The sequence below is a fragment of the Oncorhynchus kisutch genome, linkage group LG19 (genome assembly GCF_002021735.2).
Source record: "Oncorhynchus kisutch isolate 150728-3 linkage group LG19, Okis_V2, whole genome shotgun sequence".
Classification (NCBI taxonomy): Eukaryota; Metazoa; Chordata; class Actinopteri; order Salmoniformes; family Salmonidae; genus Oncorhynchus; species Oncorhynchus kisutch.
The window spans coordinates 67,703,606-67,847,784 of NC_034192.2; the positions used below are offsets into that span (position 1 = coordinate 67,703,606).

At 46.3% G+C, this 144,179-nt stretch overlaps 3 protein-coding genes across 8 annotated transcripts in view; all 3 read left to right on the forward strand.

The window, feature by feature from the left end:
• Positions 1-3,339, forward strand: part of LOC109886243 (highly divergent homeobox) — a 48,105-nt gene extending 44,766 nt beyond the window's left edge. For 4 of the 5 annotated variants that reach the window (XM_031797990.1, XM_031797985.1, XM_031797989.1 and 1 more), the window contains one exon: positions 2,922-3,339. In XM_031797990.1, the coding sequence (XP_031653850.1) occupies positions 2,922-3,185 (264 nt within the window). In that variant the 3' untranslated portion in view covers positions 3,186-3,339. The remainder of the gene's footprint in view (positions 1-2,921) is intronic. The other variant, XM_031797988.1, reaches the window with a different exon arrangement.
• A 31,666-nt stretch (positions 3,340-35,005) lies between these two features.
• Positions 35,006-103,782, forward strand: rps6kal (ribosomal protein S6 kinase a, like). The gene is made up of 20 exons (XM_031797687.1): positions 35,006-35,424; positions 45,089-45,148; positions 49,933-50,134; positions 50,341-50,421; positions 50,549-50,628; positions 51,693-51,799; positions 56,280-56,317; positions 56,420-56,562; positions 59,737-59,807; positions 64,063-64,151; positions 64,505-64,569; positions 71,976-72,078; positions 72,241-72,365; positions 74,258-74,380; positions 89,066-89,155; positions 93,924-94,082; positions 94,655-94,816; positions 101,537-101,731; positions 102,901-103,041; positions 103,564-103,782. Exons 1-20 carry the CDS (start codon positions 35,362-35,364, stop codon positions 103,687-103,689), a joined length of 2,223 nt encoding a protein of 740 aa, XP_031653547.1. The 5' UTR covers positions 35,006-35,361; the 3' UTR covers positions 103,690-103,782.
• Positions 103,783-131,704: 27,922 nt separating this feature from the next.
• Positions 131,705-144,179, forward strand: part of LOC109886194 (non-histone chromosomal protein HMG-14A-like) — a 13,908-nt gene continuing 1,433 nt past the window's right edge. Inside the window, exons 1-5 of one of the 2 annotated variants that reach the window (XM_031797157.1) lie at positions 131,705-131,868; positions 132,805-132,834; positions 132,976-133,005; positions 134,396-134,449; positions 135,584-135,709. In XM_031797157.1, coding sequence (XP_031653017.1) covers positions 131,854-131,868; positions 132,805-132,834; positions 132,976-133,005; positions 134,396-134,449; positions 135,584-135,709 — 255 coding nt within the window. In that variant the 5' untranslated portion in view covers positions 131,705-131,853. The remainder of the gene's footprint in view (positions 131,869-132,804; positions 132,835-132,975; positions 133,006-134,395; positions 134,450-135,583; positions 135,710-144,179) is intronic. The other variant, XM_031797158.1, reaches the window with a different exon arrangement.

The window sequence follows — 144,179 nt, forward strand, 5'->3', positions numbered from 1 at the left end:
ACTCTCTCACTTACACGCACGCACACACACACACACACTCTCTCACTTACACACACTCTCTCACTACACACACACGCACACACACACACACTCTCTCACTTACACACACACACGCACACACACACACTCTCTCACTTACACGCACAGACACACACACTCTCACTTACATGCACGCACACACACACACTCTCACTTACACACACACACGCACACACACACACTCTCTCACTTACACGCACACACACACACACACTCTCACTTACATGCACGCACACACACACACTCACTTACACGCACACACTCTCACTTACACGCACACACACTCTCACTTACACGCACACACACTCTCACTTACACGCACACACACTCTCACTTACACACACACACACACTCTCACTTACACGCACACACACACTCTCACTTACATGCACGCACACACACACTCTCACTTACACGCACACACACACACACTCTCACTTACACGCACACACACACTCTCACTTACACGCACACACACACTCTCACTTGCACACACACACACACTCTCACTTACACGCACACACACACTCTCACTTACACGCACACACACACTCTCACTTACACGTACACACTCTCACTTACACGCACACACACTCTCACTTACACACACACACACACACACACACACACACACTCTCTCTCACTTACACACACACACACTCTCTCTCACTTACACACACACACACACTCTCTCTCACTTACACGCACACACACACTCTCTCTCACTTACACGCACGCACACACACTCTCACTTACGCGCACGCACACACACTCTCACTTACACACACACACACACACACACACACTCTCACTTACACGTACACACTCTCACTTACACGCACACACACTCTCACTTACGCGCACGCACACACACACTCTCACTTACACACACACACACACACACACTCTCTCTCACTTACACACACACACTCTCTCTCACTTACACGCACACACACACACTCTCTCACTTACACGCACGCACACTCTCACTTACGCGCACGCACACACACACTCTCTCTCACTTACACACACACACACTCTCTCTCACTTACACGCACGCACACACACACACTCTCTCACTTACACACACTCTCTCACTTACACACACACACGCACACACACACACTCTCTCACTTACACGCACACACACACACACTCTCACTTACATGCACGCACTCTCACTTACACGTACACACTCTCACTTACACGCACACACACTCTCACTTACGCGCACGCACACACACTCTCACTTACACACACACACACTCTCTCTCACTTACACACACACACACACACACTCTCTCACTTACACACACACACACACTCTCTCACTTACACGCACGCACACACACACACACTCTCTCACTTACACGCACGCACACACACACACTCTCTCACTTACACACACTCTCTCACTTACACACACACACGCACACACACACACTCTCTCACTTACACGCACACACACACACACTCTCACTTACACGCACACACACACACACTCTCACTTACATGCACGCACACACACACACACACTCTCTCACTTACACGCACACACACACACACTCTCACTTACATGCACGCACACACACACACTCTCACTTACACGCACACACTCTCACTTACACGTACACACTCTCACTTACACGCACACACACTCTCACTTACGCGCACGCACACACACTCTCACTTACGCGCACGCACACACACTCTCACTTACACACACACACACACACTCTCACTTACACGCACACACACACTCTCACTTACACGCACACACACACTCTCACTTACACGCACACACACACTCTCACTTACACGCACACACACACTCTCACTTACACGCACACACACACTCTCACTTACACGCACACACACACTCTCACTTACATGCACACACACTCTCACTTACGCGCACGCACACACACTCTCTCTCACTTACGCGCACGCACACACACACACTCTCTCTCACTTACACGCACACACACACACTCTCTCACTTACACGCACGCACACACACTCTCTCACTTACACGCACGCACACACACACACACTCTCTCACTTACACACACTCTCTCACTTACACAAACACACGCACACACACACACTCTCTCACTTACACACACACACGCACACACACACACTCTCTCACTTACATGCACACACACACACAGACACTCTCACTTACACGCACACACACTCTCACTTACACGCACACACACTCTCACTTACACGCACACACACACTCTCACTTACACGCACACACACACTCTCACTTACACGCACACACACACACTCACTTACACGCACACACACACTCTCACTTACACGCACGCACACACTCTCACTTACACGCACGCACACACACACTCTCACTTACACGCACGCACACACACTCTCACTTACACGCACGCACACACTCTCTCTCACTTACACGCACGCACACACTCTCTCTCACTTACACGCACGCACACACTCTCTCTCACTTACACGCACGCACACTCTCTCTCTCACTTACACGCACGCACACTCTCTCTCTCACTTACACGCACGCACACTCTCTCTCTCACTTACACGCACGCACACACTCTCTCTCACTTACACGCACACGCACACACTCTCTCACTTGCACACACACACACACACACACCGACTCTCTCTCTCTCTCTCACTTACACGCACACACACACTCACTTACACACACACGCGCGCGCGCACACACACACTCTCACTTACACACACACACACTCTCTCACTTAAACGCACACACACACACTCTCACTTACACACACACACTCTCTCTTACACACACACGCGCACACACACACACACACACACACAATCATTCCGAAACAGCATAGTGTGTTTCTGACTGTGCGTAGGAGCTCCTAGCCAGTCTACCTCAGCCTGCAGATCAGGACTGGGACATGAGTCCAGAGGGAGGAGCCAACTCCATCTCCATAACAACACACTCTGCAGACAATCACGATTCCCCGTTGGCCGCCAGGAGCAACGACGAAACATCATTGGTCAACCCCAACAAGGACCTCCCATTGGTCACTCTAAACGAAGACGGTTCATTGATTGCTGAGCTCAACGAGTCGTCTGTATCAGAGGAACTAGAGACTGAGACCGGACCAGAGTGACTGTACTGACACACACAAACACTCCACACCCTGTGCCTGTGGAAGGATCCTAAACTAACTGTGCTGGGCTCACAATGCCTTTTATATTACTTATCACTACGCCTTGTCTGGTCTAGTATCAGACACAACAATAAACAGACTCCATAATAACTGACCTGACGACTCCGTCTGTTGTTACTCTGCCCAGAATGTCTGTTACTCTCTGTTACCATCCAGAATGTCTGTTACCATGCAGAATGTCTAACTGTCTGTTGCCATCCAGAATGTCTGTGACTGTCTGTTGCCATCCAGAATGTCTGCGGCTGTCTGTTGCCATCCAGAATGTCTGTGACTGTCTGTTGCCATCCACAATGTCTGGGGCTGTCTGTTGCCATCCACAATGTCTGGGACTGTCTGTTGCCATCCACAATGTCTGGGACTGTCTGTTGCCATCCACAATGTCTGGGGCTGTCTGTTGCCATCCACAATGTCTGGGGCTGTCTGTTGCCATCCACAATGTCTGGGGCTGTCTGTTGCCATCCACAATGCCTGGGGCTGTCTGTTGCCATCCACAATGCCTGGGGCTGTCTGTTGCCATCCACAATGCCTGGGGCTGTCTGTTGCCATCCACAATGCCTGGGGCTGTCTGTTGCCATCCAGAATGCCTGGGGCTGTCTGTTGCCATCCAGAATGCCTGGGGCTGTCTGTTGCCATCCAGAATGCCTGGGGCTGTCTGTTGCCATCCAGAATGTCTGGGGCTGTCTGTTGCCATCCAGAATGTCTGGGGCTGTCTGTTGCCATCCAGAATGTCTGGGGCTGTCTGTTGCCATCCACAATGTCTGGGACTGTCTGTTGCCATCCACAATGTCTGGGACTGTCTGTTGCCATCCACAATGTCTGGGACTGTCTGTTGCCATCCACAATGTCTGGGACTGTCTGTTGCCATCCACAATGTCTGGGGCTGTCTGTTGCCATCCACAATGTCTGGGGCTGTCTGTTGCCATCCACAATGCCTGGGGCTGTCTGTTGCCATCCACAATGCCTGGGGCTGTCTGTTGCCATCCACAATGCCTGGGGCTGTCTGTTGCCATCCACAATGCCTGGGGCTGTCTGTTGCCATCCACAATGCCTGGGGCTGTCTGTTGCCATCCACAATGCCTGGGGCTGTCTGTTGCCATCCAGAATGTCTGGGGCTGTCTGTTGCCATCCAGAATGTCTGGGGCTGTCTGTTGCCATCCAGAATGTCTGGGGCTGTCTGTTGCCATCCAGAATGTCTGGGGCTGTCTGTTGCCATCCACAATGTCTGGGGCTGTCTGTTGCCATCCACAATGTCTGGGACTGTCTGTTGCCATCCACAATGTCTGGGACTGTCTGTTGCCATCCACAATGTCTGGGACTGTCTGTTGCCATCCACAATGTCTGGGGCTGTCTGTTGCCATCCACAATGTCTGGGGCTGTCTGTTGCCATCCACAATGTCTGGGACTGTCTGTTGCCATCCACAATGTCTGGGACTGTCTGTTGCCATCCACAATGTCTGGGGCTGTCTGTTGCCATCCACAATGTCTGGGGCTGTCTGTTGCCATCCACAATGTCTGGGGCTGTCTGTTGCCATCCACAATGTCTGGGGCTGTCTGTTGCCATCCACAATGTCTGGGGCTGTCTGTTGCCATCCACAATGCCTGGGGCTGTCTGTTGCCATCCACAATGCCTGGGGCTGTCTGTTGCCATCCACAATGCCTGGGGCTGTCTGTTGCCATCCACAATGCCTGGGGCTGTCTGTTGCCATCCAGAATGTCTGGGACTGTCTGTTGCCATCCAGAATGTCTGGGACTGTCTGTTGCCATCCAGAATGTCTGGGACTGTCTGTTGCCATCCAGAATGTCTGGGACTGTCTGTTGCCATCCAGAATGTCTGGGACTGTCTGTTGCCATCCAGAATGTCTGTTGCCATCCAGAATGTCTGTTGCCATCCAGAATGTCTGTTGCCGTCCAGAATGTCTGTTGCCATCCAGAATGTCTGTTACTCTGTTGACTGTTCGTTGCCATCCAGAATGTCTGTTACCTTCCAGAATGTCTGTTACCATCCAGAATGTCTGTTACCATCCAGAATGTCTGTTACTTTTTTGACTGTCTGTTACCATCCAGAATGTCTGTTACTCTGTTTACTGTCTGTTACCATCCAGAATGTCTGTTACTCTGTTGACTGTTCATTACCATCCAGAATGTCTGTTACTCTATTCACTGTCTGTTACCATCCAGAATGTCTGTTACCCTGTTTACTGTCTGTTACCATCCAGAATGTCTGTACTCTGTTGACTGTCTCTTACCATCCAGAATGTCTGTTACTCTGTTGACTGTCTGTTACCATACAGAATGTCTGTTACTTTGTTGACTGTTCGTTACCATCCAGAATCTCTGTTACCATCCAGAATGTCTGTTACTCTGTTTACTGTCTGTTACCATCCAGAATGTCTGTTACTCTGTTGACTGTCTGTTACCATACAGAATGTCTGTTCCTCTGTTGACTGTGTCTTACCATCCAGAATGTCTGTTACCTTCCAAAATGTCTGTTACATTCTAGAATGTCTGTTCCTCTGCATCTGTTGGTGCTGTTAGGAAGGTGTTTGGTGGAAGACTTTTATAGCAGGGCTGCGGAAAAGTATTTGCCCCGTTTCTAATTTTCTTTACTTTTGCATAGTTTTTTTATTTAAAATGATCAGATCTTCAACCAAAACCTAATATTAGATAAAGGGATCCTGAGTGACCAAATAACCAACAATGACGTACTTATTTAATGAACAAAGTTATGCAACACCCAATTCCCCTGTGTAAAAAATTAATTGCCCCCTTAAACTCAATAACTGGTTTTATCAACTTTAGCTGCAGTTCAGTGTCCACATCACCAACAAACTATCATGGTCCAAACATACCAAGACAGTCATGAAGAGGGCATGACAAAACCTTTCCCCCTCAGGAGACTGAAAAGACTTGACATGGGTCCCCAGGTCCTCAAAAAGTTCTACAGCTGCACCATCGAGAGCATCCTGACCAGTTCCAGCACTTCCTGGTATGGCAACTGCTCGGCATCTGACCGTAAGGCGCTAGAGAGGGTAGTGCGTAGGGCCCAAGCTGCTTTGCCATCCAGGCAGTGTCAGAGACTCCAGTCACCCAAGTCATAGACTGTTTTCTCTGCTACAGCATGACAAGCGGTACCGGAGCGCCAAATCTAGAACCAAAAGGCTTCTTAAAAGCTTCTACCCCCCAAACCATCAGACTGCTGAACAGCTTCTACCCCCCCAACCATCAGACTGCTGAACAGCTTCTACCCCCAAGCCATCAGACTGCTGAACAGATTCTACCCCCCAAGCCATCAGACTGCTGAACAGCTTCTACCCCCCAAGCCATCAGACTGCTGAACAGCTTCTACCCCCAAGCCATCAGACTGCTGAACAGCTTCTACCCCCAAGCCATCAGACTGCTGAACAGCTTCTACCCCCAAGCCATCAGACTGCTGAACAGCTTCTACCCCCAAGCCATCAGACTGCTGAACAGCTTCTACCCCCAAGCCATCAGACTGCTGAACAGCTTCTACCCCCCAAACCATCAGACTGCTGAACAGCTTCTACCCCCAAGCCATCAGGCTGCTGAACAATTAATCAAGTGGCCACCTGGACTATTTGCACTGACAACCGTTTTTTGTACACTGCTGCTACTCTCTGTTTATTTTATATGCATAGCCACTTCACCCCCACCTACATGTAAACATTACCTCAACTAACCTGTACCCCCGCACACTGACTCGCTACACCCTGTATATAGCCTCGTAATTGTTATTTTATTGTGTTACTTTTTATAATTTTTTACTTTAGTTTATTTGGTAAATATTTTCTTAACTCTTCTTGTACTGCACTGTTGGCTAAGGGAGTGTAGGGAACCATTTCACGGTAAGGTCACTTGTTGTATTCGGAGCATGTGACAAAGTTTGACTTGATTTGAAGATTCCTCGACAGCGACATGAGACTGAACAACAACTACAGGAAGGGTTTGGTTGGAATGATTGCAGCTAAAGGTGACAACCACTTATTGAGTGGAAGGGGGCAACTACTTTTTCACACAGGGGCATTGGGTGTTGCATAACCTTGTTTTTATAAAATAATTAGATAATTGTTTTAATTTTTTCACTCAGGTTCCCCTTATCTAATATTAGGTTTTGGTTGAAGATCTGCTATCATTATGTATGTCTGAATGTCTGTATGTATGTATGTATGTATGTATGTATGTATGTATGTATGTATGTACGTACGTACGTACAGTGGGGCAAAAAATTATTTAGTCAGCCACCAATTGTGCAAGTTCTCCCACTTAAAAAGATGAGAGAGGCCTGTAATTTTCATCATAGGTACACTTCAACTATGATAGACAAAATGAGAAAAAGAAATCCAGAAAATCACATTGTAGGATTTTTTAAATGAATTTATTTGCAAATTATGGTGGAAAATAAGTAAGCCCACCTGTAAGCCCACCTATGTTTGGGCTTGTTTGCTGTTTTTGTTCAGGAGTGTCCTGTCATTTATTTCCGCTGTACAGCGTATGTACCGGTGTTGTACATTTTGGAGTGTTTGACGCCTGTGTTCGGCGTTACCCTCTTTTGTTCGCTGTGATTGTTCCGGAATAAATGGTGTTTCCGAATCCTCTGCTCTCTGCGCCTGACTCCACCCACATCACTCTTCGAAGCCTGACAGAAGCCACCAGCAACTATGGAGTCAGCAGGAGCAGTGACCACCCCTCTCCCAATGATGGAGGAGCGTGTCCTTCATCATACGTCCATCCTCCATCGGATCGGCGATGGATCAGATGATGGAGAGGATGGACCGATGGGAGAGGAGTGGTCTCCCTATTTCCCTTCCAACCCCCCCACCTACAACGCTACAACCTCCCCCAGCGGTATCCGGAACCAGCGCACTGCGACTCCGAGGGAGTATGATGGAGCGGCGGCGGAGTGCCAGGGATTCTTTCTCCAACTCGAGCTTTACCTGGCCACCGTTCGGCCGATTCCCTCGGACGAGGAGAGCGTGAGCGTCCTCGTCTCCTGCTTGATGGGTAGAGCCCTGGAGTAGGCCAATGCCATTTGGAAGGGGCCCGACTCGGCGAGGGGCCACTACCCGGAGTTCAGGGGGGAAGAGATTGTTCCATCTCAGGCAGGAGACGAGGAGCGCGCAGGACTTCCCGCTGAAGTTCCGGACCTTGGCCCCTGGGGCGGGGTGGAACGACGGGCCCTAATAGACCATTACAGGTGTAGCCTGAGAGAGGATGTCCGCAGGGAGCTTGCTTGTCGGGACACCATGCTCACCCTGGACGAGCTCAGAGACCTGTCGATCAGGCTGGACAATCTGCTGGCTGCTTGCGGGCGTTCTGAAAGGGTCCTGTCTGTTCCACCTGCCCTCCCGCTCCCATACCGATGGAGTTAAGGGGACCGGAGGAGGAGGCTCCTCCTGCACCAGCTGTGGCCGGAGAGGGCACACTTCCGGTCGGTGCTGGAGGAGTCCCTCTGGGAGTCGAGAGGGCAGGCAGAACACTTTCTGGTCACCCCAGGTGAGTCAGCACCACACTCACCCAGTTTCCTGTTGGTCACATGTTTTTATTAATTTGTTCTCCCAAATGTTCTCCTTCTCTGAACTTCAAGATTGTGGTTTTGTACCACAGTAGAGCTACTGCAGCTCTCTTGAATTTCCAGAACAACCCACAACCTCATCCTCAGATTCTGTACTTTTATGTGCAAAACGGCCATTATTATGCCGTTACCAACATCACAGCATTTTTAGGCGCACCATATGTGTGTCCATCCTGCCATACCGGCTACACCCGAAAGGGCTGGCACTCTTGTCATTATAACTGTTCAGTATGTCTGGATGAAACATGTCCTACGCAACCCTTAAACCTGACACCCTGTGCGGATTGTCACTGCACATGTCGTTCGGTATACTGCTAGGAAAAACACAGAATTGAAACATGGCACCCCAAGGCATGTAAATCTGTAAGCAGTTGTGACATTAACAGGAAATGTCCAAAATGCCATTGCAATTACAACCTTAAAATAGACAGCCCTAAACCGCACGTGTGTGGAATCATACATTGTCCAATCTGTAAAGGGCCTTTGAAAAGCAGAGATGCTGAAGTGGTTCAAGAAGTACCACATGAGTGTTATATTCAGCCCTTGGCTGAAGATGAACATTCAGAGAAATATGTGTTCTATGATTTTGAGACTAATCAGCAATCAGGGCTTCATTTGCCAATTTTTTGTATCTACCATGACTTTCAAGGGGTTAGTGCTCGGCAGAGGGGCCCAATTGTGCACTACTCTTTCTAAAACACTTCAGAAAACCCCAATACCTTCACGTTTATAGCTCACAATTCTAGAGCCTATGACTCCTCTATCTTCCTACCTATCTCTCTGATTTGGTCCTGCCGTACATACCTACACGTACGCTACGGTCACAAGACGCAGGCCTCCTAATTGTCCCTAGAATTTCTAAGCAAACAGCTGGAGGCAGGGCTTTCTCCTATAGAGCTCCATTTTTATGGAACGGTCTGCCTACCCATGTCAGAGACGCAAACTCGGTCTCAACCTTTAAGTCTTTACTGAAGACTCATCTCTTCAGTGGGTCATATGATTGAGTGTAGTCTGGCCCAGGAGTGGGAAGGTGAACGGAAAGGCTCTGGAGCAACGAACCGCCCTTGCTGTCTCTGTCTGGCCGGTTCCCCTCTCTCCACTGGGATTCTCTGCCTCTAACCCTATTACAGGGGCTGAGTCACTGGCTTACTGGGGCTCTCTCATGCCGTCCCTGGAAGGGGTGCGTCACCTGAGTGGGTTGATTCACTGATGTGGTCATCCTGTCTGGGTTGGCGCCCCCCCTTGGGTTGTGCCATGGCGGAGATCTTTGTGGGCTATATTCGGCCCTGTCTCAGGATGGTAAGTTGGTGGTTGAAGATATCCCTCTAGTGGTGTGGGGGCTGTGCTTTGGCAAAGTGGGTGGGGTTATATCCTTCCTGTTTGGCCCTGTCCGGGGGTGTCCTCGGATGGGTCCACAGTGTCTCCTGACCCCTCCTGTCTCAGCCTCCAGTATTTATGCTGCAGTAGTTTGTGTCGGGGGGCTGGGGTCAGTTTGTTATATCTGGATTACTTCTCCTGTCCTATTCGGTGTCCTGTGTGAATCTAAGTGTGCGTTCTCTAATTCTCTCCTTCTCTCTTTCTTTCTCTCTCTCAGAGGACCTGAGCCCTAGGACCATGCCCCAGGATTACCTGACATGATGACTCCTTGCTGTCCCCAGTCCACCTGGCCGTGCTGCTGCTCCAGTTTCAAATGTTCTGCCTTCTTATTATTCGAACATGCTGGTCATTTATGAACATTTGAACATCTTGGCCATGTTCTGTTATAATCTCCACCCGGCACAGCCAGAAGAGGACTGGCCACCCCACATAGCCTGGTTCCTCTCTAGGTTTCTTCCTAGGTTTTGGCCTTTCTAGGGAGTTTTTCCTAGCCACCGTGCTTCTACACCTGTATTGCTTGCTGCTTGGGGTTTTAGGCTGGGTTTCTGTACAGCACTTTGAGATATCAGCTGATGTACGAAGAGCTATATAAATACATTTGATTTGATATCTTCCACGAAATGTACGGGTGTGATCAAATGTCTCCCAAAGAGCAAGAGAGATTCATGACATGGTATGAGACAGAATGTCATAGCACCTTTTTGATTTCCACAAAGAGATGGAGTCATACTGTGACAACGATGTGGTTATACTTCGTGAACGATGCCTCAGATTCAGAGAAGAGGTAGGCATTGACCCCTGGAGTTGTACAACTATTGTATCGGCATGCATGAACCTATCGTACACACTTTTTACCTCCAGCATCTATAGCTATCCCCTCGCCTGACAACTACCGACTCCAATTCAAGTCATACTCTAGTTGGTCCATTCAATGGTTGGAGTACTTGGCACAGGATAAAAACATTTTTATTCAATATGCTTTGAATAGGGGTGAGAAGGCGTCTGTACCTTATCACGTAGATGGATACACACAGATTGACGGTGTTGAGACAGTATGAGTACAACGGTTGTTTCTTCCACGGTTATAAATCTTGCTTTGTGCCCCAGGCCATGTATGTTCTAACCCAAAAAACTTTTGGGGAAATGTACCAAGAGTTCCAAGACAAATTGGAATCTTTACAGGCTACTTACGGGTTGAAAGTGAATGTGATGTGGGAGCATGAGTGGACCCAACTCAAAAAGTCTGGTCCTCATGTTCGAGCTTTCCTTTCCAGCTTTGACACACCAGAACCCCTGGAACCACGACAGGCCTTGTATGGAGGACGTACCAATGCTTTGACATTGCGGTATGTAGCGCAACCCGACAAGACAATAGGATATGTAGATTTTACATCCCTTTAACCTCATGTAATGAGTTCCTCATGCTATCCTATGGGGCATCCTGAAATTATTCACCGTGACTTTGACTCTAATCAAAGCAACTGTCTACCCTCCTAGGGGTTTGTTTCTGCCAGTGTTGCTTTACCTCAAGGAAAACGTTTCTTTCCCCTTTGTGGCGCCTGCAGTGAAAACAACAAAAAGGAAATGCCTTGTGATCACTCAGATCAAGAAAGAGCCCTGACAGGGGTATGGATCACAATTTAATTCTCTAAGGCCCTAGAGATTGGGTATCGTGTGGCCAAAAAGTGTGTAACTTTTCCAGGAAATCAGACACTCTTTTTAAAGAGTACATCGAGACCTCTTGCAAGCAAATGGCTTCAGGCTATCCTGCATCGGTCACAGACCAAGAGAGCAAAGACAAGTACATTCAAGACTATCACAACAGAGAAGGCATACTTCTTGACCCTGACAGAATACAGGTCAACAAAACCAAAGGAAATCTGTCGAAATTGTACTTAAACTCGCTTTGGGGCAAGCTTTCCCAGAGAAGCAATATGCTCACAATGTCGATCATTAAAGACCCCAAAGAATTTTTGGAATTTGTTTTTTTCGGACCAATACAAAATTTCATATTTTTCATTCTTGAGTCAAGACATTGCCCTGGTGAAATGGAGATGTAACAAGAAGTGGGTTCTACCCCTGGGTAATGTCAATGTGTTTCTTGCAGCATTTACCACGGCCTATGGTCGTCTATACAACCTCATGGAGCAGCTTCAGAGGTGGGCTCTTTACCACAACACAGACTCTGTGGACTATGTAAGCAAACCGGGTGATTGGAACCCCCCCCACTTAGCAACTATCTGGGTAGGTTAACGAGTGAACTCGAAGATGGTGACCATATCACAGAGTGATCCTCCTGTGGTCCCAAAAGCTATGCTTTTAGGACTAAAGACAATCACGTGGTGTTGAAAGCCAAAGGCGTGACTCAAAACTATGAAAATGCCCCGCGTGTAAACTTGGAATCAATCACACGCTTGGTCAAGGGATTCATAAACATAAATAGTGACTTGGAAATTTTGAGCTCCTACAAAAAGATTGTGAGAGATAAAAAAAAAGGGCTTCCATCTGAGGAATGCCCCACTTACTAAAAGATCCAGGTAGTCTATGACAAGAGACTGCTTTTACCTGACGGGACCACCTTGCCCTTTGGCTACTGACTTCTGCTACAAGCCCCAGTGTGTCTTAAACCATAAGATATAATGGCTGCTGTAGAAGGTTTTGATCCCAGGTTGCAACTACAATTTTTGGCCTTAATCGCAGGCCCATCCAATAGCGGTAAAACTTGTTTTGTAAAAAGTATTTTCGAGAATTCTGAGCATGAAACCTGACAATATTGTGTGGTGTTATTCATGTTATCAACCTTTGTATGATGAGCTGTTGAAGAAAAATAAAAATCAAGTTTGATACCCGCATCCCTGTCTGATGAACTTCTCCCCCCTCATAAAAAGATCTGCTGGTTTTGGACGATATGCTATTTGCAGGTAGCGAACATCCTGAAATTGCACGAGCTTTTACCCAATATACTCATCATAGAAACCTGTCTGTGCTTTACTTGGCGCAGAATGTGTTTCACAAAGGTAAAAATAACCGTACCATTAGTTTGAATGCCAATTACATGGTTTTGTTCAAAAACCCTAGAGACAAACTACAAATAAACACTCTAGCTCAGCAGATGTACCCTGGAAGGAAATCCCACTTAATGGAGGGCTATGAGTACGCTACCAAAGCACCATTTTCTTATTTAATCGTGGATTTAAAATCAAATACTCCAGAACACCTGAGGCTCTGAACCGGCTTGTTCCGTTGGAGTGGCTGGCGGCTAACATTCCTAATAAATTAACTATGTCTCTTTACCTTTACTAACCTCTACCTTTACTAAGTATAGCCTTCATCACCAGCCTTATTGCTGCTAGACGTGGGGGTTTTCTTCTACCTTTACTAAGTATAGCCTTCATCACCAGCCTTATTGCTGCCAGACGTGGGGGTTTTCTTCTACCTTTACTAAGTATAGCCTTCATCACCAGCCTTATTGCTGCCAGACGTGGGGGTTTTCTTCTACCTTTACTAAGTATAGCCTTCATCACCAGCCTTATTGCTGCTAGACGTGGGGGTTTTCTTCTACCTTTACTAAGTATAGCCTTCATCACCAGCCTTATTGCTGCTAGACGTGGGGGTTTTCTTCTACCTTTACTAAGTATAGCCTTCATCACCAGCCTTATTGCTGCTAGACTAAAATGTCAGTCTCTCGATGTGCAAAACTGATAGAGACATACCCCAAGCGACTTACAGCTGTAATCGCAGCAAAAGGTGGCGCTACAAAGTATTAACTTAAGGGGGCTGAATAATTTTGCACGCCCAATTTTTCAGTTTTTGATTTGTTAAAAAGGTTTGAAATATCCAATAAATGTCGTTCCACTTCATGATTGTGTCCCACTTGTTGTTGATTCTTCACAAAAAAATACAGTTTTATATCTTTATGTTTGAAGCCTGAAATGTGGCAAAAGGTCGCAAAGTTCAAGGGGGCCGAATACTTTCGCAAGGCACTATATATATTTTTTGTTTATTTAACCTTTATTTAACTTGGCAAGTCAGTTAAGAACAAATTCTTATTTACAATGACGGCCTACCCCTGGCAAACCCTCCTCTAACCCAGACGACGCTGAGCCAATTGCGTGCCGCCCTGTAGGACTCCCGATCATGGCCGGTTGAGATACAGCCCGGGATCGAACCCAGGTCTGTATTGACGGCCTTAGACCGCTGCGCCACTTGGCCCACAACATAGAGCCATGACTACATGGAACTCTATTCCACAGTACTACATAGAGCCATGACTACATGGAACTCTATTCCACAGCACTACATAGAGCCATGACTACATGGAACTCTATTCCACAGTACTACATAGAGCCATGACTACATGGAACTCTATTCCACAGTACTACATAGAGCCATGACTACATGGAACTCTATTCCACAGTACTACATAGAGCCATGACTACATGGAACTCTATTCCACATCAAGTAACTGATGCAGCAGTAAAATCAGATTTTAAAAACAGGTAAAAATACACCTGGAATTCCTTTGGGTGTTATTGTCCACTGTGCTCATCTCTTTGTCCTGTGCAGCTATTTACAATGCATCAGTGCAACAATGATATCATAACCCGCCAAAAGTAATCACACCAATGCACTTTCTCAACTATCCCCGACCAATCATTTTCTATTCCGAAAGCATGTTTTACAGTCAGCAATTAGTAAGACTGCTTCTTCCCTGAATAGACTACAACGGCAAGTATTAACGTTTGAAAAAAGCTATGTGCAATAGCTTTTGTAGCCTATGGCTTTCCTGGGATTTCACGAGAAGAGGAATGAATGCCTATTGTGGAGAGGTATTTGTGTAGCCTATAGCCTGTTGCGCACAAGGACTGGAGAGTTATGTGAGGAGTGAAATCTATAGGAGAGTTATGTGGAGGGAGAGTTTTGTGGTAGGAGAGTTCTATAGGAGAGTTATGTGGAGGGAGAGTGCTATAGGATAGTTATGTGGTAGGAGAGTTATATAGGAGAGTTATGTGGTAGGAGGGTTATGTGGAGGGAGAGTGCTATAGGATAGTTATGTGGTAGGAGAGTTCTATAGGAGAGTTATGTGGTAGGAGAGTTCTATAGGGGAGTTATGTGGTAGGAGAGTAATGTGGTGGGAGAGTTCTATAGGGGAGTGATGTGGTGGGAGAGTTCTATAGGAGACTTATCTGGTAGTAGAGTTCTATAGGGGAGTTATGTGGTAGGAGAGTTCTATAGGCGACTTATGTGGAGGGAGAGTTCTATAGGAGAGTTATGTGGTAGGAGCGTTCTATAGGAGAGTTATGTGGTAGGAGAGTTCTATAGGAGAGTTCTATAGGAGACTTATCTGGTAATAGAGTTCTATAGGAGAATTATGTGGTGGGAGAGTGCTATAGGAGAGTTATGTGGAGCGAGAGTTCTATAGGGGAGTTATGTGGTGGGGGAGTTCTATAGGAGAGTTATGTGGTAGGAGAGTTCTATAGGGGAGTTATTTGGTAGGATAGTTATGTGGTGGGAGAGTTCTATAGGATAGTTATGTGGTAGGAGAGTTCTATAGGAGAGTTATGTGGTGGGAGAGTTCTATAGGAGAGTTCTTTAGGGGAGTTACACTAGTAGGCCCTTTACTATTCTAACACTAGTAGGTCTAGACCTGGCCCTTTACTATTCTAACACTAGTAGGTCTAGACCTGGCCCTTTACTATTCTAACACGAGTAGGTACTTTACTATTCTAACACGAGTAGGTACTTTACTATTCTAACACTAGTAGGTCTAGACCTGGCCCTTTACTATTCTAACACTAGTAGGCCCTTTACTATTCTAACACTAGTAGGTCTAGACCTGGCCCTTTACTATTCTAACACCAGTAGGCCCTTTACTATTCTAACACTAGTAGGCCCTTTACTATTCTAACACTAGTAGGTCTAAACCTGGCCCTTTACTATACTAACACCAGTAGGTCTAGACCTGGCCCTTTACTATTCTAACACCAGTAGGCCCTTTACTATTCTAACACTAGTAGGTCTAGACCTGGCCGTTTACTAGTCTAACACTAGTAGGTCTAGACCTGGCCCTTTACTATTCTAACACCAGTAGGCCCTTTACTATTCTAACACCAGTAGGCCCTTTACTATTCTAACACTAGTAGGCCCTTTACTATTCTAACACTAGTAGGTCTAGACCTGGCCCTTTACTACTCTAACACTAGTAGGCACTTTACTACTCTAACACTAGTAGGTCTAGACCTGGCTCTTTACTATTCTAACACTACTAGGTTTAAACCTGGCCCTTTACTATTCTAACACTAGTAGGTCTAGACCTGGCCCTTTACTATTCTAACACTAGTAGGACCTTTACTATTCTAACACTAGTAGGTCTAAATCTGGTCCTTTACTATACTAACACCAGTAGGTCTAGACCTGGTCCTTTAGTATACTAACACCAGTAGGCCCTTTACTATTCTAACACTAGTAGGTCTAGACCTGGCCCTTTACTATTCTAACACTAGTAGGTCTAGACCTGGCCCTTTACGATACTAACACTGGTAGGTCTAGACCTGGCCCTTTACTATACTAACACTAGTAGGTCTAGACCTGGCCCTTTACTATTCTAACACAAGTAGGCCCTTTACTATTCTAACACTAGTAGGTCTAGACGTGGCACTTTACTATTCTAACACTAGTAAGCCCTTTACTATTCTAACACTAGTAGGTCTAGACCTGGCCCTTTACTATTCTAACACTAGTAGGTCTAGACCTGGCCCTTTACTATTCTGACACTAGTAGGTCTATACCTGGCCCTTTACTATTCTGACACTAGTAGGTCTAGACCTGGCCCTTTACTATTCTAACACTAGTAGGTCTAGACCTGGCCCTTTACTATTCTAACACTAGTGGGACCTTTACTATTCTAACACTAGTGGGACCTTTACTATTCTAACACTAGTAAGACCTTTACTATTCTAACACTAGTAAGCCCTTTACTATTCTAACACTAGTAGGTCTAGACCTGACCCTTTACTATTCTGACACCAGTAGGCCCTTTACTATTCTAACACTAGTAGGTCTAGACCTGGCCCTTTACTATTCTAACACTAGTAGGTCTAGACCTGGCCCTTTACTATACTAACACTAGTAGGTCTCAACCTGGCCCTTTACTATACTAACACCAGTAGGTCTAAACCTGGCCCTTTACTATTCTAACACCAGTAGGCCCTTTACTATTCTAACACCAGTAGGCCCTTTACTATTCTAACACCAGTAGGCCCTTTACTATTCTAACACTAGTAGGCCCTTTACTATTCTAACACTAGTAGGTCTAGACCTGGCCCTTTACTATTCTAACACTACTAGGTTTAAACCTGGCCCTTTACTATTCCAACACTAGTAGGCCCTTTACTATTCTAACACTAGTAGGTCTAAACCTGGCCCTTTACTATTCTAACACAAGTAGGTCTAAACCTGGCCCTTTACTATTCTAACACTGGTAGGCCCTTTACTATTCTAACACTAGTAGGTCTAGACCTGGCCCTTTACTATTCTAACACTACTAGGTTTAAACCTGGCCCTTTACTATTCCAACACTAGTAGGCCCTTTACTATTCTAACACTAGTAGGTCTAAACCTGGCCCTTTACTATTCTAACACAAGTAGGTCTAAACCTGGCCCTTTACTATTCTAACACTAGTAGGCTCTTTACTATACTAACACTAGTAGGTCTAAATATGGCCCTTTACTATTCCAACACTAGTAGGCCCTTTACTATTCTAAGACTAGTAGGCCCTTTACTATACTAACAATAGTCGGTCTAACCCTGGCCCTTTACTATTCTAACACAAGTAGGCCCTTTACTATTCTGACACTAGTAGGTCTAGACCTGGCCCTTTACTATTCTAACACTAGTAGGTCTAGACCTGGCCCTTTACTATTCTGACACTAGTAGGTCTAGACCTGGCCCTTTACTATTCTGACACTAGTAGGTCTAGACCTGGCCCTTTACTATTCTGACACTAGTAGGTCTAGACCTGGCCCTTTACTATTCTGACACTAGTAGGTCTAGACCTGGCCCTTTACTATTCTGACACTAGTAAGCCCTTTACTATTCTAACACTAGTAGGTCTAGACCTGGCCCTTTACTATTCTAACACCAGTAGGTCTAGACCTGGCCCTTTACTATTCTAACACTAGTAGGTCTAGACCTGGCCCTTTACTATTCTAACACTAGTAGGTCTAGACCTGGCCCTTTACTATTCTAACACTAGTAGAACCTTTACTATTCTGACACTAGTAGGTCTAGACCTGGCCCTTTACTATTCTGACACTAGTAGGTCTAGACCTGGCCCTTTACTATTCTAACACTAGTAGGTCTAGACCTGGCCCTTTACTATTCTAACACTAGTAGAACCTTTACTATTCTAACACGAGTAGGTCTAGACCTGGCCCTTTACTATTCTAACACTAGTAGGTCTAGACCTGGCCCTTTACTATTCTAACACCAGTAGGTCTAGACCTGGCCCTTTACTATTCTAACACTAGTAGAACCTTTACTATTCTAACACGAGTAGGTCTAGACCTGGCCCTTTACTATTCTAACACTAGTAGGCCCTTTACTATTCTAACACTACTAGGTCTAGACCTGGCCCTTTACTATACTAACATTAGTAGGCCCTTTACTATTCTAACACTAGTAGGTCTCACCCTGGCCCTTTACTATACTAACACTAGTAGGCCCTTTACTATTCTAACACTAGTAGGTCTAGACCTGGCCCTTTTCTATACTAACACCAGTAGGCCGTTTACTATTCTAACACTAGTAGGTATAGACCTGGCCCTTTACTATTCTAACACCAGTAGGTCTAGACCTGGCCCTTTACTATTCTAACACTAGTAGGTATAGACCTGGCCCTTTACTATTCTAACACCAGTAGGTCTAGACATGGCCCTTTACTATACTTACACTAGTTGGCCCTTTACTATACTTACACTAGTTGGCCCTTTACTATACTAACACTAGTAGGCCCAGACCTGGCCCTTTACTATTCTAACACCAGTAGGTCTAGACATGGCCCTTTACTATACTTACACCAGTAGGCCCTTTACTATTCTAACACTAGTCGGCCCTTTACTATTCTAAAACTAATAGGTCTAGACCTGGCCCTTTCCTATTCTAACACTAGTAAGTCTAGACCTGGCCCTTTACTATACTAACACTAGTAGGTCTAAACCTGGCCCTTTACTATATTAACACCAGTAGGTCTAGACCTGGCCCTTTACTATTCTAACACCAGTAGGTCTAAACCTGGCCCTTTACTATTCTAACACTAGTGGGACCTTTACTATTCTAACACTAGTAGGACCTTTACTATTCTAACACTAGTAGGACCTTTACTATTCTAACACTAGTAAGCCCTTTACTATTCTAACACTAGTAGGTCTAGACCTGGCCCTTTACTATTCTGACACCAGTAGGCCCTTTACTATTCTAACACTAGTAGGTCTAGACCTGGCCCTTTACTATTCTAACACTAGTAGGTCTAGACCTGGCCCTTTACTATACTAACACTAGTAGGTCTCAACCTGGCCCTTTACTATACTAACACCAGTAGGTCTAGACCTGGCCCTTTACTATTCTAACACCAGTAGGTCTAAACCTGGCCCTTTACTATTCTAACACCAGTAGGCCCTTTACTATTCTAACACCAGTAGGCCCTTTACTATTCTAACACCAGTAGGCCCTTTACTATTCTAACACTAGTAGGCCCTTTACTATTCTAACACGAGTAGGTCTAGACCTGGCCCTTTACTATTCTAACACGAGTAGGTCTAGACCTGGCCCTTTACTATTCTAACACTAGTAGGTCTAGACCTGGCCCTTTACTATTCTAACACTAGTAGAACCTTTACTATTCTGACACTAGTAGGTCTAGACCTGGCCCTTTACTATTCTGACACTAGTAGGTCTAGACCTGGCCCTTTACTATTCTAACACTAGTAGGTCTAGACCTGGCCCTTTACTATTCTAACACTAGTAGAACCTTTACTATTCTAACACGAGTAGGTCTAGACCTGGCCCTTTACTATTCTAACACTAGTAGGTCTAGACCTGGCCCTTTACTATTCTAACACCAGTAGGTCTAGACCTGGCCCTTTACTATTCTAACACTAGTAGAACCTTTACTATTCTAACACGAGTAGGTCTAGACCTGGCCCTTTACTATTCTAACACTAGTAGGCCCTTTACTATTCTAACACTACTAGGTCTAGACCTGGCCCTTTACTATACTAACATTAGTAGGCCCTTTACTATTCTAACACTAGTAGGTCTCACCCTGGCCCTTTACTATACTAACATTAGTAGGCCCTTTACTATTCTAACACTAGTAGGCCCTTTACTATTCTAACACTAGTAGGTCTCACCCTGGCCCTTTACTATACTAACACTAGTAGGCCCTTTACTATTCTAACACTAGTAGGTCTAGACCTGGCCCTTTTCTATACTAACACCAGTAGGCCGTTTACTATTCTAACACTAGTAGGTATAGACCTGGCCCTTTACTATTCTAACACCAGTAGGTCTAGACCTGGCCCTTTACTATTCTAACACTAGTAGGTATAGACCTGGCCCTTTACTATTCTAACACCAGTAGGTCTAGACATGGCCCTTTACTATACTTACACTAGTTGGCCCTTTACTATACTTACACTAGTTGGCCCTTTACTATACTAACACTAGTAGGCCCAGACCTGGCCCTTTACTATTCTAACACCAGTAGGTCTAGACATGGCCCTTTACTATACTTACACCAGTAGGCCCTTTACTATTCTAACACTAGTCGGCCCTTTACTATTCTAAAACTAATAGGTCTAGACCTGGCCCTTTCCTATTCTAACACTAGTAAGTCTAGACCTGGCCCTTTACTATACTAACACTAGTAGGTCTAAACCTGGCCCTTTACTATATTAACACCAGTAGGTCTAGACCTGGCCCTTTACTATTCTAACACCAGTAGGTCTAAACCTGGCCCTTTACTATTCTAACACTAGTGGGACCTTTACTATTCTAACACTAGTAGGACCTTTACTATTCTAACACTAGTAGGACCTTTACTATTCTAACACTAGTAGGACCTTTACTATTCTAACACTAGTAGGACCTTTACTATTCTAACACTAGTAGGTCTAGACCTGGCCCTTTACTATTCTGACACCAGTAGGCCCTTTACTATTCTAACACTAGTAGGTCTAGACCTGGCCCTTTACTATTCTAACACTAGTAGGTCTAGACCTGGCCCTTTACTATACTAACACTAGTAGGTCTCAACCTGGCCCTTTACTATACTAACACCAGTAGGTCTAGACCTGGCCCTTTACTATTCTAACACCAGTAGGTCTAAACCTGGCCCTTTACTATTCTAACACCAGTAGGCCCTTTACTATTCTAACACCAGTAGGCCCTTTACTATTCTAACACCAGTAGGCCCTTTACTATTCTAACACTAGTAGGCCCTTTACTATTCTAACACTAGTAGGTCTAGGTCTAGACCTGGCCCTTTACTTTTGTAACACTAGTAGGCTCTTTACTACTCTAACACCAGTAGGTCTCACCCTGGCCCTTTACTATACTAACATACCTACACTAGTAGGTCTACATCTGGCCCTTTACTATTCTAACACTACTAGGTCTAGACCTGGCCCTTTACTATACTAACACTAGTAGGCCCTTTACTACTCTAACACTAGTAGGTCTCACCCTGGCCCTTTACTATACTTACACTAGTAGGCCCTTTACTATTCTAACACTAGTAGGTCTAGACCTGGCCCTTTTCTATACTAACACCAGTAGGTCTAGACATGGCCCTTTACTATACTTACACCAGTAGGCCCTTTACTATTCTAACACCAGTAGGTCTAAACCTGGCCCTTTACTATTCTAACACAAGTAGGCCCTTTACTATTCTAACACTAGTAGGTCTAAACCTGGCCCTTTACTATTCTAACACTAGTAGGTCTAGACCTGGCCCTTTACTATACTAACACTAGTAGGCCTAGACCTGGCCCTTTACTATTCTAACACAAGTAGGCCCTTTACTATTCTAACACTAGTAGGTCTAAACCTGGCCCTTTACTATTCTAACACTAGTAGGTCTAGACCTGGCCCTTTACTATTCTAACACTAGTAGGACCGTTACTATTCTAACACTAGTAGGTCTAAATCTGGTCCTTTACTATACTAACACCAGTAGGTCTAGACCTGGTCCTTTAGTATACTAACACCAGTAGGCCCTTTACTATTCTAACACTAGTAGGTCTAGACCTGGCCCTTTACTATACTAACACTAGTAGGCCCTTTACTATTCTAACACTAGTAGGTCTCACCCTGGCCCTTTAATATACTAACACTAGTAGGCCCTTTACTATTCTAACACTAGTAGGTCTAGACCTGGCCCTTTTCTATACTAACACCAGTAGGCCGTTTACTATTCTAACACTAGTAGGTATAGACCTGGCCCTTTACTATTCTAACACCAGTAGGTCTAGACATGGCCCTTTACTATACTTACACCAGTAGGCCCTTTACTATTCTAACACTTGTAGGTCTAGACCTGGCCCTTTACTATTCTAACACTAGTTGGCCCTTTACTATACTAACACCAGTAGGCCCTTTACTATTCTAACAATAGTAGGTCTAGACCTGGCCCTTTACTATTCTAACACTAGTAGGTCTAGACCTGGCCCTTTACTATTCTAACACTAGTAGGTCTAGACCTGGCCCTTTACTATTCTAAAACTAGTAGGTCTCGACCTGGCCCTTTACTATTCTAACACTAGTAGGCTCTTTACTATACTAACACTAGTAGGTCTAGACCTGGCCCTTTACTATACTAACACTAGTAGGCCCTTTACTATTCTAACACTAGTAGGTCTAACCCTGGCCCTTTACTATTCTAACACTAGTAGGCTCTTTACTATACTAACACTAGTAGGTCTAAATCTGGCCCTTTACTATTCTAACACTAGTAGACCCTTTACTATTCTAACACTAGTAGGTCTAGACCTGGCCCTTTACTATTCTAACACTAGTAGGTCTCGACCTGGCCCTTTACTATTCTAACACTAGTAGGTCTCGACCTGGCCCTTTACTATTCTAACACTAGTAGGTCTAGACCTGTCCCTTTACTATTCTAACACTAGTAGGTCCTTTACTATTCTAACACTAGTAGGTCTAAACCTGGCCCTTTACTATTCTAACACTAGTAGGTCTAGACCTGGCCCTTTACTATTCTAACACTAGTAGGCCCTTTACTATTCTAACACTAGTAGGCCCTTTACTATTCTAACACTAGTAGGTCCTTTACTATTCTAACACTAGTAGGTCCTTTACTATTCTAACACTAGTAGGTCCTTTACTATTCTAACACTAGTAGGTCTAGACCTGGCCCTTTACTATTCTAAAACTAAGAGGTCTAGACCTGGTCCTTTACTATTCTAACACTAGTAGGTCTAGACCTGGCCCTTTACTATACTAACACTAGTAGGCCCTTTACTATTCTAACACTAGTAGGTCTCACCCTGGCCCTTTACTATACTAACACTAGTAGGCCCTTTACTATTCTAACACTAGTAGGTCTAGACCTGGCCCTTTACTATTCTAACACTAGTAGGCCCTTTACTATTCTAACACTAGTAGGTCTAGACCTGGCCCTTTTCTATACTAACACCAGTAGGCCGTTTACTATTCTAACACTAGTAGGTATAGACCTGGCCCTTTACTATTCTAACACCAGTAGGTCTAGACATGGCCCTTTACTATACTTACACCAGTAGGCCCTTTACTATTCTAACACTTGTAGGTCTAGACCTGGCCCTTTACTATTCTAACACTAGTTGGCCCTTTACTATACTAACACCAGTAGGCCCTTTACTATTCTAACAATAGTAGGTCTAGACCTGGCCCTTTACTATTCTAACACTAGTAGGTCTAGACCTGGCCCTTTACTATTCTAACACTAGTAGGTCTCGACCTGACCCTTTACTATTCTAACACTAGTAGGTCTAGACCTGGCCCTTTACTATTCTAACACTAGTAGGTCTCGACCTGGCCCTTTACTATTCTAACACTAGTAGGTCTCGACCTGGCCCTTTACTATTCTAACACTAGTAGGTCTAGACCTGGCCCTTTACTATTCTAACACTAGTAGGTCTCGACCTGACCCTTTACTATTCTAACACTAGTAGGTCTAGACCTGGCCCTTTACTATTCTAACACTAGTAGGTCTAGACCTGGCCCTTTACTATTCTAACACTAGTAGGTCTAGACCTGGCCCTTTACTATACTAACACTAGTAGGCCCTTTACTATTCTAACACTAGTAGGTCTCACCCTGGCCCTTTAATATACTAACACTAGTAGGCCCTTTACTATTCTAACACTAGTAGGTCTAGACCTGGCCCTTTACTATTCTAACACTAGTAGGCCCTTTACTATTCTAACACTAGTAGGTCTAGACCTGGCCCTTTTCTATACTAACACCAGTAGGCCGTTTACTATTCTAACACTAGTAGGTATAGACCTGGCCCTTTACTATTCTAACACCAGTAGGTCTAGACATGGCCCTTTACTATACTTACACCAGTAGGCCCTTACTATTCTAACACTTGTAGGTCTAGACCTGGCCCTTTACTATTCTAACACTAGTTGGCCCTTTACTATACTAACACCAGTAGGCCCTTTACTATTCTAACAATAGTAGGTCTAGACCTGGCCCTTTACTATTCTAACACTAGTAGGTCTAGACCTGGCCCTTTACTATTCTAACACTAGTAGGTCTAGACCTGGCCCTTTACTATTCTAAAACTAGTAGGTCTCGACCTGGCCCTTTACTATTCTAACACTAGTAGGCTCTTTACTATACTAACACTAGTAGGTCTAGACCTGGCCCTTTACTATACTAACACTAGTAGGCCCTTTACTATTCTAACACTAGTAGGCCCTTTACTATTCTAACACTAGTAGGCCCTTTACTATTCTAACACTAGTAGGTCTAGACCTGGCCCTTTACTATTCTAACACTAGTAGGCCCTTTACTATTCTAACACTAGTAGGTCTATACCTGGCCCTTTACTATTCTAACACTAGTAGGTCTAACCCTGGCCCTTTACTATTCTAACACTAGTAGGCTCTTTACTATACTAACACTAGTAGGTCTAAATCTGGCCCTTTACTATTCTAACACTAGTAGACCCTTTACTATTCTAACACTACTAGGTCTAGACCTGGCCCTTTACTATTCTAAAACTAGTAGGTCTCGACCTGGCCCTTTTCTATTCTAACACTAGTAGGCTCTTTACTATACTAACACTAGTAGGTCTAGACCTGGCCCTTTACTATTCTAACACTAGTAGGCCCTTTACTATTCTAACACTAGTAGGCCCTTTACTATTCTAACACGAGTAGGTCTAGACCTGGCCCTTTACTATTCTAACACTAGTAGGCCCTTTACTATTCTAACACTAGTAGGTCTATACCTGGCCCTTTACTATTCTAACACTAGTAGGTCTAACCCTGGCCCTTTACTATTCTAACACTAGTAGGCTCTTTACTATACTAACACTAGTAGGTCTAAATCTGGCCCTTTACTATTCTAACACTAGTAGGCCCTTTACTATTCTAACACTACTAGGTCTAGACCTGGCCCTTTACTATACTAACACTAGTAGGCCCTTTACTATTCTAACACTAGTAGGTCTCACCCTGGCCCTTTACTATACTAACACTAGTAGGCCCTTTACTATTCTAACACTAGTAGGTCTAGACCTGGCCCTTTACTATACTAACACTAGTAGGCCCTTTACTATTCTAACACCAGTAGGTCTAGACATGGCCCTTTACTATACTTACACCAGTAGGCCCTTTACTATTCTAACACTTGTAGGTCTAGACCTGGCCCTTTACTATTCTAACACTAGTTGGCCCTTTACTATACTAACACCAGTAGGCCCTTTACTATTCTAACAATAGTAGGTCTAGACCTGGCCCTTTACTATTCTAACACTAGTAGGTCTAGACCTGGCCCTTTACTATTCTAAAACTAGTAGGTCTCGACCTGGCCCTTTACTATTCTAACACTAGTAGGTCTAGACCTGGCCCTTTACTATTCTAAAACTAGTAGGTCTCGACCTGGCCCTTTACTATTCTAACACTAGTAGGTCTAGACCTGGCCCTTTACTATTCTAAAACTAGTAGGTCTCACCCTGGCCCTTTACTATACTAACACTAGTAGGCCCTTTACTATTCTAACACTAGTAGGTCTAGACCTGGCCCTTTACTATTCTAACACTAGTAGGCCCTTTACTATTCTAACACTAGTAGGTCTAGACCTGGCCCTTTTCTATACTAACACCAGTAGGCCGTTTACTATTCTAACACTAGTAGGTATAGACCTGGCCCTTTACTATTCTAACACCAGTAGGTCTAGACATGGCCCTTTACTATACTTACACCAGTAGGCCCTTTACTATTCTAACACTTGTAGGTCTAGACCTGGCCCTTTACTATTCTAACACTAGTTGGCCCTTTACTATACTAACACCAGTAGGCCCTTTACTATTCTAACAATAGTAGGTCTAGACCTGGCCCTTTACTATTCTAACACTAGTAGGTCTAGACCTGGCCCTTTACTATTCTAACACTAGTAGGTCTCGACCTGACCCTTTACTATTCTAACACTAGTAGGTCTAGACCTGGCCCTTTACTATTCTAACACTAGTAGGTCTCGACCTGGCCCTTTACTATTCTAACACTAGTAGGTCTCGACCTGGCCCTTTACTATTCTAACACTAGTAGGTCTAGACCTGGCCCTTTACTATTCTAACACTAGTAGGTCTCGACCTGACCCTTTACTATTCTAACACTAGTAGGTCTAGACCTGGCCCTTTACTATTCTAACACTAGTAGGTCTAGACCTGGCCCTTTACTATTCTAACACTAGTAGGTCTAGACCTGGCCCTTTACTATACTAACACTAGTAGGCCCTTTACTATTCTAACACTAGTAGGTCTCACCCTGGCCCTTTAATATACTAACACTAGTAGGCCCTTTACTATTCTAACACTAGTAGGTCTAGACCTGGCCCTTTACTATTCTAACACTAGTAGGCCCTTTACTATTCTAACACTAGTAGGTCTAGACCTGGCCCTTTTCTATACTAACACCAGTAGGCCGTTTACTATTCTAACACTAGTAGGTATAGACCTGGCCCTTTACTATTCTAACACCAGTAGGTCTAGACATGGCCCTTTACTATACTTACACCAGTAGGCCCTTACTATTCTAACACTTGTAGGTCTAGACCTGGCCCTTTACTATTCTAACACTAGTTGGCCCTTTACTATACTAACACCAGTAGGCCCTTTACTATTCTAACAATAGTAGGTCTAGACCTGGCCCTTTACTATTCTAACACTAGTAGGTCTAGACCTGGCCCTTTACTATTCTAACACTAGTAGGTCTAGACCTGGCCCTTTACTATTCTAAAACTAGTAGGTCTCGACCTGGCCCTTTACTATTCTAACACTAGTAGGCTCTTTACTATACTAACACTAGTAGGTCTAGACCTGGCCCTTTACTATACTAACACTAGTAGGCCCTTTACTATTCTAACACTAGTAGGCCCTTTACTATTCTAACACTAGTAGGCCCTTTACTATTCTAACACTAGTAGGTCTAGACCTGGCCCTTTACTATTCTAACACTAGTAGGCCCTTTACTATTCTAACACTAGTAGGTCTATACCTGGCCCTTTACTATTCTAACACTAGTAGGTCTAACCCTGGCCCTTTACTATTCTAACACTAGTAGGCTCTTTACTATACTAACACTAGTAGGTCTAAATCTGGCCCTTTACTATTCTAACACTAGTAGACCCTTTACTATTCTAACACTACTAGGTCTAGACCTGGCCCTTTACTATTCTAAAACTAGTAGGTCTCGACCTGGCCCTTTTCTATTCTAACACTAGTAGGCTCTTTACTATACTAACACTAGTAGGTCTAGACCTGGCCCTTTACTATTCTAACACTAGTAGGCCCTTTACTATTCTAACACTAGTAGGCCCTTTACTATTCTAACACGAGTAGGTCTAGACCTGGCCCTTTACTATTCTAACACTAGTAGGCCCTTTACTATTCTAACACTAGTAGGTCTATACCTGGCCCTTTACTATTCTAACACTAGTAGGTCTAACCCTGGCCCTTTACTATTCTAACACTAGTAGGCTCTTTACTATACTAACACTAGTAGGTCTAAATCTGGCCCTTTACTATTCTAACACTAGTAGGCCCTTTACTATTCTAACACTACTAGGTCTAGACCTGGCCCTTTACTATACTAACACTAGTAGGCCCTTTACTATTCTAACACTAGTAGGTCTCACCCTGGCCCTTTACTATACTAACACTAGTAGGCCCTTTACTATTCTAACACTAGTAGGTCTAGACCTGGCCCTTTACTATACTAACACTAGTAGGCCCTTTACTATTCTAACACCAGTAGGTCTAGACATGGCCCTTTACTATACTTACACCAGTAGGCCCTTTACTATTCTAACACTTGTAGGTCTAGACCTGGCCCTTTACTATTCTAACACTAGTTGGCCCTTTACTATACTAACACCAGTAGGCCCTTTACTATTCTAACAATAGTAGGTCTAGACCTGGCCCTTTACTATTCTAACACTAGTAAGTCTAGACCTGGCCCTTTACTATTCTAAAACTAGTAGGTCTCGACCTGGCCCTTTACTATTCTAACACTAGTAGGTCTAGACCTGGCCCTTTACTATTCTAAAACTAGTAGGTCTCGACCTGGCCCTTTACTATTCTAACACTAGTAGGCTCTTTACTATACTAACACTAGTAGGTCTAGACCTGGCCCTTTACTATACTAACACTAGTAGGCCCTTTACTATTCTAACACTAGTAGGCCCTTTACTATTCTAACACTAGTAGGCCCTTTACTATTCTAACACTAGTAGGTCTAGACCTGGCCCTTTACTATTCTAACACTAGTAGGCCCTTTACTATTCTAACACTAGTAGGTCTATACCTGGCCCTTTACTATTCTAACACTAGTAGGTCTAACCCTGGCCCTTTACTATTCTAACACTAGTAGGCTCTTTACTATACTAACACTAGTAGGTCTAAATCTGGCCCTTTACTATTCTAACACTAGTAGACCCTTTACTATTCTAACACTACTAGGTCTAGACCTGGCCCTTTACTATTCTAAAACTAGTAGGTCTCGACCTGGCCCTTTACTATTCTAACACTAGTAGGCTCTTTACTATACTAACACTAGTAGGTCTAGACCTGGCCCTTTACTATACTAACACTAGTAGGCCCTTTACTATTCTAACACTAGTAGGCCCTTTACTATTCTAACACTAGTAGGCCCTTTACTATTCTAACACTAGTAGGTCTAGACCTGGCCCTTTACTATTCTAACACTAGTAGGCCCTTTACTATTCTAACACTAGTAGGTCTATACCTGGCCCTTTACTATTCTAACACTAGTAGGTCTAACCCTGGCCCTTTACTATTCTAACACTAGTAGGCTCTTTACTATACTAACACTAGTAGGTCTAAATCTGGCCCTTTACTATTCTAACACTAGTAGGCCCTTTACTATTCTAACACTTGTAGGTCTAGACCTGGCCCTTTACTATTCTAACACTAGTTGGCCCTTTACTATACTAACACCAGTAAGCCCTTTACTATTCTAACAATAGTAGGTCTAGACCTGGCCCTTTACTATTCTAACACTAGTAGGTCTAGACCTGGCCCTTTACTATTCTAACACTAGTAGGTCTAGACCTGGCCCTTTACTATTCTAAAACTAGTAGGTCTCGACCTGGCCCTTTACTATTCTAACACTAGTAGGCTCTTTACTATACTAACACTAGTAGGTCTAGACCTGGCCCTTTACTATACTAACACTAGTAGGCCCTTTACTATTCTAACACTAGTAGGCCCTTTACTATTCTAACACTAGTAGGCCCTTTACTATTCTAACACTAGTAGGTCTAGACCTGGCCCTTTACTATTCTAACACTAGTAGGCCCTTTACTATTCTAACACTAGTAGGTCTATACCTGGCCCTTTACTATTCTAACACTAGTAGGTCTAACCCTGGCCCTTTACTATTCTAACACTAGTAGGCTCTTTACTATACTAACACTAGTAGGTCTAAATCTGGCCCTTTACTATTCTAACACTAGTAGACCCTTTACTATTCTAACACTACTAGGTCTAGACCTGGCCCTTTACTATTCTAAAACTAGTAGGTCTCGACCTGGCCCTTTACTATTCTAACACTAGTAGGCTCTTTACTATACTAACACTAGTAGGTCTAGACCTGGCCCTTTACTATACTAACACTAGTAGGCCCTTTACTATTCTAACACTAGTAGGCCCTTTACTATTCTAACACTAGTAGGCCCTTTACTATTCTAACACTAGTAGGTCTAGACCTGGCCCTTTACTATTCTAACACTAGTAGGCCCTTTACTATTCTAACACTAGTAGGTCTATACCTGGCCCTTTACTATTCTAACACTAGTAGGTCTAACCCTGGCCCTTTACTATTCTAACACTAGTAGGCTCTTTACTATACTAACACTAGTAGGTCTAAATCTGGCCCTTTACTATTCTAACACTAGTAGGCCCTTTACTATTCTAACACTACTAGGTCTAGACCTGGCCCTTTACTATACTAACACTAGTAGGCCCTTTACTATTCTAACACTAGTAGGTCTCACCCTGGCCCTTTACTATACTAACACTAGTAGGTCTAGACCTGGCCCTTTACTATTCTAACACTAGTAGGTCTAACCCTGGCCCTTTACTATTCTAACACTAGTAGGTCTCGACCTGGCCCTTTACTATTCTAACACTAGTAGGCTCTTTACTATACTAACACTAGTAGGTCTAGACCTGGCCCTTTACTATACTAACACTAGTAGGCCCTTTACTATTCTAACACTAGTAGGCCCTTTACTATTCTAACACTAGTAGGTCTAGACCTGGCCCTTTACTATTCTAACACTAGTAGGCCCTTTACTATTCTAACACTAGTAGGTCTATACCTGGCCCTTTACTATTCTAACACTAGTAGGTCTAACCCTGGCCCTTTACTATTCTAACACTAGTAGGCTCTTTACTATACTAACACTAGTAGGTCTAAATCTGGCCCTTTACTATTCTAACACTAGTAGGCCCTTTACTATTCTAACACTACTAGGTCTAGACCTGGCCCTTTACTATACTAACACTAGTAGGCCCTTTACTATTCTAACACTAGTAGGTCTAGACCTGGCCCTTTACTATACTAACACTAGTAGGCCCTTTACTATTCTAACACCAGTAGGTCTAGACATGGCCCTTTACTATACTTACACCAGTAGGCCCTTTACTATTCTAACACTTGTAGGTCTAGACCTGGCCCTTTACTATTCTAACACCAGTAGGTCTAGACATGGCCCTTTACTATACTTACACCAGTAGGCCCTTTACTATTCTAACACTAGTAGGTCTAGACCTGGCCCTTTACTATTCTAACACTAGTAGGCCCTTTACTATACTAACACTAGTAGGCCCTTTACTATTCTAACACTAGTAGGCCCTTTACTATTCTAACACTAGTAGGCCCTTTACTATTCTAACACTAGTAGGTCTAGACCTGGCCCTTTACTATACTAACACTAGTAGGCCCTTTACTATTCTAACACTACTAGGTCTAGACCTGGCCCTTTACTATACTAACACTAGTAGGCCCTTTACTATTCTAACACTAGTAGGTCTAGACCTGGCCCTTTACTATACTAACACTAGTAGGCCCTTTACTATTCTAACACCAGTAGGTCTAGACATGGCCCTTTACTATACTTACACCAGTAGGCCCTTTACTATTCTAACACTTGTAGGTCTAGACCTGGCCCTTTACTATTCTAACACCAGTAGGTCTAGACATGGCCCTTTACTATACTTACACCAGTAGGCCCTTTACTATTCTAACACTAGTAGGTCTAGACCTGGCCCTTTACTATTCTAACACTAGTAGGCCCTTTACTATACTAACACTAGTAGGCCCTTTACTATTCTAACACCAGTAGGTCTAGACATGGCCCTTTACTATACTTACACCAGTAGGCCCTTTACTATTCTAACACTTGTAGGTCTAGACCTGGCCCTTTACTATTCTAACACCAGTAGGTCTAGACATGGCCCTTTACTATACTTACACCAGTAGGCCCTTTACTATTCTAACACTAGTAGGTCTAGACCTGGCCCTTTACTATTCTAACACTAGTAGGCCCTTTACTATACTAACACTAGTAGGCCCTTTACTATTCTAACACTAGTAGGTCTAAACCTGGCCTTTATTATTCTAAAACTAAGAGGTCTAGACCTGGCCCTTTACTATTCTAACACTAGTAGGTCTAGACCTGGCCCTTTACTATACTAACACTAGTAGGTCTAAACCTGGCCCTTTACTATATTAACACCAGTAGGTCTAGACCTGGCCCTTTACTATTCTAACACCAGTAGGTCTAAACCTGGCCCTTTACTATTCTAACACCAGTAGGCCCTTTACTATTCTAACACCAGTAGGCCCTTTACTATTCTAACACTAGTAGGTCTAAACCTGGCCCTTTACTATTCTAACACTAGTAGGTTTAGACCTGGCCCTTTACTATTCTAACACTAGTAGGCTCTTTACTATACTAACACTAGTAGGTCTAAATCTGTCCCTTTACTATTCTAACACTAGTAGGCCCTTTACTATTCTAACACTAGTAGGTCTAAACCTGGCCCTTTACGAAACTAACACTAGTAGGTCTAGACCTGGCCCTTTACTATTCTAACACAAGTAGGCCCTTTACTATTCTAACACTAGTAGGTATAGACCTGGCCCTTTACTATTCTAACACCAGTAGGTCTAGACCTGGCCCTTTACTATTCTAACACTAGTAGGTCTAACCCTGGACCTTTTACTATTCTAACACTAGTAGGTCTAGACTTGGCCCTTTAGTATTCTAACACTAGTAGGCCCTTTACTATTCTAACACGAGTAGGTCTAGACCTGGCCCATTACTATACTAACACCAGTAGGGCCTTTACTATTCTAACACTAGTAGGTCTAGACCTGGCCCTTTACTATTCTAACACTAATAGGTCTCGACCTGACCCTTTACTATTCTAACACTAGTAGGTCTAGACCTGGCCCTTTACTATTCTAACACTAGTAGGTCTCGACCTGGCCCTTTACTATTCTAACACTAGTAGGTCTCGACCTGGCCCTTTACTATTCTAACACTAGTAGGTCTAGACCTGTCCCTTTACTATTCTAACACTAGTAGGTCCTTTACTATTCTAACACTAGTAGGTCTAGACCTGGCCCTTTACTATTCTAACACTAGTAGGTCTCGACCTGGCCCTTTACTATTCTAACACTAGTAGGCCCTTTACTATTCTAACACCAGTAGGCCCTTTACTATTCTAACACCAGTAGGTCTTGACCTGGCCCTTTAGTATTCTAACACTAGTAGGTCTAGACCTGGCCCTTTACTATTCTAACACTAGTAGGTCTCGACCTGGCCCTTTACTATTCTAACACTAGTAGGTCTCGACCTGGCCCTTTACTATTCTAACACTAGTAGGTCTCGACCTGGCCCTTTACTATTCTAACACTAGTAGGTCTAGACCTGTCCCTTTACTATTCTAACACTAGTAGGTCCTTTACTATTCTAACACTAGTAGGTCTAAACCTGGCCCTTTACTATTCTAACACTAGTAGGCCCTTTACTATTCTAACACTAGTAGGCCCTTTACTATTCTAACACTAGTAGGCCCTTTACTATTCTAACACTAGTAGGCCCTTTACTATTCTAACACTAGTAGGCCCTTTACTATTCTAACACTAGTAGGTCCTTTACTATTCTAACACTAGTAGGTCTAAACCTGGCCCTTTACTATAGTACAAAGTTCTCCTTTTGGCATTTACAATGAAGTTGGTACATCAAGCACGATTTCATAGTTTGTTCTTGTTGTCCTGTTCTGAAGTTGAATAGAGAGATACAGTAGCTACTGTAATAAATATGGATGTGCCTTGTAGCCATCATTGTTACACACTGCCATTTCTAATCTTGACTGCTCTAATGTCTAGCTACATAGTATGATGCCCCCCGGCCTTCTCCCTCGCCTCTCTTTTCCCCTCTTCTGCTCTCCTTTCCTCTCCCCCTCTGCTCTCCTTTCCCCTCTTCTGCTCTTCTTTCCCCTCTCCTTTTCTCTCCCCCTGTGCTCTTCTCCTCCCCCCTCTGCTCTCCTCCTCTCCCTCTCTCCTTTCGTATCTCTCTCTCCCCTTTTTTTCTCCCTGTCTCCCCTCCTTTTTTCTCCCTCTCCCACTCCTTTCCCCTCCCCCTCTGCACTTCTCTCCTTTCCTCTCCTCCTCTCCTTTCCCTTCCCCCTCTGCTATTCTCTTTTCCTCTCCCCCTCTGTCCTTACCCCTCCCCCATTCTCCCCCCCCCATTCTCATTTCCTCTCCCCCTCTGCACTTCTCTTCTTTCCTCTCCCCATTCTTCTCTCCTGTCCTCTCCTCCTTTTCTCTCCTTTCCCCTCCCCCTCTGCACTTCTCTCCTTTCCTCTCCTCCTCTTCTCTCCTTTCCTTTCCTCTCCTCCTCTTCTCTCCTTTCCTTTCCCCCTCTGCACTTCTCTTCTTTCCTTTCCCCCTCCCCCATTCTCTTTTCCTCTCCCCCTCTGCACTTCTCTTCTTTCCTCTTCCCCTCTGCTCTGCTCTCCCTGCTTTGTTTGTTTGCCTATTATGGGGGAAATCCTTAACTGAATTGCGTCAGAGCTACGTCAATGGCCTCTCAGTGCATTGATGCTGAGGATAGAGACGCCCATATTAATCTATGGGAGAAGAACGTAAAATCGGTTGCCATATGGTCCTGTCAAACCAACTGTCCCGACCCCGGTGTCTGATCTTCCCCGGGCAGTAGGCGCCGGTGACCCAGATCTGTCTCGTGCCCGACTGTGAAGGCAGAATCTCCGGTGGGTTATCAGCGGGGGGGATTCGGCTTGGAGCAGCGGTCTATCTCCGACTACGATGCCGTTCTCCCAGCCGCACGAACCCTGGGACAAAATGGAGGTGACCAGCGTTAGTAGTGAGGTTAGTTCACTATTATAGCTTCTGCATGGGATGGATGTTTATGTCCCAGCAAAATGTATGAAACTGCGACTGAGACTATATAACGGTGAGACAACATGCATGCTAAAGGAGCAGCTAGGCTAATGCTAGTGGTGCTGCTAAGCTAGCTGGCTAGCTGTCTGCCTGTTCCAGATTATTTATGCGAACTGTGTTTATTTTGAGGCAGCAACTGTTGTCCTTGATGAAATGTATCGGGTTCATATTGGGTTGTTTACCAAGCTGTTGAAACGGGCTGTTTTCACCAGTTCCTTCGGTCTGGAGTGGATGTTAGCTGTTGTTTTGTCCGTTCATTTATCAGGCTAGTAACGTTAACGCCTCAATTACTTGCGGCTGTCACTGCGTTAGCTATAAAGTCAGTCTGTAACTACATCATTTATATTGTTAGGTAAACCATCCGCGTGTTTCGACGTGCTGGGGACTGTTTCCCAGACATGAAACTGTAATGCACTAGTGTTGACGTTGTAGCTGCCAGCAGTCACCGGTCCCACCGCGCCGTTCAGACACGGCTGGTTGGCCGGTCATCATGGCTGCAAGGGTCCAGATTTGGTCAAATTCACGTCAGATTGGACTTGTTATGAGAAGGAGGTGAGGGATAGAGTTAGCTGAAATGCAACAAAATTCTTTTACTTTTGACATTGTATTTTTTTTCATATATATATATATATATATATATATATATATATATATATATATATATATATATATATATATATTACTGCTCAAAAAAATAAAGGGAACACTTAAACAACACAATGTAACTCCAAGTCAATCACACTTCTGTGAAATCAAACTGTCCACGTAGGAAGCAACACTGATTGACAATATATTTCACATGCTGTTGCGCAAATGGATAGAGGCTGGTGGATAGAGGCTGTTGTATCTGGTGTTCCTGGTGGAGGATAGTAGAGGATGGTGTATCTGGTATAGGCTGATGTTCCTGGTGGAGGATAGTAGAGGCTGGTGTGCCTGGTGGAGGATAGTAGAGGCTGGTGTGCCTGGTAGAGGATAGTAGAGGCTGGTGCATCTGGTAGAGGCTGGTGTGCCTGGTGGAGGATAGTAGAGGCTGGTGTATCTGGAAGAGGCTGGTGTTCCTGTTGGAGGATAGTAGAGGCTTGTGTTCCTGTTGGAGGATAGTAGAGGCTGGTGTTCCTGGTGGAGGATAGTAGAGGCTGGTGTTCCTGGTAGAGGCAGGTGTTCCTGGTAGAGGATAGTAGAGGCTGGTGTTCCTGGTGGAGGATAGTAGAGGCTGGTGTTCCTGGTAGAGGCTGGTGTTCCTGGTAGAGGATAGTAGAGGCTGGTGTTCCTGGTAGAGGCTGGTGTTCCTGGTGGAGGATAGTAGAGGCTGGTGTTCCTGGTGGAGGATAGTAGAGGCTGGTGTTCCTGGTAGAGGCTGGTGTTCCCGGTAGAGGATAGTAGAGGCTAGTGTTCCCGGTGGAGGCTGGTGTTCCTGGTGGAGGATAGTAGAGGCTGGTGTTCCTGGTGGAGGATAGTAGAGGCTGGTGTTCCTGGTGGAGAATAGTAGAGGCTGGTGTTCCTGGTGGAGGATAGTAGAGGCTGGTGTTCCGGGTAGAGGATAGTAGAGGCTGGTGTGCATGGTGGAGGATAGTAGAGGCTGGTGTGCATGGTGGAGGATAGTAGAGGCTGGTGTTCCTGGTGGAGGATAGTAGAGGCTGGTGTTCCTGGTGGAGGATAGTAGAGGCTGGTGTTCCTGGTGGAGGATAGTAGAGGCTGGTGTTCCTGGTGGAGGATAGTAGAGGCTGGTGTTCCTGGTGGAGGATAGTAGAGGCTGGTGTTCCTGGTGGAGGATAGTAGAGGCTGGTGGAGGCTGGTGTTCCTGGTGGAGAATAGTAGAGGCTGATGTTCCTGGCAGGGGATAGAAGAGATTGGTGTATCTGGTGGAGGCTGGTGTTCCTGGTGGAGGCTGGTGTTCCTGGTGGAGACTGGTGTTCCTGGTTGAGGCTGGTGTTCCTGGTTGAGGCTGGTGGAGGCTGGTGTTCCTGGTGGAGGCTGGTGTTCCTGGTGGAGGCTGGTGTTCCTGGTGGAGGCTGGTGTTCCTGGTGGAGGCTGGTGTTCCTGGTTGAGGCTGGTGTTCCTGGTTGAGGCTGGTGTTCCTGGTGGAGGCTGGTGTTCCTGGTGGAGGCTGGTGTTCCTGGTGGAGGCTGGTGTTCCTGGTGGAGGCTGGTGTATCTGGTGGAGGATAGTATGGGCTGGTGTTCCTGGTGGAGGATAGTAGAGGCTGGTCTGTCTGGTAGAGGCTGGTCTGTCTGATAGAGGCTGGTGTTCCTGGTTGAGGCTGGTGTTCCTGGTTGAGGCTGGTGTTCCTGGTTGAGGCTGGTGGAGGCTGGTGGTTCCTGGTGGAGGCTGGTGTATCTGGTAGGGGCTGGTGTTCCTGGTGGAGGATAGTAGAGGCTGGTCTGTCTGGTAGAGAATGGTCTGTCTGGTAGAGGCTTGTGTTCCTGGTGGAGGCTGGTGTTCCTGGTGGAGGCTGGTGTTCCTGGTGGAGGCTGGTGTTCCTGGTGGAGGCTGGTGTTCCTGGTGGAGGCTGGTGTTCCTGGTGGAGGATAGTAGAGGCTGGTGTTCCTGGTGGAGGATAGTAGAGGCTGGTGTTCCTGGTGGAGTATAGTAGAGGCTGCTCTGTCTGGTGTATCTGGAGAGAATAGTAGAGACTGGTGTACCTGGTAGAGGCTGGTGTATTTAAAGGATAGTAGTGTCTTGTGTTTCCGGTAGAGTCATATTTTTTGAGATTATGTGGGCTTTATAAATAAATAAATAATAAAATACATAGTTTGAAGTACAAACATCATTGTGGCAATACATATCTTGCAGTAGGACAAAATAATATTAATCTCCAGAGTAGACAGGATAAATGTTGAGGTTTTATGTTCTCTTTACTTCTAAATTAGTCCTGAAGATATAGACCTAGATCTTGACAATATCCAAAACTACTAACAATAAATTCAATTTTTACAAATTCAGCCATTTTAAAATTGTGAAGTCATATCTTTTTACACAATACCACAACTAAGTTTTCCAATTTGGGAGGGAAAGTAGATGAAGCTTTCAATAATTTACTGTGTATTTCAGATGGAATCGAGGCATTACAATGTACCAGAGGACACCAACATAGAGCTCCTTCTGCTACAGTATGTACTTACAGAAAACTCACCTTCCAGATGTGTAGCTGTGAAGACTGAGACGGTGTTCATTCTTTACAGTCTAGAACCTTGGAGAAGGGGAGGGTGCTAAGCTGACGTCTGGAATTGTTTTAAGATAGTCATACTATGGATAATTTTGTTATTTGATTTGGAATTTTAGGACCCTTTCAGGAATCAAAAAATGATTTGATCAAACATTGATGTTCATCTTTTCTACTAAACCACATAGAAACCCATTGAATAACACATTCAGAAATGGCAGAAAGGACAGTCAGAATATAAATAATAAGATACAAGGTTTTGAAGTATCAATATTTTTTACACATTTCACCTCAAAACTACCATCATAATTCCATTTGTTTAAAAAAGACCTGGTACCGGTTACCTTCAGAGGAGTCCTGTGACACTTGTTTGTAGCCCAAACGGTGTGGACACTACCAAACGGTGTGGACACTACCAAACGGTGTGGACACTACCAAACGGTGTGGACACTACCAAACGGTGTGGACACTACCAAACGGTGTGGACACTACCAAACGGTGTGGACACTACCAAACGGTGTGGACACTACCAAACGGTGTGTGTGGACACCAAACAGACATTGGCACATCGACGGTACTGAATTCAGAGAAGTCCCTGAACGGAGAGGTTAGTGTATCTGGTAGAGGCTGGACGGAGAACGGAGAGGTTAGTGTATCTGGTAGAGGCTGAACGGAGAGGTTAGTGTATCTGGTAGAGGCTGGACGGAGAACGGAGAGGTTAGTGTATCTGGTAGAGGCGGAACGGAGATGTTAGTGTATCTGGTAGAGGCTGGACGGAGAACGGAGAACACCATCATGTTCGTGAGAGTCTCCCCTTTCCGTAGAGTGGTCATAATAGATTCGGACGCTACAGATGTTTTTGTGAGAAGATATTCGGGATGTCTCCTGGTCTGACAAACACCACTCTAGTTCTGCCATCTTTCAGCCTGGAAGTGAGACATTGTCAGATGCCTATGTCTTGAGACTCATCCAATGCAAAAAAAAACATATCCCTAGCTTAAACTGACAGATTTTTTTATGAGGATTGTTTTGTTATGCACAGGTGCGTCAATCGACTCTAGGGGGTTTGAATGTTGATCTGACGTCATAATAACAGGGTCATAGCTGCAGTCATTGGCTGTGCTGGAGCAGTAAGACAAACTGTAGACGAACGTCGGGGTGTGAAGTCAGGGGAGGTGCATCTGGGACAGCAGTCGGACACGGTTGTTACCTACGGTTACCCACATCAAGGCTCCATGTACATGGCAGTGTTGCCCTTGTTTGAGTAACTGCAGCGACTTGAGGCGACTTCATAAAAAAGCAGCATTTGTGGGTTCGATTACAGGCTCAAAATGGCCAGAAACAAAGAACTTTCTTCTGAAACTCATCAGTCTATTCTTGTTCTGAGAAATGAAGGCTATTCCATGTGAGAAATTGTCAAGAAACGGAAGAACTCATACAACGCTGTGTACTACTCCCTTCATAGAACAGCGCAAACTGTCTATAACCAGAATAGAAAGAGGAGTGGGAGGCCCCGGTGCATAACTGAGCAAGAGGACAAGTACATAAGAGTCTAGTTTGAGAAACAGACGCCTCACAAGTCCTCAACTGGCAGCTTCATTAAATAGTACCCGCAAAACACCCGTCTCAACGTCAACAGTGAAGAGGTGACTCCGGGATGCTGGCCATGTAGGCAGAGTTCCTCTGTCCAATGTCTGTGTTCCTTTGCCCATCTTAATAAAAAAAATGTATTGGCCAGTCTGAGATATGGCTTTTTCTTTGCAACTCTGCCAGAAGGCCAGCATTCCAGGGTTGTCTATTCACTGTTGACGTTGAGACTGGTGATTTGCGGGTACTACTGGAGTCAGGAGGAGTGGAGACTCTGAGTCAGGCCTTCATGGTCGAATTGCTGCAAAGAAACCACCACTAAAGGACACCAATGATAAGAAGAGACTTGCTTGGGCCAAGAAACACGAGCAATGGACTTTAGACCGGTGGAAATTTGTCATTTGATCTGGAGTCCAAATTTGAGATTTTTGGTTCCAACTGCCGTGTCTTTGTGAGATGCAGTGTGGGTGAACAGATGATCTCCGCATGTGTGTTTCCAGCTGTAAAGAATGGAGGAGGAGGTGTTTAGTGGGGGGTGCTTTGCTGGTGACACTGTCAGTGATTTATTTAGAATTCAAGCACACTTAACCAGCATGGCTACCACAGCATTTTGCAGCGATACGCCATCCCATCTGGTTTGGGCTTAGTATTTGTTTTTCAACAGGATAATGACCCAAAACACCTCCAGGCTGTGTAAGGGCCATTTGACCAAGAAGCAGAGTGATGGCGTGCTGCATCAGATGACCTGGCCTTCACAACCACCCGACCTCAACCAAATGTATATGGTTTGGGATAAGTCGGACTGCAGAGTGAAGGAAAAGCAGCCAACAAGTGCTCAGCATATGTGGGTACTCCTTCAAGACTGGTGAAAAAGCATTCCAGGTGAAGCTGGTTGAGAGAATGCCAAGAGTGTGCATAGCTGTCATCAAGGCAAAGGGTGGCAATATGAAGAATCTCAAATATAAAATATATTTTGATTTAACACTATTGGTTACTTCATAGTTTTGATGTCTAAACTATTATTCTACAATGTAAAAATAAAGAAACACCCTTGAATGAGTAGGTGTTCTAAAACTGTTGACCGGTAGTGAATATTACAGTGCCCTTGGAAAGTATTCAGACACTAACTTTTTCCACATTTTGTTACGTTATTCTAAAATTGATTTTAAATCGTTTTCCCCCTCAATCTACTCACAATACCCCATAATGACAAAGCAAAAACAGGTTCAGAAATTTGTGCAAATGTGTATGTATAAAAATAAATCACATTAACATAAGTATTTAGATCCTTTACTCTGTACTTTGATGAAGCACCTTTGGCAGCGTTTACAGCCTCAAGTCTTCTTGGGTATGGCACTACAAGCTTGGCACAGCTCTATTTGGGGAGTTTCTCTTCTCTGAAGATCCTATCAAGCTCTGTCAGGTTGGATGGGGAGCGCCATTGCACAGCTATTTTCAGGTCTCCAGAGATGTTTGATCGGGTTCAAGTCCAGGCTCTGGCTGGGACACTCAAGGACATTCAGAGACTTGTCACGAAGCCACTCCTGTGTTGTCTTGGCTTTGTGCTTAGGGTTGTTGTCCTGTTGGAAGGTGAACATTTGCCTCAGTCTGAGGTCCTGAGCAGATTTTCATCAAGGATCTCTCTGTACTTTGCACCATTCACCTTTCCCTCGATCCTGACTAGCCTCCCAGTCCCTGCCGTTGAAAAACAACCCCACAACATGCTGCCACCACCATGCTTCACTGTAGGGATGGTGCCAGGTTTCTTCCAGATGTGACGCTTGGCATTCAGGCCAAAGAGTTCCATCTTGGTTTCATCAGATCAGAGAATCTTGTTTCTAATTGTCTGAGAGTCCTTTAGGTGCCTTTTGTCAAACTCCAAGCCGGCTGCCGTGCCTTTTACTGAAGAGTGGCTTCTGTCTGGACAGTCTACCATAAAGGCCTGATTGGTGGAGTGCTGCGGAGATGATTGTCCTTCTGGAATGTCCTCCCATCTCCACAGAGGAACTCTGGAGTGCTGTCATAGTGACCATCCCCGATTGATCAGTTCATCTGGGCGGCCAGCTCTAGGAAGAGTCTTGGTTGTTCCAAACTTCTTCCATTTAATAATGATGGAGGCCATTGTGTTCTTGGGGACCTTCAATGCTGCAGACATTTTTTGGTACCCTTCCCCAGATCTGTGCCTGGACACAATCCTGTCTCTGAGCGCTATGGACATTTCCTTCGACCTCATGGCTTGGTTTTTGCTTTAACATGCGCTGTCAACTGTGGGACCTTATATAGACAGGTGTGTGCCTTTCCAAATCATGTCCAACCAATAAAATTTTCCACAGGTGGACTCCAATCAAGTTGTAGAAACATTAAGGATAATCAATGGAAACAGGATGCACCTGGGCTCAATTTCGAGTCTCATAGCAAAGGGACTGAATACTAATGTGCATTTTTTTATATTTTTGCAAAACAAATTCAAACCTGTTTCTGCTTTGTCATTATGGGGTATTGTATGAGGGAAAACATGTATTTAATCCATTTTAACTAAATGTAATAAAAGTGGTCTGAATACTTTCCCGAATGTGCTGTAGTTGGCAATAGAAGTACATTTTTTTGGTTAGTATCATTTGCATTTAGCTTTATATACAGTGCCTTGCGAAAGTATTCGGCCCCCTTGAACTTTGCGACCTTTTGCCACATTTCAGGCTTCAAACATAAAGATATAAAACTGTATTTTTTTGTGAAGAATCAACAAGTGAGACACAATCATGAAGTGGAACGACATTTATTGGATATTTCAAACTTTTTTAACAAATCAAAAACTGAAAAATTGGGCGTGCAAAATTATTCAGCCCCTTTACTTTCAGTGCAGCAAACTCTCTCCAGAAGTTCAGTGAGGATCTCTGAATGATCCAATGTTGACCTAAATGACTAATGATGATAAATACAATCCACCTGTGTGTAATCAAGTCTCCGTATAAATGCACCTGCACTGTGATAGTCTCAGAGGTCCATTAAAAGCGCAGAGAGCATCATGAAGAACAAGGAACACACCAGGCAGGTCCGAGATACTGAAGTTTAAAGCCGGATTTGGATACAAAAAGATTTCCCAAGCTTTAAACATCCCAAGGAGCACTGTGCAAGCGATAATATTGAAATGGAAGGAGTATCAGACCACTGCAAATCTACCAAAACCTGGCCGTCCCTCTAAACTTTCAGCTCATACAAGGAGAAGACTGATCAGAGATGCAGCCAAGAGGCCCATGATCACTCTGGATGAACTGCAGAGATCTACAGCTGAGGTGGGAGACTCTGTCCATAGGACAACAATCAGTCGTATATTGCACAAATATGGCCTTTATGGAAGAGTGGCAAGAAGAAAGCCATTTCTTAAAGATATCCATAAAAAGTGTCGTTTAAAGTTTGCCACAAGCCACCTGGGAGACACACCAAACATGTGGAAGAAGGTGCTCTGGTCAGATGAAACCAAAATTGAACTTTTTGGCAACAATGCAAAACGTTATGTTTGGCATAAAAGCAACACAGCTCATCACCCTGAACACACCATCCCCACTGTCAAACATGGTGGTGGCAGCATCATGGTTTGGGCCTGCTTTTCTTCAGCAGGGACAGGGAAGATGGTTAAAATTGATGGGAAGATGGATGGAGCCAAATACAGGACCATTCTGGAAGAAAACCTGATGGAGTCTGCAAAAGACCTGAGACTGGGACGGAGATTTGTCTTCCAACAAGACAATGATCCAAAACATAAATCAAAATCTACAATGGAAGGGTTCAAAAATAAACATATCCAGGTGTTAGAATGGCCAAGTCAAAGTCCAGACCTGAATCCAATCGAGAATCTGTGGAAAGAACTGAAAACTGCTGTTCACAAATGCTCTCCATCCAACCTCACTGAGCTCGAGCTGTTTTGCAAGGAGGAATGGGAAAAAATGTCAGTCTCTCGATGTGCAAAACTGATAGAGACATACCCCAAGCGACTTACAGCTGTAATCGCAGCAAAAGGTGGCGCTACAAAGTATTAACTTAAGGTGGCTGAATAATTTTGCACGCCCAATTTTCTTTTTTAAAGTTTGAAATATCCAATAAATGTCATTCCACTTCGTGATTGTGTCCCACTTGTTGTTGATTCTTCACAAAAAAATACAGTTTTATATCTTTATGTTTGAAGCCTGAAATGTGGCAAAAGGTCGCAAAGTTCAAGGGGGCCGAATACTTACTCAAAGCAATGTATATATAATTTTGGTTAACCCGATGACAATGATTTTGAGGTATGAAGATGTTATCAATTAAATGAAGCTTTCACAAAAATGTACATATGAAAACCATAACTTGCACGCACGCAGATTGGTGAAATGGTAAGATAAATTGGCATTCCACATGAGAAAGGCTGCAGTCTCCTCGTGTAGCCTTTTACCGGCAACTTCAGGAATAATGGCAGAATCTGCAAAAGCAAGCAGGAGGAGAATAGTTGGGTCAAGTTTTTTTCTTCTGGTCATCTAGATCTCTAACTCCCTCTTGGGGAATTTGTCTCATTTCATCAAACCATAAGCTTTAAGCATCAGTCAAGCTCAATGCATATTTCTTATGAAACACATAGGGTGTGTCTGTATATGGAAAAATACTCATTTAAAAATGTCCGATTGGTTGAATGAACAGGCGACTTTCGGTGGACTAAGATTTTATTTTGTCGGGAACAGCTCTTGTTGTCACTGACTTAACCAAATTGACCTGCTGGAACGCTCCCATCGTGTTGTGTGTCAGCTCTGTAGATGTTGATGTGTGATTTGTATTGTGTTGATGTGGTTGTTTACTGTGTGTGTGTTCCAGGTTAATGGTCACCAGATCCTGGATGAGCCCATGGACGAGGGAGAGTCTTTTACTCATTGTGTGAGTAACATGGAGCGTGTGTCACTGTGTGAGGAACATGGGGGGTGTGTGTCTCACTGTGTGAGGAACATGGGGGGGGTGTGTGTCTCACTGTGTGAGGAACATGGGGGGGTGTGTGTCTCACTGTGTGAGGAACATGGGGGGGGGGGGGGGGTCTCACTGTGTGAGGAACATGGGGGGGGGGGGGGGGGGTGTGTCTCACTGTGTGAGGAACATGGGGGGGTGTGTGTCTCACTGTGTGAGGAACATGGGGGGGGGGGGTGTGTGTGTCTCACTGTGTGAGGAACATGGGGGGGTGTGTCTCACTGTGTGAGGAACATGGGGGGGTGTCTCACTGTGTGAGGAACATGGGGGGGGTGTGTCTCACTGTGTGAGGAACATGGGGGGTGTGTGTCTCACTGTGTGAGGAACATGGGGGGTGTGTGTCTCACTGTGTGAGGAACATGGGGGGTGTGTGGCTCACTGTGTGAGGAAGATGGGGGGTGTGTGGCTCACTGTGTGAGGAAGATGGGGGGTGTGTGGCTCACTGTGTGAGGAACATGGGGGGGGGTGTGTCTCACTGTGTGAGGAACATGGGGGGGTGTCTCACTGTGTGAGGAACATGGGGGGGGTGTCTCACTGTGTGAGGAACATGGGGGGGTGTGTCTCACTGTGTGAGGAACATGGGGGGGGGTGTGTCTCACTGTGTGAGGAACATGGGGGGGGGTGTGTCTCGCTGTGTGAGGAACATGGGGGGGTGTGTCTCGCTGTGTGAGGAACATGGGGGGGTGTGTGTCTCACTGTGTGAGGAACATGGGGGGGGTGTGTATGTGTCTCACTGTGTGAGGAACATGGGGGGGGTGTGTCTCACTGTGTGAGGAACATGGGGGGTGTGTGTCTCACTGTGTGAGGAACATGGGGGGGGGGTGTCTCACTGTGTCAGGAACATGGGGGGGTGTGTCTCACTGTGTGAGGAACATGGGGGGGTGTGTCTCACTGTGTGAGGAACATGGGGGGGTGTGTCTCACTGTGTGAGGAACATGGGGGGGGTGTGTCTCACTGTGTGAGGAACATGGGGGGTGTGTGTCTCACTGTGTGAGGAACATGGGGGGTGTGTGTCTCACTGTGTGAGGAACATGGGGGGTGTGTGTCTCACTGTGTGAGGAACATGGGGGGTGTGTGTCTCACTGTGTGAGGAACATGGGGGGGGTGTCTCACTGTGTGAGGAACATGGGGGGGTGTGTCTCACTGTGTGAGGAACATGGGGGGGTGTGTGTCTCACTGTGTGAGGAACATGGGGGGGGGGGGTGTATGTGTCTCACTGTGTGAGGAACATGGGGGGGGTGTCTCACTGTGAGGAACATGGGGGGGTGTGTCTCACTGTGTGAGGAACATGGGGGGGTGTGTGTCTCACTGTGTGAGGAACATGGGGGGGTGTGTGTCTCACTGTGTGAGGAACATGGGGGGGGGGTGTGTGTGTATGTGTCTCACTGTGTGAGGAACATGGGGGGGGTGTGTCTCACTGTGTGAGGAACATGGGGGGGGGTGTCTCACTGTGTGAGGAACATGGGGGGGTGTGTCTCACTGTGTGAGGAACATGGGGGGGGTGTGTCTCACTGTGTGAGGAACATGGGGGGTGTGTGTCTCACTGTGTGAGGAACATGGGGGGTGTGCATCTCACTGTGTGAGGAACATGGGGGGTGTGTGTCTCACTGTGTGAGGAACATGGGGGGGGTGTGGCTCACTGTGTGAGGAAGATGGGGGGTGTGTGTCTCACTGTGTGAGGAAGATGGGGGGTGTGTGTCTCACTGTGTGAGGAACATGGGGGGGTGTCTCACTGTGTGAGGAACATGGGGGGGTGTCTCACTGTGTGAGGAACATGGGGGGGGTGTCTCACTGTGTGAGGAACATGGGGGGGGTGTCTCACTGTGTGAGGAACATGGGGGGGGTGTGTCTCACTGTGTCAGGTACATGGGGGGGGGTGTCTCACTGTGTGAGGAACATGGGGGGGTGTGTCTCACTGTGTGAGGAACATGGGGGGGGTGTCTCACTGTGTGAGGAACATGGGGGGTGTGTGTCTCACTGTGTGAGGAACATGGGGGGGTGTCTCACTGTGTGAGGAACATGGGGGGGTGTGTCTCACTGTGTGAGGAACATGGGGGGGTGTGTGTCTCACTGTGTGAGGAACATGGGAGGTGTGTGTCTCACTGTGTGAGGGCCATGGGGGGGGGGGTGTCTCACTGTGTGAGGAACATGGGGGGTGTTTGTCTCACTGTGTGAGGAACATGGGGGGGGGGGGGTCTCACTGTGTGAGGAACATGGGGAGTGTGTGTGTGTGTGTGTGTGTCTCACTGTGAGGAACATGGGGGGTGTGTGTATGTGTCTCACTATGGGGGGTGTGTGTATGTGTCTCACTGTGTGAGGAACATGGGGGGGTAGGTGTGTGTGTGTATCTCACTGTGTGAGGAACATGGGGGGGGTGTCTCACTGTGTGAGGAACATGGGGGGTGTGTGTCTCACTGTGTGAGGAACATGGGGGGTGTCTCACTGTGTGAGGAACATGGGGGGGGTGTGTCTCACTGTGTGAGGAACATGGGGGGTGTCTCACTGTGTGAGGGACATGGGGGGTGTCTCACTGTGTGAGGAACATGGGGGGTGAGTCTCACTGTGTGAGGAACATGGGGGGTGTGTCTCACTGTGTGAGGAACATGGGGGGGGTGTCTCACTGTGTGAGGAACATGGGGGGTGTCTCACTGTGTGAGGAACATGGGGTGTGTGTCTCACTGTGTGAGGAACATGGGGGGTGTGTCTCACTGTGTGTGGAACATGGGGGGTGTGTGTCTCACTGTGTGAGGAACATGGGGGGTGTGTGTCACTGTGTGAGGAACATGGGGGGTGTGTCTCACTGTGTGAGGAACATGGGGGGGGTGTCTCACTGTGTGAGGAACATGGGGTGTGTGTCTCACTGTGTGAGGAACATGGGGTGTGTGTCTCACTGTGTGTGGAACATGGGGGGTGTGTGTCTCACTGTGTGAGGAACATGGGGTGTGTGTCTCACTGTGTGAGGAACATGGGGGGTGTGTCTCACTGTGTGTGGAACATGGGGGGGGTGTGTCTCACTGTGTGAGGAACATGGGGGGTGTGTGTCACTGTGTGAGGAACATGGGGGGTGTGAGTCTCACTGTGTGAGAGGTAGAGGATAGTGTTCCTGGTAGAGGATAGTGTTCCTGGTAGAGGATAGTGTTCCTGGTAGAGGATAGTGTTCCTGGTAGAGGATAGTGTACCTGGTAGAGGATAGTGTTCCTGGTAGAGGATAGTGTACCTGGTAGAGGATAGTAGAGGATAGTGTTCCTGGTAGAGGATAGTGTTCCTGGTAGAGGATAGTGTTCCTGGTAGAGGATAGTGTACCTGGTAGAGGATAGTGTACCTGGTAGAGGATAGTGTACCTGGTAGAGGATAGTGTACCTGGTAGAGGATAGTGTACCTGGTAGAGGATAGTGTACCTGGTAGAGGATCGTGTTCCTGGTAGAGGATAGTGTTCCTGGTAGAGGATAGTGTACCTGGTAGAGGATAGTAGAGGATAGTGTTCCTGGTAGAGGATAGTGTTCCTGGTAGAGGATAGTGTTCCTGGTAGAGGATAGTGTTCCTGGTAGAGGATAGTGTACCTGGTAGAGGATAGTAGAGGATAGTGTTCCTGGTAGAGGATAGTGTTCCTGGTAGAGGATAGTGTTCCTGGTAGAGGATAGTGTTCCTGGTAGAGGATAGTAGAGGATAGTGTTCCTGGTAGAGGATAGTGTTCCTGGTAGAGGATAGTGTTCCTGGTAGAGGATAGTGTACCTGGTAGAGGATAGTGTACCTGGTAGAGGATAGTGTACCTGGTAGAGGATAGTGTACCTGGTAGAGGATAGTGTTCCTGGTAGAGGTTGTGTATATGTTAAATGCAAAAAAAAGATCAAATAAAAACAGAATACATTTAGAATCAGTAGATAGGCTCGGTGCTAAAATCACTTTCCAGATTAGGACTTGAAGAAAAACAGTATTCAGAAATGGGTTTTATGTCCCGTTTCAAAGGTTCCAATTAATGGGGTGACTCTCAGATGTTCAAGGAGAGAATCCGTAGAAGGGGCATGAGAGGTCCCTCAGTCTATTCTAGACTGTAAAGACTATGAGGAGGATTCTGGAGTCGATCCACTAGTTGACTGGAGGCCAGTTCAGTAAGGATGGGGGTGATGTGGGCGGACGTCTTGGTCCTGGTCAGGCTGCACTATTCTGGAGAATGTCTTTATTTTATTGAACCTTTATTTAACTCGCAAGTCAGTTAAGAGCAAATTCTTATCTACAATGACGGCCTACCCTGGCCAAACCCAGACTGCACTGGGCCAGTTGTGCACCCCCCTATGGGACTCCCAATCACGGGCGGATGTGATACAGCCTGGATTCGAACCAGGGGCGGTAGTGACTCCTCTTGCACTGGGATGAAGTGTGTTAGACTGCTGCGCCACTCTGAAGTGATTTGCCCCTGAACAGAGCTGTAGTCAATCCGGGAAAACATTTAGGTGTGGGCTAGTTTCTCTGCATCTGGCTGGGAGAGTGATAGTTTGGCCCGGGCAATGTGTGGATACGGTTTATATGGGCATCACAGGACAGAGAAGGGTCAAAGTTGACTCCCTAGTTGGAGAGGGTGGATGGCTTGACCGTCGATTGTAGGGCAGATGTTCCTGGTGACCTACTTGAATAAGGGGTTGTATGTGCGTATATATTTTGTGTGTGCATGCAGTACTAACTGTTTGTGTGTGTGTGTGTAGGACGAGGTTACGTCATATTCAGAGATCCATATCACCCACCATGTGAAGGAGGGCTGTGAGAAGGCTGACCCGAGGCAGTTTGAGCTGCTTAAGGTCCTGGGACAGGGTTCCTTCGGGAAGGTTTTTCTGGTCCGGAAGGTCACGGGTCCAGATGCGGGTCAGTTATATGCAATGAAAGTCCTCAAGAAGGCTTCGTTGAAAGGTAACAGTCCAGTTATCATCATGCATGTTCTCTCAGATGGTCTCTCGGACACTATGCTCACTTCAATGCTTTATAGATGCATATCATATTGTAGAAACTAATGGCCCTGTTTGTCTGGAATTTCATGTGTGTCTGTGTGTGTGTGTCTGTTGCCCTGTGCCTCGGTCTGTCACCCTGTATCTGTCTCTCTCTCTTTGTCTGTCCAGTCAGGGACAGAGTTCGCACCAAGATGGAGCGAGACATTTTAGTGGAGGTCAATCACCCCTTCATAGTCAAGTTGCACTACGGTTAGTTTGATCTTTAACCCCTGACCCTTCACCTCTACCCTCTCCCCTTCATAGTCAAGTTGCATTACGGTTAGTCACTCTGTCATTGTTCTGACTATAGAGGTGTCTAATGCTTCTTGTCTCTCAGCCTTCCAGACCGAAGGGAAGCTCTATTTAATCCTGGACTTTCTCAGGGGAGGAGACGTCTTCACGCGCTTATCCAAAGAGGTGAGACACCTTTCTACTGCTATAGTCTGTTCTAAATAATATCCCAAGATGATGTTCACTTTGCTTTTGACTGCATTTAAATATATACGGTCAATGGCCAGTTTATTAGGTACACCCATCTACTACTGGGTAGGATCCCCTTTTGCTTCCAGAGCAGTCAGAATTCTTTGGGGCATGGATTCTACAAGATGTCGCGTTCAAACAATGCTAGCGTGTGCCAGGACAACATTCCCCACGCCATTACACCACCCCCACCAGCCTGTACCGTTGACACCAGGCAGGATGGGGCCATGGACTGCTTACGCCAAATCCTGACTCTCAGCACGATGCAACAGGAACCAGGATTCATCGCACCAGGCAATGTTTTTCCAGTCCTCAATTGTCCAGTGTGGGTGATCACTTGCCAACTATAAGAGTGGATCCCGGTGTGGTCGTCTGGATCCCGGTGTGGTCGTCTGGATCCCGGTGTGGTCGTCTGGATCCCGGTGTGGTCGTCTGGAACCCGGTGCAATATCCCATCTGTGATAAGCACCGATGAGTTGTGCATTCCGCGATGCTGTTCTGCACACCACTGTTGTACCGCAGCGTTATTTGCCTGTTTGTGACTCGCCTGTTAGCTTGCACGATTCTTTTCATTCTCCTTTGGCCTCTCATCAATGGGCTGTTTTCGCCCACAGGACTGCCGTTGGCTAGGTGTTTTGTGTTTGTCGCTCCATTCTCGGGTAAACCCTAGGCACTGTTGTGTGTGTAAAAAGGCCAGGAGACCGGCTCCGAGTCGCTTAGGTCACTCGTTTTTCCCATTCTAACGTTCAGTCGAACAGTGATTGAATGGCTCGATGACTCACTGTCTGTAGGAGCTCACCATTATCATGAACGGGGGTGGTGTACCTAATAAGCTGGCCACAGTGTATAATGCTAGAAAGAATATGGCTGTATTTACATGTGTAAATAGTATTATTTATATCATGTTTTGACTAACTGCATTCAGGAATGTAACATTATAATGTGTTGCCTATGACTCTTCCCTCCGAGGCCAGACAGTAAATGTGTCCAGTTCTCACTAGGTTATGTTTACAGAGGAAGATGTCAAATTCTACCTAGCAGAGCTGGCTCTGGCCCTCGACCACCTGCACCATCTGGGCATAGTTTACAGAGACCTCAAACCAGAGAAGTATGTACCATAATCCCTAACACTCCTAGTCTTTCTGCCTCTAACTCTAGTGATTTAAACCCCTACATGGTTGGGGTGTTGCTGGTGACGGGTTAGGGTGGTTGGGGTGTTGCTGGTGACAGGTTAGGGTGGTTGTGATGTTTCTGGTGACAGGTTAGGGTTAGGGTGGTTGGGGTGTTTCTGGTGACAGGTTAGGGTGGTTGGGGTGTTGCTGGTGACAGGTTAGGGTGGTTGGGGTGTTGCTGGTGACAGGTTAGGGTGGTTGGGGTGTTGCTGGTGACAGGTTAGGGTGGTTGGGGTGTTGCTGGTGACAGGTTAGGGTGGTTGGGGTGTTGCTGGTGACAGGTTAGGGTGGTTGGGGTGTTTCTGGTGACAGGTTGGGGTGTTTCTGGTGACTGGTTGGGGTGTTTCTGGTGACAGGTTAGGGTGGTTGGGGTGTTGCTGGTGACAGGTTGGGGTGTTGCTGGTGACAGGTTGGGGTGTTGCTGGTGACAGGTTGGGGTGTTGCTGGTGACAGGTTGGGGTGTTGCTGGTGACAGGTTGGGGTGTTGCTGGTGACAGGTTAGGGTGTTGCTGGTGACAGGTTAGGGTGTTGCTGGTGACAGGTTAGGGTGTTGCTGGTGACAGTTTAGGGTGTTGCTGGTGACAGGTTAGGGTGTTGCTGGTGACAGGTTAGGGTGGTTGGGGTGTTGCTGGTGACAGGTTAGGGTTAGGGTGGTTGGGGTGTTTCTGGTGACAGGTTAGGGTGGTTGGGGTGTTGCTGGTGACAGGTTAGGGTGGTTGGGGTGTTGCTGGTGACAGGTTAGGGTGGTTGGGGTGTTTCTGGTGACAGGTTGGGGTGTTTCTGGTGAATGGTTGGGGTGTTTCTGGTGACAGGTTAGGGTGGTTGGGGTGTTGCTGGTGACAGGTTAGGGTGGTTGGGGTGTTGCTGGTGACAGGTTGGGGTGTTGCTGGTGACAGGTTAGGGTGTTGCTGGTGACAGGTTAGGGTGTTGCTGGTGACAGGTTAGGGTGTTGCTGGTGACAGGTTAGGGTGTTGCTGGTGACAGGTTAGGGTGTTGCTGGTGACAGGTTAGGGTGTTGCTGGTGACAGGTTAGGGTGTTGCTGGTGACAGGTTAGGGTGTTGCTGGTGACAGGTTAGGGTGTTGCTGGTGACAGGTTAGGGTGTTGCTGGTGACAGGTTAGGGTGTTGCTGGTGACAGGTTAGGGTGTTGCTGGTGACAGGTTAGGGTGTTGCTGGTGACAGGTTAGGGTGTTGCTGGTGACAGGTTAGGTGTTGCTGGTGACAGGTTGGGGTGTTTCTGGTGACAGGTGGGTGTTTCTGGTGACAGGTAGGGTGGTTGGGGTGTTTCTGGTGACAGGTTTGGGTGTTGCTGGTGACAGGTTAGGGTGGTTGGGGTGTTGCTGGTGACAGGTTGGGGTGTTTCTGGTGACTGGTTGGGGTGTTTCTGGTGACTGGTTGGGGTGTTTCTGGTGACAGGTTAGGGTGGTTGGGGTCTTTCTGGTGACAGGTTAGGTGGTTGGGGTGTTGCTGGGGCCAGGTTGGGGTGTTTCTGGGTGACATGTTAGGGTGGTTGGGTGTTTCTGGTGACAGGTTAGGGTGGTTGGGGGTGTTCTGGTGACAGGTTGGGGTGTTTCTGGTGACAGGTTGGGGTGTTTCTGGTGACAGGTTGGGGTGTTTCTGGTGACAGGTTGGGGTGTTTCTGGTGACAGGTTGGGGTGTTTCTGGTGACAGGTTAGGGTGGTTGGGGTGTTTCTGGTGACAGGTTAGGGTGGTTGGGGTGTTTCTGGTGACAGGTTGGGGTGTTGCTGGGGACAGGTTGGGGTGTTTCTTGTGACAGGTTAGGGTGGTTGGTGTTTCTGGTGACAGGTTAGGGTGGTTGGTGTTTCTGGTGACAGGTTAGGGTGGTTGGGGTGTTTATGGTGACAGGTTAGGGTGGTTGAGATGTTTCTGGTGACAGGTTGGGGTTTTGCTGGTGACAGGTTAGGGTGTTGCTGGTGACAGGTTAGGGTGGTTGGGGTGTTGCTGGTAACGGGTTATGGTGGTTGGGGTGTTTCTGGTGACGGGTTGGGGTGTTTCTGGTGACTGGTTGGGGTGTTTCTGGTGACTGGTTGGGGTGTTTCTGGTGACGGGTTGGGGTGTTTCTGGTGACGGGTTGGGGTGTTTCTGGTGACAGGTTGGGGTGTTTCTGGTGACAGGTTGGGGTGTTGCTGGTGACAGGTTGGGGTGTTGCTGGTGACAGGTTGGGGTGTTGCTGGTGACAGGTTGGGGTGTTGCTGGTGACAGGTTGGGGTGTTGCTGGTGACAGGTTGGGGTGTTGCTGGTGACAGGTTGGGGTGTTGCTGGTGACAGGTTGGGGTGTTGCTGGTGACAGGTTGGGGTGTTGCTGGTGACAGGTTGGGGTGTTGCTGGTGACAGGTTGGGGTGTTGCTGGTGACAGGTTGGGGTGTTGCTGGTGACAGGTTAGGGTGGTTGGGGTGTTGCTGGTGACGGGTTGGGGTGTATCTGGTGACGGGTTGGGGTGTATCTGGTGACGGGTTGGGGTGTTGATGGTGACAGGTTAGGGTGGTTGGGGTGTTGCTGGTGACAGGTTAGGGTGTTGCTGGTGACAGGTTAGGGTGGTTGGGGTGTTGCTGGTGACATGTTAGGGTGGTTGGGGTGTTGCTGGTGACAGGTTAGGGTGGTTGGGGTGTTTCTGGTGACAGGTTGGGGTGTTTCTGGTGACAGGTTGGGGTGTTTCTGGTGACAGGTTGGGGTGTTGCTGGTGACAGGTTGGGGTGTTGCTGGTGACAGGTTGGGGTGTTGCTGGTGACAGGTTGGGGTGTTGCTGGTGACAGGTTAGGGTGTTGCTGGTGACAGGTTAGGGTGTTGCTGGTGACAGGTTGGGGTGTTTCTGGTGACGGGTTGGGGTGTTTCTGGAGACTGGTTAGGGTGGTTGTGGTGTTTCTGGTGACAGGTTAGGGTGGTTGGGGTGTTGCTGGTGACAGGTTGGGGTGTTTCTGGTGACTGGTTGGGGTGTTTCTGGTGACAGGTTAGGGTGTTGCTGGTGACAGGTTAGGGTGGTTAGGGTGTTGCTGGTGACGGGTTGTGGTGTTTCTGGTGACAGGTTAGGGTGGTTGTGGTGTTGCTGGTGACAGGTCAGGGTGGTTTTGGTGTTGCTGGTGACAGGTCAGGGTGGTTTTGGTGTTTCTGGTGACAGGTTTTGGTGTTGCTGGTAACAGGTTGATATGTTGCTGGTGACAGGTTGGGGTGCTGCTGGTGACAGGTTGGGGTGCTGCTGGTGACAGGTTGGGGTGCTGCTGGTGACAGGTTGGGGTGCTGCTGGTGACAGGTTGGGGTGTTGCTGGTGAACAGGTCAGGGTGGTTTTGGTGTTGCTGGTGACAGGTTGAGGTGTTTCTGGTGACAGGTTTTGGTGTTGCTGGTGACAGGTTTTGGTGTTGCTGGTGACAGGTTGGGGTGTTGCTGGTGACAGGTTGGGGTGTTGCTGGTGACAGGTTGGGGTGTTGCTGGTGACAGGTTGGGGTGTTGCTGGTGACAGGTTGGGGTGTTGCTGGTGACAGGTTGGGGTGCTGCTGGTGACAGGTTGGGGTGCTGCTGGTGACAGGTTGGGGTGCTGCTGGTGACAGGTTGGGGTGGTTGGGGTGTTGCTGGTGACAGGTTGGGGTGGTTGGGGTGTTGCTGGTGACAGGTTGGGGTGTTTCTGGTGATGGGTTGGGGTGTTTCTGGTGACAGGTTTGGGGGGTTGGAGTGTTGCTGGTACCAGGTTAGGGGGGTTGGGGTGTTGCTGGTGACAGGTTAGGGTGTTGCTGGTGACAGGTTAGGGTGTTGCTGGTGACAGGTTATGGTTGCTGGTGACAGGTTAGGGTGTTGCTGGTGACGTTTTGGGGTGTTTCTGGTGACGGCTTGGGGTGTTTCTGGTGACAGGTTAGGGTGGTTGGGGTGTTGCTGGTGACAGGTTGGGGTGTTTCTGGTGACAGGTTGGGGTGTTTCTGGTGACAGGTTAGGGTGGTTGTGGTGTTTCTGGTGACAGGTTAGGGTGGTTGGGGTGTTTCTGGTGACAGCTTGGGGTGTTTCTGGTGACAGGTTGTGGTGTTTCTAGTGACAGGTTAGGGTGTTGCTGGTGACAGGTTAGGGTGTTGCTGGTAACCTGTTGTAATGGGTTAGGGGTTTTTGGGTGTTGTGATGGGTTAGGGTATTTTGGGTGTTGTGATGGGTTAGGGTATTTTGGGTGTTGTGATGGGTTAGGGTATTTTGGGTGTTGTGATTGGTTAGGGTATTTTGGGTGTTGTGATGGGTTAGGGTATTTTGGGTGTTGTGATGGGTTAGGGTATTTTGGGTGTTGTGATGGGTAAGGGTATTTTGGGTGCTGCTATTTACTTTAGAAGACACATTGTCCTGTTGTTGATGGTGATGTTGTTACTGTCGGGAGGTCTGTGAGTTTCTCTACTATACCTACTAATGTGGTTCTCTGTTTTCAGCATTTTGTTAGATGAAGCTGGACACATCAAGTTAACAGGTATGACCTGCTCTCTGTCTGGGCTGTGTGCTGTGGTGCTTCAGGAGATTATGTTGTGTGTTTATGTTTGAGCTAAAATAAAGAGGTGGTTGTGCATTTCAGACTTTGGGTTGAGTAAGGAGTCCGTGGATGTTGATAAGAAGGCCTATTCATTCTGTGGAACGGTGGAGTACATGGCTCCTGAGGTTGTCAACAGAAGAGGACACACACAGAGTGCTGACTGGTGGAGTCTAGGAGTACTCATGGTAAACACACCCACAACTCTATATCACCTGTACCTGTAACCCCAGTCTAATGTCTCTACCTGTACCTCTACATCACCTGTACCTGTAACCCCAGCCTAATGTCTCTACCTATACCTCTACATCACCTGTACCTATAACCCCAGCCTAATGTCTCTACCTGTACCTCTACATCACCTGTACCTATAACCCCAGTCTAGTGTCTCTACCTGTACTTCTACATCACCTGTACCTATAACCCCAGTCTAGTGTCTCTACCTGTACCTCTACATTACCTGTACCTGTAACCACAGTCTAATGTCTGTACCTGTACCTGTAACCCCAGCCTAATGTCTCTACCCGTACCTATAACCCCCAGCCTAATGTCTCTACCTGTATCTATAACCCCAGCCTAATGTCTCTACCTGTATCTAACCTGTACCTATAACCCCAGCCTAATGTCTCTACCTGAATCTAACCTGTACCTATAACCCCAGCCTAATGTCTCTACCTGTATCTATAACCTCAGCCTAATGTCTCTACCTGTACCTCTACATCACCTGTACCTGTAACCTCAGCCTAATGTCTGTACCTGTACCTCTACATCACCTGTACCTGTAACCCCAGCCTAATACCTCTACATTACCTGTACCTGTAACCCCAGTCTAATGTATGTACCTGTACCTGTAACCCCAGCCTAATGTCTCTACCCGTACCTATAACCCCCAGCCTAATGTCTCTACCTGTACCTGTAACCCCAGTCTAATGTATGTACTTGTACCTGTAACCCCAGCCTAATGTCTCTACCTGTATCTATAACCCCAGCCTAATGTCTGTATCTGTACCTCTACATCACCTGTACCTGTAACCCCAGCCTAATGTCTCTACCTGTAACTATAACCCCAGCCTAATGTCTCTACCTGTACCTATAACCCCAGCCTAATGTCTCTACCTGTATCTAACCTGTACCTATACCCCAGCCTAATGTCTCTACCTGTATCTAACCTGTACCTGTAACCCCAGCCTAATGTCTCTACCTGTATCTATAACCTCAGCCTAATGTCTCTACCTGTACCTATAACCCCAGCCTAATGTCTCTACCTGTATCTAACCTGTACCTATAACCCCAGCCTAATGCCTCTACCTGTATCCAACCTGTACCTATAACCCCATCCTAATGTCTCTACCTGTATCTAACCTGTACCTATAACCCCAGCCTAATGTCTCTACCTGTATCTATAACCTCAGCCTAATGTCTCTACCTGTACCTATAACCCCATCCTAATGTCTCTACCTGTATCTAACCTGTACCTATAACCCCAGCCTAATGTCTCTACCTGTATCCAACCTGTACCTATAACCCCATCATAGTGTCTCTACCTGTATCCAACCTGTACCTATAACCCCATCCTAATGTCTCTACCTGTATCTAACCTGTACCTATAACCCCAGCCTAATGTCTGAACCTGTATCTATAACCCCAGCCTAATGTCTGTACCTGTATCTAACCTGTACCTATAACCCCAGCCTAATGTCTCTACCTGTACCTGTAACCCCAGCCTAATACCTCTACATCACCTGTACCTGTAACCCCAGCCTAATGTCTGTACCTGTACCTGTAACCCCAGCCTAATGTCTCTACCCGTACCTATAACCCCCAGCCTAATGTCTCTACCTGTACCTATAACCCCAGCCTAATGTCTCTACCTGTATCTATAACCCCCAGCCTAATGTCTCTACCCATACCTATAACCCCCAGCCTAATGTCTCTACCTGTACCTATAACCCCAGCCTAATGTCTCTACCTGTATCTAACCTGTACCTATAACCCCAGCCTAATGTCTGTATCTGTATCTATAACCTGTACCTGTAACCCAGTCTAATGTCTCTACCTGTACCTCTACATCACCTGTATCTATAACCCCAGCCTAATGTCTCTACCTGTATCTAACCAGTACCTATAACCCCAGCCTAATGTCTGTACCTGTACCCCTACAATACCTGTACCTATAACCCCAGCCTAATGTCTCTACCTGTATCTAACCAGTACCTATAACCCCAGCCTAATGTCTCTACCTGTACCCCTACAATACCTGTACCTATAACCCCAGCCTAATGTCTCTACCTGTATCTATAACCCCAGCCTAATGTCTCTACCTGTATCTAACCTGTACCTATAACCCCAGCCTAATGTCTGTACCTGTACCCCTACATCACCTGTACCTATAACCCCAGCCTAATGTATTTACCTGTATCTAACCTGTACTTATAACCCCAGCCTAATGTCTCTACCTGTATCTAACCTGTACCTATAACCCCATCCTAATGTCTGTACCTCTACATCACCTGTACGTATAACCCCAGCCTAATGTCTCTACCTGTCTGTATCTGTATCTATAACCCCAGACTAATGTCTGTACCTGTATCTAACCTGTACCTATAACCCCAGCCTAATGTCTGTACCTGTATCTAACCTGTACCTATAACCCCAGCCTAATGTCTCTACCTGTACCTCTACATCACCTGTACCAATAACCCCAGCCTAATGTCTCTACCTGTACCTCTACATCACCTGTACCTATAACCCCAGCCTAATGTCTCTACCTGTATCTAACCTGTACCTATAACCCCAGCCTAATGTCTGTACCTGTACCCCTACAATACCTGTACCTATAACCCCAGCCTAATGTCTGTACCTGTACCCCTACAATACCTGTACCTATAACCCCAGCCTAATGTCTGTACCTGTACCCCTACAATACCTGTACCTATAACCCCAGCCTAATGTCTCTACCTGTACCTCTACATCACCTGTATCTATAACCCCAGCCTAATGTCTGTATCTGTATCTATAACCCCAACCTAATGTCTCTACCTGTATCCAACCTGTACCTGTAACCCCAGCCTAATGTCTCTACATGTACCTCTACATCACCTGTATCTATAACCCCAGCCTAATGTCTCTACCTGTACCTCTACATCACCTGTATCTATAACCCCAGCCTAATGTCTGTATCTGTATCTATAACCCCAACCTAATGTCTCTACCTGTATCTAACCTGTACCTGTAACCCCAGCCTAATGTCTCTACTTGTACCTCTACATCACCTGTATCTATAACCCCAGCCTAATGTCTGTACCTGTATCGAACCTGTACCTATAACCCCAGCCTAATGTCTGTCTCTCCTCTCTGTATAGTTTGAAATGCTGACTGGGACATTACCATTCCAGGGCAAAGACCGCAACGAGACCATGAACATGATCCTTAAGTAAGTCAACCACACTGTACTGTTATTGGAGTCAACCACACTGTACTGTTATTGGAGTCAACCACACTGTACTGTTATTGGTGTCAACCACACTGTACTGTACTGTTATTGGAGTCAACCACACTGTACGCTACTGTTATTGGTGTCAACCACACTGTACGCTACTGTTATTGGTGTCAACCACACTGTACTGTACTGTTATTGGAGTCAACTACACTGTACTGTTATTGGAGTCAACTACACTGTACTGTTATTGGAGTCAACCACACTGTACTGTTATTGGAGTCAACTACACTGTACTGTTATTGGAGTCAACTACACTGTACTGTTATTGGAGTCAACCACACTGTACTGTTATTGGAGTCAACTACACTGTACTGTTATTGGAGTCAACTACACTGTACTGTTATTGGAGTCAACTACACTGTACTGTTATTGGAGTCAACCACACTGTACTGTTATTGGAGTCAACCACACTGTACTGTTATTGGAGTCAACTACACTGTACTGTTATTGGAGTCAACTACACTGTACTGTTATTGGAGTCAACTACACTGTACTGTTATTGGAGTCAACTACACTGTACTGTTATTGGAGTCAACTACACTGTACTGTTATTGGAGTCAACCACACTGTACCGTACTGTTATTGGAGTCAACTACACTGTACTGTTATTGGAGTCAACTACACTGTACTGTTATTGGAGTCAACCACACTGTACTGTACTGTTATTGGAGTCAACTACACTGTACTGTTATTGGAGTCAACCACACTGTACTGTTATTGGAGTCAACCACACTGTACTGTTATTGGAGTCAACCACACTGTACTGTTATTGGAGTCAACCACACTGTACTGTTATTGGAGTCAACCACACTGTACTGTTATTGGTGTCAACCACACTGTACGCTACTGTTATTGGTGTCAACCACACTGTACTGTTATTGGTGTCAACCACACTGTACTGTTATTGGAGTCAACCACACTGTACGCTACTGTTATTGGTGTCAACCACACTGTACTGTTATTGGTGTCAACCACACTGTACTGTTATTGGTGTCAACCACACTGTACTGTTATTGGTGTCAACCACACTGTACTGTTATTGGTGTCAACCACACTGTACTGTTATTGGTGTCAACCACACTGTACTGTTATTGGAGTCAACTACACTGTACTGTTATTGGTGTCAACCACACTGTACTGTTGTTGTCTGTACATTCAACTATGTAAAGAAAATAGTATTTAATAAGAATATTTCATTCATGCAGATCTAGGATGTGTTATTTTAGTGTTCCCTTTATTTTTTGGAGCAGTGTATATATATAAACATTCAGTTTACATTGGCGCTTTACGTGCAGTAATGTCATCTTGCCGTTCTCCAGTAAACTTGTTATGGCTAGGAGTCCCTCAGAAGGAACACTCCCTCCCATTCAGCTGAAAAGATGGCACGGGAAATTCAAGAAATATATTTTTTTAATATTTAACTTTCACACATTAACAAGTCCAATACAGCAAATGAAAGATAAACATCTCGTTAATCTACCCATTTTCTCCGATTTCTAAAATGTTTTACAGCGAAAACACAACATATATTTATGTTAGATCACCACCAAATCCAAAAACACACACAGCCATTTTTCACAGCCAAAGATAGTCACAAAAGCAGAAATATAGATCAAATGAATCACTAACCTTTGATTATCTCCATCAGATGACACTCATAGAGCATCATGAGACACCCCCAATAAAGGAGTGGTTCTGCAGGTGGTGACCACAGACCACTTCTCAGTTCCTATGCTTCCTGGCTGATGTTTTGGTCACTTTTGAATGCTGGCGGTGCTTTCACTCTAGTGGTAGCATGAGACGGAGTGGCTCAGGTAGTGCTACCTGAGACACAAGTGGCTCAGGTAGTGCAGCTCATCCAGGATGGGGCATCAATGCGAGCTGTGTCTGTCAGCGTAGTGTCCAGAGCATGGAGGCGCTACCAGGAGACAGGCCAGTACATCAGGAGACGTGGAGGAGGCCGTAGGAGGGCAACAACCCAGCAGCAGGACCTCTACCTCCGCCTTTGTGCAAGGAGGAGCACTGCCAGAACCCTGCAAAATGACCTCCAGCAGGCCACAAATGTGCATGTGTCTGCTCAAACGGTCAGAAACAGACTCCATGAGGGTGGTATGAGGGCCCGACGTCCACAGGTGGGGGATGTGCTTACAGCCCAACACCATGCAGGACGTTTGGCATTTGCCAGAGAACACCAAGATTGGCAAATTCGCCACTGGCACTGTGCGCTTCACAGATGAAAGCAGGTTCACACTGAGCACATGTGACAGACGTGACAGTCTGGAGACGCCGTGGAGAACGTTCTGCTGCCTGCAACATCCTCCAGCATGACCGGTTTGGCGGTGGGTCAGTCATGGTGTGGGGTGGCATTTCTTTGGGGGGGCCGCACAGCCCTCCATGTGCTCGCCAGAGGTAGCCTGAATGCCATTAGGTACCGAGATGAGATCCTCAGACCCCTTGTGAGACCATATGCTGGTGTGGTTGGCCCTGGGTTCCTCCTAATGCAAGACAATGCTAGACCTCATGTGGCTGGAGTGTGTCAGCAGTTCCTGCAAGAGGAAGGCATTGATGCTATGGACTGGCCCGCCCGTTCCCCAGACCTGAATCCAATTGAGTACATCTGGGACATCATGTCTCGCTCCATCCACCAACGCCACGTTGCACCACAGACTGTCCAGGAGTTGGCGGATGCTTTAGTCCTGGTCTGGGAGGAGATCCCTCAGGAGACCATCCGCCACCTCATCAGGAGCATGCCCAGGCGTTGTAGGGAGGTCATACAGGCACGTGGAGGCCACACACACTACTGAGCCTCATTTTGACTTGTTTTAAAGGACATTACATCAAAGTTGGATCAGCCTGTAGTGTGGTTTTCCACTTTAATTTTGAGTGTGACTCCAAATCCAGACCTCCATGGGTTGATAAATTAGATTTCCATTGATCATGTGTGATTTTGTTGTCAACACATTCAACTATGTAAAGAAAATAGTATTTAATAAGAATATTTCATTCATTCAGATCTAGGATGTGTTATTTTAGTGTTCCCTTTATTTTTTGGAGCAGTGTATATATATAAACATCTCAGTTTACATTGGCGCTTTACGTGCAGTAATGTTTTGATTCTAAAACATCCGGTGATTTTGCAGAAATACTCACAATAAACATTGATAAAAGATGCAAGTGTTATTCACAGAATTAAAGATAAACGTGTCCTCTGTGCAACCGCTGTGTCAGATTTCAAAAAAACTTTACGGAAAAAGAATAATCTGAGAATGGCACTCTGAACCCAAATTAGCCAAAGAAATAGCCGCCATTTTGGCGTCAACAGAAGCTACAAAAAACACTATAAATATTCACTTACCTTTGAATATCTTCATCAGAAGGCACTCCCAGGAATCCCAGTTCGACAATAAAGGACTGATTTGTTCCATAAAGTTCCATAAAGCCCATCATTTAGCCACTTGTTGTTAGCTTGTTCAGCCCAGCATTCAATCCTCAAAAAGCACGAGCAATTCCTCCAGACAACAACCCCAAAAGTTCCGTTACAGGTCGTAGAAACAAGTCAAATGATGTATGCAATCAATCTTTAGGATGTTTTAAACATTAATCAGCAATAAGGTTCCAACCGAAGAATTTCATTGTCTGAAGAAAAGCATTGGAACGGGAGGATACTCTCTCGTGACCACGTGAGACCGAGGCTTTCTGCCAGACCACTCAGTAAAAGAGCTCCTATGAGCCCCTCCTTTATAGTAGAATCATACAAGCAGAATCTAAAGACGGGGACGTCTTGTGAAAGCCCTAGGAAGTGCATGCACATCCATAACTAACATGGACTTCAAATGGCACTGTTTTGAAAATCGAGTTCTCACTTCCTGTTTGGATTTCTTCTCAGGTTTTTGTCTGCCATATGAGTTCTGTTATACTCAGACATAATTCAATTTTCTATCCACCAGTAATAATAATATGCATATATTCCCATCTGGGACAGACAGGAGGCAGGTAAGTTTGGGCAATTCTTCCTTTTAATTTGCATGTTCTTTTTCAATTAGGATGTTCAGGGTGTACATGGTACATGGTCTGTCGTACGATATTTTGATAAGAAGACAATTTGACATTTGTTCAGGACATTGTTGTCACTCGTGCTTTTTCTCTCCTGTCTTCTCTCTCTCCTCTACTCACTCACTCCCTCTCTCAGAGCTAAGTTAGGGATGCCTCAGTTCCTGAGTGTAGAGGCCCAGAGTCTGCTGAGAATGCTGTTTAAACGCAACCCTGCTAACCGCCTGGGTAAGAGCGAGAGAGTGTGTGTTACTGACGGTTGTCTCGCTGTAGGGGTGGGTGTGTTACTGACGGTTGTCTCGCTGTAGGGGTGGGTGTGTTACTGACGGTTGTCTCGCTGTAGGGGTGGGTGTGTTACTGACGGTTGTCTCGCTGTAGGGGTGGGTGTGTTACTGACGGTTGTCTCGCTGTAGGGGTGGGTGTGTTACTGAAAGTTGTCTCGCTGTAGGGGTGTGTGTGTGTGTGTGTGTGTGTGTGTGTGTTACTGACGGTTGTCTCGCTGTAGGGGTGTGTGTTACTGAAGGTTGTCTCTCTGTAGGGGTGTGTGTGTGCGTTACTGACAGTGCTCTGTGTCTGTGTAGGGGCTGGGGCCGATGGGGTGGAGGAGATCAAACGTCACGCCTTCTTCTCATCGATCGACTGGAACGTAAGTCTCTCTCACACACACACGCACACACACACACACACACACACACACACACAATGCATCCCATTCCCACCTAACAGACGGTCGGCTTACTTAGGATTGTTCTGTAGAGTGCTAGGTGTGTATCTGGGCAGAGGTCTGACAGTGTGTGTGTGTGTTAATATTTCAGTGGGAGTGTTTATGAGCCAGCAGGAGACGATTGGCTGAGACCAGGAAGAAGGGAAGGGTTTAATATGGGCTGGTGGCTGGGTCTTTATCTTGCTTGTTCGCTCTCTCAATTAAATTCAACAGGGCTTTATTGGCATGGGCAACATGTTTACATTTCCAAGGAAGTGAAATAAACAAACTAAAGTGAGAAACAATATAAAAAACTATTAGGATTGAACAGGTAACATTGCACAGGTAACATTGCACAGGTAACATTGCACAGGTAACATTGCACAGGTAACATTGCACAGGTAACATTGCACAGGTAACGTTGCACAGGTAACGTTGCACAGGTAACATTGCACTCACAAAGGTTTAAAAAACAGACATTTCCAGTGTTATATCATCAGTGTTTTAATCATGTGAAAATAGTTGTAGTATGAATAGTGAGGAAGACAAATAAACATAAATATTTGTGGTATTTACAATGTTGTTTGTGCTCAACTGGTTGCCCCTTTCTCATGGCAATGGGCCACAAATCTTGCTGCTGTGATGCACACTGCAGTATTTCACCGTACAGATAAGGGAGTTTATCAATGTTGGATTTGTTTTGAAATTCTTTGTGGGTTTGTGTAATCTTTGGGAAATATGTATCGTTAAGGCGTTTTTTAAATCGTTTTTGACGACTTCTGTAACCGTAATAGCCTTGGTTTCATGCATGTTAACATTAGAAGTCTCCTCCCTAAGTTTGTTCTATTTACTGCTTTAGCAGACCTATCCAGGTCTGTACCCAAACAATTTGAACTTCTACTTTTAAAAATCCACCTCTCTAAAAACAAGTCTCTCACCGTTGCCGCCTGCTATAGACCACCCTCTGCCCCCAGCTGTGCTCTGGACACCATATGTGAACTGATTGCCCCCCATCTATCTTCAGAGCTCGTGCTGCTAGGCGACCTAAACTGGAACATGCTTAACACCCCAGCCATCCTACAATCTAAACTTGATGCCCTCAATCTCACACAAATTATCAATGAACCTACCAGGTACCTCCCCAAAGCCTTAAACACGGGCACCCTCATAGATATCATCCTAACCAACTTGCCCTCTAAATACACCTCTGCTGTCTTCAACCAAGATCTCAGCGATCACTGCCTCATTGCCTGCATCCGTAATGGGTCAGTGGTCAAACGACCTCCACTCATCACTGTAAAACGCTCCCTGAAACACTTCAGCGAGCAGGCCTTTCTAATCGACCTGGCCGGGGTATCCTGGAAGGATATTGATCTCATCCCGTCAGTAGAGGATGACTGGATATTTTTTTTAAATGCCTTCCTAACCATCTTAAATAAACATGCCCCATTCAAGAAATTTAGAACCAGGAACAGATATAGCCCTTGGTTCTCCCCAGACCTGACTGCCCTTAACCAACACAAAAACATCCTATGGCGTTCTGCATTAGCATCGAACAGCCCCCGTGATACGCAGCTGTTCAGGGAAGCTAGAAACCATTATACACAGGCAGTTAGAAAAGCCAAGGCTAGCTTTTTCAAGGAGAAATTTGCTTCCTGCAACACTAACTCAAAAAGTTCTGGGACACTGTAAAGTCCATGGAGAATAAGAACACCTCCTCCCAGCTGCCCACTGCACTGAAGATAGGAAACACTGTCACCACTGATAAATCCACCATAATTGAGAATTTCAATAAGCATTTTTCTACGGCTGGCCATGCTTTCCACCTGGCTACCTCTACCCCGGTCAACAGCACTGCACCCCCCACAGCAACTCGCCCAAGCCTTCCCCATTTCTCCTTCTCCCAAATCCGTTCAGCTGATGTTCTGAAAGAGCTGCAAAATCTGGACCCCTACAAATCAGCCGGGCTAGACAATCTGGACCCTTTCTTTCTAAAAATCATCTGCCGAAATTGTTGCCACCCCTATTACTAGCCTGTTCAACCTCTCTTTCGTGTCGTCTGAGATTCCCAAAGATTGGAAAGCAGCTGCGGTCATCCCCCTCTTCAAAGGGGGGGACACTCTTGACCCAAACTGCTACAGACCTATATCTATCCTACCATGCCTTTCTAAGGTCTTCGAAAGCCAAGTCAACAAACAGATTACCGACCATTTCGAATCTCACCATACCTTCTCTGCTATGCAATCTGGTTTCAGAGCTGGTCATGGGTGCACCTCAGCCACGCTCAAGGTCCTAAACGATATCTTAACCGCCATCGATAAGAAAGATTACTGTGCAGCCGTATTCATTGATCTGGCCAAGGCTTTCGACTCTGTCAATCACCACATCCTCATCGACAGCCTTGGTTTCTCAAAGGATTGCCTCGCCTGGTTCACCAACTACTTCTCTGATAGAGTTCAGTGTGTCAAATCGGAGGGTCTGCTGTCCGGAACTCTGGCAGTCTCTATGGGGGTGCCACAGGGTTCAATTCTTGGACCGACTCTCTTCTCTGTATACATCAATGAGGTCGCTCTTGCTGCTGGTGAGTCTCTGATCCACCTCTATGCAGACGACACCATTCTGTATACTTCTGGCCCTTCTTTGGACACTGTGTTAACAACCCTCCAGGCAAGCTTCAATGCCATACAACTCTACTTCCGTGGCCTCCAATTGCTCTTAAATACAAGTAAAACTAAATGCATGCTCTTCAACCGATCGCTACCTGCACCTACCCGCCTGTCCAACATCACTACTCTGGACGGCTCTGACTTAGAATACGTGGACAACTACAAATACTTAGGTGTCTGGTTAGACTGTAAACTCTCCTTCCAGACCCATATCAAACATCTCCAATCCAAAGTTAAATCTAGAATTGGCTTCCTATTTCGCAACAAAGCGTCCTTCACTCATGCTGCCAAACATACCCTTGTAAAACTGACCATCCTACCAATCCTCGACTTTGGAGATGTCATTTACACAATAGCCTCCAATACTCTACTCAACAAATTGGATGCAGTCTATCACAGTGCAATCCGTTTTGTCACCAAAGCCCCATATACTACCCACCATTGCGACCTGTACGCTCTCGTTGGCTGGCCCTCGCTTCATACTCGTCGCCAAACCCACTGGCTCCATGTCATCTACAAGACCCTGCTAGGTAAAGTCCCCCCTTATGTCAGCTCGCTGGTCACCATAGCATCTCCCACCTGTAGCACACGCTCCAGCAGGTATATCTCTCTAGTCACCCCCAAAACCAATTCTTTCTTTGGCCGCCTCTCCTTCCAGTTCTCTGCTGCCAATGACTGAAACTGGAAACACTTATCTCCCTCACTAGCTTTAAGCACCAACTGTCAGAGCAGCTCACAGATTACTGCACCTGTACATAGCCCACCTATAATTTAGCCCAAACAACTACCTCTTTCCCTACTGTATTTAATTTATTTATTTATTTTGCTCCTTTGCACCCCATTATTTTTATTTCCACTTTGCACATTCTTCCATTGCAAATCTACCATTCCAGTGTTTTACTTGCTATATTGTATTGACTTTGCCACCATGGCCTTTTTTTGCCTTTACCTCCCTTATCTCACCTCATTTGCTCACATCGTATGTAGACTTGTTTATACTGTATTATTGACTGTATGTTTGTTTTACTCCATGTGTAACTCTGTTGTTGTATGTGTCGAACTGTTTTGCTTTATCTTGGCCAGGTCGCAATTGTAAATGAGAACTTGTTCTCAACTAGCCTACCTGGTTAAATAAAGGTGTTCTCTACTAGCCTACCTGGTTAAATAAAGGTGTTCTCTACTAGCCTACCTGGTTAAATAACGGTGTTCTCAACTAGCCTACCTGGGAAATAAAAAAAGAAAAGAAAAAAGGTGGTCATACATCTGGCAGGAGGTTAGGAAGTGCATCTCAGTTCCCACCTCATTTTGTGGGTAGTGGTCACATAGACAGACCTGGCTCTCAAGAGAAGACAGGCTATGGCGGCCTTTCTCAAAAGCAAGGCTATCCTCACTGAGTCTGTACATAGTCCAAGCTTTCCTTCGTTTTGGGTCAGTCACCTTGGTCAGGTATTCTGCCACTGTGTACTCTCTGTTTAGGGCCAGATAGCATTCTAGTTTTACCAGTTTTTTGGGTCTGTTTGTGTTTGTTCACAGAGGTGCAGAATCAGCTGGCTGAGGTGAGGGGTTTGTGAGGGAATGTGTAGGCATCGCTTCCTTTTAGGTGATTGTAGAATGGAACAGCTCTTTTCTGGATTTTTAGAATTAGCTGATGTCCTAATTTTGTTCTACATACATTTTTTGGGTTTTTGCGTTCCACACAATGTATATTTTTTGCAGAATTCTGCATGCAAAGTCTCAATTGGGTGTTTCTCCCACTTTGTGAATTCTTGGTTGGTGAGTGGACCCCAGACCTCACATCCATACAGTGTGTTTTACAACAGGTTTTTAGCCCGATACTAATTGGGATATCAAATGTTATGTTCCTTTTGCCCTTCTTGTTTAGGGTACAGTGCCTTCGGAAAGTATTCAGACCACTTGACCTTTTCCACATTTTGTTGCATTACTCAAATTATTATTATCATGATTATTATTTTTTGCAATCTACACACAATAACCCATAATGGCTAAGTGAAAACAGGTTTTTAGACATTTTTGCACATTTATTAAAAATAAAACACAGAAATAACTTTCCATAAATATTCAGACCATTTGGTATGAGACTCAAAATTGAGGTCAGGTTCCTCCTGTTTCCATTGATCATCCTTGAGATGTTTCTACAACATGATTGGAGTCCACCTGTGGTAAATTCAATTGATTATACATGATTTTGAAAGGCACACCTGTCTAAAAACCAAGCCATGAGGAATTGATCGTAGAGCTCTGAGACAGGATTTTGTCGAGGCATAGATCTGGGGGAAGGGTACCAAAACATGGGAGAAACAAAACGTGGGCCTGGCAACTGGACCTCTTTTGGAACACCATTATTTCTGTCTTACTGAGATTTGCTGTCAGGGCCCAAGTCTGACAGAATCTGTGCAGAAGATCTAGGTGCTGTAGGCCCTCCTTGGTTGGGGACAGAAGCACCAGATCATCAGCAAACAGTAGACATTTGACTTCAGATACTACTAGGGTGATGCCGGGTGCTGCAGACTGTTCTAGTGCCCTCGCCTATTCGTTAATATAAATGTTGAAGACTGTGGGGCTTAAGCTGCATCCCTGTCTCAACCCACGGCGCTGTGAGAATAATTTTTTTTTGCCAAATTTAACCACACACTACTTGTTGTTTGTGTACATGGATTTTATAATGTCATATGTTTTTCCCCTAACATCACTTTTTTTATCAATTTGTATAGCAGACCCTCATTCCAAATTGAGTCTAAAGCTTTTATGAAGTCAACAAAGCTTGATAAGGCTTTGCCTTTGTTTTTGTTTGTTAGTCAATTAGGGTGTGCAGCATGAATACGTGGTCTGTCGTACAGTAATTTAGTAAAACGCCAATTTGACATTTGCTCAATACACTGTTTTCACTGAGGAAATGTACGAGTCAACTGTTAATGATAATGCAGACGATTTTCCCGAGGTTGCTGTTGTCGCATATCCCACGGTAGTTATTGGGGTCAAATTTGTATCCACTTTTGTGGATTGGAGTGATAAGTCCTTGTCTCCAAATATTGGGGAAGATGCCAGCTCTGAGAATGATTGGAATTATCTCCCCAGCCAATTGGAATTTGTGGTCTGTATATTTTAGAATTTCATATAGGATATATTTTGTCCTATAGTTCATTGAATGTAATTGGAGAGTCCAGTGTGTTCTGGTCGTCTTTAATAGTTGATTCTAAGATTTGTATTTGATCATGTGCAGTTGAAGTCGTAATTTCTCATACACTTAGGTTGGAGTCATTAACTTGTTTTTCAACCACTCCACAAATTTCTTGTTAACAAACTATCGTTTTCGCAAGTCCGTCAGGACATCTACTTTGTGCATGACAAGTCATATTTCCAAAATTGTTTACAGACAGATAATTTCACTTATAATTCACTGTATCACAATTCCAGTGGGTGAGAATTGTACATACACTAAGTTGACTGTGCCTTTAAACAGCTTGGAAAATTCCAGAAAGTTATGTCAAGGCTTTAGAAGCTTCTGCTAATTAACATAATTTGAGTCAATTGGCGGTGTACCTGTGGATGTATTTCAAGGCCTGCCTTCAAAGTCAGTTCCTCTTTGCTTGACGTCATGGGAAAATCAAATGAAATCAGCCAAGACCTCAGAAAAAAATTGTAGACCTCCACAAGTCTAGTTCATCCTCGGGGGCAATTCCCAAACGCCTGTAGGTACCACGTTCATCTGTACAAACAATAGTACTCAAGTATAAACACCATGGGACCACGCAGCCGTCATACCTCTCAGGAAGGAGATGCGTTCTGTCTCCTAGAGATGAATGCACTTTGGTGTGAAAGTGCAAATCAGTCCCCGAACAACAGCAAAGGATCTTGTGAAGATGCTGGAGGAAACAGGTACAACAGTATCTATATCCATAGTAAAACGAGACAACCTGAAATTCCACTCAGCAAGGAAGAAGCCACTGCTCCAATACCGACATAAAAAAGCCAGACTGCGGTTTGCAGAAACAAAAACAGAACTGTTTGGTCATAATGACCATCGTTATGTTTGGAGGAAAAAAGGGGAGGCTTGCAAGCCAAAGAACACCATCCCAACCGTGAAGCACAGGGGTGTCAGCATCATGTTGTGGGTGGCTTTGCTGCAGGAGGGTCTGGTGCACTTCACAAAATAGATATAATAGCATCATGAGGTAGGAAAGTTATGTGGCTATATTGAAGCAACATCTCAAGACATCGGTCAGGAAGTTAAAGCTTGGTCACAAAACTTCCAAAGTTGTGGCAAAGTGGCTTAAGGACAACAAAGACAAGGTATTGGAGTGGCCATCACAAAGCCCTGACCTCAATCCTATAGAAAATTTGTGGGCAGAAGTGAAAAAGCGTGTGCAAGCAAGGAGGCCTACAAATCTGGCTCAGGTACACCAGCTCTGTCAGGAGGAATGGGCCAGAATTCACCCAACTTATTGTGGGAAGCTTCTGGAAGGCTACCAAAATTATTTGACCCAAGTTAAACCATTTAAAGGCAATGCTACCAAATACTAATTGAGTGTATGTAAACTTCTGACCCACTGGGAATGTCTCTCTCTCTCTCTCTCTGTCTCTTTCTGTCTCTACACTGTTCATTATGACCTGGAACGGAAACTAAATATTAATATCTCAGCTTAACCCTCCCTCCCTCCATAGAAGCTATACAGGACAGAGCTCCAGCCTCCATTCAAACCAGCAGCAGGGAAGCCTGATGACACGTTCTGCTTCGACCCAGAGTTCACCGCTAAAACACCCAAAGGTACATGAGGGTTAGGGTCACAGTCTAGATTCTCCAGGTGTTCCTTCTATTGCTAACACACATCCCATGTGGATGCGTGGTTGTCTGGGTGTGTGTGTGGGTGGTTGGTTGGTTGTCTGGGTGTGTGTGTGGGTGCGTGGTTTGTTGTCTGGGTGTGTGTAGACTCCCCAGGTATTCCTCCCAGTGCCAATGCCCATCAGCTGTTTAAAGGGTTCAGCTTCGTGGCTCCAGCCTCTCTGGATGACAAGAAGGGCTCTCCTCTACTCAGCATCCTACCTATAGTACAGGTACACATACACACACACACAGTTCCCCACTGCTTTAGTACATGTTCATACGCTTGAATGTTTAAATGATTTTGCTCTCTCACAGCCCTTGACTCTGTTGGTGCTGCCACCTGGGGAATGGAGTGTAAAAGTGCATCCTGGTTGTTTTTCCCAAACAGTGTGCTAACACTAAACTACTGACTACTTCATTTAAGACATACCCAAATCCAAACTGCCTGTAGCTCAGGACCTGAAGCAAAGGATCGGAAAACACTTTGAAGTTTGTGGAAATGCAAAATTAATGTAGGAGAATATAACACATTTGATCTGGTAAAAGAAAGAAAAAAACTTTTTAAATGTATTTTTGGTCCCATCTTTGAAATGCAATTAAGGCCATAATTAGATGCAATTTAGATTTTGTCCACTAGTTGGCAGCAGTGTATGTGCAAAGTTTTAGACTGATTCAATGAACCATTGCATTTCTGTTCAAAATGTTGTATCAAGACTGCCCAAATGTGCCGATCCCGTAGAGGATAACTACCTCATTTGACATGATATTGGTCCAGTGTAGGTACCCATTGTTCTATATTAGGTAACTTGTCTCTCTGGGTCTCCCTCTCTGTCTCTGGGTATCCCTCTCGGTCTCTCTGGGTCTCGGTCTCTCTGGGTCTCCCTCTTGGTCTCTCTGGGTCTCCCTCTCGGTCTCTCTGGGTCTCTCTCTGGGTCTCGGCCTCTCTGGGTCTCCCTCTCGGCCTCTCTGGGTCTCCCTCTCGGCCTCTCTGGGTCTCCCTCTCGGCCTCTCTGGGTCTCCCTCTCGGCCTCTCTGGGTCTCCCTCTCGGCCTCTCTGGGTCTCCCTCTTGGCCTCTGGGTCTCCCTCTCGGTCTCCCTCTCGGTCTCTCTGGGTCTCCCTCTCGGTCTCTCTGGGCCTCCCTCTCGGCCTCTGGATCTCCCTCTCGGCTCCCTCTCGGTCCCTCTGGTTCTCCCTCTCGGTCCCTCTGGGACTCCCTCTCGGTCTCTCTCGGTCCCTCTGGGTCTCCCTCTTGGTCTCTCTGGGTCTCCCTCGGTCTCTTGCTATCTCTCTTTTGCTCTCTGTCTCTCTCAAATTTTCTATTCAATTTAAGGGCTTTATTGGCATGGGAAACGTATGTTAACATTGCCAAATCAAGTGAAATAGTTAATAAACAAAAGTTAAATAAACAATGCAAATTTATAGTAAACATTATCCTCATAAAAGAATAAAGACATTTCAAATGTCATTTAATGTACAAATGTTTAAATTACAAAAAGGAAAATAAATAAGCATAAATATGGGTTGTATTTACAATGGTTTTTGTTCTTCACAGGTTGCCTTTTCTTGTGGCAACAGGTCACAACTCTTGCTGCTGTGATGGCACACTGTGGTATTTCACACAATAGATATGAGAGTTTATCAAAAATGGTTTTGTTTTCGAATTCTTTGTGGGTCTGTGTAATCTGAGGGAAATATGTGTCTCTGGCAGGAGGTTAGGAAGGATGTTAGGCAGGAAGTTGGCAGGAAGTGCAGCTCAGTTTCCACCTCCTTTTGTGGGCAATGTGCACATAGCCCGTCTGCTCTTGAGAGCAAGGTCGGCCTACGGCTGCCTTTCTCAATAGCAAGGCTATGCTCACTGAGTCTGTACATAGTCAAAGTTTTCCTTAAGTTTGGGTCAGTCACAGTGGTCAGGTATTCTGCCACTGTGTACTCTCTGTTTAGGGCCCAATAGCATTCTAGTTTGCTCAGTTTTTAAAAATTATTTCCAATGTCTCTCTCTGTCTCTCTCTGTCTCTCTCTCTCTGTGTCTCTCTCTGTCTCTGTCTCCCCCCTCTCTCTCTCTCCCCCCCTCTCTCTCTGTGTCTGTCTCTGTCTCCCCCCCCTCTCTCTCTCTCCGTCTAGATGCATGGTGGATCAGCCCAGTTCTCAGACCTGTATGAGCTTCAGGAGGATATTGGAGTTGGATCGTATTCTATTTGTAAACGCTGTGTACACAGAGTGTCTGTTATGGACTACGCTGTGAAGGTAACATCATAATACACATTAATATAGGTAACTATCAGAGTGTCTTATGGACTACGCTGTGAAGGTCACATCATAATACACATTAATATAGGTAACTATCAGAGTGTCTTATGGACTACGCTGTGAAGGTCACATCATAATACACATTAATATAGGTAACTATCAGAGTGTCTTATGGACTACACTGTGAAGGTCACATCATAATACACATTAATATAGGTAACTATCAGAGTGTCTTATGGACTACGCTGTGAAGGTCACATCATAATACACATTAATATAGGTAACTATCAGAGTGTCTTATGGACTACGCTGTGAAGGTCACATCATAATACACATTAATATAGGTAACTATCAGAGTGTCTTATGGACTACGCTGTGAAGGTCACATCATACAGGTAACATCATAATACACATTAATATAGGTAACTATCAGTGTCTGTTGTGACCTTCACAGTGTAGTCCATATCATTAGTTACCTACACACTGATGTTAACACTCCCATCCATATGGATTAGATAGTAGTGTTGTTTACACACTGATGTTATGTTAACACTACTATCTAATCCATATTGGTGGGAGTGTCACGCACGCCTCTATGAAGAGGGAACGCAACACCCTGCTACAACTTAACTCTCCGTGAAGTGAAAAAGGTATGGACTGTAGGTGCAAGTAAGGATGACAACAGGCAGAATGTGGTACCGTTTACAAGGACTTTATTCCTTTACACGGTAATATGGGGAAAAGGGGCTGGATGGAACCAAAGCAAAGAAAGTAAACCTCAAAGCCCCCCCCCCTCTCCTATCTTACCTGCCTACCCACTACTTACCTAATTTAGCACCACCTGGTGCCCTAACCAAAATACAGGGGGGTGGTCCGCCCAGGTCTTACCTAGTGTGCCTAGACAAGGAATATACTACGGGTATATGTATGCCCGCGGGCCTCTTGCCTAAACACTCCCAAGGTGCCTTCCCCTTTCCCCCTGGGAACAAATAAAACAGAATATTAAACAATTTCACAAACTAAGAAACAAAGGACATCAAATAAGCTCCATCTGAGCAACAAACTCACAAAACATACCAACTTCCCAGCAATGAACTCCCAGCAAAATCAACCTCTAGCAAAATCTCTCTCAGCAATCCCTACCTCCAAATCTCTAACAAATCTCTCTAGCAAAATCTCTGCAATGACCTCCCAGAAAATCTCTCCCTCTAGCAAAATCTCTCTCAGCAATGACCTCCCAGCAAAATCTCCCTCCAAAAAGACCTCCCTCCTGAACAGAACACTGGCTTTATATAGCTTCAGAAGGAATGGGTAATTGGAGACAGCTGTGTCTTGACGAGGGGGCAGGGTCAGCTCTCCAATTAGCCCTGGAGTCGACCAATCAGCTGCTTGAGGGATTTCAGGAAGCCATTTCTTGAAATAAACACATGCACAAACACATACTACAACACATAAACTGGGGAACGTAACAGGGAGTGTTTTTTACACACTGATGTTATGTTAACACTACTATCTAATCCATATGGACGGGAGTGTTGTTTACACACTGACATGTTAACACTGCTATCTAATCCATATGGATGGGAGTGTTGTTTACACACTGACATGTTAACACTACTATCTAATCCATATTGGTGGGAGTGTTGTTTACACACTGACATGTTGACACTACTATCTAATCCATATGGATGGGAGTGTTGTTTACACACTGATGTTATGTTAACACTACTATCTAATCCATATTGGTGGGAGTGTTGTTTACACACTGATGTTATGTTAACACTACTATCTAATCCATATGGATGGGAGTGTTGTTTACACACTGACATGTTAACACTACTATCTAATCCATATTGGTGGGAGTGTTTTTTACACACTTACATGTTAACACTACTATCTAATCCATATGGATGGGAGTGTTGTTTACACACTGACATGTTAATACTACTAACTAATCCATATTCTCTGTACATCCATTATTCATTATAGTGATGTTACTTTCATAGAAGGATATATTACATCTCTGATTACAAGTGTTTTACTAAACCTTTACCCAAACCTTTAGTCTGCTGAACAGCTTCTAAACCCAAGCCATTAGAATGCTGAACAGCTTCTAAACCCAAGCCATTAGAATGCTGAACAGCTTCTAAACCCAAGCCATTAGAATGCTGAACAGCTTCTAAACCCAAGCCATTAGAATGCTGAACAGCTTCTAAACCCAAGCCATTAGAATGCTGAACAGCTTCTAAACCCAAGCCATTAGAATGCTGAACAGCTTCTAAACCCAAGCCATTAGAATGCTGAACAGCTTCTAAACCCAAGCCATTAGAATGCTGAAAAGCTTCTAAACCCAAGCCATTAGAATGCTGAACAGCTTCTACCCCCAAGCCATCCGAATGCTGAACAGCTTCTACCCCCAATCCATTAGAATGCTGAACAGCTTCTACCCCCAAGCCATCAGGCTGCTGAACAGCTTCTACCCCCAATCCATTAGAATGCTGAACAGCTTCTACCCCCAATCCATTAGAATGCTGAACAGCTTCTACCCCCAAGCCATCAGGCTGCTGAACAGCTTCTACCCCCAATCCATTAGAATGCTGAACAGCTTCTACCCCCAAGCCATCAGGCTGCTGAACAGCTTCTACCCCCAATCCATTAGAATGCTGAACAGCTTCTACCCCCAAGCCATCAGGCTGCTGAACAGCTTCTACCCCCAATCCATTAGAATGCTGAACAGCTTCTACCCCCAAGCCATCAGGCTGCTGAACAGCTTCTACCCCCAAGCCATCAGGCTGCTGAACAGCTTCTACCCCCAAGCCATTAGAATGCTGAACAGCTTCTACCCCCAAGCCATCAGAATGCTGAACAGCTTCTAAACCCAAGCCATCAGGCTGCTGAACAGCTTCTACCCCCAAGCCATCAGGCTGCTGAACAGCTTCTACCCCCAAGCCATCAGGCTGCTGAACAGCTTCTACCCCCAAGCCATCAGACTGCTGAACAGCTTCTACCCCCAAGCCATCAGGCTGCTGAACAGCTTCTACCCCCAATCCATTAGAATGCTGAACAGCTTCTACCCCCCAATCCATTAGAATGCTGAACAGCTTCTACCCCCAAGCCATCAGGCTGCTGAACAGCTTCTACCCCCAATCCATTAGAATGCTGAACAGCTTCTACCCCCAAGCCATCAGGCTGCTGAACAGCTTCTACCCCCAATCCATTAGAATGCTGAACAGCTTCTACCCCCAAGCCATCAGGCTGCTGAACAGCTTCTACCCCCAATCCATTAGAATGCTGAACAGCTTCTACCCCCAAGCCATCAGGCTGCTGAACAGCTTCTACCCCCAAGCCATCAGGCTGCTGAACAGCTTCTACCCCCAAGCCATTAGAATGCTGAACAGCTTCTACCCCCAAGCCATCAGAATGCTGAACAGCTTCTAAACCCAAGCCATCAGGCTGCTGAACAGCTTCTACCCCCAAGCCATCAGGCTGCTGAACAGCTTCTACCCCCAAGCCATCAGGCTGCTGAACAGCTTCTACCCCCAAGCCATCAGACTGCTGAACAGCTTCTACCCCCAAGCCATCAGGCTGCTGAACAGCTTCTACCCCCAAGCATCAGGCTGCTGAACAGCTACTACCCCCAATCCATTAGAATGCTGAACAGCTTCTACCCCCAAGCCATCAGGCTGCTGAACAGCTTCTACCCCAAATCCATTAGAATGCTGAACAGCTTCTACCCCCAAGCCATCAGGCTGCTGAACAGCTTCTACCCCCAAGCCATCAGGCTGCTGAACAGCTTCTACCCCCAAGCCATTAGAATGCTGAACAGCTTCTACCCCCAAGCCATCAGAATGCTGAACAGCTTCTAAACCCAAGCCATCAGGCTGCTGAACAGCTTCTACCCCCAAGCCATCAGGCTGCTGAACAGCTTCTACCCCCAAGCCATCAGGCTGCTGAACAGCTTCTAAACCCAAGCCATCAGGCTGCTGAACAGCTTCTACCCCCAAGCCATCAGGCTGCTGAACAGCTTCTACCCCCAAGCCATCAGGCTGCTGAACAGCTTCTAAACCCAAGCCATCAGGCTGCTGAACAGCTTCTACCCCCAAGCCATCAGACTGCTGAACAGCTTCTACCCCCAAGCCATCAGGCTGCTGAACAGCTTCTAAACCCAAGCATCAGGCTGCTGAACAGCTTCTACCCCCAAGCCATCAGACTGCTGAACAGCTTCTACCCCCAAGCCATCAGACTGCTGAACAGCTTCTACCCCCAAGCCATCAGACTGCTGAACAGCTTCTACCCCCAAGCCATCAGGCTGCTGAACAGCTTCTAAACCCAAGCCATCAGACTGCTGAACAGCTTCTACCCCCAAGCCATCAGGCTGCTGAACAGCTTCTACCCCCAAGCCATCAGGCTGCTGAACAGCTTCTACCCCCAAGCCATCAGGCTGCTGAACAGCTTCTACCCCCAAGCCATCAGGCTGCTGAACAGCTTCTACCCCCAAGCCATCAGGCTGCTGAACAGCTTCTACCCCCAAGCCATCAGGCTGCTGAACAGCTTCTACCCCCAAGCCATTAGAATGCTGAACAGCTTCTACCCCCCCCCCAAGCCATCAGGCTGCTGAACAGCTTCTACCCCCAAGCCATCAGGCTGCTGAACAGCTTCTACCCCCAAGCCATCAGGCTGCTGAACAGCTTCTACCCCCAAGCCATCAGGCTGCTGAACAGCTTCTACCCCCAAGCCATCAGACTGCTGAACAGCTTCTACCCCCAAGCCATCAGACTGCTGAACAGCTTCTACCCCCAAGCCATCAGACTGATGAACAGCTTCTACCCCCAAGCCATCAGACTGATGAACAGCTTCTACCCCCAAGCCATCAGACTGATGAACAGCTTCTACCCCCAAGCCATCAGACTGCTGAACAGCTTCTACCCCCAATCCATCAGACTGCTGAACAGCTTCTACCCCCAAGCCATCAGGCTGCTGAACAGCTTCTACCCCCAAGCCATCAGGCTGCTGAACAGCTTCTACCCCCAAGCCATCAGACTGCTGAACAGCTTCTAAACCCAAGCCATTAGACTGCTGAACAGCTTCTACCCCCAAGCCATCAGGCTGCTGAACAGCTTCTACCCCCAAGCCATCAGACTGCTGAACAGCTTCTACCCCCAAGCCATCAGACTGATGAACAGCTTCTACCCCCAAGCCATCAGGCTGCTGAACAGCTACTACCCCCAAGCCATCAGGCTGCTGAACAGCTTCTAAACCCAAGCCATCAGACTGCTGAACAGCTTCTACCCCCAAGCCATCAGACTGATGAACAGCTACTACCCCCAAGCCATCAGGCTGCTGAACAGCTTCTACCCCCAAGCCATTAGAATGCTGAACAGCTTCTACCCCCAAGCCATCAGAATGCTGAACAGCTTCTAAACCCAAGCCATCAGGCTGCTGAACAGCTTCTACCCCCAAGCCATCAGGCTGCTGAACAGCTTCTACCCCCAAGCCATCAGGCTGCTGAACAGCTTCTACCCCCAAGCCATCAGACTGCTGAACAGCTTCTACCCCCAAGCCATCAGGCTGCTGAACAGCTTCTACCCCCAATCCATTAGAATGCTGAACAGCTTCTACCCCCAATCCATTAGAATGCTGAACAGCTTCTACCCCCAAGCCATCAGGCTGCTGAACAGCTTCTACCCCCAATCCATTAGAATGCTGAACAGCTTCTACCCCCAAGCCATCAGGCTGCTGAACAGCTTCTACCCCCAATCCATTAGAATGCTGAACAGCTTCTACCCCCAAGCCATCAGGCTGCTGAACAGCTTCTACCCCCAAGCCATCAGGCTGCTGAACAGCTTCTACCCCCAAGCCATTAGAATGCTGAACAGCTTCTACCCCCAAGCCATCAGAATGCTGAACAGCTTCTAAACCCAAGCCATCAGGCTGCTGAAACAGCTTCTACCCCCAAGCCATCAGGCTGCTGAACAGCTTCTACCCCCAAGCCATCAGGCTGCTGAACAGCTTCTACCCCCAAGCCATCAGACTGCTGAACAGCTTCTACCCCCAAGCCATCAGGCTGCTGAACAGCTTCTACCCCCAAGCCATCAGGCTGCTGAACAGCTACTACCCCCAATCCATTAGAATGCTGAACAGCTTCTACCCCCAAGCCATCAGGCTGCTGAACAGCTTCTACCCCCAATCCATTAGAATGCTGAACAGCTTCTACCCCCAAGCCATCAGGCTGCTGAACAGCTTCTACCCCCAAGCCATCAGGCTGCTGAACAGCTTCTACCCCCAAGCCATTAGAATGCTGAACAGCTTCTACCCCCAAGCCATCAGAATGCTGAACAGCTTCTAAACCCAAGCCATCAGGCTGCTGAACAGCTTCTACCCCAAGCCATCAGGCTGCTGAACAGCTTCTACCCCCAAGCCATCAGGCTGCTGAACAGCTTCTAAACCCAAGCCATCAGGCTGCTGAACAGCTTCTACCCCCAAGCCATCAGGCTGCTGAACAGCTTCTACCCCCAAGCCATCAGGCTGCTGAACAGCTTCTAAACCCAAGCCATCAGGCTGCTGAACAGCTTCTACCCCCAAGCCATCAGACTGCTGAACAGCTTCTACCCCCAAGCCATCAGGCTGCTGAACAGCTTCTAAACCCAAGCCATCAGGCTGCTGAACAGCTTCTACCCCCAAGCCATCAGACTGCTGAACAGCTTCTACCCCCAAGCCATCAGACTGCTGAACAGCTTCTACCCCCAAGCCATCAGACTGCTGAACAGCTTCTACCCCCAAGCCATCAGGCTGCTGAACAGCTTCTAAACCCAAGCCATCAGACTGCTGAACAGCTTCTACCCCCAAGCCATCAGGCTGCTGAACAGCTTCTACCCCCAAGCCATCAGGCTGCTGAACAGCTTCTACCCCCAAGCCATCAGGCTGCTGAACAGCTTCTACCCCCAAGCCATCAGACTGCTGAACAGCTTCTACCCCCAAGCCATTAGAATGCTGAACAGCTTCTACCCCCAAGCCATCAGGCTGCTGAACAGCTTCTACCCCCAAGCCATCAGGCTGCTGAACAGCTTCTACCCCCAAGCCATCAGGCTGCTGAACAGCTTCTACCCCCAAGCCATCAGGCTGCTGAACAGCTTCTTACCCCCAAGCCATCAGGCTGCTGAACAGCTTCTACCCCCAAGCCATCAGACTGCTGAACAGCTTCTACCCCCAAGCCATCAGACTGATGAACAGCTTCTACCCCCAAGCCATCAGACTGATGAACAGCTTCTACCCCCAAGCCATCAGACTGATGAACAGCTTCTACCCCCAAGCCATCAGACTGCTGAACAGCTTCTACCCCCAATCCATCAGACTGCTGAACAGCTTCTACCCCCAAGCCATCAGGCTGCTGAACAGCTTCTACCCCCAAGCCATCAGGCTGCTGAACAGCTTCTACCCCCCAAGCCATCAGACTGCTGAACAGCTTCTAAACCCAAGCCATTAGACTGCTGAACAGCTTCTACCCCCAAGCCATCAGGCTGCTGAACAGCTTCTACCCCCAAGCCATCAGACTGCTGAACAGCTTCTACCCCCAAGCCATCAGACTGATGAACAGCTTCTACCCCCAAGCCATCAGGCTGCTGAACAGCTACTACCCCCAAGCCATCAGGCTGCTGAACAGCTTCTAAACCCAAGCCATCAGACTGCTGAACAGCTTCTACCCCCAAGCCATCAGACTGATGAACAGCTACTACCCCCAAGCCATCAGACTGCTGAACAGCTTCTAAACCCAAGCCATCAGACTGCTGAACAGCTACTACCCCCAAGCCATCAGGCTGCTGAACAGCTTCTACCCCCAAGCCATCAGACTGCTGAACAGCTTCTACCCCCAAGCCATCAGACTGCTGAACAGCTTCTACCCCCAAGCCATCAGGCTGCTGAACAGCTTCTACCCCCAAACCATCAGGCTGCTGAACAGCTTCTACCCCCAAGCCATCAGACTGATGAACAGCTTCTACCCCCAAGCCATCAGACTGCTGAACAGCTTCTACCCCCAAGCCATCAGACTGATGAACAGCTTCTACCCCCAAGCATCAGGCTGCTGAACAGCTTCTACCCCCAAGCCATCAGGCTGCTGAACAGCTTCTACCCCCAAGCCATCAGGCTGCTGAACAGCTTCTACCCCAAACCATCAGACTGCTGAACAGCTTCTACCCCCAAGCCATCAGACTGCTGAACAGCTTCTACCCCCAAGCCATCAGGCTGCTGAACAGCTTCTACCCCCAAGCCATCAGACTGCTGAACAGCTTCTACCCCCAAGCCATCAGAATGCTGAACAGCTTCTACCCCCAAGCCATCAGACTGCTGAACAGCTTCTACCCCCAAACCATCAGACTGCTGAACAGCTTCTACCCCCAAGCCATCAGACTGCTGAACAGCTTCTACCCCCAAGCCATCAGACTGCTGAACAGCTTCTACCCCCAAGCCATCAGACTGCTGAACAGCTTCTACCCCCAAGCCATCAGGCTGCTGAACAGCTTCTACCCCCAAGCCATCAGACTGCTGAACAGCTTCTACCCCCAAGCCATCAGGCTGCTGAACAGCTTCTACCCCCAAGCCATCAGGCTGCTGAACAGCTTCTACCCCCAAGCCATCAGACTGCTGAACAGCTTCTACCCCCAAGCCATCAGGCTGCTGAACAGCTTCTACCCCCAAGCCATCAGACTGCTGAACAGCTTCTACCCCAAGCCATCAGACTGATGAACAGCTTCTACCCCCAAGCCATCAGACTGCTGAACAGCTTCTACCCCCAATCCATCAGGCTGCTGAACAGCTTCTACCCCCAACCATCAGACTGCTGAACAGCTACTACCCCCAAGCCATCAGACTGCTGAACAGCTTCTACCCCCAAGCCATCAGACTGCTGAACAGCTTCTACCCCCAAGCCATCAGACTGCTGAACAGCTTCTACCCCCAATCCATCAGGCTGCTGAACAGCTTCTACCCCCAAACCATCAGACTGCTGAACAGCTTCTACCCCCAAGCATCAGACTGCTGAACAGCTTCTACCCCCAAGCCATCAGGCTGCTGAACAGCTTCTACCCCCAAGCCATCAGGCTGCTGAACAGCTTCTACCCCCAAGCCATCAGGCTGCTGAACAGCTTCTACCCCCAAGCCATCAGGCTGATGAACAGCTTCTACCCCCAAGCCATCAGACTGCTGAACAGCTTTCTACCCCCAAGCCATCAGGCTGCTGAACAGCTTCTACCCCCAAGCCATCAGACTGATGAACAGCTTCTACCCCCAAGCCATCAGACTGATGAACAGCTTCTACCCCCAAGCCATCAGACTGCTGAACAGCTTCTACCCCCAAGCCATCAGGCTGCTGAACAGCTTCTACCCCCAAAGCCATCAGACTGATGAACAGCTTCTACCCCCAAGCCATCAGACTGATGAACAGCTTCTACCCCCAAGCCATCAGACTGATGAACAGCTTCTACCCCCAAGCCATCAGACTGATGAACAGCTTCTACCCCCAAGCCATCAGACTGATGAACAGCTTCTACCCCCAAGCCATCAGACTGATGAACAGCTTCTACCCCCAAGCCATCAGACTGATGAACAGCTTCTACCCCCAAGCCATCAGACTGATGAACAGCTTCTACCCCCAAGCCATCAGGCTGCTGAACAGCTTCTACCCCCAAGCCATCAGGCTGCTGAACAGCTTCTACCCCCAAGCCATCAGACTGATGAACAGCTTCTACCCCCAAGCCATCAGACTGATGAACAGCTTCTACCCCCAAGCCATCAGGCTGAACAGCTTCTACCCCCAAGCCATCAGGCTGCTGAACAGCTTCTACCCCCCAAGCCATCAGACTGCTGAACAGCTTCTACCCCCAAGCCATCAGACTGCTGAACAGCTTCTACCCCCAAGCCATCAGACTGCTGAACAGCTTCTACCCCCAAGCCATCAGGCTGCTGAACAGCTTCTACCCCCAATCCATCAGGCTGCTGAACAGCTTCTACCCCCAAGCCATCAGACTGCTGAACAGCTTCTACCCCCAAGCCATCAGACTGCTGAACAGCTTCTACCCCCAAGCCATCAGACTGCTGAACAGCTTCTACCCCCAAGCCATCAGGCTGCTGAACAGCTTCTACCCCCAATCCATCAGGCTGCTGAACAGCTTCTACCCCCAAGCCATCAGGCTGCTGAACAGCTTCTACCCCCAATCCATCAGGCTGCCTGAACAGCTTCTACCCCCAAGCCATCAGGCTGCTGAACAGCTTCTACCCCCAAGCCATCAGACTGCTGAACAGCTTCTAAACCCAAGCCATCAGACTGCTGAACAGCTTCTACCCCCAAGCCATCAGGCTGCTGAACAGCTTCTACCCCCAAGCCATCAGACTGCTGAACAGCTTCTACCCCCAAGCCATCAGACTGCTGAACAGCTTCTACCCCCAAGCCATCAGACTGCTGAACAGCTTCTACCCCCAAGCCATCAGACTGCTGAACAGCTTTCTACCCCCAAGCCATCAGACTGCTGAACAGCTACTACCCCCAAGCCATACGACTGCTGAACAGCTTCTACCCCCAAGCCATCAGACTGCTGAACAGCTTCTACCCCCAAGCCATCAGACTGCTGAACAGCTTCTACCCCCAAGCCATCAGACTGCTGAACAGCTTCTACCCCCAATCCATCAGGCTGCTGAACAGCTTCTACCCCCAAGCCATCAGGCTGCTGAACAGCTTCTACCCCCAAGCCATCAGGCTGCTGAACAGCTTCTACCCCCAAGCCATCAGGCTGCTGAACAGCTTCTACCCCCAAGCCATCAGGCTGCTGAACAGCTTCTACCCCCAAGCCATACGACTGCTGAACAGCTTCTACCCCCCAGCCATCAGACTGCTGAACAGCTTCTACCCCCAAGCCATCAGACTGATGAACAGCTTCTACCCCCAAGCCATCAGACTGATGAACAGCTTCTACCCCCAAGCCATCAGGCTGCTGAACAGCTTCTACCCCCCAAGCCATCAGACTGCTGAACAGCTTCTACCCCCAAGCCATCAGACTGCTGAACAGCTTCTACCCCCAAGCCATCAGACTGCTGAACAGCTTCTACCCCCAAGCCATCAGGCTGCTGAACAGCTTCTACCCCCAATCCATCAGGCTGCTGAACAGCTTCTACCCCCAAGCCATCAGACTGCTGAACAGCTTCTACCCCCAAGCCATCAGACTGCTGAACAGCTTCTACCCCCAAGCCATCAGACTGCTGAACAGCTTCTACCCCCAAGCCATCAGGCTGCTGAACAGCTTCTACCCCCAATCCATCAGGCTGCTGAACAGCTTCTACCCCCCAAGCCATCAGGCTGCTGAACAGCTTCTACCCCCAATCATCAGGCTGCTGAACAGCTTCTACCCCCAAGCCATCAGGCTGCTGAACAGCTTCTACCCCCAAGCCATCAGACTGCTGAACAGCTTCTAAACCCAAGCCATCAGGACTGCTGAACAGCTTCTACCCCCAAGCCATCAGGCTGCTGAACAGCTTCTACCCCCAAGCCATCAGACTGCTGAACAGCTTCTACCCCCAAGCCATCAGACTGCTGAACAGCTTCTACCCCCAAGCCATCAGACTGCTGAACAGCTTCTACCCCCAAGCCATCAGACTGCTGAACAGCTTCTACCCCCAAGCCATCAGACTGCTGAACAGCTACTACCCCCAGCCATACGACTGCTGAACAGCTTCTACCCCCAAGCCATCAGACTGCTGAACAGCTTCTACCCCCAAGCCATCAGACTGCTGAACAGCTTCTACCCCCAAGCCATCAGACTGCTGAACAGCTTCTACCCCCAATCCATCAGGCTGCTGAACAGCTTCTACCCCCAAGCCATCAGGCTGCTGAACAGCTTCTACCCCCAAGCCATCAGGCTGCTGAACAGCTTCTACCCCCAAGCCATCAGGCTGCTGAACAGCTTCTACCCCCAAGCCATCAGGCTGCTGAACAGCTTCTACCCCCAAGCCATACGACTGCTGAACAGCTTCTACCCCCCAGCCATCAGACTGCTGAACAGCTTCTACCCCCAAGCCATCAGACTGCTGAACAGCTTCTACCCCAAGCCATCAGACTGCTGAACAGCTTCTACCCCCAGACTGCTGAACAGCTTCTACCCCCAAGCCATCAGACTGCTGAACAGCTTCTACCCCCAAGCCATCAGACTGCTGAACAGCTTCTACCCCCAAGCCATCAGACTGCTGAACAGCTTCTACCCCCCAGCCATCAGGCTGCTGAACAGCTTCTACCCCCAAGCCATCAGACTGCTGAACAGCTTCTACCCCCAAGCCATCAGACTGCTGAACAGCTTCTACCCCCAATCCATCAGACTGCCTGAACAGCTTCTACCCCCAAGCCATCAGACTGCTGACAGCTTCTACCCCCAAGCCATCAGACTGCTGAACAGCTTCTACCCCAAGCCATCAGACTGATTGAACAGCTTCTACCCCCAAGCATCAGGCTGCTGAACAGCTTCTACCCCCAAGCCATCAGGCTGCTGAACAGCTTCTACCCCCCAAGCCATCAGGCTGCTGAACAGCTTCTACCCCCCAAGCCATCAGGCTGCTGAACAGCTTCTACCCCCAAGCCATCAGACTGCTGAACAGCTTCTACCCCCAAGCCATCAGACTGCTGAACAGCTTCTACCCCCAAGCCATCAGACTGCTGAACAGCTTCTACCCCCAAGCCATCAGACTGCTGAACAGCTTCTACCCCCAAGCCATCAGACTGCTGAACAGCTACTACCCCCAAGCCATACGACTGCTGAACAGCTTCTACCCCCAAGCCATCAGACTGCTGAACAGCTTCTACCCCCAAGCCATCAGACTGCTGAACAGCTTCTACCCCCAAGCCATCAGACTGCTGAACAGCTTCTACCCCCAATCCATCAGGCTGCTGAACAGCTTCTACCCCAAGCCATCAGCTGCTGAACAGCTTCTACCCCAAGCCATCAGGCTGCTGAACAGCTTCTACCCCCAAGCCATCAGGCTGCTGAACAGCTTCTACCCCAAGCCATCAGGCTGCTGAACAGCTTCTACCCCCAAGCCATACGACTGCTGAACAGCTTCTACCCCCCAGCCATCAGACTGCTGAACAGCTTCTACCCCCAAGCCATCAGACTGCTGAACAGCTTCTACCCCCAAGCCATCAGACTGCTGAACAGCTTCTACCCCAAGCCATCAGACTGCTGAACAGCTTCTACCCCCAAGCCATCAGACTGCTGAACAGCTTCTACCCCCAAGCCATCAGACTGCTGAACAGCTTCTACCCCCCAGCCATCAGGCTGCTGAACAGCTTCTACCCCCAAGCCATCAGACTGCTGAACAGCTTCTACCCCCAAGCCATCAGACTGCTGAACAGCTTCTACCCCAATCCATCAGACTGCTGAACAGCTTCTACCCCCAAGCCATCAGACTGCTGAACAGCTTCTACCCCCAAGCCATCAGACTGCTGAACAGCTTCTACCCCCAAGCCATCAGACTGATGAACAGCTTCTACCCCCAAGCCATCAGACTGCTGAACAGCTTCTACCCCAAGCCATCAGGCTGCTGAACAGCTTCTACCCCCAAGCCATCAGGCTGCTGAACAGCTTCTACCCCCCAAGCCATCAGGCTGCTGAACAGCTTCTACCCCCCAAGCCATCAGGCTGCTGAACAGCTTCTACCCCCCAAGCCATCAGACTGCTGAACAGCTTCTACCCCCAAGCCATCAGGCTGCTGAACAATTAATAAACTGGCTGCTGGACTATTTACATTGACCCCCTTCCCTTTTGTACACTGCTGCTACTCGCTGTTTATTTTATATGCATAGCCACTTCACCCCCACCTACATGTAAACATTACCTCAACTAACCTGTACCCCCGCACACTGACTCGCTACACCCTGTATATAGCCTCGTAATTGTTATTTTATTGTGTTACTTTTTATAATTTTTTACTTTAGTTTATTTGGTAAATATTTTCTTAACTCTTCTTGTACTGCACTGTTGGTTAAGGGCTTGTAAGTAAGCATTTCATGGTAAGGTCACTTGTTGTATTCGGAGCATGTGACAAAGTTTGATTTGAAATTAATTGAATATCTGGCTACTGTGATGCTGCACCATAGTTCAAAATGCCGATCAGTTTCCGGGAAGATTGAGCACTCTACACAGTTCATATAGAAAGATTAACTTAAGGGCCCCCCGAGTGTCGCAGCAGTCTAAGGCACTGCACTGCACCGCAGTGCTTAAGGTGTCACCACAGACCCTGGTTTGATCCCAGGCTGTCACAACCGGCGGTCAACATATGGTGGAGCACAATTGGCCCATCGTTGTCTGGGTTAGGGGAGGGTTCGGTCGGGGGGGCTTTACATGGCTCACCGCGCTCTAGCGCCGCCTTGTGGCATGCCGGGCACCTGCAGGCTGACTTCGGTTGTCAGTTTAATAGTGTTTCAACCGACACATTGGTGCAGCTGGCTTCCGGGTTAAGCGGGTGGATGTTAAGGAACATGGTTTGGGGTAATGTTTCGGAGGATGCATGACTCGACCTTCACCTCTCCAGGGAGTTGCAGTGATGAGGGAGAAAAAGGGTGTAAAAAATTATGTAAGCAAAGTCAAGTCAAAGTATCCAACTAAACCTGTTCTAACTAGATACTCACCTGAATGTCTGTCTTTCTAGATAATAGATAAGGGTAAGAGGGATCCATCGGAGGAGATTGAGATTCTGATGAGATACGCACAACACCCCAACATCATCACACTCAAAGATGTAAGTACTGTTACATTTACATTTGAGTGATTTAGCAGATGCTCTTATTTAGAGCGACTTCTAGTTAGTGCATTCACCTTAGAATGGCTAGGTCCCGTGTGGAAATGGATCCCCTCACTACTGTAAGTTGCTCTGGTTAAGAGTGTCTGCTAAAGGACAAATGTAAGTGTAGGTGGGACACCCACATATCACAGTCACCAAGGACAGAGAGACTGGTAACAAGTAGCTGTCACCAAGGACAGAGAGACTGGTAACAAGTAGCTATCACCAAGGACAGAGAGACTGGTAACAAGTAGCTATCACCAAGGACAGAGAGACTGGTAACAAGTAGCTATCACCAAGGACAGAGAGACTGGTAACAAGTAGCTGTCACCAAGGTCAGAGAGACTGGTAACAAGTAGCTATCACCAAGGACAGAGAGACTGGTAACAAGTAGCTATCACCAAGGACAGAGAGAAGGGTAACAAGTAGCTATCACCAAGGACAGAGAGACTGGTAACTAGTAGCTATCACCAAGGACAGAGAGACTGGTAACAAGTAGCTATCACCAAGGTCAGAGAGACTGGTAACAAGTAGCTATCACCAAGGACAGAGAGACTGGTAACAAGTAGCTATCACCAAGGACAGAGAGAGTGGTAACAAGTAGCTATCACCAAGGTCAGAGAGACTGGTAACTAGTAGCTATCACCAAGGACAGAGAGACTGGTAACAAGTAGCTATCACCAAGGACAGAGAGAAAGGTAACAAGTAGCTATCACCAAGGTCAGAGCGACTGGTAACAAGTAGCTATCACCAAGGACAGAGAGACTGGTAACAAGTAGCTATCACCAAGGACAGAGAGACTGGTAACAAGTAGCTATCACCAAGGACAGAGAGGAAGGTAACAAGTAGCAATCACCAAGGACAGAGAGACCGGTAACAAGTAGCTATCACCAAGGTCAGAGAGACTGGTAACAAGTAGCTATCACCAAGGACAGAGAGACTGGTAACAAGTAGCTGTCACCAAGGTCAGAGAGACTGGTAACAAGTAGCTGTCACCAAGGACAGAGAGAGTGGTAACAAGTAGCTATCACCAAGGTCAGAGAGACTGGTAACAAGTAGCTATCACCAAGGACAGAGAGAAAGGTAACAAGTAGCTATCACCAAGGTCAGAGCGACTGGTAACAAGTAGCTATCACCAAGGACAGAGAGACTGGTAACAAGTAGCTATGACCAAGGACAGAGAGACTGGTAACAAGTAGCTATCACCAAGGACAGAGAGGAAGGTAACAAGTAGCAATCACCAAGGACAGAGAGACCGGTAACAAGTAGCTATCACCAAGGTCAGAGAGACTGGTAACAAGTAGCTATCACCAAGGACAGAGAGACTGGTAACAAGTAGCTATCACCAAGGACAGAGAGACTGGTAACAAGTAGCTATCACCAAGGACAGAGAGAAGGGTAACAAGTAGCTATCACCAAGGACAGAGAGACTGGTAACAAGTAGCTATCACCAAGGACAGAGAGACTGGTAACAAGTAGCTATCACCAAGGACAGAGAGAAAGGTAACAAGTTACCTTACCTCTAGGAAACCTAGAGAGGAACCAGGCTATGTGGGGTGGCCAGTCCTCTTCTGGCTGTGCCGGGTGGAGATTATAACAGAACGTGGCCAAGATGTTCAAATGTTCATAAATGAACAGTTGAAACTGGAGCAGCAGCACAGCCAGGTGGACTGGGGACAGCAAGGAGTCATCATGTCAGGTAGTCCTGAGGCATGGTCCTAGGGCTCAGGTCCTCCGAGAGAGAGAGAAAGAAAGAATTAGAGAGAGCATACTTAAATTCATACAGGACACCGGATAGGACAGGAGAAGTACTCCAGATATAACAAACTGACCCTAGCCCCCCGACACATAAACTACTGCAGCATAAATACTGGAGGCTGAGACAGGAGGAGTCAGGAGACACTGTGGCCCCATCCAATGACACCCCCAGACAGTGCCAAACAGGAAGGATATAACCCCACCCACTTTGCCAAAGCACAGCCCCCACACCAATAGAGGGATATCAACCACCAATTTACCATCCTGAGACAAGGCCGAGTATAGCCCACAAAGATCTCCGCCACGGCACAACCCAGACAGGAAGATCACATCAGCGACTCAACCCACTCAAGTGACGCACCCCTCCTAGGGATGGTATGAAAGAGCCCTAGTAAGCCAGTGACTCAGCCCCTGTAATAGGGTTAGAGGCAGAGAATCCCAGTGGAAAGAGGGGAACCGGCCAGGCAGAGATATCTGGAGAGAGATGGGGCAGGTTGTCAGGCAGACAGACCTCACTAGTCACAAGATGTTATCTGGAGAGAGAGGGGGCAGGTTGTCGGGTAGTTCTTTCTAAGTGAGACCAGTGGATTCAATAGGGGGGTTGCAGACCTGGAGGAGGGTTGCAGTGAGATTAGTAGGAGAACAGAGACCTGGAAGGGGGTGCAGTGAGATTAGTAGGAGAACAGAGACCTGGAGGGGGTTACAGTGAGATTAGTAGGAGAACAGAGACCTGGAGGAGGGTCACAGTGAGATTAGTAGGAGAACAGAGACCTGGAGGGGGTTACAGTGAGATTAGTAGGAGAACAGAGACCTGGAGGAGGGTCACAGTGAGATTAGTAGGAGAACAGAGACCTGAAGGGGTGTCACAGTGAGATTAGTAGGAGAACAGAGACCTGGAGGGGGTTACAGTGAGATTAGTAGGAGAACAGCCTCTAGTAAAGATGAGGTCAAGTGTATTGCTCACTTGTGAGTTGGAGGGGACTGGGAAAGGGTGAAGTCAAGAGAGGTAAGGAGGGGAAATAAATAAATCAAAGGCAGATGTCGGGAGGTTGAAGTCACCAAGTACGAAGAGCGGTGAGCCATCAGCAGGAAATGAACTTATCAAGGTGTCAAGCTCATTGAGGAACTCTCCAAGGTGTCAAGCTCATTGAGGAACTCTCCAAGGTGTCAAGCTCATTGAGGAACTCTCCAAGGTGTCAAGCTGATTGAGGAACTCTCCAAGGTGTCAAGCTGATTGAGGAACTCTCCAAGGTGTCAAGCTGATTGAGGAACTCTCCAAGGTGTCAAGCTGATTGAGGAAATCTCCAAGGTGTCTAGCTCATTGAGGAACTCTCCAAGGTGTCAAGCTCATTGAGGAACTCTCCAAGGTGTCAAGCTCATTGAGGAACTCTCCAAGGTGTCAAGCTGATTGAGGAACTCTCCAAGGTGTCAAGCTCATTGAGGAACTCTCCAAGGTGTCAAGCTCATTGAGGAACTCTCCAAGGTGTCAAGCTGATTGAGGAACTCTCCAAGGTGTCAAGCTGATTGAGGAAATCTCCAAGGTGTCTAGCTCATTGAGGAACTCTCCAAGGTGTCAAGCTCATTGAGGAACTCTCCAAGGTGTCAAGCTCATTGAGGAACTCTCCAAGGTGTCAAGCTGATTGAGGAACTCTCCAAGGTGTCAAGCTCATTGAGGAACTCTCCAAGGTGTCAAGCTGATTGAGGAACTCTCCAAGGTGTCAAGCTCATTGAGGAACTCTCCAAGGTGTCAAGCTGATTGAGGAACTCTCCAAGGTGTCAAGCTGATTGAGGAACTCTCCAAGGTGTCAAGCTGATTGAGGAACTCTCCAAGGTGTCAAGCTGATTGAGGAACTCTCCAAGGTGTCAAGCTGATTGAGGAAATCTCCAAGGTGTCAAGCTGATTGAGGAACTCTCCAAGGTGTCAAGCTCATTGAGGAACTCTCCAAGGTGTCAAGCTGATTGAGGAACTCTCCAAGGTGTCAAGCTGATTGAGGAACTCTCCAAGGTGTCAAGCTCATTGAGGAACTCTCCAAGGTGTCAAGCTGATTGAGGAACTCTCCAAGGTGTCTAGCTCATTGAGGAACTCTCCAAGGTGTCAAGCTCATTGAGGAACTCTCCAAGGTGTCTAGCTCATTGAGGAACTCTCCAAGGTGTCTAGCTCATTGAGGAACTCTCCAAGGTGTCAAGCTCATTGAGGAACTCTCCAAGGTGTCAAGCTGATTGAGGAACTCTCCAAGGTGTCTAGCTCATTGACGAACTCTCCAAGGTGTCTAGCTGATTGAGGAACTCTCCAAGGTGTCTAGCTGATTGAGGAACTCTCCAAAGTGTCAAGCTCATTGAGGAACTCTCCAAGGTGTCAAGCTGATTGAGGAACTCTCCAAGGTGTCAAGCTCATTGAGGAACTCTCCAAGGTGTCAAGCTGATTGAGGAACTCTCCAAGGTGTCTAGCTGATTGAGGAACTCTCCAAGGTGTCAAGCTCATTGAGGAACTCTCCAAGGTGTCAAGCTCATTGAGGAACTCTCCAAGGGCACCTGGTGGGCGATAGATGACAACAATGTTAAGCTTGAGTGGACAGCAGACAGTGATATCATGGAATTCAAATGAGATGGACAGGTGAGAAAAGAGAACATCTCCACTTAGGAGAATTGAGTAGCCACCACCGTGATGACCAGATGATCTCAGACTATGAGAGAAATATAGTCAGATGAAGAGGGAGCAGCTGGAGTAGTAGTGTTCTCTGGGGTGATCATATCTCCGTCAGGGCCAAAAGGTCTAGGGACTGAAGAGCAGCATAGGCTGAGAGGAACTCTGCATTCTTGACCGTACCCCTAAACTGTTACCGTACCCCTAAGCTGTTACCGTACCCCTAAGTTGGGTCTCTGTCTGTATGTATTCTGTTTGTACTGACAGCTCAGTGTATTAACGTGTGTGTGTGTGTGTGTGTGTGTGTGTGTGTGTGTGTGTTAGGTGTATGATGAGGGCAGGTATGTGTATGTGGTAACAGAACTGATGAAGGGAGGAGAGTTACTGGATAAGATCCTCAGACAGAAGTTCTTCTCAGAGAGAGAAGCAAGCTCTGTTCTCTACACTATTACCAAGACTGTCCACTACCTGCACTGTCAAGGGGTAAGACTGAGACACAGTATGAAGAAACATCTACACACGTGTAACACACTGTAGACTGGCGTAAGACTGACCCACCTTGGGTGTGGGTGTTTTTTTTTCAAACTTTTATCTAACATATCTCTCTCACTCCTCCCTTTTGTCCTCTCTTCCTCTCTACCTCCTATCCTTCCTCCTCCCTCCCACCCCTCCTCCCTCTATCATCCTCTTTCCTGTTTCTTCTCTCTCTCTCGCCTCCCTCTCTCTCCTTCCCCTCTCGCTCCTCTTCCCCCTCTCTCTCTCTCACTTCTCTTCCCTCTCGCTCGCTCCTCTTCCCTCTTGCTCTCGCTCGCTCCTCTTCCCTCTCGCTCGCTCCTCCTCGCTCTCACTTGCTCCTCTTCATGCTCGCTCCTCTTCCCTCTCTGCTCACTCCTCTTCCCTCTCTCTCTCTCTCTCTCGCTCCTCTTCCTCTCTTCCCTCCTCTTCCCTCTCTCTCCCCTCCATCCTCCCGCTCTCTCCTCGCTCTCTCTCCTCTTCCCTCTCTCTCCTCTTCCCCCGTCTCTCCTTCATCTCTTTCCTCTCCCTCTTTCCTCTAGGTTGTCCATAGGGACTTAAAGCCCAGTAACATCCTCTATATGGACGACAGTGGGAATCCTGATTCTATCAGGATCTGTGATTTTGGTTTCTCCAAGCAGCTGAGAGGAGGAAACGGACTGCTACTAACACCATGTTACACAGCTAACTTTGTTGCTCCAGAGGTGAGAGACAGGAGGAGGAAGAGAGAGAGAAAGCAGTGTGTTGGGAAGGTTAGAGGTTTAGGAAGGATGAAGCTGTAGGGTTAGGAAGGATAACGTTGTAGGGTTAGGACGGATAAAGTTGGTGGGTTAGGAAGGGTCAAGATAGAGGGTTAGGGTTAAAGGGTTAAGTTAGATTGGTGAAGTTAGGGTTAGGAAGGGTGAAGTTAGGGTTGGGAAGGGTGAAGTTAGGGTTGGGAAGGGTGAAGTTAGGGTTGGGAAGGGTGAAGTTAGGGTTGGGAAGGGTGAAGTTAGGGTTGGGAAGGGTGAAGTTAGGGTTGGGAAGGGTGAAGTTAGGGTTGGGAAGGGTGAAGTTAGGGTTGGGAAGGGTGAAGTTAGGGTTGGGAAGGGTGAAGTTAGGGTTGGGAAGGGTGACATTGGAGGGTTGGGAAGGGTTGGGAAGGGTGACATTGGAGGGTTGGGAAGGGTGACGTTGGAGGGTTGGGAAGGGTGACGTTGGGAGGGGTCACGTTTGAGGGTTGGAAAGGGTCACGTTTGAGGGTTGGGAAGGGTGACGTTGGAGGGTTGGGAAGGGTGACGTTGGAGGGTTGGGAAGGGTGACGTTTGAGGGTTGGGAAGAGTCACGTTTGAGGGTTGGGAAGAGTCACGTTTGAGGGTTGGGAAGGGTCATGTTAGATGGGTAAAGTTAGGGTTTGGGAGGGTAAAGGTGGAGGGTTTGGAAGGATAACGGTGGAGGGTTTGGAAGGGTAACGGTGGAGGGTTTGGAAGGGTAACGTTGGAGGGTTTGGAAGGGTAACGTTGGAGGGTTTGGAAGGGTAACGTTGGAGGGTTTGGAAGGGTAAGGTTGGAGGGTTTGGAAGGGTAAGGTTGGAGGGTTTGGAAGGGTAAGGATGGAGGGTTTGGAAGGGTAACGTTGGAGGGTTTGGAAGGGTAACGTTGGAGGGTTTGGAAGGGTAACGTTGGAGGGTTTGGAAGGGTAACGTTGGAGGGTTTGGAAGGGTAACGTTGGAGGGTTTGGAAGGGTAACGTTGGAGGGTTTGGAAGGGTAACGTTGGAGGGTTTGGAAGGGTAACGTTGGAGGGTTTGGAAGGGTAACGTTGGAGGGTTTGGAAGGGTAACGTTGGAGGGTTTGGAAGGGTAACGTTGGAGTGTTGGGAAGGGTAACGTTGGAGGGTAGGGAAGGGTAAAGTTGGTGTTTAGGAAGGGTGTAGTTGGAAAGTTAGGGTGTTAGAGTCCAAATCAAATGTATTTATATAGCCCTTCGTACATCAGCTGATATCTCAAAGTGCTGTACAGAAACCCAGCCTAATACCCCAAACAGCAAGCAATGCAGGTGTAGAAGCACGGTGGCTAGGAAAAACTCCCTAGAAAGGCCAAAACCTAGGAAGAAACCTAGAGAGGAACCAGGCTATGTGGGGTGGCCAGTCCTCTTCTGGCTGTGCCGGGTGGAGATTATAACAGAACATGGCCAAGATGTTCAAATGTTCATAAATGACCATCATGGTCATATAATAATAAGGCAGAACAGTTGAAACTGGAGCAGCAGCACGGTCAGATGGACTGGGGACAGCAAGGAGTCATCATGTCAGGTAGTCCTGGGGCATGGTCCTAGGGCTCAGGTCCTCCGAGAGAGAGAAAGAAAGAGAGAAGGAGAGAATTAGAGAACGCACACTTAGATTCACACAGGACACCAATAGGACAGGAGAAGTACTCCAGATATAACAAACTGACCCTAGCCCCCCGACACATAAACTACTGCAGCATAAATACTGGAGGCTGAGACAGGAGGGGTCAGGAGACACTGTGGCCCCATCCAAGGACACCCCGGACAGGGCCAAACAGGAAGGATATAACCCCACCCACTTTGCCAAAGCACAGCCCCCACACCACTAGAGGGATATCTTCAACCACCAACTTACCATCCTGAGACAAGGCTGAGTATAGCCCACAAAGATCTCCGCCATGGCACAACCCAAGGGGGGGGTGCCAACCCAGACAGGATGACCACATCAGTGAATCAACCCACTCAGGTGACGCACCCCTTCCAGCGACGGCATAAGAGAGCCCCAGTAAGCCAGTGACTCAGCCCCTGTAATAGGGTTAGAGGCAGAGAATCCCAGTGGAAAGAGGGGAACCGGCCAGGCAGAGACAGCAAGGGCGGTTCGTTGCTCCAGAGCCTTTCCGTTCACCTTCCCACTCCTGGGCCAGACTACACTCAATCATATGACCCACTGAAGAGATGAGTCTTCAGTAAAGACTTAAAGGTTGAGACCGAGTTTGCGTCTCTGACATGGGTAGGCAGACCGTTCCATAAAAATGGAGCTCTATAGGAGAAAGCCCTGCCTCCAGCTGTTTGCTTAGAAATTCTAGGGACAATTAGGAGGCCTGCGTCTTGTGACCGTGTACGTGTAGGTATGTACGGCAGGACCAAATCAGAGAGATAGGTAGGAGCAAGCCCATGTAATGCTTTGTAGGTTAGCAGTAAAACCTTGAAATCAGCCCTTGCTTTGACAGGAAACCAGTGTAGAGAGGCTAGCACTGGAGTAATATGATCAAATTGGTGGTTCTAGTCAGGATTCTAGCAGCCGTATTTAGCACTAACTGAAGTTTATTTAGTGCTTTATCCGGGTAGCCGGAAAGTAGAGCATTGCAGTAGTCTAACCTAGAAGTGACAAAAGCATGGATACATTTTTCTGCATCATTTTTGGACATTAAGTTTCTGATTTTTGCAATGTTACGTAGATGGAAAAAAGCTGTCCTTGAAATGGTCTTGATATGTTCTTCAAAAGAGAGATCAGGGTCCAGAGTAACGCCGAGGTCCTTCACAGTTTTATTTGAGACGACTGTACAACCATTAAGATTAATTGTCAGATTCAACAGAAGATCTCTTTGTTTCTTGGGACCTAGAACAAGCACCTCTGTTTTGTCCGAGTTTAAAAGTAGAAAGTTTGCAGCCATCCACTTCCTTATGTCTGAAACACATGCTTCTAGCAAGGGCAATTTTGGGGCTTCACCATGTTTCATTGAAATGTACAGCTGTGTGTCATCCGCATAGCAGTGAAAGTTAACATTATGTTTTCGAATAACATCCCCAAGAGGTAAAATAAATACCCCTATAAACTTTTCCTATTCATGAAAATCGCAAATGAAATGAAATAAATGTATTCAAACACAAGCTTATCCTTTTGTTAACAACACAGTCATCTCAGATTTTCAAAATATGCGTTACAGCCAACGCTAGACAAGCATTTGTGTAAGTTTATCATGGCATAATGCTATGCTAGGCTCTGCTGGCAGCAGGCAACATTTTCACGAAAATAAGAAAAGCAACCAAATTAAATAATTTACCTTTGAAGAACTTCAGATGCTTTCACTCAGGAGACTCCCAGTTAGATGGCAAATGTTCCTTTTTTCCAAAAATATTATTTTTGTGGGCGAAATAGCTCCCGTTTGTTCATCATGTTTGGCTGAAAAATCGACCCTAAAATGCTACAACTATAACACCAAACTTTTTTCAAAATTTGCTCCATAATATCGACAGAAACACGGCAAACGTTGTTTAGGATCCATCCTCAAGGTGTTTTTAACAAATATATTCGATAATATATCCGTCGAGGCAGTTGGTTTCTCATAAGAAGCAATTGGAAAAATGGCTACCTCAGTATTTTACACAAGGTTTTCTGCGGGAGACACCATGTGACCACATGCCATATATGGTCCCTTACAGCCATTCTTCAAGGGAAATGCCTAAAAAGACGTCACAATGCTGTAGACACCTTGGGGAAAACGTAAGCTCATTCGTAGCTCATTCACAGCCATATAAGGAGTCATTGGCATGAGGCGGTTTCAAAAAATGTGGCACTTCCTGGTTGGATTTGTATCTGGGTTTCGCCTGTAACATCAGTTCTGTGGCACTCAGACAATATCTTTGCAGTTTTGGAAACGTCAGTGTCTTCTTTCCAAATCTGTCAATTATATGCATAGTCGAGCATCTTTTCGTGAAAAAATATCTTGTTTAAAATGGGAACGTTTTTTATCCAAAAATTTAAATAGCGCCCCCTAAATCCAAATTGTTAAGAGGCTCCTCTGTCCTCCACTCGTTACCTGTATTAATGGCACCTGTTTGAACTTGTTATCAGTATAAAAGACACCTGTCCACGACCTCAAACAGTCACACTCCAAACTCCACTATGGCCGAGACCAAAGAGCTGTCAAATGACACCAGAAACAAAATTGTAGACCTGCACCAGGCTGGGAAGACTGAATCTGCAATAGGGAAGCAGCTTGGTTTGAAAAAATCAACTGTGGGAGCAATTATTAGGAAATGGAAGACATACAAGACCACTGATAATCTCCCTCGATCTGGGGCTCCACGCAAGATCTTAGTGAAGGGACTTAGTGAATGACCTGCAGAGAGCTGGGACCAAAGTAACAAAGCCTACCATCAGTAACACACTACGCCGCCAGGGATTCAAATCCTGCAGTGCCAGACGTGTCCCCCTGCTTAAGCCAGTACATGTCCAGGCCCGTCTGAAGTTTGCTAGAGAGCATTTGGATGATCCAGAAGAAGATTGGGAGAATGTCATATGTTCAGATGAAACCAAAATATAACTTTTTGGTAAAAACTCAACTCATCGTGTTTGGAGGACAAAGACTGCTGAGTTGCATCCAAAGACCTACTATGAAGCATGGGGGTGGAAACATCATGCTTTGGGGCTGTTTTTCTGCAAAGGGACCAGGACGACTGATCCGTGTAAAGGAAAGAATGAATGGGGCCATGTGTCGTGAGATTTTGAGTGAAAACCTCCTTCCATCAGCAAGGGCATTGAAGATGAAACATGGCTGGGTCTTTCAGCATGACAATGATCCCAACACACCGCCCTGGCAACGAAGGAGTGGCTTCGTAAGAAGCATTTCAAGGTTCTGGAGTGGCCTAGCCAGTCTCCAGATCTCAACCCCATAGAAAATCTTTGGAGGGAGTTGAAAGTCCGTGTTGCCCAGCAACAGCCCCAAAACATCACTGCTCTAGAGGAGATCTGCATGGAGGAATGGGCCAACATACCAGCAACTGTGTGTGAAAACTTTGTGAAGACTTACAGAAAACGTTTGACCTCTGTCATTGCCAACAAAGGGTATATAACAAAGTATTGAGAAACTTTGTTATTGACCAAATACTTATTTTCCACCATAATTTGCTAATTAATTCATTAAAAATCCTACAATGTGATTTTCTCGATTATTTTTTTTTCTTCTCATTTTGTCTGTCATAGTTGAAGTGTACCTATGATGAAAATTACAGGCCTCATCTTTTTAAGTGGGAGAACTTGCACAATTGGTGACTGACTAAATACTTATTTGCCTCACTGTATATGCATATCCTAGCTTCTGAGCCTGAGTAAGTTTACTTTGGACATTTATCCGAGTTTCCGAATAGTGCCCCTTGTCACTAAAAAGTTAGGAAGGGTAAAGTTGGAGTGTTTGGGCTAGACAGGGTTAAGTTAGATGGTTATGATTGGTTAAGTTAGATGGGTGAAGTTGGAGGGTTACGAAAGGCTAAAGTTTGTGTTAGGAAGTCTACAGTGGGTTAGGAAGGGTAACGTTAGGGTTGACATTAGGAAGGGTAAAGTTAGGGTTGACATTAGGAAGGGTAAAGTTAGGGTTGGCATTAGGAAGGGTAAAGTTAGGGTTGGCATTAGGAAGGGTAAAGTTAGGTTTGACATTAGAAAGGGTAAAGTTAGGTTTGACATTAGGAAGGGTAAAGTTAGGGTTGACATTAGAAAGGGTAAAGTTAGGGTTGACATTAGAAAGGGTAAAGTTAGGGTTGACATTAGGAAGGGTAAAGTTAGGGTTGACATTAGGAAGGGTAAAGTTAGGGTTGACATTAGGAAGGGTAAAGTTAGGGCTGGCATTAGGAAGGGTAAAGTTAGGGCTGGCATTAGGAAGGGTAAAGTTAGGGTTGGCATTAGGAAGGGTAAAGTTAGGGTTGACATTAGGAAGGGTAAAGTTAGGGTTGACATTAGGAAGGGTAAAGTTAGGGTTGACATTAGGAAGGGTAAAGTTAGAGTTGACATTAGGAAGGGTAAAGTTAGGGTTGACATTAGGAAGGGTAAAGTTAGGGTTGACATTAGGAAGGGTAAAGTTAGGGTTGACATTAGGAAGGGTAAAGTTAGAATTGACATTAGGAAGGGTAAAGTTAGGGTTGACATTAGGAAGGGTAAAGTTAGGGTTGACATTAGGAAGGGTAAAGTTAGGGTTGACATTAGGAAGGGTAAAGTTAGATGGTTTATGGTTAGGAAGATGAAGTTAGATGGTTTAGGGTTAGGATGTGTTAAGTTAGGGTTGGCATTAGGAAGGGGAAGTTAGATGGTTTAGGGTTAGGAAGGTGAAGTTAGATGGTTTAGGGTTAGGATGTGTTAAGTTAGGGTTGGCATTAGGAAGGTGAAGTTAGATGGTTTAGGGTTAGGAAGGTGAAGTTAGATGGTTTAGGGTTAGGAAGGTGAAGTTAGATGGTTTAGGGTTAGGAAGGTGAAGTTAGATGGTTTAGGGTTAGGAAGGTGAAGTTAGATGGTTTAGGGTTAGGAAGGTGAAGTTAGATGGTTTAGGGTGAAGTTAAGCAATCTGAGTGTTCTCTAGCCCCTTACCTGTACTGAGTGTGTGTGTTGTCTTTTGCTGTTTGTGTTTCTCTGGATGTGACTCTCTCTGTGTATGTATTTCTGTGTGTAGGTGTTGATGCGTCAGGGTTATGATGCTGCCTGTGATATCTGGAGTCTTGGAGTGTTGTTATACACCATGTTAGCAGGATACACGCCCTTCGCTAACGGCCCCAAGGACACACCTGAAGAGATCCTGTTGAGGATGGGGTCAGGGAAGTTCTCTCTGAGCGGTGGGAACTGGGACATGGTGTCTGACAGCTCCAAGGTACACACTGTTATCTAGCATACTGCTTGTTGACCAGTCTGTTGTTGTGTGTCTCTAGGACCTGTTATCTAGCATGCTGCTTGTTGACCAGTCTGTTGTTGTGTGTCTCTAGGACCTGTTATCTAGCATGCTGTTTGTTGACCAGTCTGTTGTTGGGTGTGTGTTTGTTCGTGTCTCTAGGACCTGTTATCTAGCATACTGCTTGTTGACCAGTCTGTTGTTGTGTGTCTCTAGGACCTGTTATCTAGCATGCTGCTTGTTGACCAGTCTGTTGTTGTGTGTCTCTAGGACCTGTTATCTAGCATGCTGCTTGTTGACCAGTCTGTTGTGTGTCTCTAGGACCTGTTATCTAGCATACTGCTTGTTGACCAGTCTGTTGTTGTGTGTCTCTAGGACCTGTTATCTAGCATACTGCTTGTTGACCAGTCTGTTGTTGTGTGTCTCTAGGACCTGTTATCTAGCATATTGCTTGTTGACCAGTCTGTTGTTGTGTGTCTCTAGGACCTGTTATCTAGCATACTGCTTGTTGACCAGTCTGTTGTTGTGTGTCTCTAGGACCTGTTATCTAGCATACTGCTTGTTGACCATTCTGTTGTTGTGTGTCTCTAGGACCTGTTATCTAGCATGCTGCTTGTTGACCAGTCTGTTGTTGTGTGTCTCTAGGACCTGTTATCTAGCATACTGCTTGTTGACCAGTCTGTTGTTGTGTGTCTCTAGGACCTGTTATCTAGCATACTGCTTGTTGACCAGTCTGTTGTTGTGTGTCTCTAGGACCTGTTATCTAGCATACTGCTTGTTGACCAGTCTGTTGTTGTGTGTCTCTAGGACCTGTTATCTAGCATGCTGCTTGTTGACCAGTCTGTTGTTGTGTGTCTCTAGGACCTGTTATCTAGCATACTGCTTGTTGACCAGTCTGTTGTTGTGTGTCTCTAGGACCTGTTATCTAGCATACTGCTTGTTGACCAGTCTGTTGTTGTGTGTCTCTAGGACCTGTTATCTAGCATGCTGCTTGTTGACCAGTCTGTTGTTGTGTGTCTCTAGGACCTGTTATCTAGCATATTGCTTGTTGACCAGTCTGTTGTTGTGTGTCTCTAGGACCTGTTATCTAGCATACTGCTTGTTGACCAGTCTGTTGTTGGGTGTGTGTTTGTGTTTGTTCGTGTCTCTAGGACCTCCTCTCTAAGATGCTTCATGTTGATCCTCACCAGCGTTATTCAGCTGAACAGGTCCTGAAACACGCCTGGATCACGCAACGAGACACGTTACCACACTTCCAGCTCGCACGCCACGATGCACCACACCTCGTTAAGGTAACACACGCCACGACGCACCACACCTCGTTAAGGTAACACACACCACAATGCACCTCACCTCGTTAAGGTAACACACGCCACGACGCAACACACCTCGTTAAGGTAACACACACACCATGGTGCCTGATGGTCAACCCCTTTAGCCAGTTAGCTATGGTGCCTGATGGTCAACCCCTTTAGCCAGTTAGCTATGGTGCTTGACTGTCAACCCCTTTAGCCAGTTAGCTATGGTGCTTGACTGTCAACCCCTTTAGCCAGTTAGCTATGGTGCTTGACTGTCAACCCTAGTCTTTAAGCGGAGGGGCCCAGAGGCAGTTTACCAATGCACCCTGTGTGTGTGTGTGTGTGGGGTGTGTGTGTGTGTGTGTGTGTGTGTGTGTGTGTGTGTGTGTGTGTGGTGTGTGTGTGTGTGTGTGGTGTGTGTGGTGGGTGTGTGTGTGTGTGTGTGTTTTGGAGAGGTGACAGCAGAGAGAACTGCTATCAACTAAATGATCCTGTGTTTGTGTGTTTCCTGTGTAGGGAGCGATGGCAGCTACCTACTCTGCTCTGGGTCATAAGACGTGTCAGCCAGTTCTGGAGCCAGTAGCTGCTTCTAGCCTGGCACAGAGACGCAACATGAAGAAACTCACCTCTATTGACATGTAACACACACACCTCGGCCCCAGCCTCCCTCTGCCCCAGCCTCCCACTGCCCCAGCCTCCCTCTGCCCCAGCCTCCCTCTGCCCCAGCCTCCCACTGCCCCAGCCTCCCACTGCCCCAGCCTCCCACTGCCCCAGCCTCCCACTGCCCCAGCCTCCCTCTGCCCCAGCCTCCCACTGCCCCAGCCTCCCACTGCCCCAGCCTCCCACTGCCCCAGCCTCCCACTGCCCCAGCCTCCCTCTGCCTCAGCCTCCCTCTGCCCCAGCCTCCCTCGGCCCCGACCCGTCTCCCCTCCAGTCTCCCCTCGGCCCCGACCCGTCTCCCCTCCAGTCTCCCCTCGGCCCCAACCCGTCTCCCCTCGGCCCCAACCCGTCTCCCCTCGGCCCCAACCCGTCTCCCCTCGGCCCCAACCCGTCTCCCCTCGGCCCCAACCCGTCTCCCCTCGGCCCCAACCCGTCTCCCCTCGGCCCCAACCCGTCTCCCCTCGGCCCCAACCCGTCTCCCCTCGGCCCCAACCCGTCTCCCCTCGGCCCCAACCCGTCTCCCCTCGGCCCCAACCCGTCTCCCCTCGGCCCCAACCCGTCTCCCCTCGGCCCCAACCCGTCTCCCCTCGGCCCCAACCCGTCTCCCCTCGGCCCCAGCCTGCCCCAAACCTCCTCCCCTCGGCCCCAGCCTGCCCCAACCCGTCTCCCCTCGGCCCCAGCCTGCCCCAACCCGTCTCCCTCGGCCCCAGCCTGCCCCAACCCTCCTCCCCTCGGCCCCAGCCTGCCCCAACCCGCCTGCCCCAACCCGTCTCCCCTCGGCCCCAGCCTGCCCCAACCCTCCTCCCCTCGGCCCCAGCCTGCCCCAACCCGTCTCCCCTCGGCCCCAGCCTGCCCCAACCCGTCTCCCCTCGGCCCCAGCCTGCCCCAACCCGTCTCCCCTCGGCCCCAGACTGCCCCAACCCGTCTCCCCTCGGCCCCAGACTGCCCCAACCCGTCTCCCCCCCGGCCCCAGCCTGCCCCAACCCGTCTCCCCCGGCCCCAGCCTGCCCCAACCCGTCTCCCCTCGGCCCCAGCCTGCCCCAACCCGTCTCCCCTCGGCCCCAGACTGCCCCAACCCGTCTCCCCTCGGCCCCAGACTGCCCCAACCCGTCTCCCCCCTGCCCCAGCCTGCCCCAACCCGTCTCCCCCGGCCCCAGCCTGCCCCAACCCGTCTCCCCTCAGCCCCAGACTGCCCCAACCGTCTCCCCCCTGCCCCAGCCTGCCCAACCCATCTCCCCCGGCCCCAGCTCAGACAACCTCCATCCCTGAGAGACACCAACACATGTGTTCCAGCTGAGAGTCCCACTCTGATGGTTTCATTTCTCCCCTCTGTCACATGCTCTCTCTCTTTCTCTCTTTGTCTCTCTTAGAAGAAGACAAACACCAGCTGATACTGTAGTTCACTGTGATAGGTCGATCCTAATCTACTTAACTAAACTGTGCACCCCCGCTCTTCTCTCATCTCTTTTCTTCCCTTCATTATGTTCTCCACTGCTCTATCTCTCTCTCTCCGTCTCTCTCTCTCTCCCTCCCGTATTCTCTCTCTCTCCTCTCTCTCTGTCTCCCTCTCTCTCTCCGTCTCTCTATCCCTCCCGTATTCTCTCCTCTCTCTCTCCGTCTCCCTCTCTCTCTATCCCTCCCTTATTCTCTCTCCTCTGTCTCCCTCTCTGTCTCCGTCTCTCTGTCTCCATCTCTCTGTCTCCATCTCTCTGTCTCCTCTCTCTCTGTCTCCCTCTCTCTCTGTCTCCCTCTCTCTCTGTCTCCCTCTCTCTCTGTCTCCCTCTCTCTCTGTCTCCCTCTCTCTCTGTCTCCCTCTCTCTCTGTCTCCCCCTCTCTCTCTGTCTCCCCTCTCTCTCTGTCTCCTCTCTCTCTCTGTCTCCCTCTCTCTCTCCTCTCTCTCTCCCTCCTCTCTCTGTCTCCCTCTCTCCTCTCTGTCTCCCCCTCTCTCTCTGTCTCCCCCTCTCTCTCTGTCTCCCCCCTCTCTCTCTGTCTCCCCCTCCTCATCTCTGTCTCCCCCTCTCTCTCTGTCTCCCCCTCTCTCTCTGTCTCCCTCTCTCTCTCCGTCTCTCTATCCCTCCCGTATTCTCTCCTCTCTCTCTCCGTCTCCCTCTCTCTCTATCCCTCCCTTATTCTCTCTCTGTCTCCCTCTCTGTCTCCCTCTCTGTCTCCGTCTCTCTGTCTCCATCTCTCTGTCTCCCTCTCTCTCTGTCTCCCTCTCTCTCTGTCTCCCTCTCTCTCGTCTCCCTCTCTCTGTCTCCCTCTCTCTCTGTCTCCCTCTCTCTCTGTCTCCCTCTCTCTCTGTCTCCCTCTCTCTCTGTCTCCCCCTCTCTCTCTGTCTCCCCCTCTCTCTCTGTCTCCCCCCTCTCTCTCTGTCTCCCCCTCTCTCTCCGTCTCCCCCCTCTCCTCCGTCTCCCTCTCTCTCTCCGTTCTCCCTCTCTCTCTCCGTCTCCCTCTCTCTCTCCGTCTCCCTCTCTCTCTCCGCCTCCCTCTCTCTCTCCGTCTCCCTCTCTCTCTCCGTCTCTCTCTCTCTCTCCCTTCCCGTATTCTCTCCTCTCTCTCCGTCTCCCTCTCTCTCTCCGTCTCTCTCTCTCTCTCCGTCTCCCTCTCTCTCTCCGTCTCTCTCTCTCTCTCCGTCTCCCTCTCTCTCTGTCTCCCTCTCTCTCATTCTCTCTCTCTCTATCCCTCCCGTATTCTCTCTCTCCTCTCTCTCCCTCCCGTATTCTCTCTCCATCTCCCTCTCTCTCTCCATCTCCCTCTCTCTCTCCGTCTCTCTCTCTCCGTCTCCCTCTCTCTCTCCGTCTCCCTCTCTCTCTCCGTCTCCCTCTCTCTCTCCGTCTCCCTCTCTCTCTCCGTCTCTCTCTATCCCTCCCGTATTCTCTCTCTGTCTCCCTCTCCTCTCTCTCCCTCCCATATTCTCTCTCTGTCTCTCTCTCCTCTCTCTCTGTCTCCCTCTCCTCTGTAGGCTGACTACATACAGTACTCCAGCATCAGAAAAGCCTGCCAACTCTCTGTTCTGACACACACACTTCCTCTTTGTCTCAACCGATTTGTCTGTCTGATCCCTGACTGTGATCGTGAAAGTAGACTCTGTCTGATCCCTGACTGTGATTGTGACCGTGAAGGTAGACTCTGTCTGATCCCTGATTGTGACCGTGAAGGTAGACTCTGTCTGATCCCTGACTGTGATCGTGAAGGTAGACTCTGTCTGATCCCTGACTGTGATCGTGAAGGTAGACTCTGTCTGATCCCTGACTGTGATCGTGAAGGTAGACTCTGTCTGATCCCTGACTGTGATCGTGAAGGTAGACTCTGTCTGATCCCTGACTGTGATCGTGAAGGTAGACTCTGTCTGATCCCTGACTGTGATCGTGAAGGTAGACTCTGTCTGATCCCTGACTGTGATCGTGAAGGTAGACTCTGTCTGATCCCTGACTGTGATCGTGAAGGTAGACTCTGTCTGATCCCTGACTGTGACCGTGAAGGTAGAAAAGCAAACAAGCATCCTGTGCATAAAAACAACAACTGGTCAATGAGGAGGAGATGATGGTGGTACTGTTGGGTTATTTCTGTGGGGGGGGGGGGGGGGAAGACGTGGGAAGGAGAGTGTCTGACTGTGGGAAGAGACTTACAGAGAAGCTGAATTACAAAACAGATCATTTCCATGACTCTTTAAGACATTGTGGAGTTCATTTCCATGACTCTTTAAGACATTGTGGAGATCATTTCCATGACTCTTTAAGACATTGTGGAAATTGTACCATATTGTATTTATTTCATTTATAAAATTATATTTTTCTTTCAAGTTCTGTATATATTGCCATTAAAGATCATTATTGCCATGGGTCATCTGTTGATGTGTTTAACCTTACTGTGTGTCTGTACTGTGTGTGTTAAAGGAGCTACAGTGCCTTCAGTATTCATAGCCCTTGACCTAATCCACATTTGTTGTTACAGCCTGAATTCAAAATGGATGAAATAGATCTCACCCATCTACCCACAACCCCCCATAATTAATGGATGAAATAGATCTCACCCATCTACCCACTACCCCCCATAATTAATGGATGAAATAGATCTCACCCATCTACCCACTAACCCCCATAATTAATGGATGAAATAGATCTCACCCATCTACCCATAACCCCCCATAATTAATGGATGAAATAGATCTCACCCATCTACCCATAACCCCCCATAATTAATGGATGAAATAGATCTCACCCATCTACCCATAACCCCCCATAATTAATGGATGAAATAGATCTCACCCATCTACCCATAACCCCCCATAATTAATGGATGAAATAGATCTCACCCATCTACCCATAACCCCCCATAATTAATGGATGAAATAGATCTCACCCATCTACCCATAACCCCCCATAATTAATGGATGAAATAGATCTCACCCATCTACCCATAACCCCCCATAATTAATGGATGAAATAGATCTCACCCATCTACCCATAACCCCCCATAATTAATGGATGAAATAGATCTCACCCATCTACCCATAACCCCCCATAATTAATGGATGAAATAGATCTCACCCATCTACCCATAACCCCCCATAATTAATGGATGAAATAGATCTCACCCCATCTACCCATAACCCCCCATAATTAATGGATGAAATAGATCTCACCCATCTACCCATAACCCCCCATAATTAATGGATGAAATAGATCTCACCCATCTACCCACAACCCCCCATAATTAATGGATGAAATAGATCTCACCCATCTACCCACAACCCCCCATAATTAATGGATGAAATAGATCTCACCCATCTACCCATAACCCCCCATAATTAATGGATGAAATAGATCTCACCCATCTACCCATAACCCCCCATAATTAATGGATGAAATAGATCTCACCCATCTACCCATAACCCCCCATAATTAATGGATGAAATAGATCTCACCCATCTACCCACAACCCCCCATAATTAATGGATGAAATAGATCTCACCCATCTACCCATAACCCCCCATAATTAATGGATGAAATAGATCTCACCCATCTACCCATAACCCCCCATAATTAATGGATGAAATAGATCTCACCCATCTACCCACTACCCCCCATAATTACAGTGAAAACATGTTTTCAGAATTGTTTGCATATTTATTGCAAATGGAATAGATAAATAGCTATTTTACATCAGTATTCACACCCTGAGTCAATACATATTAGAATCACCTTTGGCAGTGATTACAACAGTGAGTCTTTCTGATATTTGCACATGATTCTTTTTGAAATTCTTCAAGCTCTGTCAAGTTGGTTGTTGATCATTACTAGACAGTCATTTTCAAATCAATTTGTCAAAACTGTAGGCCCCATAGGAACATTCAATGTCGTTTTATTAAGCAACTCCTTGTGTTTTAGGTTATTGTCCTGCTGAAATCTAAATTCATCTCCCAGTGTTTGTTGGAAAGCAGACTGAACCATGTATTCCTAAAATATTTTACCTGTGCTTAGCCCTATTCCATTTATTTTTACAAATAAAACTCCCTGCCAAAGGCAAGCATACCCATAACATGATTCAGCCACCACCATGCTTGAAAATATAAGTGTTGTACTCAGTGTTGTTGGATTTGCCAGAAACATAATGCTTTGAATTCAGGACATTAAGTATATTTTCTTTGACACATTTTAGCAGTTTTACTTTAGTGCCTTATTGCAAACAGGATGCATGTTTGGAATATTTGTATTCTGTACAGGCTTTCTTTTTCAATCTGTCATTTAGGTTAGTATTGTGGAGTAAGTACAATATATATACTCAGCAAAATAAGAACTGTCCTCTCACTGTCAACTGTGTTTATTTTCAGCAAACTTAAAATGTGTAAATATTAACAAGATTCAACAACTGAGACATAAACTTCCACAGACATGTGACTAACAGAAATTGGATAATGTGTCCCTGAACAACGGGGGAGGTCAAAATCAAAAGTGACAGTCAGTATCTGGTGTGGCCACCAGCTGCATTAAGAACTGCAGTGCATCTCCTCCTCGTGGACTGCACCAAATTTGCCAGTTCTTTGCTGTGAAATGTTACCCCACTCTTCCACCAAGGCACCTGCAAGTTCCCAGACATTTCTGGGGGGAATGGCCCTAGCCCTCACCCTCAGATCCAACAGGTCCCAGACTTGCTCAACGGGATTGAAATCCGGGCTGTTCGCTGGCCATGGCAGAACACTGACATTCCTGTTTTGATAGTGCTGTTAAGAAGGTAGAAACTAGGGCCTGTAGGACCTGCATTGTTGATAGTGCTGTTAAGAAGGTAGAAACTAGGGCCTGTAGGACCTGCATTGTTGATAGTGTTGTTAAGAAGGTAGAAACTAGGACCTGCCTTGTTGATAGTGCTGTTAAGAAGGTTGAAACTAGGGCCTGTAGGACCTGCATTGTTGATAGTGCTGTTAAGAAGGTAGAAACTAGGGCCTGTGGGACCTGCCTTGTTGATAGTGTTGTTAAGAAGGTAGAAACTAGGGCCTGTGCGACCTGCCTTGTTGATAGTGTTGTTAAGAAGGTAGAAACCACCACCACTTGCTGTACCAGCTTTACCACCACCACTTGCTCTACCAGCTCTACCACCACCACTGGCTCTACCACCACTAGCTCTACCACAACTAGCACTAGCTCTACCTCCACCACCACTAGCACTACCACCTCCACCACCACTAGCTCTACCACCACCTCCACCACTAGCTCTACCTCCACCACAACTGGCTCTACCACCACTAGCTCTACCACAACTAGCTCTACCTCCACCACCACCAGATCAACCGCCACCACCACTAGCTCTACCACCAATAGCTCTACTGCCACCACTTTCTATAACACCACCACCACCACTAGCTCTGCTACCACCACTAACTGCACTAGCTCTACCGCCACCACCACCAGCTCTACCGCCACTACTAGCTCTCCCACCAAAACCACTAGCTCTAACACCACCACCACTAACTCTAACGCCACTACAAGCTCTCCCACCACCACCACTAGCTCTACCGCCACCACAAACTCTACCGCCAACCCCAGCTCTACTAGATCCACCACTAGCTCCACCACCACAACTAGCTCTACCACCACTAGCTCAATACCATCACCACTAGCTCTACCAGCACTACCACCACTAGCTCTACCACCACCAATAACTATTCCACCACCACTATATTAACACCATCACCACTAGCTCTACCACCACCACGAACTCTTCCACCACCACTATCTCTGCTAGATCTACTACTAGCTCCACCATCACCACCAATAGCTCCACCATCACCACCACTAGCTCCACCACCACCACTCGTTTGACCATATCTACCACCACTAACTCAACCACTAGCTCTACTACTACCACCACTAGCTCTACCACCACTACTAGCTCTCTTGCCACTAGCTCTACCACCACTACTAGCTCTCTTGCCACCACCACTAGCTCTAGAACCACCACACCTAGCTCTACCTCCACTACTAGCTCTCCCACCAACACCACTAGGCTCTAACACCACCACCACTAGCTCTACAACCTACTAGTTCCAGCAGATGTATCACCACCACTAGCACTACCAACACCACTAGCTCCAACACACTCACTACTAGCTCTACCACCACCACTAGCTCAACTCCATTCATCACTATCTCTTCTAGATTCACCACTAGCTCTACCACCGCCACTAGCTCTACAAGCTCTACCACTAGCTCTACCACCACCACTAGCTCTACCGTCACTAGCTCTACCACAACGACTAGATCTACCACCACCACTAGGCTCTTCTAGATTCACCACTAGCTCTACCACCACTAGCTCCAACACCCTCACTATCAGCTCTACCACCACCACTAGCTGTACTACATCCACCACTAGCTCCACCAGCACTAGATCTACCACCACCACAATGTCCCTGTCTGATGACGTCTACTGTAGATTCATTTTACTGAGGTGTGTTGCTGTTACCACCACTAGCTCTTTCTCCATCACTACTAGCTCTACTGCCAAAATATCTATGTGCTCTACCACCACTGCTAGCTCTATGGCCAAGATGTTCAAATGTTCATAAATGACCAGATTGGTTCAATAATAATAAGGCAGAACAGTTGAAACTGGAGCAGCAGCCCGGCCAGGTGGACTGGAGACAGCAAGGAGTCATCATGTCATGTAGTCCTGAGGCATGGTCCTAGGGCTCAGGTCCTCCGAGAGAGAGAAAGAAAGAGAGAATTAGAGAGAGCACAATTAAATTCACACAGGACACAGAATAGGACAGGAGAAGTACTCCAGATATAACAAACTGACCCTAGCCCCCCGACACAAACTACTGCAGCATAAATACTGGAGGCAGAGACAGGAGGGGTCAGGAGACACTGGCCCCATCCGAGGACACCCCCGGACAGGGCCAAACAGGAAGGATATATCCCCACCCACTTTGCCAAAGCACAGCCCCCTCAACCACCAACTTACCATCCTGAGACAAGGCCGAGTATAGCCCACAAAGATCTCCGCCACGGCACAACCCAAGGGGGAGGGGCCAACCCAGACAGGAAGATCACATCAGTGACTCAACCCACTCAGGTGACGCACCCCTCCCAGGGACGGTATGAAAGAGCCCCAGTAAGCCAGTGACTCAGCCCCTGTAATAGGGTTAGAGGCAGAGAATCCCAGTGGAAAGAAGGGAACCGGTCAGGCAGAGACAGCAAGGGCGGTTCGTTGCTCCAGAGCCTTTCCGTTCACCTTCCCACTCCTGGGCCAGACTACACTCAATCATATGACCCACTGAAGAGATGAGTCTTCAGTAAAGACTTGAGGTTGAGACCGAGTTTGCGTCTCTTACATGGGTAGGCAGACCGTTCCATAAAAATGGAGCTCTATAGGAGAAAGCCCTGCCTCCAGCTGTTTGCTTAGAAATTCTAGGGACAATTAGGAGGCCTGCGTCTTGTGACCGTAGCGTACGTGTAGATATGTATGGCAGGACCAAATCAGAGAGATAGGTAGGAGCAAGCCCATGTAATGCTTTGTAGGTTAGCAGTAAAACCTTGAAATCAGCCCTTGCCTTGACAGGAAGCCAGTGTAGGGAGGCTAGCACTGGAGTAATATGATCAAATGTTTTGGTTCTAGATTCTCCACTAGCTCTACCACCACTAGCTCCAACACCCTCACTACTAGCTCTACCACCTCCACTAGCTGTACTACATCCACCACTAGCTCCACCACCACTAGATCTAGATCTACCATCATCACTAGCTCTACCACCACCACTAGCTCTACTACCACAACTAGCTCTACTACCACCACTAGCTCCAACACCATGACTTCTAGCTCTACCAGCTCTACCACCACTAGCTCTACCACCACTAGCTTACCGCAACCACCACTAGCTTTACTGCCATCACCACTAGCTCTACAGCCACCACCACTAGCTCTACAGCCACTACTAGCTCTACCACCACCTCCACCACTAGCTCTTCCACCACCACTTGCTCCAACACCACCACCACTAGATCAACCGCCACCACCACTAGCTCTACCACCAATAGCTCTACTGCCACCACTTTCTCTGACACCACCACCACTAGCTCTGCTACCACCACTAACTGCACTAGCTCTACCGCCACCACCACCAGCTCTACCGCCACTACTAGCTCTCCCACCAACACCACTAGCTCTAACGCCACCACCACTAGCTCTACCACCAATAGCTCTACCGCCACCACTTCTCTGACACCACCACCACTAGCTCTGCTACCACCACTAACTGCACCAGCACCACTAGCTCTACCGCCACCACCACTAGCTCTACCACCACCACTAGCTCTCCTGCCACCACCACTAGCTCTAGCACCACCACCACTAGCTCTACCGCCACTACTACTAGCTCTACCTGCACCAACTATATTTCTTCCGCCACCACAATGTCCCTGTCTGGTGACATCTGCTCTTCTACCACCACCACAGTCTCTACCACCACTAGCTCTACGAGTTCTACCACCACCACTAGCTCTCCCACCACCACTAGCTCTACCACCACCACTAGCTCTACTACCACTACTAGCTCTACTGGATCTACCACCACCAATAGCTCTACTACCACCACCACTAGCTCTACCATCACTAGATCTACTACACCACCACTAGGTCTACTACCACCACCACTAGCTCTAATTCCACCACTAGCTCTACTGGATCAACCAACACTAGCTATACCAGCTTTACCACCACCATTAGCTCTACTACCACCTCCACTAGCTCTACCACAACTAGCTCTACCACCACCACCACTAGCTCTACCACCACTACTAGCTCTACCACCACCTCCACCACCACTAGCTCTACCACCACTCGCTCTACCTCCACCACCACTAGTGCCACTAGGTCTACTACCACCACCACTAGGTCTACTACCACCACTAGCTCTACTGGATCTACCACCACTAGTTTTACTACCACCACTAGCTCTACCACCACCACTGATGGCATCTTAGTTTATTTTACTGAGTTGCTGTCACCACCACTAGCTCTTTCTCCACCACCACTAACTCTACTGCCACAAGGTCTATGTGCTCTACCACCACCACTAGCTCTACCACCTCCACCATTAGCTCTCCCACCATTACCACCAGCTCTGCTACCACCACTAGCTCTACAACCTACTAACCTACTACTTCTTGCTCTACCAGCTCTACCACCACTAGCTTACCGCAACCACCACTAGCTCTACCACCACTAGCTTTACTGCCACCACCACTAGCTCTACAGCCACCACCACTAGCTCTACAGCCACTACTAGCTCTACCACCACCTCCACCACTAGCTCTTCCACCACCACTTGCTCCAACACCACCACCACCAGATCAACCGCCACCACCACTAGCTCTACCACCAATAGCTCTACTGCCACCACTTTCTCTAACACCACCACCACCACTAGCTCTGCTACCACCACTAACTGCACTAGCTCTACCGCCACAACCACCAGCTCTACCGCCACTACTAGCTCTCCCACCAACACCACTAGCTCTAACACCACCACCACTAGCTCTAACGCCACTACAAGCTCTCCCGCCACCACCACTAGCTCTACTGCCACTACTAGCTCTCCCACCACCACCACTAGCTCTACCGCCACCATAAACTCTACCGCCACCACAAACTCTACCACCAACCCCAGCTCTACTAGATCCACCACTAGCTCCACCACCACAACTAGCTCTACCACCACTAGCTCAATACCATCACCACTAGCTCTACCAGCACTACCACCACTAGCTCTACCACCACCAATAACTATTCCACCACCACTATATTAACACCATCACCACTAGCTCTACAGCCACTACTAGCTCTACCACCACCTCCACCACTAGCTCTTCCACCACCACTTGCTCCAACACCACCACCACTAGATCAACCGCCACCACCACTAGCTCTACCACCAATAGCTCTACTGCCACCACTTTCTCTGACACCACCACCACTAGCTCTGCTACCACCACTAACTGCACTAGCTCTACCGCCACCACCACCAGCTCTACCGCCACTACTAGCTCTCCCACCAACACCACTAGCTCTAACGCCACCACCACTAGCTCTACCACCAATAGCTCTACCGCCACCACTTCTCTGACACCACCACCACTAGCTCTGCTACCACCACTAACTGCACCAGCACCACTAGCTCTACCGCCACCACCACTAGCTCTACCACCACCACTAGCTCTCCTGCCACCACCACTAGCTCTAGCACCACCACCACTAGCTCTACCGCCACAACTAGCTCTCCCATCAACACCACCAGCTCTAACACCACCACCACTAGCTCTCCCGCCACTACTACTAGCTCTACCTGCACCAACTATATTTCTTCCGCCACCACAATGTCCCTGTCTGGTGACATCTGCTCTTCTACCACCACCACAGTCTCTACCACCACTAGCTCTACGAGTTCTACCACCACCACTAGCTCTCCCACCACCACTAGCTCTACCACCACCACTAGCTCTACTACCACTACTAGCTCTACTGGATCTACCACCACCAATAGCTCTACTACCACCACCACTAGCTCTACCATCACTAGATCTACTACACCACCACTAGGTCTACTACCACCACCACTAGCTCTAATTCCACCACTAGCTCTACTGGATCAACCAACACTAGCTATACCAGCTTTACCACCACCATTAGCTCTACTACCACCTCCACTAGCTCTACCACAACTAGCTCTACCACCACCACCACTAGCTCTACCACCACTACTAGCTCTACCACCACCTCCACCACCACTAGCTCTACCACCACTCGCTCTACCTCCACCACCACTAGTGCCACTAGGTCTACTACCACCACCACTAGGTCTACTACCACCACTAGCTCTACTGGATCTACCACCACTAGTTTTACTACCACCACTAGCTCTACCACCACCACTGATGGCATCTTAGTTTATTTTACTGAGTTGCTGTCACCACCACTAGCTCTTTCTCCACCACCACTAACTCTACTGCCACAAGGTCTATGTGCTCTACCACCACCACTAGCTCTACCACCTCCACCATTAGCTCTCCCACCATTACCACCAGCTCTGCTACCACCACTAGCTCTACAACCTACTAACCTACTACTTCTTGCTCTACCAGCTCTACCACCACTAGCTTACCGCAACCACCACTAGCTCTACCACCACTAGCTTTACTGCCACCACCACTAGCTCTACAGCCACCACCACTAGCTCTACAGCCACTACTAGCTCTACCACCACCTCCACCACTAGCTCTTCCACCACCACTTGCTCCAACACCACCACCACCAGATCAACCGCCACCACCACTAGCTCTACCACCAATAGCTCTACTGCCACCACTTTCTCTAACACCACCACCACCACTAGCTCTACCGCCACAACCACCAGCTCTACCGCCACTACTAGCTCTCCCACCAACACCACTAGCTCTAACACCACCACCACTAGCTCTAACGCCACTACAAGCTCTCCCGCCACCACCACTAGCTCTACTGCCACTACTAGCTCTCCCACCACCACCACTAGCTCTACCGCCACCATAAACTCTACCGCCACCACAAACTCTACCACCAACCCCAGCTCTACTAGATCCACCACTAGCTCCACCACCACAACTAGCTCTACCACCACTAGCTCAATACCATCACCACTAGCTCTACCAGCACTACCACCACTAGCTCTACCACCACCAATAACTATTCCACCACCACTATATTAACACCATCACCACTAGCTCTACCACCACCACGAACTCTTCCACCACCACGATCTCTGCTAGATCTACTACTAGCTCCACCATCACCACCAATAGCTCCACCATCACCACCACTAGCTCCACCACCACTAGATCCACCACCACCACCACTCGTTTGACCATATCTACCACCACTACCACCACTAACTCAACCACTAGCTCTACTACTACCACCACTAGCTCTACCACCACTACTAGCTCTCTTGCCACCACCACTAGCTCTAGAACCACCACACCTAGCTCTACCTCCACTACTAGCTCTCCCACCAACACCACTAGCTCTAACACCACCACCACTAGCTCTACAACCTACTAGTTCCAGCAGATGTATCACCACCACTAGCACTACCAACACCACTAACTCTACCACCACTAGCTCCAACACACTCACTACTAGCTCTACCACCACCACTAGCTCAACTCCATTCACCACTAGCTCTACCACCGCCACTAGCTCTACAAGCTCTACCACCACTACTAGATCTACCACCACCACTAGCTCTACCACCACCACTAGCTCTACCGTCACTAGCTCTACCACAACGACTAGATCTACCACCACCACTAGGCTCTTCTAGATTCACCACTAGCTCTACCACCACTAGCTCCAACACCCTCACTACTAGCTCTACCACCACCACTAGCTGTACTACATCCACCACTAGCTCCACCAGCACTAGATCTACCACCACCACAATGTCCCTGTCTGATGACATCTACTATAGATTCATTTTACTGAGGTGTGTTGCTGTTACCACCACTAGCTCTTCCTCCATCACTACTAGCTCTACTGCCAAAAGATCTATGTGCTCTACCACCACTGCTAGCTCTACCACCACTGCTAGCTCTACCACCGCTAGCTCTACCACCACTAGCTCTTCCACCACTAGCTCTACCGCCACCACCACTAGCTCTACCGCCACCACTAGCTCTACCGCCACCACTAGCTCTACCACCACCACTAGCTCTACCACCACTAGCTCTACAACCACTAGCTCTACAACCACTAGATCTACCAGATCTACCACCACCACTAGCTCTACTAACACCACTAACTCTACGACCATCACCACTATCTCTACTATATTCACCACTAGCTCTTCTAGATTCACCACTAGCTCTTCTAGATTCACCAATAGCCCTAAATCAAATCAAATTTATTTATATAACCCTTCGTACATCAGCTGATATCTCAAAGTGCTGTACAGAAACCCAGCCTAAAACCCCAAACAGCAAGCAATGCAGGTGTAGAAGCACGGTGGCTAGGAAAAACTCCCTAGAAAGGTCAAAACCTAGGAAGAAACCTAGAGAGGAACCAGGCTATGTGGGGTGGCCAGTCCTCTTCTGGCTGTGCCGGGTGGAGATTATAACAGAACATGGCCAAGATGTTCAAATGTTCATAAAAGACCAGCATGGTCGTATAATAATAAGGCAGAACAGTTGAAACTGGAGCAGCAGCACGGCCAGATGGACTGGGGACAGCAAGGAGTCATCATGTCAGGTAATCCTGGGGCATGGTCCTAGGGCTCAGGTCCTCCGAGAGAGAGAAGGAGAGGATTAGAGAACGCACACTTAGCCCTACCACCACTAGCTCCAAAACCCTCACTACTAGCTCTACCACTCGCTCTACTCCATCCACCACTAGCTCCATCACCGATAGCTCTACCACCACTAGCTCCAACACCCTCACTACTAGCTCTACCACCACCACTAGCTGTACTACATCCACCACTAGCTCCACCACCACAAGATCTACCATCACTGCTAGCTCTACCATCACCACTAGCTCTATTACCAAAACTAGCTCTACTAACATAACTAGCTCTACTACAATAACTAGCTCTACTACCATTAATAGCTCTACTACCACTAGCTCTACTGCCATCATCACTAGCTCTACCGCCATCATCACTAGCTCTACTACCACCACTAGCTCCAACACCACCATTAGGTCTACCAGCTCTACTACCACTAGATCTATCACCACCACAACTAGCACTACCACCACCGCTAGCTCTACCACCACAACTAGCTCCACCACTACCACTAGCTCTACTGCCACTATCACTAGCTTTACCTCCACCACCACTAGCTTTACCACCACCACAATGTTCTGGTGACGTCTGATGTCTGGTGACATCTGCTGTAAGTTCATTTTACTGAGGTGTGTTACTGTGTTACTGTCACCACCGCTATCTCTACATCCACCACTAGCTCTTCAGCCACAACTAGTTCGACCACCACTAGCTAGACCAGCTCTATCACTACTAGTTCTACCGCCACCACCAACAACACCAGCAGCTCTACTACATATATCTCTACTGCCACCAACTCTACCACCAACACCACTCGCTCTACCACCACCACTAGCAATACCACCACTAGCTCTACCACCACCACTATATTAACACCATCACCACTAGCTCTACCACCACCACGAACTCTTCCACCACCACTATCTCTGCTAGATCTACTACTAGCTCCACCATCACCACCAATAGCTCCACCATCACCACTACTAACTCCACTATCACCACCACTAGCTCCACCACCACCACTAGATCCACCACCACCACCACCCGTTTGACCATATCTACCACCACTACCACCACTAACTCAACCACTAGCTCTACTACTACCACCACTAGCTCTACCACCACTACTAGCTCTCTTGCCACCACCACTAGCTCTACCACCACTACTAGCTCTCTTGCCACCACCACTAGCTCTAGAACCACCACACCTAGCTCTACCTCCACTACTAGCTCTCCCACCAACACCACTAGCTCTAACACCACCACCACTAGCTCTACAACCTACTAGTTCCAGCAGATGTATCACCACCACTAGCACTACCAACACCACTAACTCCAACACTCACGACTAGCTCTACCACCACCACTAGCTCTACTCCATCCACCACTAGCTCTTCTAGATTCACCATGAGCTCTACCACCACCACCACTAGCTCTACTAGATCTACCAACACCACCACCACTAGCTCTACAACCTACTAGTTCCAGCAGATCTACCACCACCACTAGCACTACCAACACCACTAACTCTACCCCCACTAGCTCCAACACACTCACTACTAGTTCTACCACCACCACTAGATCTACCACCACCACTAGCTCTACTAGCTCTACCACCACTACTAGATCTACCACCACCACTAGCTCTACTAGCTCTACCACCACTACTAGATCTACCACCACCACTAGCTCTACCACCACCACTAGCTCTACCGTCACTAGCTCTACCACAACGACTAGATCTACCACCACCACTAGGCTCTTCTAGATTCACCACTAGCTCTACCACCACTAGCTCCAACACCCTCACTACTAGCTCTACCACCACCACTAGCTGTACTACATCCACCACTAGCTCCACCACCACTAGATCTACCATCACTGCTAGCTCTACCACCACCACTAGATCTACCACCACCACTAGCTGTACTACATCCACCACTAGCTCCACCACCACTAGATCTACCACCACCACTAGCTGTACTACATCCACCACTAGCTCTACCACCACTACTAGCTCTCCTATCACCAACACTAGCTCTAGTGCCACTACTAGCTCTCTCACCACCACCACTAGCTCTCCGGCCACCACCACTAGCTCAACTGCCACCACCACCCGTTTGACCATATCTGCCAACACCACCACCACTAGCTCTACAACCTACTAGTTCCAGCAGATCTACCACCACCACTAACACCACCAACACCACTAACTCTACCACCACTAGCTCCAACACACTCACTACTAGCTCTACTCCATTCACCACTATCTCTTCTAGATTCACCACTATCTCTACCACCACCACTAGCTCTACTAGCTCTACCACCACGACTAGATCTACCACCACCACTAGCTCTACCACCACCACTAGCTCTACCGTCACTAGCTCTACCACAACGACTAGATCTACCACCACCACTAGCTCTTCTAGATTCACCACTAGCTCTACCACCACTAGCTCCAACACCCTCACTACTAGCTCTACCACCACCACTAGCTGTACTACATCCACCACTAGCTCCACCACCACTAGATCTACCATCACCGCTAGCTCTACCACCACCACTAGCTCTACCACCACCACTAGCTGTACTACATCCACCACTAGCTCCACCACCACTAGATCTACCATCACCGCTAGCTCTACCACCACCACTAGCTCTACCACCACCACTAGCTCTCCTGCCACCACCACTAGGTCTAGCACCACCACCACTAGCTCTACCGCCACTGCTACCAGCACTAGCTCTACCAGCTATACTACCACCACTAGTTCTACCACCACCACTAGCTCTACTACCACCACTTACTCTACCGCCACGACTAGCTCTACCGCTACGACTTCTACCGCTACGACTAGCTCTAGCACTAGCTCTACCATCACCACCACCAGCAGTAGCTCTAACATCATCATCATCACCACCACTAGCTCTAACACCACCACTAGCTCTACCGCCACAACAATATCCCTGTCTGGTGACATCTACTGTAGATTCATATTACTGAGGTATGTTCCCATCTGATGACATATAGCTTCATATTACTGAGGTGTGTTCCCATCTGATGACATATAGCTTCATATTACTGGGTTGTGTCGCTGTCAACACCGCTAGCTCTACCGCCACCACCACTAGCTCTACCACCACAACATTATCCCTGTCTGGTGACATCTACTGTAGATTCATATTACTGAGGTATGTTCCCATCTGATGACATATAGCTTCATATTACTGAGGTGTGTCGCTGTCACCACCGCTAGCTCTACCTCCACCACCACCACTAGCTCTACCGCCACAACTAGCTCTACCACCACTACCAGCTCTACCACCATCACCTCCACCACTAGCTCTACCACCACCACCTTAACACCGAAACTCCACCACAACCTACAGCCTGCAGCCTACCTGCTCCAAATGTTGGTAAGAAAAATACATATCAGCACTCATTTTAGGGAATATATAGTTGCTTATAGAGGTGGTGGGATATGTTTGGGATTCATCCAATGGCATTGAGGAGTACACCACCTCAGTCATCGGCTTCATCAATAAGCGCATTTACGACATCGTCCCCACAGTGACTGTAAGTATATATCCCAACCAGAAGCCATGTATTACAGGGAACATCTGCATCGAGCTAAAGGCTAGAGCTTACGCTTTCAAGGAGCGGGACACTAATCCGGACGCTTATAAGAAATCCCACTTTCCCCTCAGACGAACAATCAAGCAAGCAAAGCGTCACTACAGGATTAAGATTGAATCGTACTACATTGGCTCTGACGCTCGTCGGATGTGGCAGGGCTTGAAAACTATTATGGACTACAAAAGGGAAACCCAAATACGAGCTGCTCAGTGACGCGAGCCTACCAGACGAGCTAAATGCCTTTCATGCTCACATCGAGGCAAGCAACAATGAAGCATGCACGAGAGCACCAGCTGTTCTGGACGACTGTGTGATAACGCTCTCGGTAGCCGATGTGAGCAAGACTTTAAACAGGTCAACATTCACAAAGCAGTGGGGCCATACGGATTACCAGGACGTGTACTCAAAGCATGCACGGACCAACTGGCAAGTGTCTTCACTGACATTTTAAACCTCTCCCAGACCGAGTCTGTAATATCTACATGTTTCAAGCAGACTACCATAGACCCTGTGCCCAAGGACACATGAAGTGCTTTGAAAGGCTGGTCATGGATCAAATCAACAGTATCCTCCTGGATACCCCACTCCAATTTGCATACCGCCCCAACAGATGACGCAATCTCAATCACACTCCACACTGTCCTTTCCCACCTGGACAAAAGGAACACCTATGTGAGAATGCTGTTCATTGACTACAGCTTAGCATTCAACACCATTGTGCCCACAAAGCTCATCACTAAGCTTAGGACCCTGGGACTGAACTCTCTCTGCAACTGGATCCTGGACTTGCGCAGCAACTCACTGCCTTCCTGAAGACAAACAATGTATACGAAATGCTTCAGTCTGGTTTTAGACCCCATCATAGCACTGAGACTGCACTTGTGAAGGTGGTAAGTTACCTTTTAATGGCATCAGACCGAGGCTCTGCATCTGTCCGTGTGCTCCTAGACCTTAGGGCTGCTTTGATACCATCGATCACCACATTCTTTTGGAGAGATTGGAAACCCAAATTGGTCTACACGGATAAGTTCTGGCCTGGTTTAGATCTTATCTGTCGGAAAAATATCAGTTTGTCTCTGTGAATGGTTTGTCCTCTGACAAATCAACTGTACATTTTGGTGTTCCTCAAGGTTCCGTTTTAGGACCACTATTGTTTTCACTATATATTTTACCTCTTGGGGATGTCATTCGAAAACATAATGTTAACTTTCACTGCTATGCGGATGACACACAGCTGAACATTTCAATGAAACATGGTGAAGCCCCAAAATTGCCCTCGCTAGAAGCCTGTGTTTCAGACATAAGGAAGTGGATGGCTGCAAACTTTCTACTTTTAAACTCGGACAAAACAGAGATGCTTAGTCTAGGTCCCAAGAAACAAAGAGATCTTCTGTTGAATCTGACTATTAATCTTAATGGTTGTACAGTCGTCTCAAATAAAACTGTGAAGGACCTCGGCGTTACTCTGGACCCTGATCTCTCTTTTGACGGACATATCAAGACTGTTTCAAGGACAGCTTTTTTCCATCTACGTAACATTGCAAAAATCTGAAACTTAATGTCCAAAAATTATGCAGAAAAATGTATCCATGCTTTTGTTACTTCTAGGTTAGACTACTGCAATGCACTAAATAAACTTCAGTTCGTGCTAAATATGGCTGCTAGAATCCTGACTAGAACCAAAACATTTGATCATATTATTCCAGTGCTAGCCTCCCTACACTGTCTTCCTGTCAAGGCAAGGGCTGATTTCAAGATTTTACTGCTAACCTACAAAGCATTACATGGGCTTGGTCCTACCTCAAATCAAATCAAATCAAATGTTATTTGTCACATACACATGGTTAGCAGATGTTAATGCGAGTGTAGCGAAATGCTTGTGCTTCTAGTTCCAACAATGCAGTAATAGCCAATGAGTAACCTAACCTAACAATTCCAAAACTACTACCTTATACACACAAGTGTAAAGGGATAAAGAATATGTACATAAAGATATATTAATGATTGATGGTACAGAACGGCATAGGCAAGATACAGTAGATGTATCGAGTACAGTATATACATATGAGATGAGTAATGTGGGGTATGTAGACAAAGTGGCATAGTTTAAAGTGGCTGGTGATGCATGTATTACATAAAGATGCAGTTTATGATATAGAGTACAGTATATACGTATACATATGAGATGAGTAATGTAGGGTATGTAAACATTATATTAAGTAGCATTATTTAAAGTGCCTAGTGATATATTTTTACATCAATTCCCATCAATTTCCATTATTAAAGTGGCTGGAGTTGAGTCAGTGTGTTGGCAGCAGCTGTCCTTGATGATCTTTATGACCTTCCTGTGACATCGGGTGGTGTAGGTGTCCTCGAGGGCAGGTAGTTTGCCCCCGGTGATGCGTTGTGCAGACCTCACTACCCTCTGGAGAGCCGTAGTAGTTGCCGTACCAGGCGTTGATACAGCCCAACAGGATGCTCTCGATTGTGTATCTGTAGAAGTTTGTGAGGGCTTTTGGTGACAAGCCGAATTTCTTCAGCTTCCTGAGGTTGAAGAGGCGCTGCTGCGCCTTCTTCACGATGCTGTCTGTGTGGGTGGACCAATTCAGTTTGTCTGTGATGTGTACGCCGAGGAACTTAAAACTTACCACCCTCTCCACTACTGTCCCGTCGATGTGGATAGGGGGGTGCTCCCTCTGCTGTTTCCTGAAGTCCACAATTATCTCCTTTGTTTTGTTGACGTTGAGTGTGAGGTTATTTTCCTGACACCACACTCCGAGGGCCCTCACCTCCTCCCTGTAGGCCGTCTCGTTGTTGTTGGTAATCAAGCCTACCACTGTAGTGTGTTACGCAAACTTGATGCTTGAGTTGGAGGCATGCATGGCCACGCAGTCGTGGGTGAACAGGGAGTACAGGAGAGGGCTCAGAACGCACCCTTGTGGAGCCCCAGTGTTGAGGATCAGCGCGGTGGAGATGTTGTTACCTACCCTCACCACCTGGGGGTGGCCCGTCAGGAAGTCCATTACCCAGTTGCACAGGGCGGGGTCAAGACCCAGGGTCTCGAGCTTGATGACGAATTTGGAGGGTACTATGGTGTTAAATGCTGAGCTGTAGTCGATGAACAGCATTCTCACATAGTTATTCCTCTTGTCCAGATGGGTTAGGGCAGTGTGCACTGTGGTTGCGATTGCGTCTGCGTAGTCTGTGGACTTATCTGGGCGGTAAGCAAATTGGAGTGGGTCTAGGGTGTCAGGTAGGGTGGAGGTGATATGGTCCTTGACTAGTCTCTCAAAGCACTTCATGATGACGGAAGTGAGTGCTACGGGGCTGTAATTGTTTAGCTCAGTTACCTTAGCTTTCTTGGGAACAGGGACAATGGTGGCCCTCTTGAAGCATGTGGGAACAGCAGACTGGGATAAGGATTGATTGAATATGTCCGAAAACACACCAGCGAGCTGGTCTGCGCATGCTCTGAGAACGCGACTGGGGATGCCGTCTGGACCTGCCATCTGGGTCTGCAGCCTTGCGAGGGTTAACACATTTAAATGTTTTACTCACGTCGGCTGCAGTGAAGGAGAGTCCACAGGTTTTGGTTGCGGGCCGTGTCAGTGGCACTGTATTGTCCTCAAAGCGGACAAAGAAGTTGTTTAGTCTGTCTGGGAGCAAGACAATGGGATCCGTGATGGGACTGGTTTTCTTTTTGTAATCCGTGATTGACTGTAGACCATGCCACATTCCTCTCGTGTCTGAGCCGTTGAATTGCAACTCCACTTTGTCTCTATGCTGACGCTTAGCTTGTTTGTATTCGGTCATGTTTCTGGTCACCTTGCCCTGGTTAAAAGCAGTGGTTCACGCTTTCAGTTTCATGCGAATGCTGCCATCAATCCACGGTTTCTGGTTTGGGAATGTTTTAATCGTTGCTATGGGTGTGACATGTTAATGCACTTTCTAATGAACTCACTCACCGAATCAGCGTATTCGTCAATGTTGTTGTTTGACGCAATGAGGAACATATCCCAATCTACGTGATCGAAGCAGTCTTGAAGAGTGGAATCAGATTGGTCGGACCAGCGTGGAACAGACCTGAGCGCAGGAGCTTCTTGTTTTAGTTTCTGTCTGTCGGCTGGGAGCAACAAAATGGAGTCGTGGTCAGCTTTTCCGAAAGGAGGGCGGGGGGAGGGCCTTATATGCGCCGTGGAATTTTGAATAGCAATGATCCAGGGTTTTACCAGCCCTGGTTGCGCAATCGATATGCTAATATAATTTAGGGAGCCTTGTTTTCAGATTAGCCTTGTTAAAATCCTCAGCTACAATGAATGCAGCCTCAGGATATGTGGTTTCCAGTTTGCATAGAGTCAAATAAAGTTTGTTCAGGGCCATCGATGTGTCTGATTGGGGGGGAATATATACGGCTGTGATTATAATCCAAGAGAATTCCCTTGGTAGATAATGCGGTCGACATTTGATTGTGAGGAATTCTAGGTCAGGTGAACAGAAGGACTTGAGTTCCTGTATGTTGCTATGATCACACCACATCTCGTTAATCATAAGGCATACCCCCCCCCCCCGCCCCTCTTCTTACCAGAAAGATGCTTGTTTCTGTCGGCGCGATGCGTGAAGAAACCAGCTGGCTGCACCGACTCAGTTAGCGTCTCTCCAGTGAGCCATGTTTCCTTGAAGCAAAGAACGTTACAGTCTCTGATGTTTCTCTGGACTGCTACCCTTGCTCGGATTTCATCAACCTTTTTGTCAAGAGACTGGACATTGGCGAGTAGTATGCTACTCGCGCGATGTGCCCGTCCGTGCGCGATGTACCCGTCTGTGGAGCCTGACCAGAAGACCGCTTCGTTTGCCTCTTTTACGACGTCGTTGTTTTGGGTCGTCGGCTGGGATCCGATCCATTGTCCAGGGTGGAAGGCAGAACACAGGATCCTCTTCGGGAAAATCATATTCCTGGTCGTAATTATGGTGAGTTGACGTTGCTCTTATATTCAGTAGTTCCTCCCGACTGTATGTAATAAAACCTAAGATTTCCTGGGGTACCAATGTAAGAAATAACACGTAAAAAAAACTACTGCATAGTTTCCTAGGAACGCGAAGCGAGGCGGCCATCTCTGTCGGCACCAATCTCTCTGATTTGGTCCTGCCGTTCATAGCTACATGTACGCTACGGTCACAAGATGCAGGCCTCCTAATTGTCCCTAGAATTTCCAAGCAAACAGCTGTAGGCAGGGCTTTCTCCTATAGAGCTCAATTTTTATGGAATGGTCTGCCTACCCATGTCAGAGATGCAAACTCGATCTCAACCTTTAAGTCTTTACTGAAGACTCATCTCTTCAGTGGGTCATATGATTGAGTGTAGTCTGGCCCAGGAGTGTGAAGGTGAACGGAAAGGCTCTGGAGCAACGAACCACCCTTGCTGTCTCTGCCTGGCCGGTTCCCCTCTTTCCACTGGGATTCTCTGCCTCTAACCCTATTACAGAGGCTGAGTCACTGGCTTACTGGTGCTCTTTCATGCCGTCCCTAGGACGGGTGCGTCACTTGAATGGGTTGAGTCACTGATGTGATCTTCCTGTCTGGGTTGCCCCCCCCCCCCCCCCCCCCCCCCCCCCCTTGGGTTGTGCCGTGGCGGAGATCTTTGTGGGCTATACTCGGCCTTGGCTCAGGATGGTAAGTTGGTGGTTGAAGATCTCCCTCTAGTGGTGTGGGGGCTGTGCTTTGGCAAAGAGGGTGGGGTTATATCCTTCCTGTTTGGCCCTGTCCGGGGGTATCATCGGATGGGGACACAGTGTCTCCTGACCCCTCCTGTCTCAGCCTTCAGTATTTATGCTGCAGTAGTTTGTGTTGGGGAGCTAGGGTCAGTTTGTTATATCTGGAGTACTTCTCCTGTCTTATCCGGTGTCCTGTGTGAATTTAAGTGTGCTCTCTCTAATTCTCTCTTTCTTTCTCTCTCTCGGAGGACCTAAGCCCTAGGACCATGCCTCGGGACTACCTGGCATGATGACTCCTTGCTGTCCCCAGTCCACCTGTCCGTGCTGCTGCTCCAGTTTCAACTGTTCTGCCAGCGGCTATGGAATCCTGACCTGTTCACCGGACGTGCTACCTGTCCTAGACCTATTATTTGACCATGCTGGTCATTTATGAACATTTGAACATCTTGGCTATGTTCTGTTATAATCTCCACCCGGCACAGCCAGAAGAGGACTGACCACCCCTCATAGCCTGTTTCTTCCTAGGTTATGGCCTTTCTAGGGAGTTTTTCCTAGCCAACATGCTTCAACACCTGCATTGCTTGCTGTTTGGGGTTTTAGGCTGGGTTTCTGTACAGCACTTTGAGATATCAGCTGATGTACGAAGGGCTTTATAAATACATTTGATTTGATTTGGACTTCCTGACGGGCGGCCCCCAGGTGGAGAGGATAGGCAACAACACGTCCTCAACACGGGGGCCGGTCAGGGGTGTGTACTTAGTCCCTTCCTGTAATCCCTGTTCATCCATGACTGCATGGTCAACACAACTCCAACACCATCATTAAGTTTGCTGACAACGCAACAGTGGTAGGCCTGATCACCGACGAGACAGCCTATAGGGAGGAGGACAGAGACCTGACAGTGTGGTGCCAGGACAACACCCTTTCCATCAATGTGAGCAAGACAAAGGCCCCCATTAATATAGACTGGACTGTAGTGGAGTGGGTCGAGAGTTTCAAGTTCCTTAATGTCCACTTCACCAACTAATTAATTATCATGGTCCAAACATACCAAGACAGTCGTTTAAGATTGCACGACAACACCTTTTCCCCCTCAGGAGACTGAAAAGATTTAGCATGTGTCCCCAGAACCTCAAAATGTTCTACAGCTGCACCAATGAGAGCATCCTGACCGGTTGCATCACCGCCTGGTATGGCAACTGCTTGGCATCTTACCATAAGGCACTACAGAGTGTAATGCATACAGCCCAGTACATGACTGGGGCCAAACTTCCTGCCATCCAAGACCTATATAATAGGCGGTGTCATAATACATGTGTAATTACCTGGTATATAGTAATAGGAAAGCCCAAAAAGTTGTCAGACTCCAGTTACCCAAGTCATAGACTGCTTTCTCTGCTACCGCACGGCAAGCAGTACCGGAGCACCAAGTCTAGGGCCAAAAGGCTCCTTAACAGCTTCTACCCCCAAGCCATAAGACTGCTGAACAATTAATCAAATGGCTACCGGACTATTTACATTGACCCCCCCTCCCCATTTGTTTTTACACTGCTGCTACTTGCTGTTTATTATCTATGCATAGGATATGCATACCCCTACCTACATATAACAGTTACCTCAACTAACCTGTACCCCCATGCATTGACTCACTACCGGTATAAAGCCTCGTTATTGTTATTTTATTGTGTTACTTTTTATTATATTTTACTTTAGTTTATTTGGTAAATATTTTCTTTACTCTTCTTGAACTGTACTGTTGGTTAAGGGCTTGTAAGTAAGCAGTTCATGGTAAGGTCACTTGTTGTATTCGGCACATGTGAAGAATAAAGTTTGATTTGATATTTGATTTGATTAGAACAAAGTGTTTATTGTACTAACACTCATGAGTTCTTGTTGTTGTGGGTTTGTTTTTGCTTAAACCAACAACCAACCACAGCAGCAATTTTATTGGAGTTGTCCCTGAGGCTCCAGGAGATGAGGTCAAGGAAGGATGAGTCTGAGGCTGTACTGACAGTCTCACCTTAAAAACATCAACAAGAAGAAAATAGAGAAATTAAGAAAACAAAGCAGGTTCTTCCAAAAAAGTTTGTCTCAAAGAAGGTTTTTGCAACACAACAAGCCACATCAGCCACCAAAGAATGGGATGCGGAGTGTATTTTTGTTTCAGTCACTGGTGGGGACTAGACTACGTGTGAACAGTGCAGGTGGTGGGCTCATGAGTTGTGCTCCAATTTGACTGGGGATAGCTTCATTTGTGACCTACGCACAAATTAGAATTGTGCAATAGCAGAGCATAAGAGTTGCCGCATCAGTTACACTGAATACATAGTTAAGTTACTAGTTATTGTTATTAGTTATATTCCATTATAATATTATATTCCAATTCATATTGTTTTTATGAATTAAAAACAACTATTGAAAACCTTTCTCTCCTGAATGTCATTTTAAAGACTGCTGGGATTTAACATCTCGCATTATTCAAATAATATTTAGTGCAATTGTACATAATGGAAAACACATGTTTACATTGCCAAAGCAAGTGAAATAGATAATAAACAATAAAAAATGAACTTTGAACATTACACTTACAGAAGTTCCAAAATAATAAGGACATTTCAAATGTCATGTTGTAACGATGTGCAAATAGCTAAAGTACAAAAGGGAAAATAAATAAACATAAATATAGGTTGTATTTGCAGTGGTGTTATTTCACTCCCTCGCTCGTTGAATCATGTCTCCGTGACTTAATCAGTGGCAAAAAGTCGACCACGGACTCGATAGCCTAAAAGCGTAGATATCGAGTCAGGAACTGTAACTTTCAAGAGAGATTAATATAACCTTCTAGTCCTAGTCTGTCCAGTCAATGTGATGTCTATTTTCACAGTCTGACTTAATCTAACGTTCAGCTCCATTTTGTGACTGAATGCAACAATGTATCAAGAAGTAGCAGGGTTGCATCCATTAGAATGACGTCAGAATAGAACCCAGTTATATTTGGTTGCAATGTCGCACCAGGTGACGGTCAAAGGGCGTCTCAGAGCGCCCTCCCGTGGCATACATGAAACACTGCATCCCCACTACAATACCGGTACATCTGGCCCTTTTGGGATTTTAGTCCAGTTTGAGATAATGGCTGTGAATTACAATAGCTAATAGAAGTACGTAATGCAAGGCTAGTTGGTCACATTTGAAGGTGATCATTCATATTCCGCGCTTTCTATCTCTATTCGGTGTGTCTGACTAGATAAGAGAGGAAGACTGAGGATGTTTTAGTGAGGTGTGCCGTCTGTCCTCGGCCGCCAGGCGTGCAGGGAGAACTGCTCATTCATTCACACTGGGTTTTGGAGCTGAAGCCACCTACAGGCGCCCGGACGATGCGACGTAAACGTTCCCTCTCCTCAGATTCATTTAGAAAAGCCGACAAACAAAAATGTGTCGAGCTAGAAGGGCGCCATGTTGGCCACAAGCACGAAGCCAAATGTTAATGTATTTTCCGCCTTGTTTTGGGCAGAAGTTATAATGGTGGAGTAGAGACAGTATTTTTATTATGCTGGGAATAGAGGGGGATTATTTTATGAGTTTCATTGAAATAAGACTATAAATTAAACGCAACCTCTAGACCCAAATCATGTTATCTGTTCGCAGGGGCACCTACTAATCAAGCGCTCGATATTATTTCATGGTGATTTTTTTTCCTTCCCTCCTTTTGCTAGAAGCACTTCGCGCGTAAAGAACATCACCGGTTCCCAAATTCTCCGTGTTCTGCAGCTGCGAATAGCGCTCCGTAATTGGCGGAGAGCACATCAATCCTGCGTTTAGCCGCACCCCTCCCCCCATTCAGCCAGTCTGGTGGCTGTTCCTGTGTGTTTACTACACGGACCAGGCAGCAGCAGACACTTGGCTTCACATGCACCTAACTCACAACAGCTAGCTAGCTAAACACTTTATAGTTCCATCTGAAAGAGAATCTCCAAGAATCCAACATGCCCAAGAGAAAGGTACGTAGTTTGGTGACTATTTAGAGAGGATTGTGAAACAAAAGCAGGCAGCTATTGATGGCTTGCAAATGAATGTGGAGCGCCATCCCCTCCAACGATTACTTAATTATAAACATATTCTTTGGGGAATTTACGGCATTTATTTGGAGGGTAGGCTAAAAAAATAAATATTTTTTAAATGTTTAAATTAATATTTTTCTGATCGCTTGCGGGCTTAAAAGTCTGGCGACCGGTGGTCGCTGTCCTTTGGGAAGCCAGAAGTCTCTCTCTGTCTCCATGTAGTTAAAGCACAACCAGCAGCCATGCTTTGCAGCCCAAGTCTTCCTCTCTTCTTCGACCTACCGAACATAAACGCTTCAGTTACCGCCATTTTCCCCTCAATCCGCCCAAAATTACCTCGAGAATTCGCTTTAGTATCAATAGTTTCAATTCTGATCGTTAAAAGATGCAGTCGTCGTCTTATTTCGATACAAATGTATATTTTTTGTCTTTGTTCATGGTCCCAGGTGGTTGCAGTTTCGTGTCTCTACCGCCGGGCGGCGCTGCGGAGGCTTAACTCTGCTCCTCCCTCTTGCTTATTCCGTCCCGCGCGAGTTTTCAAATCCTGCCTGAGCTCATAGACAGAAGAGAGAGATGGAGAGAGTGGAGAAAGAGAGACAGATACTTTAGGACCCCAACTTTCAGTGTTACTGGTCCCAAAACATATAAACTGTTAACAAAACTCAAGTATTACATTACACTTCAATCTAATGGGTCTAAAAACAAGTTTATTTTTACATTATCTATGACATTTTTACTTTTTTCTTGAAATTTAAAAGTTATCTGGGGTCTTCCCTGACAGTTCATAAATGTGTAATTTGAGTCACCGTAGACTGTTGCCTGCTCTTATAGAGAAGTGTTTTTGTGATAAAAGTTGTTTTTGTTGTTTGTCCTCATCAGGGAGCCGCTGGGGACGCCAAGGAGGAGGTGAGACTGAGACATACTCATCACTGACATCAACTACAACCCATCACTTATAATTACTATTCTTTATCAGCTCCGTTTCAACATAGTTGGTCTCTGACAGTGTGTGTGTTGACATGTTTTCTCTTCCTCTTCCTGTTGCAGCCCCAGAGGAGATCCGCCCGGTTATCAGCGGTGAGACCAGCTACGATACAGACATTATATACTACCTTATGACGCATCATATAACCTATACACCAGTTTTGACACATTTATAACCTCTTATTGCAGCTTAAAGCACATTTATAGACTATAATTAAGCGTACAACACATCAAATACCAATATACCACCTTATAACACATCATACAACCACTATATGACAAATAAAACACAACCTCAGCTACAATCAGCATACAATCATTACACATGTATTACTATATATACCAGGTAATTACACACGTATTGTCTCTATATATACAGCAGGTAATTACACACGTATTGTCTCTATATATACAGCAGGTAATTACACACGTATTGTCTCTATATATACAGCAGGTAATTACACACGTATTGTCTCTATATATACAGCAGGTAATTACACACGTATTGTCTCTATATATACAGCAGGTAATTACACACGTATTGTCTCTATATATACAGCAGTTAATTACACACGTATTGTCTCTATATATACAGCAGGTAATTACACACGTATTGTCTCTATATATACAGCAGGTAATTACACACGTATTGTCTCTATATATACAGCAGGTAATTACACACGTATTGTCTCTATATATACAGCAGGTAATTACACACGTATTGTCTCTATATATACAGCAGGTAATTACACATAGTCTCTATATATACAGCAGGTAATTACACACGTATTGTCTCTATATATACAGCAGGTAATTACACACGTATTGTCTCTATATATACAGCAGGTAATTACACATGCATTGTCTCTGTATATACAGCAGGTAATTACACATAGTCTCTATATATACAGCAGGTAATTACACACGTATTGTCTCTATATATACAGCAGGTAATTACACACGTATTGTCTCTATATATACAGCAGGTAATTACACATGCATTGTCTCTATATATACAGCAGGTAATTACACATGTATTGTCTCTATATAGCAGGAAATTAAAGATTATAACACCTTTATAACCTCTGCTACAATACTACAGTATTCCACATAAGAAGCCCTAGCATCTGAAGCCCTAGCATCTATTGGTCAGTAGATCTGAAGCCCTAGCTCCTATTGGTCAGTAGATCTGAAGCCCTAGCATCTATTGGTCAGTAGATCTGAAGCCCTAGCATCTATTGGTCAGTAGATCTGAAGCCCTTGCATCTATTGGTCAGTAGATCTGAAGCCCTAACATCTATTGGTCAGTAGATCTGAAGCCCTAGCATCTATTGGTCAGTAGATCTGAAGCCCTAGCTCCTATTGGTCAGTAGATCTGAAGCCTTAGCACCTATTGGTCAGTAGATCTGAAGCTTTAGCACCTATTGGTCAGTAGAACTAGGAATGATCAGTGGTTGTAGAACACATTGTTCTCTCTCTCCAGAAACCAGCCCCAGCCAAGACTGAACCCAAGGCCAAGAAGGAGAAACCAGCAAAGGTACGAGAACAGAACTACAAACCCCAGGGCTGCACACAACACCACTTCAAACTCAAGAACCATCAAACAGAACAAAAGACTAGAACATCGCATTACAGAACTACAAACCCCAGAATCATCACAAAAAAACACAACTACAAACCCCCCTCTCCAGAAAGAGAAGGCATACATATGAACATAGTATACAGTGCCTTTGGAGAGAGTGTTCAGAGTGTTGTTAAGTTACAGCCTTATTCTAAAATGGGCACAAAAATACATACATCCTCATCAATCTACACACAATACCCCATAATGATAAAGTAAAAATAGGTTTTTAGATTTTTTTGCAAATGTTTTAGAGCTGGCCGCCCGGCCAAACTGAGCAATAGGGGGAGAAGGGTCTTGGTCAGGGAGGTGACCAAGAACCCGATGGTCACTCTGACAGAGTTCCTCTTTGGAGATGGGAGAACCTTCCAGAAGGACAACCATCTCTGCAGCACTCCACCAAGCAGGCCTTTATGGTAGAGTGACCAGACAGAAGCCATTCCTCAGTAAAAGGCACCTAAAGACTCTGACCATGAAAAAACAAGATCCTCTGGTCTGATGAAACCAAGATTGAAGTCTTTGGCCTGAATGCCAAGTGTCACATCTGGAAGAAACCATGCCACCATCCTTACAGTGAAGCATGTTGGTGGAAGCATCATGTTGTGGGGTTGTTTTTCAACGGCAGGGACTGGGAGACTAGTCAGGATCGAGGGAAAGATGAATGGCGCAAAGTACGGAGAGATCCTTGATGAAAATCTGCTCCAGAGCGCTCAGGACATCAGACTGGGGCGAAGGTTCACCTTCCAATAGGACAACGACCCTAAGCACACAGCCAAGACAACGCAGGAGTGGCTAAGGGACAAGTCTATGAATGTCCTTGAGTGGCCCAGCCAGAGCCTGGACTTGGAACCAATCAAACATCTCTGGAGAAAATGTATAAAAAACAGTTTTTGCTTTGTCAATATGGGGGTTTGTGCGGGGCCACTCAAAAAAACCTGATTTAATCCATTTTAGAATAAGGCTGTAACCTAAAATGTGGAAAAAGTCAAGGGGTCTGAATACTTTCCGAAGGCTCTGTAGATAATGTCTGTCACCCCCCCCCCCACCCAGAAAGAGAAGGCTGTGAACGACAAGAAGGAGGAGAAGAAAACTAAGAAGGCAGCAGCGAAGGAGAACGCAGAGGCTGAAGCTGCTGAGGAGAACCACTCTGAGAACGGAGATGCCAAGACCAACCAGGTAATATACATTACTATACTGGACAATTTTATTACTATACTGTAGACTACTATACTATATACTACTCTACTGTAGACTACAGTACTATATACTACTCTACTGTAGACTACAGTACTATATACTACTCTACTGTAGACTACAGTACTATATACTACTCTACTGTAGACTACAGTACTATAGACTACTATACTGTAGACTACTATACTATATACTACTCTACTGTAGACTACAGTACTATAGACTACTCTACTGTAGACTACAGTACTATATACTACTCTACTGTAGACTACTATACTATATACTACTATACTGTGCACTACTATACTATATACTACTCTACAGTGCACAACTATACTATATACTACTCTACAGTGCACTACTATCCTATATACTACTCTACAGTGCACTACTATACTATATACTACTCTACAGTGCACTACTGTACTGTGCACTACTATACTATATACTGCTCTACAGTGCACTACTATCCTATATACTACTATACTATATACTACTCTACAGTGCACTAATATACTATATACTACTCTACAGTGCACTACTATACTATATACTACTCTACAGTGCACTACTATACTATATACTACTCTACTGTGCACTACTATACTATATACTACTCTACAGTGCACTACTATACTATATACTACTCTACAGCGCACTACTATACTAAATACTACTCTATAGTGCACTACTATACTATATACTACTCTACAGTGCACTACTGTACTGTGCACTACTATACTATATACTACTCTACAATGCACTACTATACTATTTACTACTCTACAATGCACTACTATACTATTTACTACTCTACAGTGCACTACTATACTATATACTACTCTACAATGCACTACTATACTATTTACTACTCTACTGTAGACTACAGTACTATAGACTACTCTACTGTAGACTACAGTACTATATACTACTCTACTGTAGACTACAGTACTATAGACTACTATACTGTAGACTACTATACTATATACTACTATACTGTGCACTACTATACTATATACTACTCTACAGTGCACAACTATACTATATACTACTCTACAGTGCACTACTATCCTATATACTACTCTACAGTGCACTACTATACTATATACTACTCTACAGTGCACTACTGTACTGTGCACTACTATACTATATACTGCTCTACAGTGCACTACTATCCTATATACTACTATACTATATACTACTCTACAGTGCACTAATATACTATATACTACTCTACAGTGCACTACTATACTATATACTACTCTACAGTGCACTACTATACTATATACTACTCTACAGTGCACTACTATACTATATACTACTCTACTGTGCACTACTATACTATATACTACTCTACTGTGCACTACTATACTATATACTATTCTACAGTGCACTACTATACTAAATACTACTTTATAGTGCACTACTATACTATATACTACTCTACAGTGCACTACTATACTATATACTACTCTACAGTGCACTACTATCCTATATACTACTCTACAGTGCACTACTATACTATATACTACTCTACAGTGCACTACTGTACTGTGCACTACTATACTATATACTGCTCTACAGTGCACTACTATCCTATATACTACTATACTATATACTACTCTACAGTGCACTAATATACTATATACTACTCTACAGTGCACTACTATACTATATACTACTCTACAGTGCACTACTATACTATATACTACTCTACTGTGCACTACTATACTATATACTACTCTACAGTGCACTAATATACTATATACTACTCTACAGCGCACTACTATACTAAATACTACTCTATAGTGCACTACTATACTATATACTACTCTACAGTGCACTACTGTACTGTGCACTACTATACTATATACTACTCTACAATGCACTACTATACTATTTACTACTCTACAGTGCACTACTGTACTATTTACTACTCTACAATGCACTACTATACTATTTACTACTCTACAGTGCACTACTATACTATATACTACTCTACAATGCACTACTATACTATTTACTACTCTACTGTAGACTACAGTACTATATACTACTCTACTGTAGACTACAGTACTATAGACTACTATACTGTAGACTACTATACTATATACTACTATACTGTGCACTACTATACTATATACTACTCTACAGTGCACAACTATACTATATACTACTATACTATATACTACTCTACAGTGCACTACTATACTATATACTACTCTACAGTGCACTACTGTACTGTGCACTACTATACTATATACTGCTCTACAGTGCACTACTATCCTATATACTACTATACTATATACTACTCTACAGTGCACTAATATACTATATACTACTCTACAGTGCACTACTATACTATATACTACTCTACAGTGCACTACTATACTATATACTACTCTACAGTGCACTACTATACTATATACTACTCTACTGTGCACTACTATACTATATACTACTCTACAGTGCACTACTATACTATTTACTACTCTACAGTGCACTACTATACTATATACTACTCTACAGTGCACTACTATACTATATACTACTCTACAGTGCACTACTATACTAAATACTACTCTATAGTGCACTACTATACTATATACTACTCTACAGTGCACTACTGTACTGTGCACTACTATACTATATACTGCTCTACAATGCACTACTATACTATTTACTACTCTACAATGCACTACTATACTATTTACTACTCTACAGTGCACTACTATACTATATACTACTCTACAATGCACTACTATACTATTTACTACTCTACAGTGCACTACTATACTATTTACTACTCTACAGTGCACTACTATACTATATACTACTCTACAGTGCACTACTATACTATACTACTCTACAGTGCACTACTATACTATTTACTACTCTACAGTGCACTACTATACTATATACTACTCTACAGTGCACTACTATACTATATACTACTCTACAGTGCACTACTATACTATATACTACTCTACAGTGCACTACTATACTATATACTACTCTACAGTGCACTACTATACTATATACTACTCTACAGTGCACTACTATACTATATACTACTCTACAGTGCACTACTATACTATATACTACTCTACAGTGCACTACTATACTATATACTACTCTACAGTGCACTACTATACTATATACTACTCTACAGTGCACTACTATACTATATACTACTCTACAGTGCACTACTATACTATATACTACTCTACAGTGCACTACTATACTATTTACTACTCTACAGTGCACTACTATACTATATACTACTCTACAGTGCACTACTATACTATATACTACTCTACAGTGCACTACTATCCTATACACTACTCTACAGTGCACTACTATACTATATACTACTCTACAGTGCACAACTATACTATATACTACTCTACAGTGCACTACTATACTATATACTACTCTACAGTGCACTACTATACTATATACTACTCTACAGTGCACTACTGTACTGTGCACTACTATACTATATACTGCTCTACAGTGCACTACTATCCTATATACTACTATACTATATACTACTCTACAGTGCACTAATATACTATATACTACTCTACAGTGCACTACTATACTATACTACTCTACAGTGCACTACTATACTATATACTACTCTACAGTGCACTACTATACTATATACTACTCTACTGTGCACTACTATACTATATACTACTCTACTGTGCACTACTATACTATATACTATTCTACAGTGCACTACTATACTAAATACTACTTTATAGTGCACTACTATACTATATACTACTCTACAGTGCACTACTATACTATATACTACTCTACAGTGCACTACTATCCTATATACTACTCTACAGTGCACTACTATACTATATACTACTCTACAGTGCACTACTGTACTGTGCACTACTATACTATATACTGCTCTACAGTGCACTACTATCCTATATACTACTATACTATATACTACTCTACAGTGCACTAATATACTATATACTACTCTACAGTGCACTACTATACTATATACTACTCTACAGTGCACTACTATACTATATACTACTCTACTGTGCACTACTATACTATATACTACTCTACAGTGCACTAATATACTATATACTACTCTACAGCGCACTACTATACTAAATACTACTCTATAGTGCACTACTATACTATATACTACTCTACAGTGCACTACTGTACTGTGCACTACTATACTATATACTACTCTACAATGCACTACTATACTATTTACTACTCTACAGTGCACTACTGTACTATTTACTACTCTACAATGCACTACTATACTATTTACTACTCTACAGTGCACTACTATACTATATACTACTCTACAATGCACTACTATACTATTTACTACTCTACTGTAGACTACAGTACTATATACTACTCTACTGTAGACTACAGTACTATAGACTACTATACTGTAGACTACTATACTATATACTACTATACTGTGCACTACTATACTATATACTACTCTACAGTGCACAACTATACTATATACTACTATACTATATACTACTCTACAGTGCACTACTATACTATATACTACTCTACAGTGCACTACTGTACTGTGCACTACTATACTATATACTGCTCTACAGTGCACTACTATCCTATATACTACTATACTATATACTACTCTACAGTGCACTAATATACTATATACTACTCTACAGTGCACTACTATACTATATACTACTCTACAGTGCACTACTATACTATATACTACTCTACAGTGCACTACTATACTATATACTACTCTACTGTGCACTACTATACTATATACTACTCTACAGTGCACTACTATACTATTTACTACTCTACAGTGCACTACTATACTATATACTACTCTACAGTGCACTACTATACTATATACTACTCTACAGTGCACTACTATACTAAATACTACTCTATAGTGCACTACTATACTATATACTACTCTACAGTGCACTACTGTACTGTGCACTACTATACTATATACTGCTCTACAATGCACTACTATACTATTTACTACTCTACAATGCACTACTATACTATTTACTACTCTACAGTGCACTACTATACTATATACTACTCTACAATGCACTACTATACTATTTACTACTCTACAGTGCACTACTATACTATTTACTACTCTACAGTGCACTACTATACTATATACTACTCTACAGTGCACTACTATACTATACTACTCTACAGTGCACTACTATACTATTTACTACTCTACAGTGCACTACTATACTATATACTACTCTACAGTGCACTACTATACTATATACTACTCTACAGTGCACTACTATACTATATACTACTCTACAGTGCACTACTATACTATATACTACTCTACAGTGCACTACTATACTATATACTACTCTACAGTGCACTACTATACTATATACTACTCTACAGTGCACTACTATACTATATACTACTCTACAGTGCACTACTATACTATATACTACTCTACAGTGCACTACTATACTATATACTACTCTACAGTGCACTACTATACTATATACTACTCTACAGTGCACTACTATACTATATACTACTCTACAGTGCACTACTATACTATTTACTACTCTACAGTGCACTACTATACTATATACTACTCTACAGTGCACTACTATACTATATACTACTCTACAGTGCACTACTATCCTATACACTACTCTACAGTGCACTACTATACTATATACTACTCTACAGTGCACAACTATACTATATACTACTCTACAGTGCACTACTATACTATATACTACTCTACAGTGCACTACTATACTATATACTACTCTACAGTGCACTACTGTACTGTGCACTACTATACTATATACTGCTCTACAGTGCACTACTATCCTATATACTACTATACTATATACTACTCTACAGTGCACTAATATACTATATACTACTCTACAGTGCACTACTATACTATATACTACTCTACAGTGCACTACTATACTATATACTACTCTACAGTGCACTACTATACTATATACTACTCTACTGTGCACTACTATACTATATACTACTCTACAGTGCACTACTATACTATATACTACTCTACAGTGCACTACTATACTATATACTACTCTACAGTGCACTACTATACTAAATACTACTCTATAGTGCACTACTATACTATATACTACTCTACAGTGCACTACTGTACTGTGCACTACTATACTATATACTACTCTACAATGCACTACTATACTATTTACTACTCTACAATGCACTACTATACTATTTACTACTCTACAGTGCACTACTATACTATATACTACTCTACAGTGCACTACTATACTATATACTACTCTACAGTGCACTACTATACTATTTACTACTCTACAGTGCACTACTATACTATTTACTACTCTACAGTGCACTACTATACTATATACTACTCTACAGTGCACTACTATACTATTTACTACTCTACAGTGCACTACTATACTATTTACTACTCTACAGTGCACTACTATACTATATACTACTCTACAGTGCACTACTATACTATATACTACTCTACAGTGCACTACTATACTATATACTACTCTACAGTGCACTACTATACACTACTCTACAGTGCACTACTATACACTACTCTACAGTGCACTACTATATACTACTCTACAGTGCACTACTATACTATATACTACTCTACAGTGCACTACTATACTATATAGTACTCTACAGTGCACTACTATCCTATACACTACTCTACAGTGCACTACTATACTATATACTACTCTACAGTGCACAACTACACTATATACTACTCTACAGTGCACTACTATACTATATACTACTCTACAGTGCACTACTATACTATATACTACTCTACAGTGCACTACTATACTATATACTACTCTACAGTGCACTACTATACTATATACTACTATACTATATACTGCTCTACAGTGCACTACTATCCTATATACTACTATACTATATACTACTCTACAGTGCACTAATATACTATATACTACTCTACAGTGCACTACTATACTATATACTACTCTACAGTGCACTACTATACTATATACTACTCTACAGTGCACTACTATACTATATACTACTCTACAGTGCACTACTATACTATATACTACTCTATAGTGCACTACTATACTATATACTACTCTACAGTGCACTACTATACTATATACTACTCTACAATGCACTACTATACTATTTACTACTCTACAGTGCACTACTATACTATTTACTACTCTACAGTGCTACTATACTATATACTACTCTACAGTGCACTACTATACTATATACTACTCTACAGTGCACTACTATACTATATACTAGTCTACAGTGCACTACTATACTATATACTACTCTACAGTGCACTACTATACTATATACTACTCTACAGTGCACTACTATACTATTTACTACTCTACAGTGCACTACTATACTCTTTACTACTCTACAGTGCACTACTATACTATATACTAGTCTACAGTGCACTACTATACTATATACTAGCCTAAAGTGCACTACTTTACTATATACTACTCTACAGTGCACTACTATACTATATACTACTCTACAGTGCACTACTGTACTGTGCACTACTGTACTGTATACTACTGTACTGTGCACTACTATTCACCACTATACTGTACACGACTACACTACTACAGTATATACTACTATAATATACACTACTATAAACTACTGTACTGTATACTACTGTACTGTGCACTACTATTCACCACTATACTGTACACGACTATACAGTACTACAGTATATACTACTATACTGTACACTACTATACTATGGGCTCCCGAGTGGCGTAGCGGTCTAAGGCACTGCATCTCAGTGCTAGAGGCGTCACTACAGACCCTGGTTCGATTCCAGGCTGTATCACAGCCGGCTGTGATTGGGAATCCCGTAGGGCGGCGCACAATTGGCCCGGCATTGTTAGGGTTTGGCCGGGGTAGGCCGTCATTATAAATAATAACCACTTCATAACTGACTTGCTTGGTTAAATAAAAATACTACTATACTGTACATTACTATACATACGACAGGTCATAGGCAGACATTCAATGGTCATTAACAGGTATAGGACAAAGAAGACAGTCATTGCAGACATAAAGGAGTATAGATGGATCTAGAGACAGAGTCCTAGGAGGAACTAGAAAGACATCATGGACTGTAGAGGACCTGATGCTGGTCATAAAGACATCATGGACTGTAGAGGACCTGATGCTGGTCATAAAGAAATCATGGACTGTAGAGGACCTGATGCTGGTCATAAAGACATCATGGACTGTAGAGGACCTGATGCTGGTCATAAAGACATCATGGACTGTTGAGGACCTGATGCTGGTCATAAAGACATAATGGACTGTTGAGGACCTGAGGCTGGTCATAAAGACATCATGGACTGTAGAGGACATGAGGCTG

Bases quoted from the DNA above. Each gene is read 5' to 3' on its own strand.
- rps6kal (XM_031797687.1), top strand. From the start codon at position 35,362: ATGCCGTTCTCCCAGCCGCACGAACCCTGGGACAAAATGGAGGTGACC. The intron at 50,135-50,340 runs GTAACAGTCCAG...TTGTCTGTCCAG, and splicing joins CAAGAAGGCTTCGTTGAAAG to TCAGGGACAGAGTTCGCACC. The intron at 56,318-56,419 runs GTATGACCTGCT...TGTGCATTTCAG, and splicing joins TGGACACATCAAGTTAACAG to ACTTTGGGTTGAGTAAGGAG.